A 144179-nucleotide genomic window follows, 5' to 3' on the forward strand; every position below is an offset into this window, starting at 1 on the left:
TCCGATTCCTTCTCCCTCAGGGGGTCCTGGATGGTCCTGTCTCTGTATGCTGTCTCTGGAAGGTCTCTTGCTGAGAAGGACATCTCCTTTCACTCGATCCTGTCCATGTACTGCCCAGTAAAGCTCATGTGCTACTACCTCTCATGATCCTGTATCTTCCTTGATCAGTCCAGAAAGACTTAAACTCACACTTCCCATCCGGACTAACTCATAAGCCTTTATTAATTTCCTTTGTGTTTTTAACAGATTTTCTGAGGTCTAATTTAATACCAGAACATTCACTCATTTTAAGTGTACAATTCAAGATTGTAAGTAAGTGTTCAGCATCACGCAAGCATCACCAGATCCAATTTCAGAACATTCCAGAAAGAAACTTATGCCCCTTTGCAATCATACCTTACTCTTTCTCCTAGCTCCAGGCAACCACTAATCTACTTTCTATCCCTATAGAGTTTCCTGTATATTTTCTATTACATTTTATTTAACTGATTTTGGGCAAATGACCCAACTTTTAGTTATAGTTACTTCCTTCAATCATGCCTCAATTAGCTTTGAACAGGTTCATCAAGACTCAGTCTGCTGTAAGATGTGTGTGTGTGTGTGTGTGTGTGTATCACACACACAAGTTACTTAAAGAATATAGCACTTTTGCATTCATTCACTAATCTGAGCCTAACAATATTGTAAGGAAAGCAAAATTCTATGGTATTGTGATTGGATATGAGCTTTGCAAACAGAGCTGAATTCCATTTAAGTTCCATGACAACAGAGAATTTGTCCATTGTATTCACCACTGGGTCCCTAATACTTAGTGGAGTACCTGGTATGTAGCAGATTCTCAGTGAATATTAGGATGTTAAAAGGAGGAGGTAGAAGAGGAGAAGGAAGAGGTGAGGGGGGAGGGGAGACCTGGGAAGGTCACTTCAGTTCACTGAAACTCAATTCCATCATCTAAACTATGGCGACAGTGCCCGCCTCCTGGATCTGGGGCCGGGGGCTGGGGGTGTTTGATGGGGACGGTCTGACACGTAGATAGGGAGAGTGGGTTCAGCAAGCTTTAGTGGCTTGTCCAATGCTGTAGTGCACAGCAGTTTTAGAAGAGGGGCTCAAAGCTAACCATCAAACAGTCCCACTCACAGAATGCTTCCACAGACAGCTTAAACAAGCATGGATAATTGTGGTCATATGCCATGTTATTAAAGAAAAGCATGGTGATGATAGAATTAAAAGCTGCTAAAATGTCGTTTTTCCATTCAGTAATGGTTGGAGAAAAAAAAAATCCCTGAGTGCAAGCCCATGTCATTTCAGAGCCCATCCTTTATAGAAAATGCCCTGCCTTGTCTATTACTTATCTACAGCCCATAAAATGGTGTTTGATCACTTTAAATCCTCTTCTCTGCCTGGCTTTGATTGCAAAAAGTGGTCAGGTTAATTGGAACAATTAAGGTGCTCCTGGGGGATAATTACCCCTTTTACTTTCTGTATGTGAAGAGGAAGGAGGATGGCTGGCCCAAAAATGGGATGTCTGTGGCACACTGGGAAGGAGAATTAAAAAACACAGTGAGATGGGACTCAGAATGCATTTTCTCTTGTACTTAATATAATTAGTGAATAAAAGCATATGCTGTCTCATGTCTCTCTCTCTCTCTCTTTTCCGTAATTCACACACACCTTAGAGCGTGTGGAAAGAAGTGATTTGGCATCTGAGCCAAGGGAAAGTCACATCTGAGTCCTGGAGGCCGGCGGTGGGATTTCACTCTTCCCCACAAACCTCACCCTCCTTTCCCAGCCTGCCACACCATGGCACTGAGATTAACACCAGAGACCTGTCCATGGTGCTTTGAGCAACGACGGGGACCAATGAGATCCCCTGTTCTTTCTGGGTTCCATTCCATTTCCTTTCAGGAAACTCGCGCAATGAGGTGTACTTAGAGCAGGATTGAAAGTCCACTCCGAGGAGTGAGAGACCACATCCTCTTCTGCTTTCAAAGTTATGCACAGCAGTGTCTAGTAAATTGGATTAGGGGTGTGAAATTGGAAAACACTCTCTTCACCCTCTGCCTTGTATAACAGGCACATTATGAAACTGCCTCGTGTTCAAGTTGAACGACTTGGGCCTGATGTGACGTGAAGACAATTTAGGTGTCGGAGTGAATGGGCTCCTTTATACTATGGAGGCATTTCTCGCAACCAGTCAATAATTGATGCTGCAAGTTAGGTGCAAGAACCATGTTGGGGTTGGCATCCTTTAAAATGACATCCTGCTGTGTTATCAAGGGGAAAGAAAGCAGAGAATGTGCACCAACAGAATGATAAGTAGATGGCTTACTGGCTTCTACCACAGCGAGCTAGAATCACCCGCCCACTGACTTCCCCAATTATGCTAAAATGCTTGAATGGAGACTGTGAAATCATGGGAAGGGGTCGTGAAGCAATTGCACCTTTAAGGATGCTTAAGTTGGTAGTTAAAGAGGAAGAAGTAGGAAAGATGGCAGAGAAGAAACGGCTCTGGGAACACTGCAGGAATCACCCTATGTGGCCTTGAGAAAGCACTTAAGTCCATGAACTTCAGTTTTCTCCTCTACGAATGGAAATGATCGATCCTCTGCTTGAAGGCAATTATGAGGGTTAAATGAGTCCCTGGACAACCCTGGGATGCTTGGGCGGCTCAGTCGGTGAAGCGTCTGCCTTTAGTTCAGGTCAGGATCCCAGAGTCCTGGGATCGAGTCCCACTTCAGGCTCCCTGCTCCGCGAGGAGCCTGCTTTCCCTCTCCCTCTGCCTGCAACTCCTCCTTCTTGTACTTGTGGGCACTCTCTCTCTTTCTCAAATAAATAACATTTAAAAAAAATAAATGAGGGGCACCTGGGTGGCTCAGTGGGTTAAGCCTCTGCCTTCAGCTCAGGTTATGATCCCAGGGTCCTGGGATCGAGCCCCGCATCAGGCTCTCTGCTCCGCGGGGAGCCTGCTTCCTCCTCTCTCTCTCTGCCTGCCTCTCTGCCTACTTGTGATCTCTGTCTGTCAAATGAATAAATAAAATCTTTAAAAATAAATAAATAAATGAACCACTGGACATACAGCACCTAGCAGAAAGCCTGTTGTCGATCAGGTATGTACTGAACATTACTTCTGATGCCTACCTCTGAAAGCCAGGCCATAGCTGGAACGTCACAAAGGACTATGGACATGAGTGTACCTGTTTTTGTGTGGTCATGTGTTTTCATTTTTGTTGAGTATATGTTCAGGTGAGGAAAACGTAGAAACGATCAATCTTTATGGAACTCTAAGTGTTCCAGGATTGAGCAAAGTAACGAATAACCATTAATTTATTTAATCACCGATCTTATGAGGTGGCCATCAGCCCGTACTATGCAGGAAGTTGAGAAACGCCTCTATCGTGGAGGAGCTTGCCCTAACCTTGCTGGGAAATTTGCATTGGACAGCAAGTGCTGTGGCCTTAAGCAAGTCCTTAACATTCTCTAATTCCATATATTCATATATTTAAACACGCTGGAGAATGGAGAATTTTGCAGTCACCTTAGAAATGGTGTGGCAGGGGCGCCTGGGTGGCTCAGTGGGTTAAAGCCTCTGCCTTCGGCTCAGGTCATGATCCCAGTCTCCTGGGATCGAGCCCCGCGTCGGGCTCTCTGCTCAGCAGGGAGCCTGCTTCCTTCTCTCTCTGCCTGCCTGCCTCTCTGCCTACTTGTAATTTCTGTCTTTCAAATAAATAAATAAAATCTTTAAAAAAAAAAAAAAAAAAGAAAAAAAAAAAAAAAGAAATGGTGTGGCAGCTCCCCGAAAGTCCACCACAAAGGAGGGACAGAGGGATGGATTATAAGGGAATGTGAGGAAACTTAAGTTTCTCCTTAAGTTTTATTTATTTATTTGAGGGACAGAGAGAAGGGGGAGGGGCAGAGGGGAGAGAGAATCTCAAGCAGACGCTCCACTGAGTGTGGAGCCCGATGTGGGGCTTGATCCCACTACTCTAAGATCATGACCTGAAACAAAATCAAGATTCAGACGCTCAACAGACTGAGCCACCCAGGTGTGCCCTGGAAAGGTTCACCTATCTTGGTCATGGTTTCATGGGTGTATACACACATCAAAATGTATCAAACCATACACCTTAAAATTTATAGTTTATTTATACATCTCTTATGTCTCAAGAAGTTACATTTTGAAAAATGGGCATAATGCTACCTACACCCTAGGGTTGTTAGGAGCCTTAAATAAGATCATCTTTGTGCCAAGCGCTGTGCTTTCCACAATTATGCCATACACAATAATTTTTAGGAAGAAACTAACATTAAAAAATTAACATATAAACAACACTGAAGAAAATAAGGGTTCTAACTTCATTTTAAAGAATGGAGAGCCATTGTTTGCTCTGGGTGAGAACCTCATTTAAGCCATTACAGCAGCTTTACTCTCCCTCCATACGTGCTGGAACCGTGAGCTAACGATGAAGTAACCCAGTGTGCAAGTGTGTGTGTGGGGGGGGATTATAAGTTTATACATATATATATAGAGAGAGAGAGAGAGAAAGTATATTGTGTGTGTATATATAGTATATATATGCAGAATATATATAGAATATATATATAGCTTCTCTACATATTTATAGTGTGTGTCTATACATATATGCTATATATACATAATATACAGAGTCTATATGTTTACTATAGAGAACAAATAAATATATCTACATATTTAGGAATTGCCAAAAATTTCTCTCCACATTACGCATTAGAAATGATCCACTTTTTCTCACTCTTTTTTTTAAGATTTTATTTATTTATTTGAGAGACAGAGAAAGCGAGCACGAGAAGAGGGAGGGGCAGAGGGAAAGAGAGAAGGAGAAAGAATCCGAAGCAGACTCCACACTGAGCAAAGAGCCCGAGGCGGGGCTGATCTCACGACCGCAAGATCATGACCTGAGCTGAAACCAAGAGTCAGATGCTTCACCATCTGAGCCACCCAGGAGCCCCAACCTTTTCTCACTTCTATTGATATAAAGGATGACCAGATTGTTTGGAATCACAATTTCTTTCCTGTTTCCAATGAAAATGGGAGCTTATTTTGTGTCTATGCCCTTGAGGTACATCATACCATCTCTCTCGGGAAGAAAGTATTATGACCCCCATTTTATAGATGGGGAAATGAAGGGTCACTCACCTTCAATGATATATTCAGAATGACACAGTTAGTACGTGGCAGGGTCAGTAATCATATTCAGCATTATCTACCCGAAAACCCCAAGCTATTTGAGCTATGCCAGTCTTTCTTCCAAAATTGCTAAATCAAGCACGTGGGCATATTGCTAATACTCCCTCGGTATTCACATGTACTTACAAATTACTAAAATGAATTCAAACCTGGTCTCAAGATTAGTGTCCCTTCGGCGTCGGCGAAACTAGGGCTCTGATGAAGAGAGGAAGTGGAAACAAATTCAGCAAGGCATAAAAAATAATCATTAAATGTATGATTCAAAGTTAAATTATAGATATTTTAAGTCCAAGCTTATATCCGTGTGATAGGAATTAAAATGTTGAGACATTCAGAATTCTTAGAGCTATATACAAATTTCTGCATGCAGTCATTTTAATTTGAAATCTCATTTTTGTCAGTGTTCTCTGCTCTTAAACCAAACATTTAATTTAAAGAGATGCTAAAGAAGAGGTAGCTAAGTGTATCAAGGTAATTTATCAAGTGCTATAAATTGAACAGTTTAATCCTGAACAAGAAATTTTAATAATAGTGCCTTAATAAATCTTTAAGTGTATAAGGAAAAGTTACTTATAATCATTTTGCTTTAAAAGAGATTTTCATAGTCTTTTCTTTGAAGTCATAATAGACATAAGACCCCTAGGGAAATATAAAAATAAGGAATAGAAGGGTATCTTTTACAGTTATTGTTCGTATTACAAGAGTCTCAGATCTGGAGACTTGGAGCCCAGCCAGACTGAAGTTCAAGTCCCAGCCCTGGCACTTACTAGGTTCCCAGCTAGCACGAGGCCAGGGCTTACTCTCTCTGCACCTCATTGTCTTAATCCATATACAATGGTGCTCATCCCAGTGTCCACCTTTTGATTGTTCTGTGGCTGACATGAGATCCTGTCCTTCGGGAATCAGGAATGACGCTTGGTGCATAGAAGTGCACGCAACACATAGGAGATGTTCTAGAATTATAATTTGGACCATATGGGAGTCTAACAGGGTTCTGCTTCCTGGCCTGGGGCAGCCAGATCCGTGATTAGCGTATGCAGTGGCCTGAAGAAGACATCTGGAACTGGGGAGAGGGACCCTAGCCCCAGTTCTGGATAAGCAGTGCCAATTGCACCCTTTACGATGACTCCACTTTTCGAAACCTGGTTAGGTAACACCTTTATAATCATGATGCAAATTCACATTTTTGATGACTTCCTCTGTGCCCTGCCCTATGGGAAGCACTGTAACGCGTATTCTCACTTTGGCTCCTCCAAAGTAACCCTATCAAATAGGTACTATGATTATCCTCAGGTGACACATGAAAAAAACTGTCGTCTTGTTGAAGGGAAGGTGCTGTTTGGTCTCTGCTGCCAGCTCCATCCCTCGAAATTCCATCCCAGACAAGCTGCCTTCCAACCAGCAGATGCACACACACACCTGACTGGGCCCTCCTCCAGTTTGTGAATTTGGGCTTGTGTGTGGAAGGACTGTCTTCTGCAACCCAGTGATGCTTTTTCTCCCAAACCCCCATGGAAACAGCCTTTCTTTGTGAACTAAAATAAGTTTGATATGAATCCTCAAACTGGAGTTTTGACAGGTAAGAAAAACAGATCAGTGAGTACATTACACCCACTGTGCTGTTAAGATAACCATTTTCTTACATAAAAAATCATTTCATTTTCTCCTGGCTCATCTTTAATATTAACATGCCGGCAAAGTGCCTGGCTGGTTGAGGCCAGTGCTCTTTCCCCAAAGGCCAAACCCATCCTGGGGAGGCAGTGAGTGGTATCAGCAGCAGGGGGCCAGCCAGCAGCCTGTAGACATTCTTTTGTTGCACACAGAGCTCCCTCCCTGGGACCAGGAAGGTCGAGCAGTCTCTAACTCTCTAGGGACCCCAGGTCTGCCAAGCGCAGAAACACGTTCTAGGTTCTCCCGAACTTCACCTCCCCACTGAGCTTTAGCTTCATGTTTCATGACATCAAAGATTGTGTGCCAAGCTTCCAAGAAGAGGGAGATTTAGAAGTCCACACAAATAAAAGAGAGGGAAAAAGGAGAAAAGGGGGGGATCCTAGGAAGCTGGTATGCAGAATGCAGAATAGAATGGACCCCAGAAATGCTTCCTAAAGCAGGAACTCAACATGCCAGCTCCAAGAGGAACAGCCAATGATGTCTCAAGACCTGGACTGATGCAAAAGAACAGGATGTTCCCAGCTAGGTATAGGACAGACTAGCCTCGAGGCGGGCACATGTGGATAAGTCAGGGGAGACAGATATTGTAAAAGTAATTATAAGGCAGATTATGACTGAGATGGAGAATGTTATGTGAACATAAATCACAGAAACCCAACAGGATAATACCACATGATGAGTGCAGCAGCGAGTATACAAAGCTTTAAAAAGGAGAACGAGAAGGAGAAGGAATACTAATGCCTATGGTTTAAAATATGTCAGGTTTGCTGATGCCCAGGCTTACTACATAAATATAGGAAGCTTCTGGAAGGCAACAACTCTGTTCTGCTTGCTCTGCTAAGGGCAAAGAAGGGCTTTATTATGGAGAGAAGGCATCTTCCCAACAACTTCTCTTTCAGCAATGCCACAGATCCCCAGGGCACTTTTGATACAGGTCAGGAAATCTCTTTGACACAAGAGGCCAGGGGCCTTGTCCTGAAATTGCTGTCTGGGTACCGCAGAGGATGGCTCACAATTAAAAAACCATGATGCAAATGTAAAATCAACTTCGCTCTTTCGGGAGAAATGTGGTGAGAAAGAGCCTGGAGGAAGATTATGTTTGTCCAGACATTCGCTGCTCCTCCCTTAGGGAAGGTTACACATTTCTGCCCTGGCAGGCTGAGCCATGCAACTTAGTTTGGCCAAGAGAAAATGACCCATACCCGCATCAGGACAGAAACCTCGAGAGCTGTCATGTCCTTTACCGTTGCCTTTTTTTCTTTCAGCCATGAGATGAGCAATGAGCAATGTCCTGGCTAGGTAGGGGCTATTCTAGAGGGCATGGAAGTCATGTTCTAGTGGGAATGAGGCATGAGCAAGAAATCAATTAGCTAAGGAGCTAATATAAGCCACTTACATTTAGGAGGATTTTGTTACCACAGTCTAACTTGGGCAATCAAAGTTTTTCTTCCAAGATACTATGGAGAGCTCAGTTTAGGGGGGAAAAAAATTTTTTTTCTTTGATGAACTAAATTCCACCCAAGCAAAACCCACAATCGGGCTCTGAGCCCGCTGATGGTTACTCTCATAGTCACATAGCAGAATTTCATTTAAAATAACAAGGAAAGGGGCATGTGGGTGGCTCAGTGGGTTAAGCCTCTGCCTTTGGCTCAGGTCATGACCTCAGGGTCCTGGGATCAAGTCCCACATTTGGTCTATGCTTGTTAGGGAACCTGCTTCCTCCTCTCTCTCTGCCTGCCTCTCTGCCTACTTGTGATCTCTGTCTGCCAAATAAATGAATCAAATCTTTTTAAAAATAAAATAAAATAACAAGGAAAATGGAACCATGCTGGTTACCTTTATTTGGTTCTTAGTGAGGGTCCTAACAAAACCTCCCATGTTATCTAGCAACTAAGAAGAGTGGTTTGATTGAAGAAGACAAGGTAACATACCCAGACCGAATCTGAATTCCCACTAGATCTCTACGAATGCCTCACCTCCATCCCCTGCTTCATAACCTGGTCTAATGTCTTTAAAAGTTGGAAGTTTCAGAATAGTTTTTGTTAATGGTGACTATACAAAGGGAGGAGATTTTCAAATACGAATGAAGAAAGGGAAAAAAAAAAGTTTCATATCCCCTGCTAGGTTCTTCTGGCAGGTCTAATAATCAAATTGACCCAAGACAGATTGCCACCAGAAAACCAAACTTAATTCTGTACATGCAGGGGCCGGGTAAGACTATGAGGCCCACACGCAAGCAGTCAGGCAAGCGAGGCTTCTGGGCTCTCCTGAAATAAGGAGAAGAAGGTAGGGGCATGGGGCTTCAGAGGGGAGAAGGACAGTTCTCAGGAAACTGGGAAGAGCAAAGGTTCCTGAAACAAATGTTTGCTGTGCCAAGCAGAGAATTCTTTCTAATGCAAAACAAAGTCATCTTCGGTGAAGGCTCTTTTCCTGGTACAAGCTTCCCAACTAAATTTGGAGGGGCAGTTAGGGGGGTGGTGAAGAAGAAAAAAAAACCTCTTGAATCTTCTGTTTCTTAAAAAATAATCAGCCTAAAATAATCCTCATGCCAAAGAGACACATTTTGTGGTGGCAAATTCTGCTCCTCCGCAAAGCGGATGAAGGGAACCAAGGCAGACTTCTAAGAAGAGGCTTGAGAATGTTAAATCCGGACGCCACGTGTTCGGGGACCATCTGAAGGTGCCGTTTCGGGCCATTTCCACACATGGCTTCACGGGGACTTAAGCCTGCCACTCACATCGACTCGCCCCTCGGCCTCTGCCGTTTAATCTCTCTGGGAGTTTTGCCACGACGGACAGCCACATCAGAGCCCGCTCCTTCCGGAAAGGGTTTGTCGAAATCCTTGAAGATGCTGGCCCCAAGGCTTTGGCGACCCTGCAGGAGGGGGCGCGCCCTGCAGAGCTGGAGCCCCTGAGCTTCGGAACCGGGCACGGGCAGGAATTACAGCCCCGAGGACCAGCTCTGGGGAAAGAGCCACTTTCCAGCCGCTGCTTGGCCCAGGAGGGGGTTTAGTGCGCCGGGGGATGGGGGGTTCCCATGGCCCCTGCTCAGAACACCCCCAGGGCGCGGTGCGCGGGGGGAGGGCGGGGAGACCGAGCGTCCAGTCTTTTCTCTGCCAATAGTGCCACAGTGGCCCTCGGTCGCGGAACGGGTGCCTCGGGGTCGTGGGGACGCACGTGCACGGCCACTGCAGCCTGCGGCCTTTCCCAGTTAGCCACGGAGAAGAGGCTGGGGTCGCGCCATCGAGGCTAAGCCAGGAGAGAGAGGAAGGGCGGCTCCTGCCTCTGAAATCGGAGGGAGGCGCGAGCTGCAGGAAGGCAGGCGAGGCTTGGCGCGTCTGCCTCCGGTGACCGGGGCCCAGCTGCTGCGGCTTTTTATAAGCCTCCCGTGGGTGCGAGCGAGGTTGTGTGGGACGCCCGCGGCGCCGTGCGGGAGTGGAACTGAGGCGTCCCCAGCTAACACGGCCCGAAAGCCCAGCCGACAAGGCTGCGACGCGGAGCCAGATCGGGGCCGAAGCCGCAGCCGGGTGGGGCTCGCCACGGCCCCCCACGGAAAGGCGAGCGAATTCAGGGGGAGGCGAGTGTTCTGCCCCGAGAGGGAGGCTCGGGGAAGCTCTCCGAGCTGCCGCAGGGCTCCGAGCTCATGGGAGGAAAAGCCCCCTTGGAGACAGCACGGTGCAGGCCTGAAATAGACCAGACAAGTTGTGCTTTCTAGGAGCATCCAGTCAACAGAGACGATGAGAATGTGCAAGTACACTCGCAGAGCGAGTGGGTAACATGCCGGGGATGAAAACGTGCTCTCAGCTCTCCTGGGGGCCCTGCGCTCCTCACAGATTCTCTGGGCTTCAGAGCCTCGCCCCCCCCCCACCCCCGCCAGGTGCCTGAGGAAATGCACCCGATGGAGAAGCAAATGCTGCTGCCTGGTCTTCGGGTTTAGACAAAGAGGGCGCACCCTGAGCCACAGTATTGGCAGTGGAATTGCCCCGCTCTTCCCCCAGCTCTGACTTGGTTCCCCGGCGATGCACAGGGTGGGCAGGAAGCCTGGTTGAAGGAGACCCGCGTGGGCCCTGAGACCGAGCTGAATGATCTTCTTAGCTAGACGGGCTGTGGTCCTCGAAGCACCGGCACTAAGAATCCTAGAGAAACACCCTTAAATGCACACGGAAGGTTGGCAATATGGCTATCAACATTTATTTTCACTTTGCTTTCACAGTTTAGAGGGTTTTATTTATTCCCAAACTGGAGTGACTCATTTTAAATTAAAGTGTTGCATACAATTAATTAATTGCCACCAGGAAGTTCTTCCTTAATCTCCAGAATCAGCAGGACTCCTTCAGGGGAATACTTCTTAAGCACAGAGTGAACAGGACTCTCTGACATCCAAGCCACTGGGATGGCTTTGGAGTCTAGTCCAGCTAGAGAGAGACCTCCTAAGTATCATGGCCTCCAACAATGCCGTTTCCTTTAGGATCCTATAAATCACCACGTGAACTATACACAGCGCCATCCCTCCTCCTCGCTCACCCACACCATCACCAGATCAAAGGATCAAAGCCAACTCCCAAGTATCACCAGTATTTACTGCACCAGAAAATTAGTTGTCAAAAACATTTCACCGACGGGCCTAGATATTCACTAGATATTAACAGAGATTCCTCCTGAAAAAGTTAACGCTATTTGAAATCGGTAGGTTTTGACAGAATTCGAACGATTATGCAACTGTTGGGTGATATGCAGCACTGTAACCTGATATGTCTAATATAATTTACACTTAATTAGCATAGAGGGTTATTTAAATATTGGAAATTTGAGTATGTCAGTACGGCTTTGAATTGTTAATTTTTGGTGTATCAAAAATAAGATTGGAAACTGACACCGCAGTAAGGGACTAGATATCAAAATGAATTAAGACAAGATTCCCTACATTCTTGAAGGTTCTTTTTTTTAAAACCCAGTGATGCTGCAATTAACAAACCCTGGAGGAACAGAGCTCCTTTTATGACAAGCTCAGCTGTGGGAAAGCAACCAACAAAACACCACTTCTGAGAAAGGGGAAGCAATGTCAGGGAGTGTCATCTGCTGACGTTCGTTCCCACTCTGGCTCCCCTCCCACTCACAGAGCTAGGAATCTTCCTGTGCCGTGATCTCTGAACTCCCCAAACAGGGCAGGCCCTTTGGGGGCAGGGCTGCCAGGAGTCCCATGTCTGGGGAGCCCATCTGAGAAGCCTGGGCACATGGGTTGTGGCTTAGATTTTCCTCCAGCAGAGATGTTTGGGATAAAGGATCTGCTTAAATTGGTTGAGCCAGGCAGGGTGTCAGCGGGCGGGGATCCTGAGACTGGCATATACCGACAAGAGCAGAAGAAACTGAGGAGGCATGGCTGGGAGAAGACCCAAGTTGGAGGCTACAAAATACGTGTCTTCAGATGAGGAAATGTTGTCGTGGATGAAAGGACAATATACGAAAGTAGCCGCGCCAGAAGGTCATGCCGTATCTAGCCCCTCAACACTCCACGTGTCCATCAGCCGAGTGGCAGTTATCCTGGCTCCGTGACAGGGATTCCAAGCAACAGTTAGCAGGTGGGGAAATGTTTTAGGCCAGCAAAGAACCCCAGAAATCACACCGCTTTCCCTGTTATTCAGAACCTCCTCACACCCTAAGTCTAGTCCCTGATTTTCCTAAGTGAAGGAAACATCAGAAACAACACCAAATAGACAAAACTCGTTACCTTTTAATGTCACGGTCTTGAAGATGGCCGGGGGGGGGGGCTCGTTTTTACAAGATGTGTCTGCCTTGGTCAGTACTTGGTTTGGAAGCCTTGATGCAAGTGTTTGCACAGCCCGGCGTTCTCGAAGGAAACCCCTGCTAGCTCAGCGGGGCTAACTCACCTGCCTGGTCCCATGGTTAATAAACTCCAAAATGGCCACTCGCCATGACACCCCCACTCCCAGACTCAGGGCAGTGGCATGTCCCCACATCTTTTCAACACAGGTGATAACAGATGGATGGGAAAAGGGTCTGAGATCAAATGCGTTGGGAACACTGCTTCTGGGAAAGCTGAACGGGTTTCTTTGCAACAACGTTTCTTAGGGTCATTCGTAGACAAAAAGACACTGGCCTTGTTCTTGTTGTTCCTGTTCTTGAAGAGTATCACCACAGCCAGAGCAGGAAACCATGCCCAGGAAAAAACCTCAAACCGCTTTAAACTCTGCCTCGCCAGCAAGCACCGTCCCAGAGAGCGGGGGCAGGTCCTTCTGCGGCCAGAAAGCATGAAGATGCTGTGCTTGTTTGCATCTTGGCCCCGGGCCCACGGAGATGCTGCCGACCCACGTCCTGGCGTGGGGGGGGGGTGTTGCTGGGAGAAGAGGTAGAGTTTATATCCACAAGATCCTCCCACCAAAGGCACTAAAAGCTTCGCTACCTCCGGGACCATCCGTGACCCCCTAAACAGGAGGGCAGCTGAACGTGATGAGGAAGGGCACTGTCTCTCTGATTCCCAAGGCCTGTCACTTCCCCAGGGCCAGAGGAACCCAGGGATTGGAGGGCAAGGAGCCCAGCCGTGGTCTAAAGGGATGATACTGAATGGGTCCTGTGTGCTGAGCGGAGAGGATGGGGAGCTCTCCTCGCTGGCCACTTGCCAAACCCGAAGTAAGTACTATATATGATGAATCATTGTGGCTCTGGGCACTGCCAGATGCTGGGCATACAGAAGAGCCTGCATTTGGAGACGTCGATTTCCTCAACAGAGCTCGGCCCTCTCCTCTCCATTCCTGCCTCCGGCCCTGCCTCCTTCAACTGCTCTCCACTGGGATGTTTGAGAGATCTTCCCAAAGCACATAGCTGACTCTGTGCAAAACCTTTCGGTGGTTCAGAAATGGCTGCTGCGAGACGGTGATGAGCTTGCCCAAGGCCTCGTGGCTCCTAGGTCCTGAAATAGAGCTTTGGCCCCAATCGGGCTGATGCAAGAGCTGGTCCCTGTAACCACCGCTGCTTTTAGCCACAGCTGCTGTCCTGGATCCCAACTGGGCGGCTTTTTGCCCTCTTCTGGGGACCCGGGCCACAGATGTACCCTCCTGCTGGCATTAACCAGCTCCAAAGATCTCGCAGAATTCCCTCCCCATCTTGTACTCATCTGTCTGTGTCTTCCTCTCCCATCAGACTAGACTGCAGGCTTGCTGAGCCGGGGAAGAGATCTTCTTGAGAAGATCCCAGAGCCCACAGCCTGGCCCAGAGTAAGTGTGTGTTGAATGGATCATATAAAATTTCCCAGGGCCTCTGTCCTGCCCTCTTTGTCTAAGTCTATACATTGGAATTCAAAGGGGCTTTGTGGTTCTTAAGACTCACGCCAATAAAACAAAATTGATGTCGAAAGCAGAATAGAAAAAGCAGGATGGGAATTAAAATGACTCAGAGTAGAGGTACAATATGGAATCCTCTGCCAGACTCTGAGATAAGTATGATACAGTTTCCAGATAACAGCCCGCGCTCCGCTGTACAAGGGCTTCCCACACGGTCCCGATGAAATCTGTTTTTCAAAAGATAGTGTTTTCTTCCCTCCTGTAGCGATCTTTAAAAATTGAATTTTCGGTTACTCGCTATTGAGCTTGAAAGCAAGAACATTTTAAACATCCATCTACCTTGTTCTCTCTGTCAGTTTATCATCAGCTCTGCTTTTATTCTAACTAATAAAGTTATGCACGAATACGAAGCAGGCGCCATAATAATGTAGCAACAAATACAGCTGGCCGTGTCTTTTCATTTAAAAATGCCCCCTACTGGGGTGCCTGGGTGGCTCAGTGGGTTAAAGCCTCTGCCTTTGGCTCAGGTCATGATCCCAGGGTCCTGGGATCGAGCCCCACATTGGGCTCTCTGCTCAGCGGGGAGCCTGCTTCCTCCTCTCTCTCTGACTGCCTCTCTGCCTACTTGTGATCTCTGTCAAATTAAATAAAATCTAAAAAAAATGCCCCCTTCTGATTCTCTGCGGACTCTAGTCCACGCTGCTGGGGGTGGGACAGACAGATGTTCTCAAGTTTACACAAGCAAGGTAGTTTCTTCTAAGGGCAGTAGTCCTGCCCCAGAGTCTCAATTAATACACTTGTTGTCAAATTAGATTTGGATCTCTTGATTCCAGGAATGAAATATTTCTGGTAAGAATTTCCTCTCATCTGAAGGCTGAATAATAATAATAATGATAATAATAATTATTATTATCATCATCTTTCCTGTGTTGGCATTGAGACTCCGGGGCCGTAGAGGAGGGACATGACTAGAGTCCTGCAGGGAACAGGTGGAGTGTCATTGCTTAGTCTAATTTGATGAAATGCTTAACAGCCCATCTATCTCAGACCATGTTAGAACCCTACCTATCTTCTTTACTGTTCCATCCCCAGCAACAAGCCCAATGCTCAATACCTAGTGGGTTCTCGGAAAAGATGCGGTGAATGAATAGATGCTACTGGGAGAACAGGAAACTGAGAGAGTTGGTGTGTTTAGAAGCTAGGAACTCAAACTCTGGAGCCAGACTTCCCAGGTTCCAATCCCAGCTCTACCCTTGATAAACGGTGTGTGCCTTTGGGCAAGCCCCTCACCTGTTCTGTGCTACTGTTTCCTTATCTGTAATATGAGGACATTCATCATCCCTCTGTTAAAGAGTTGTTGTGAGGACAGAATGTTTGAAGCGCAGAAAACACTTAGAAAGGCGCCTGACCTATAGTGAGTGCTCAGGAAGAATGTTCTTCACGTTAATTCCTGCTGGGTGGTCACGGACGCAGGGCCCTATGAATACCCACTGTGCACCAAAGTGTCAGCAAGAGTGGAGAATCTTCTTTTCTGTGGCTCCCGGAGACACGGCCAGCTTATCTCTGTATCTTTTGCTTAGCAGCGGACCAAGAGAAAGTTTTCAATAACAGAGGACTGTTGGAATGGACAGAGGCTTAGTCAGCACAGTCCAGGTTGATTGGCCTTCTTACAAACCCATGCAATGCCACGGCTACTCTTTGCAGTTCAATAATCCCTCGAGACTCTGGCTTCAGCCCTCCCCTTGAAACTTTCTTGCTCTTTGCCAGTTCCCTTGGCATGGGGCTGGATTCGGAGTCCTTCGGTTTGATGGCTGAGTGGGACCGCCTGCCCATCTCTATCACATCTCCCCAGGGGAGTGTTTCTTAAAGAGACAAGACACCTATGTCCCTGGTGTCATAGCCTGAGGACAAAGGATGAGCCCTCCCAAAGGATGAGCCCTCCCAAACCACAGTGGTAACAGGTCCAAGCCTTCTACTATGCCCCAGGTGCCTGTTTTCCTTGGAAAGGTTACTCAGACACTAGAGGCATTAGTCGTAACAGGTATGGGCAAGGGCTTTGGGGTCAGACCAACATGGGTCATATCCCCAGTCAGCCACCTACTTGCTCTGTGACCTCAGGCCTTTTTACCTCCATGACTCTATTTTCTAAACTGTAAAATGAGAAGAATGACAGCAACCACCTCATAACTGTATGGGAAAAGGCCTAGAAAGGTGCTACATACAAAAAGTGTCCAACACATGTCAGCTATTATGCATTCGGTCAGCTCATGACACTAAACACCTGCTCTATGCCAGGCCTCATGTAGATACAAGGGCTTCAGTGAGGGACAAAACATCTTGACTGCCCTTGAGAAGTTTACAATCAGGAGTAAATAACATACAGGGAAACACACTGGTACATGTCTGCGTGAAAGACACAAGATGGAAGAGAAACCTGGACCATGTGCTCATATGGGCAGCTGCCCCAGGATTTAGACAAGTTATGTAAATGTGGTATATACGGATAAATCCTGATAAACTAAAGATCAAAATAACAGCAAACTTGCGCTTACCAAAAACAACACCAAAAAGGAGTATGTACGAAGAGTTTTAGAAGTCGGTAGGGGTTTCTTTAGTCTTTTTAAATTTATTTTGTTTTAGAGAGAGCGCACTTGTGAGCAGGGTCGGGGAGCAGAGGCAGGGGAAGAGAGAGAACCTTTTTTTTTTTTAAGATTTTATTTATTTATTTGACAGACAGAGATCACAAGTAGGCAGAGAAGCAGGCAGAGAGAGAGGAGGAAGCAGGCTCCCTGCTGAGCAGAGAGCCCGATGCGGGACTCGATCCCAGGACCCTGGGATCATGACCTGAGCCAAAGGCAGAGGCTTTAACCCACTGAGCCACCCAGGTGCCCCAAGAGAGAGAATCTTATACAGGCTCCACGTCCAGCATGGAGTCCAACACGGGGCTTGATCTCATGACTCTGAGGTTGTGACCTGAGCTGAAATCAAGAGTCAGACGCCCAACTGACTGAGCCATCCAGGCGCCCTGGTTTCCTTTAGTCTTGATAACTGAGACCCATGTACTGGGTCCATCGTTCTGCGAGACAGACAGACCACAGGAACCATGCTAAGCTACGGTCAGTTGTTGCACATGCCTTTCAAGCCAGCACATTGTCCTCTGAAATGACATCTCTGCATATTCGTGAATGTGAGCTTTGGGGTGCAGTCTGATTGCTGTCTCCTTTGGGCTATGAGAAAAGCGCACCTAAGAGAGTCACTGCACCTCCAGGTGGGGCAGGGAAGGAGCAGAACAAAAACCTTTCCCTCCCCCTTAAGAGATGAGTAGAAGGGAACCTGGGAAGAGCATCAGGAAGGACAGTCTGTGCCACATTAGCTTAAATGGATGCATTTTTGGATCAAAGAAAAAGGATAAAACTTATGGCCTTGTTACTGGACAAGCCCTTAAAACCAGTGCCAGGAATAACTTAGATAATAAGGTGGGTATCTCTCTGCCCATAGCCTAACGTCCATTCATTGGGGTAAGATTAAGCACAAGACGAAACCATACGGGGCGCCTGGGTGGCTCAGTGGATTAAACCCTCTGCCTTCAGCTCAGGTCATGATCCCAGGGTCTCGGGATCGAGCCCCGCATCAGGCTCTCTGCTCAGCGGGAAGCCTGCTTCCTCCTCTCTCTCTGCCTGCCTCTCTGCCTACTTGTGATCTCTGTCTGTCAAATAAATAAATAAAATCTTTAAAAAAAAGATGAATCATAATCACAACAGCTAGGAAAATGTAGCTTACATCAACCAAGTAATCTGGTATGGACAAATTTAACTAGTCCCAGAATTATATGTGTTTAATTGGCCTAATTTCACCTGTCACATTCCACCCCTGTGCAATATTGCCACTACCTATGAATCACGGCCCCCCAGAGGGCCATCTCTTCAGCGGGGTCTAATGAAGGCATAATCATAGGGCATGTGAATAAGGTCTCCAGCAGCCCGAACATGCCAATTATCACCATTACTTTGGATGTTATTTTATTTTTCCATTGGTTGTCTAGTCAGGTAATTGATGTTAAGCCTTTTTAATCCCCTTACTGATTGGTAATAAAACAACCAAGGATATCATTTCTAGTGGGTTTTCACTTCTGTATGTTTCCATCCTAACACTAAAGATTCAGTTAACATGGAGAAAACAAGAGAAGCAAATTCTTATTTTGAAAATCATTCAGATACTTCCATAAAGCTGAAAACAAAGAAAATGCTAACACTAATTACAATTCATTTCCCACAATGATCATTTCATTTTCTTTTACCTCTTTCTCATTCTAGAACTGAGTAACTGCATTTGAACCCCTTGGAAATGTACAGTAGTACACACTTTACTGCAGCTGAGTCATACCCTTACCTCCCTAAGAATTTTCTAATGTCCTGCCCTTAAAAGAAAGTAAGTGAACGCAAAGTACTTATCTCAAAAAGCAGCTTCGTATGGATGTATTGAGATGAATAGAGATATAAATGCTAATCTGTGACTTCTTGATTCATAGAGGTAAGTGATGAGAATTATGTTAACTGAGATTACCCTGAGTGCCTAGAGGGCATGAGACCCACAGGAGGTCACTGCTGCAATCAAGGAGAAAATAGCACACACAGTCCACGGTCCTGGTGATGGGGTCAGAGACAGGTGTCCGAACTGATCCTGTCCACCTCTTCTCTCAGATGAGGCTAGGCAAAGGGTGAACTTGGCTGGTCCATCCACGGGGCTTTAAATGGGATACGAGGTACCTCTCGCCCAGGGCTTCCTGGAGTGTAGCTAGGTTCAGATACTGAAGTTCTTGCTCTAACATGGTTTTGATATCAGGTTATAAGAATTCAAAATTACGTTGCTTGTCCCCAGGGGCAAAATGGAGAGCAGACGCTAATATCCAGAGTCAAGATGACGAGGTCCACAAAGAATAATAATCAAGGGCGCCTGGGTGGCTCAGTGGGTTAAAGCCTCTGCCTTCGGCTCAGGTCATGATCCCAGGGTCCTGGGATCGAACCCCACATCGGGCTCTCTGCTCAGCAGGAAGCCTGCTTTCTGTCCTCTCTCTCTCTGCCTGCCTCTCTGCCTACTTGTGATCTCTGCCAAATAAATAAAATCCTTTAAAAAATGATAATCAAGAAAGCGTAAGGAAAACAAGACGCAGACAGGTGGTCTGGATTCCTACCTGGGAGTCTTTTTCGTCTACAGACGGATTTAGGAAAGTGGTAGGTTGTTACCTGCTGCTAGCACGACTTGAGTGGAATGATCCAGCCAATCACAAAAAATAAGGATTCCAGGCAATAAGAGGCAGAAACACAGAAGCCGTGGTGAGCAGGGCCCAACCAAGACCACCAAAGTGTGCTTTTACACTGCCCTTTGCTTTCAACCAGTCACATGCGTGCATGTCTTCAAGACACCAACCAGAACCTGCAGCTCAATAAGGTCGAAAAGGGGATTGATGGGTTTTCCCATCAGGGTGAAGCAGAGAGGATATTTATCTCTAACCTTCAGTTAACTATAATGTTAACTCCATTGACTGTTAAAACGCTCAAGCTAGTTTAGATTCAGTTCGAGTCTCCCTATTTTATTCTGCTTACTTAATTGAAAACTTCTGTTTATACACTTTACCAAGCAGAAATATTGATGCTTCCTGCAATAGCATTACGTTCCTTGATCTGTTCTCTGTGTGAGCGCACACACACGCATATGCACAAGCCTGAATTTAGCTACAAAAACAGTTCAATTTGGGAAATAGTCACCATTGCATAAAAATAATTAATCCACGGGCATACCTCAGCACCTGACTATGGAGCTGAATATTAAGAGTGCTAGCCAGGAAAGTCAGAGTTTTAATACCATATATTAAAGAAAGTCTCTTTAAAACTCACCCAAGGTAATTCAACTAAATTCCTGCCATTTTGCCTTTTGTTGAAAACATTTTTCTTCCTCTTTTTAAAACAATTTGTTTGTTTGTTTGTTTGACAGAGAGAGAGAGAGCACAAGCAGGGAAGCTGCAGGCAGAGGGACGGGGAGAAGCAGAGTCCCAAATGAGCAAGGAGTCGGATATGGGACCCGATCCCAGGACCCTGAGATAATGACTTGAGCCAAAGGCAGAGGCTTAACCAACCGAGCCACCCAGGTGCCCCCAAAATATTTGTTTTCAAGCAAACATAATAACATTGGCATTTAGTGGCCATTCCCTGCACCAGTTTTCTTCACAAGGATAACGAGGATCATAGCAACATTTACCCTCTTGGGTTGATGTGAGGGTCTGATGTACACGAGGAGCCTGGTGGAGTACCGGGTCCACACCAGTCCTCAGAAAATGGTCCTTCTTCTTCTCTGTCCAATGATTGTGGACGGAGCTTCCTGCGATGATTTGCGAAGCTTGAAATCTGCAGGAATGGATGACTGCATGAATGGATCCCAGAATGCGAAAACCATGAGGACGGGGGGTGACCCGTCATTCCCCCCTGCTGTGTAATTCAGGTATGCATCATGCATGGGGCACCCTGGCCTCGCTTGTACTAAGGAGAACATGACTGCGGCAGGCAGGCGTTCAGCCTCCTTCTCTGTGTCTTCCCTGCATGCCCGCTCCTCAGAGACTCTAGTTCCATACTTAGCGCCAAGTCCCTGGTCCTCAGATGAAACTACTTTGAAGTCCAGCAACACAGCCTGCTAATTGGTACTCTGATAATCTTTTATATTGGATTTTTACTAAATAAAAGAGGCTTTATTATCGATGCCCTCACGGGTCCTTTTCATACAGGAAATTGGCTAATAATAAAGATTTGCCTGAACACGGGGGACGTGGGGGGAGGGGACCACAGACAGCAGGTGGTCCAGCCAGTCCACTACTGAACAGTCTTTACTGTCAAGAAATGCAGATGTCTGAGAAATTTATATTGTGTTGGTCACCTTCCTTTTCCTGTGAGAACACCCCGTGAACTTAGAACTGGGATTAAATTGCTGTCGTTCTCTTGGTTAAATCACATAGAAATATTTGTCTTTTTCCCTTTAGATTTATCTTTCAAATTTGAAAAATCTTGTAGTGCGATCACAAGATACCCATACTGAGTTTTAGTAATGTTTTCCTTTGTTTAGGCAAAGGCATTGGCTAATAACATAAATTGGAACGAATGCTTCCAAGTTTCATGTTATTTCATGTCACTTATCCTTGACAGCGTGGAAAGAGTGATGAGGAACAGTGGAAAATGCAGCCGTAAATGTTCACCGAATTCTGGTTCGCTAAGCCCTGTATATCTGAAGACAGAAAATGCAGGCGTTCACCCACCATCACAGCAGTTTGAGTCAAACAAAATCAGAATAACGGCTTAGATTTATTTTTTATTTTTTTAAAGATTTATTTATCAGAGAGAGACAGAGAGCAAGAAAACAGAGAGAGAAGCAGACCCCCCCCCCTCAAGATCAGGGAGCCAGACGTGGGGCTTGACGGAGGGCTCGACTGCAGGACCCTGGGATCATGACCTGAGCTGAAGGCAGACCCTTAACGGACTGAGCCACCCAGGCGCCCCTAAAGGCTCAGAATTAAATCAAGACTCAGCTTGAGCCACAAACACTAGGTCAGGCATGTTTTATTTAAGTGTGAAGGAAGGAGATGCAGGGCTAAGCGGGTCACATCCTATTTCCTAGCTCAGTGGTTTGCTTTTTGGACTTAACAGGTCCCACCTGCTGCTGGGAGCCAGGGGCGGGGCACCTGCCTGTCCGACGGCGACGGTTCACTGCATACTCGTCCCCTTTGGAATAGCTGAGCTTGCGTCCTGTCATCTCAAAGGGAAACAGAAAATACAGATGATAGCTATCTTACACTTTGTGTCCCAAGGAAGGTCAAAAGTCCTGGGTTTAGAGTCTTTTATGGGGATGTAGCATTGTCAGTTGCCAACCTGACAGCCCTGTACGTAGAATGAAACAGAACACAGGAGGCAGGCGGTGGCCTGAGTTCTAATCCCACCTCTGCCTCTAGAAATTATTCCCAGGGAAGGACCTTGATCTCTCTGGACAGAAGTTACTCCAATTTGCCAGATGACAGCTGTGGATTAGGAATTATTTTAAATGCCCCTCCCAGCTCTAGTCTTGTGGGAACATATACTCTTCTTGGCTTTTCTTCTTTTAAGATTTCATTTATTTATTTGAGAGGGAGAGTGAGCGAAAGGAAGAGAGAGAACATGTGGGTGGGGGGAGAGAGAGGGAGAAGCAGGCTCCCTGCTGATCAGAGAACCCGAGGCAGCCCCCGTGCCCCACAACCCCCACACACAGGAGGCTCAATCCTAGGACCCTGTGATCATGACCTGAGCAGAAAGCAGATGCTTAACTGACTGAGCCACCCAGGTGCCCAGTTGGAGAGAATTTAAATAGAAATACCAAGGAGAGTGGGACACCCGGGTGGCTTAGTCGGTTAAGCGTCTGCCTTGCCCTCAGATCATGATCAGGGTCCTGGGATCACCCTGCACTGGCCCCCTGTGGGCTCTCTGCTCAGCGGGGAGTCTGCTTCTCCCTCTCCCTCTGCACCCACTTGTGCTCCCTTTCTCTCTCTCTCTCTCCAATAAATAAATGGAATCTTTAAAAAAAATAAATAAACTAACCCATTTCAAACATTAGATGCCCTATACAGATTAAGTAAGCGAAACCCAAAAGCAGTTAAGGTAAATACTCATTTGAGACCATTTGTCGCTACTGAAGTAGCAGAAAAATATGTTGAAATTAAATGGTAGATACTGAGAAAAAAGACACCTCAAGAGAAAGTATTTGAGCCTCATGATGGTTGTTTTATCACTGTTCTTTTCTTCCTGCCACACTTACCACACAAATGTATCTGTCTACCTTCGTATTTAATATAGGAGATGATTCAATATGCAAAAACCTCATTTGTGGTACCATAGCAATTCACACATTCATACTTTAACTCCAAATCCAGTCACACATTAATAATGAATATCACAGTAGAGAATAATGGAGTCCTGATTTTGATCGTTAAAGATAAGGACATGATAATTTCCCTCTATTAGAATGTATGTAATGCTGGAAGATCTTAACATCCCTTCTGGAAGCCAAGTTTTATTGACTCAGAGAACAACATAGCTGAGCATGATTAATTCAGAAAGAGGGGAGAAATTCAGTATCTGTGCACATTATAATTATGAGTAAAAATTATACAGAGGCGCCTGGCTGGCTCAGTCAGTAAGACATGTGACTCTTGATCTTGGGGTCATGAGTTCAAGCCGCACATTGGGAGTAGAGATTCCTTTAAAAAAGATTTTTAGAAGAAGTTGTACATGTAAAACGTTTAACCCAGTATATTTAATATACAAGCATGCTGGGTTAATGGATGTTTGGGGAATATTGAATTCCCGAAAATGGATCTTTTTGTCTGCTCTTCCATTTTATTTTATTTTTTTAAAGATTTTATTTATTTACTTGACAGAGAGAGATCACAAATAGGCAGAGAGGCAGGCAGAGAGAGAGAGGGGGAAGCAAGCTCCCTGCCGAGCAGAGAACCCGATGTGGGGCTCGATCCCAGGACCCTGAGATCATGACCTGAGCTGAAGGCAGAGGTTTTAACCCACTGAGCTACTCAGGCGCCCCCTGCTCTTCCATTTTAACAGTTGCCTTTTATTTATAATTTACTGTGTGCTGGCATGGTGGTAGGTGGGCTGTGTGTTTTCTCTCATTTAATCCTCACAACAGTGCCATAAGGTAAGTATTGTCCCATTTTTCAGAGGTGACTTTGCCTTTTCCAAGTTTACAGAACTAAGAAGTAACAGAGATGAGACTCAAAATAATGTATTTCTGATTCCAAATGGGTGCGCTCTGTTTTATATAACGCACCCTTTTGCATAATGTCAGTGTTGAAGATGATGTTAATATAGAGTAGCTGAAGCCCACCATCCAAGACACTCTCTCCCACTGCTGTGCTACCTAGCGCCTTCCTCTGAAATTCCCTCAACGCTGCTAAGAACTATTCTTTCCTTGCTGCAGGCGGGCGGGGCATGGGGGGATGATGTGGAGAAAGGTTAAGAGGCTTTCAAACATGCAAAAATAAGTCAGGCTAGAGTCAAGGACCAAACCTAACTGCTTGCCTTAACAAGAGGGCTAGTTATCTACACACCTGGATGCTCTCTAAAACCTCCTTCTGAAAAGCATCTTTGGGGCTATTGTTTCCCATATATCCTTTATAAGGAAGCAGATGTTATCTGCATGGAACATCAAGCAGTAAATTGCAAATTATTAAGTGTAATTAAGTGTCCTCTAAAGTAACAGAGTTTGACAGTTCCCAAACTTGTCTCACTCTGACTCTCAGTCTCTTAACTCTGAGGAACTTTCCTGGACTTTCTACCAAAGCAAGAGTCAGTCTATAATTAAATTTCTTGCACCCACGTGGGGTCATAAATGACTCCACTTTTTTCAAATATATGCATAGTCAGTGAGCCAAAGAAAGGAAAGACAGATGTACCCTCTCTCTATCCAGGAGAGAGCTGGGGAAAGTAATTAAAAATAAAGCAAGAAATGGGGCACCTGGGTGGCCCAGTCAGTTAAGCGTCTGACTCTTGATTTCAGCTCAGGTCATGATATCAGGGTCCTGGGATTGAGCACCACACAGGGCTCCATGCTCAGCGGGGAACCTGATTGAGATTCTCTCTCTCCTTCTCCCTCTGCCCCCCCCCATAGTCTCACTCTCAAAAATAAGTAAATTTTTTTAAAAAAATTACAGCAAGAAAAGTACCACTGAAATATGTATCAGCCATACATTTTGGCAATCATTAAGGGTGTTCACAAAATATCCCAGTTTTCTCCTCCTTTCAGACAAACAATAGGATTATACTTCCTTACTCCCTTTTGAATTAGGTATGGTCATGTGACTGGTTTGGGCCAATGAGCTGCTGGATAGGTTTGGAGATGGAGAGAGGAGTATAGCTGAGGAAGCATCTGCCTGATGGTCTCTATTTTCTTAATGGTATTGGAGAGCTGGTGGGAAAAGGTCTTAAACTAATATCTGGTTCCTACTGGAGTCAAAGCTTGAGTGTGCTTCAGGAGGGACCAAAACTTGGGCCTGGGTATGGATATGGCCCTTGGGTTACTCATAGGCTAAAAGGAATGGAGACACAAGAAGCTGTGATACAAAGTTGAATGTGATAAGAGCCATCAAAGAGTAACACATACAGTTGGAGGAGAGGTGAGAAGAAGGGGAAACCATGGAAGGCTGCGTGGAGGAAGCATCACTGAACTGGATCCAAAAAGTATCCTTTGAAATCAACACAAATGGGAGAAAAGACATTTGAACCAGAGAAATAGCACAACTAAAGTGAAAACGTTTGGGCTGTGGAATGTGTATGAGGAGTAGTAACTAGTTGAGCCCACATAAAACAGATGGCATGTGGGGGCGGGGAGCAAAAGGAAAGGAGTTCTGGGTCGGATCCTGGGAGTCTGTAGGTCCAACTGTCAAAAAATCCTCAGAAATAAGACACAGATATTTAAAGTCAGTCTTTCCCAAACTTCCCTGCCCACAAAAACCACCCAGTCTGCCAATTTTTAAAAAAATGAGATTTGGGGACTACCCCCAGGCTTCTCTGCCTAATTATCTCTATTTTTAGCAAGCACTCCAGGTGAATTTTATGATCAGACAAGGTTAGGAGACACTGATCGAACTGAACCCAGAGAAGACAACAGGCACGGTTGCATAAGAACCCAACATTTGCATCCGTGCCTCTGCTCTTTCATTTCCAAAACCAGATTTTCATTGAGTTTCTTGCACGCCTGGCACTGCACTAGAGAGGCAAGCGTGAGCAAGACAAAGCCCCTGCTCTCTCCAAATTTACATCCTACGAAGAGAAAGTGAAAATACAAATTACATAATCAATTCTTTACAATTACGTGGAGTGCCGCTGGGTGTTTTAGTATGCTGCGAAGGTGGGTACTGGGGAGACCTGACTCCCTGAGGGGTGCCTAAAAGCTTACGTGCAGAAATAAAACCGAAGCTGGCATTTGAATGATGAAGAGGAGTGAGCTAGGCTGAGAGGGAGAAGAGATCATTCCAGGCAAAGGGAGGATCACTGGCATCTGCCTGGACAGAGAGAGTCCAGAGGAATTGTAGAGAATTCCATTGGGACTTGGCTGCAGAAAAGGAGTTAAAAAGTCAACATGAGCTATAGCCTGCACTGGTATGTGCCAACCAGACAGGACTCAGACCTTGGCAGGAGTCCCAGATTACACTTCCGAACTTCCCCAGCCTGTGACCTTTCCCATGAAACCGATATGCTTCAATACCAAGAGAACAATATTCTATTCTCTCGCTCGCATTTCTCATTTGAACGTTGTGAGGCAGCGTGGCATTGTGGGAAAGTGTGTGGGCTTTGGAGCCGGCAGGCGAATGAAATCCAGCCCTATTGCTCGCTCGCTATGGTCTTAGGCAAGTCACTTCATCTTCCGGAACTTTAATTTCTCCCACTGTAAAATGGGGTTCGTGATCGTCTCTACACCCTAGGATGGTTGGGGGGTTTCCTGAGATCAGATGTGTCTAGCATGGTGGATAAGAGACCTGTGTTCCCCCCACGGACTTCTGGGTGACATTGGGACATGGTGATTTACCTTTCTAAGGCCATTTTCGTCACCTGCAAAGTGATGATGATAACACATACACACAGATGTCATGAGGAATACAGATCCCGTGTGAACACTGCCTTTTTTGGCTATCAGTTCAGCATTCTGTTTCTAATGAGCTGGGAATAAACTTTGGAGCATGATAAGCAACGGACCCGAAGGGAGAGCCAGAAGCCCTTGGGAAAGTCACTTCCTGCTCTGGATCTCAGTCTCCACAGAGGTGACATGAGGGAGTTATGCTTCCCCTACTCTCTACACTGACCTTTTTAGCCCAATATATCATAGACCAAGGCTTTTGTAAAATAAAAAAATCACACCCTTGCACATCACCGCAATGCCAAATTGCTTTAAAAGTCTGTAAATGCTTCCTCTCTGGTCCTGCGCTTGGCACACTGGGGACAGAGAGCCGCCTGAGACCCAGCCCCCATCCAGGGACCACCTATTGAGCAGCCCTGGCCCTGGTGATCTCTGAGGGCTCTTTTGGTTTGGACATACTAGTGCTGAATGGACTCCCATCACTTCACAACAATAGTCTGTTCCGCCACAGACAACTCAAATCTGAAGACCAGGAGGCCCATCCGTGTTCCTCCAGGGATGCCAAAAATGTGCTGCAGAGTAAGCTGGTAAGGGATTGCGATGTTCCCTTTTAAGTACTCGCTGCTTGACAGGCTCCTTCGGGATAAGGAGCTAGTCTCTGTCACTTCTGAAGCCTGCCACAGTGGACACTCTATAAAATATTGATGGAATTCGATCATGAGATCTTCCCAAATATCAGAGGAGCTGGCATTTGTATCCTTTATACAAAGCCCCATCATTTGTAGAGAACCTCCTTATTGTGGGAACAATAAAAGGTTCTAGGTCCATCTGGTTCTTTTCTTGCTCCAATCCTTAATGCAGTCATTTCTCAAAGGTGCTCTGGCTTTTTTCACTGGACAGTGAATGTTATTTAGAAACCAATAGCTGGACAGTAAGTGTGCTTGTTGCTACCGCAGTATCACTCTTCTAGGACTGCTCAGTGAACAGAGTTAGGAAATACATGTGTGTATGTGTGTCGGGGGTACGTCTACACATATGTATATTTATATACACACTCACATATAAATATATATTACACACATTTGCATTGATATTTATTTCTACATTGTATTTACTGAATACTGAGTTCATATCAATACCTCTAATCCCTACCCAATGGCTCAGGGTTTAGTCTCACTTTATCCCTTTAAATATTTATAACTCCCTTCTTGAACAGTTAAAACCAACTGGCTCCCGTTGTTCTCAATATATTTACTTATTTCCTCAAGATATTTACTTAGTTTATGTATTAATTTGCTTGATCTCCCTATACATATGAAATCTCCCAACCCTGCCAGACTGCTGCATTCTAGCCCCCACTAGACTTCCTTTCCATTACATACATTTCTGTCTGCTTTTTGGCAAAGAAGAAAGGAGGAAAAGAAAAAGAAAGGAAGAAAGAAAGAGGGATTTCACGAATGTAATTTTAAAGTTCCTTGAAAGAATCACAAAACACAGCTACAGTGAAATCACTTATCATTCAAGGACAATGTTACAAAGCCAGTCTAAGGTGAAAATCAAGTACAGTCAAAATCACCCTTGAAAGTCTTTTTTTAAATTAATTAATTTATTTTCAGCATAACAGTACTCATTGTTTTTGCACCACACCCAGTGCTCCATGCAATACGTGCCCTCTCTATTACCCTCCACCTGGTTCCCCAACCTCCCAACCCCCACCCCTTCAAAACCCTCAGGTTGTTTTTCAGAGTCCATAGTCTCTCATGGAGAGACTCCATGAGAGTCTCTCCCCCTCCAATTTCCCACAACTCCCTTCTCTTCTCCATCTCCCCATGTCCTCCATGTTCTTTGTTATGCTCCACAAATAAGTGAAACCATATGATACTTGACTCTCTCTGCTTGACGTATTTCACTCAGCACAATCTCTTCCAGTCCCGTCCATGTTGCTACAAAAGTTGGGTATTCATACTTTCTGATGGAGGCATAATACTCCATCGTGTATATGGACCACGTCTTCCTTATCCATTCGTCCGTTGAAGGGCATCTTGGGTCTTTCCACAGTTTGGTGACCGTGGCCATTGCTGCTATAAACATTGGGGTATAGATGGCTCTTCTTTTCACTACATCTGTATCTTTGGGGTAAATACCCAGCAGTGCAATTGCAGGGTCATAGGGAGAGGTAAACACAAGACCACCAGGCAGATGAAAAGCATGCTGTGTCCCAGCTGCAGTCTTTGATTCAGTAGATCTGGGGAGGGGTCAGAAAATATGCCTTCCTAACAAGTTCCCAAGTCATGTTGATGATGCTGGTCTAGGCACCACACTTTGGGAACCATTGTGCCAAAGTCTTATTCCTCCAATGGAGATATGTGGATACCTGGGGGGGTTGTTGAGGACACAGGAAAAACTTGACAAAAATGAATCGCATGGCTTCTTGTATATAGGATACTGTGTACTATTTTAGACAGTATTTGTTAGTACACTTTGATAAAAGACACAGGTGTTTTCTTCACATAGATTTTCCTCAGCCAGACCTCTATAAAAATACACAAAATAACATTAAATCATAGTGAAGGCACTTCTTTGGGGAGCTAAGATAATAATAGAGTCCAGATACTTTTTTTCTTCTGATTATCTAAGATATGTAGTAAACAATCTACAGGACATATTTGTTGAGGAAGAAAATCAATATCCCTTGAGGACTTGAGGGAAAACGTTATTTTAAGTTAAAATAAAGATATATAATGAATAAGAATGCAAAATTTGCACAGCATTTTTAGATAACGTAGGAGACTTTAAAAACATTTTATGCTTGCTTTAAGTTGCTTCCGGCTCTGTTCCAATCTCTTCTGCCATTGGGGACATTTGAAAGGAGTTTGAAAGGCACTGTTCTGAGACAACCCTTCTTAGGCATCAGTCAATGGTGAATGCATTTTTATGGTTCAGTGGAAGTACCAATTTTAGTTGATGGCAACCCTTCAAGCTGGGGTAAGTGGCCGTGGACAGTAGTTGAGGAAATTCACTGCACCAGTCCTGTGAGGCAGAGGGGTGAACGGTAAGAAAAGGAGAGACTGGCAAATGAGATGAACAGGAAGTAGAAATCAGGGAGAGATTTTATTACTCAATCAACAACAATTGCTCACTCTACTAGGCAGAAAGGACTAGGCTTTTCTAGGGTTACAGACAACCTCTGATACTCAGTGGCTTCAATCAATAAAAGGTGATTTCTCCTTCAAGCCCTATGTCCACTATATTTCTGCAGGGGTGAGGGACTGTATCTCTGTTCTGTGTAGTCACTCAGAGAGCCAGCAGACAGAGGCTCTGCCATCTTCTAATTCTTCTGTCTCAACAGGAGACTCCAAGCTTTGCCACAGCAAAGGAGGAAAACATGGAGAATCACACTGCGACTCTGAAAGGCTTCCACCATGAAAGCCAATCGAATAACTTCTGCTCGCTTTTCATTGGCCAAAGAGAGTCACATGGCCATGACTAACTCCAAGAGACAGGAGCCTAGAACCAGAAACGTCGGTGTGACTAGTATACCCACGAAATGCATCATCTCATTTTCTGCGCCAAATCCCATGATAGGCATTACACACAGATATGAGAAAGACTCAGTCCCTAACCTTAAGGAACTCCGAGTCTAGGCGAGAAGACCGACAGGCCATATAAGGGATGCATGTGATAACAAAGATAGCTTCTGGCCCCGAGCTGAAGACCGAGAGGCTAGAGACGATGAGGGTAAGTGGACAGACAGTGTTCACATGGTGTGGAGACAGACCCTAGCTCTGCTATGTGTGTGACCCTGGGCAAGTTAATCCCTGTGTGCCTCACAGTCCCCATCAGTAAAACGGTGACGAAAGTTAAACCTACTCTTGGGAACTCGTGTGCATTACCTAAAATAATCTACATGAGGTCGAGTGGTTGCACACAGCAGGCGCCCAATAAATTATGGCTTTTATGAAGCATCTCCACTTTGATAGAAGTACCTCAAACTCAAAAATAGTACCAATAATATATAATAATGATACGCAATAGACAACAGACGCTCCAGCTTGTCATAGGTAATGTCATATATGCTATCATTAGCATATCAATATTATGATATATAATATACATATACAGTTGTATATTGTATATACAGTTGTATATACAGTTATACATATATAATATAATATACAGTTGGAGATGGAATAATGTATGATAATTATCTCCCAACTGCTGCTTCTCGAGTTTTCTCTGTCTCAGTCAGTAATGTCATATTGTCCCCTTGCAAAGTTTGCCATGCCACTTTACAAGACAAAATTCAAATTCAAAGTCCTTAAAATTTAGCCTCTGCCTAGCACTATACATCATCTTTGCCTCTCTCCCCACATAACCGCTATGTCTCAGCCACACAGATCTGAGGGAATTCCTTTGCATATGGTATTTGTAATGAATACCAAGCGGTATCAGTCCAGGCACTATTCACTGGGAACTCCTTTCCCTATCCAAGGGCTGCTGACCCAGCTATTACATTTCTGCTGTGTGAGCCTGGCCCCTAGGTATAGCATATTAGTTTAGGGGTATACACTGACTCTAGTAGGGCCAACCAGATTCTCTTTTCCCCAGGCTGCCTGGGTGGCTCAGTCGGTTAAGTGTCTGCTCAGGTCATGCTCTCAGCATCCTAGGATCCAGCCCCAGGGAGCACACTTCCCACTCTCCCTTTGCCTCTCCCCCTGCTTGCATTAACTCTCCTCCCTCAAATAAATAAATAAAATCCTTAAATAAATTATTTAAAAAAAAAGTAGATTCTCTTTTCCTGGGAAGCACTCTGTAAGTGAGGCTGTGGATTCAAACGGCCATATTTCACGATGAGTATGTTGAAGTATTGATAGCTGGTTGAGTGAGGAGGGAGAGAGAGAGAGAGAGAGACAGAGGTCAACCCTTCAAAAATAATAGAGGTAAGAAGCACAAAGCCAGAATCCTTCCAGCGGCACCTGGGTGGCTTGGTTTGTTAAGCCTCTGACTCTTGGTTTCGGCTCAGGTCATGATCTCAGGGTCATGAGACCAGGCCCCGCATCAGGCTCCACGCTCAGTGAGGAATCTGACTGGGATTCTCTCTCTCCCTCTCCCTCTGCTCCTCCTCCTGCCTGCATGAGCTCTTCTCTCTCTAAAATAAATAAATACATCTTTAAGAAAAGAATCCTAGTATTTCAACCTCTGGTTTCAATTTCTTGTTCTTGGAATCCTTGAGACACATTTTGAAATCTTTTTAAAAATATTTGTTTGCTTAAGTAAGGTCAAGACTTAGTTCTATCGCTTCTTTGAAAAAGTCTTCCATAATTTTCCCAGGCCAACTGAGACACATTTTTATTATTACATTATTAGATATTACGATTAGAGCAGCATCTCATGGTAATACTTTGGGCTTCGTATTCATGTGTCTATCCTCCCTTCTGTACCATGAGATACTCTAGAGCAAAGGTCTTATTTTATCGTCTCTGCTTCCTACAGTGCTCGGCATACAGATAGCACCGTAGAGGAGCTTATGACCATTCCCAGAGGTTAGCAAGATTTTCACAGTGAAAAATAATTGAGCTATGTGAGGCTCTCATAGACGAGAAGATGAGTGTGCCAAAAAAGAAGGGGAAAGAGCCCTTATCTTATTAAGGGAAGAAACTGCTTACGTCTACCCCTCTGGGCATTTCTCTTGAGTAACTTACTATAACAACATCACTTAGTCCCTTTGTATCTGACTTCTGTGGATTCTGCAGTGAGCAGGAGGGAAAGACAAGGGTGTCCTGATACAACACTACTACTTTGCATGGTTTCCCCAGCCACTTGTGCCACAGTGGGAGCAAATGTGGGAAGGACAGGGGGCTTGAATTAGGTATGCTCAGACCCTTCATAGGATTTACAGAAAAGGATGGAGTGGAGTGGACATTAGAGGCGCCTTTAGCACTTAGACCCCATTACCATGAGAGTGAGCAAATGTTCTCTAAATATCCTATGAACTATAATCTAGCCCCTCGGGAGAAATCTTCCAATTCCTCTTGATACTCCTCTTGATGAACCCAGCTGATCTGTCCTCTGGCCTCACTCATCTGGAAGGTTCAAGCTAACCTATGAGCCTGCAGCTTCCTTTTCAATCAGCAGCTCTATCAAGCTGTTGCACCCCTGAATAAACATCTGGGTTTAACCAATTTTACTAAACATACCTTTACATTTCAGATGACATTGTTTGAATTTCTCAGCAGGTTATGTGAACACAAGGAAAAGGGATTTAGCTATTACTTCGGATAGAAAAGGTCACAGTTTGATAGAAAACATTTAAACCAGGTTGGCACTGATACACATCTTCATGTTATTATGTTCATAAAAATGTCATGTTTGTGAGAATCAAAAAAGTCATCTGGTTTACAAAATCTCAAACCAGATGGGTTGGTATCAGGAAAGGAAAAAATACTATTGAAGGATTTCTTTATGCAAGTATTTTGCATTTTTCAATGAAGGGATTGAATAACTAAGGTCAGGACATTATGTTGATAATATCACAGGCCATTCTTCATGACATTTTTCAGATCTGCTGGGTCTTTCTCCATGTATTTATTCTATTTGTTGAGACTGACCATCAGAATTTGATATTCTTGAAATGGGAAATTAGACAAAACTGATAGACATCTCTTAACAGCAGAGGGGATGAGATACTCATTTCTACTGTTACCTTGACCATGGAAGTGCATATACTGGCCAATTATCCAGTCCATTTGCTTCGGGCTCGGTCTCTATGGGAAGCAGCAGCCACAAGTCTAGTCATTCTGATCACTGTTACAGCCAAACTGTTCCATAGTCATCCCTTTCCCCCAGAGAACAACTGATTTGCTCATTTCTCAGCCAGTCACACTGATTTATTGTTGATTGACTCGAATGGTCCAGTCAGCCTTCATCTATTCACTCAAACGCATTCACTGAATCATGGTCAGTGGGCTTTACACGTGCCTCCCGCATTTCAGGCAGCCTCGCAAGGAAGGCAGATGCATAAAGAGAAAGTGACAACACAATGTCCAAAGTACATGGAATATCTTGGGAGCCTGAAGGAGAGGCTCCCAACCCTGATAACTCAGAGCTACCACCGCCTTGGAGAAGTCCAGTGTTCAGTCTGCACTCGACAAGCCTTCCTTATGAAACTTTATGTCCCAGGCACTATGCCAGGTGATGAAAATTATGTGATAAATCAGATGTAGTCTCTGCCCAGAAGGAACTTTTGTCTGGAAAGAGGAGACAAATATATGAACAATTGTAATAGAAGTCAGAATGTAAAAAAAAAAAAAAAATACTCTATTAGGAGTAAATGCAGATTGTTGAGAGAACACAGCCAAAAATGTCATGAATCCTGCCCAAAAGGCACTGAAGGTTTCCTGAAGGAAGTAGCAATGAACTTGAGCCTGAAAAATTCTAGGATTTTTGATAGACTAAGAAGGAGGAATGTGTACGGCAGGCAGAGAGAGAGCACATGCAAAGTTACAGCGCACTGTAGTCCCTAGAACACGGGGCAGAAAGTAGACAACTGGTCGACTTGGACAGTGAATTGTCGGGGGTGGTTAGAAGGGAGATAAAGATCTTAAGTAGATGGAGTGAGGTCATGAAGATCTTTAAATGCCAAAGTTCAGTTTTGCAAAGGGGTTTATGTTTTGGCAAGATGTGTGAGAGGCAGGTATGAAGTGGTACAAAAATTATGAGCCGTCACCTTGCTACTGTTTAGCAGAAAGACCCAGAACAAGTTATCTAACCCATATGGACTTGCTTCTGCATTTGTAATTGGAACTATTACCAGTCCTCTGCTCAAACCGTGGCTGGAAGATCAAAGGAACGACAAAGGTGAACTGCCCAGAAGCAAGTGTGGGATGCAGTAAGCGTTCGGGGCCTGATAGCAGAGTGGGAGTAAGTGGCAGCAGGGTGGGCACTGGGTTCAGGCGGTGGGAGGACGAACTGGGATGCTACTACAGCAATCCCTCTGAGACGTGCGGAGGTACAAACGGGAGCGGTGGCCAGAGAAAGGAGGTAACACAAGCACGCCAGCCTGATCTTGGAAATGAACGGGGGCGGGGGAGAGCAGGGAAGGAAGAAGGGATCTAAAATGCCTGAAATCTCTCGTGCGGTTGGATGGGAATAATGCACAAGCCGAGACAGGATGGAACGGGCATCTGAGAAGTCACAGTGTGTCTGCGTTCCCTTGCCAGGCCCTGTCGTTAGAACGCGACATTATTATATCCTCAACCAACTCCTCTTGGTGGATCCTCTTTGGCAATGTCTCGTAAGGGCGCTGTGTTCTCTATTTCCCTTGGTACACCGTCCCTTATGTTCATCTTTTTTTCTGTAAGATTTTATTTATTTGAGAGAGAGAGAGTAAGTGAGAGAGAGAATATGAACAGAGGAAGGGTCAGAGGGAGAAGGAGAAGCAGACTCCCCGCTGAGCAGGAAGCTTGACATGGGGCGCCATCCCCGGACTCCAGGATCGTGACCTGAACTGAGAGCAGATGCTTTACCAACTGAGCCACCTGGGTATCCCCCCACACACTTACGTTCATCTTTAATTGCCTCTTATCTTTAGAAAGTTCCGGTCTTGAGAGTCTATATTGAGTGTGTGACAAGATGCCAAACATGGACAAAAGGAGTTTCCAAAGATCACACACAGGTTTTCATAGGCTATGCTTCCTAGGGCTTGTTGGCCATATGTAGCGAATATTTCCTGGGTGTTCCTTGTGTCAGGGCCCACACTTTACATATTTTTTTCATTTTTATATAGTGAATATATCGAAAAATATATAAATTTATATATATATATATGTATATATATATATATATATATATATATATATATATCAAATCTTTATAATATCCCTGGAAAACCAGTACTAGTAAAACCCTGGCATGAGTGATTAGGAGTATTTGGAATTCCAGATGTGGAGGAGACAATAAAACAAGCATAGGGAGGAGTCAAGATGGCGGAGAAGTAGCAGCCTGAGACTACATCAGGTAGCAGGAGATCAGCTAGATAGCTTATTTAACATTGCAAACACCTACAAATCCAACGGGAGAGCGAAGAGAAGAACAGCAACTCTAGAAACAGAAAATCAACCACTTTCTGAAAGAACCTGTTTTTATCCCCTTTCTACCCCCACAATTAGGGGTCTCTTCTGATTTGGTTACAGCGCATTTTTCTGGGGTCTTTGCCACCCTTTTAGTAGTTTATTTGCTCCTTCATATCCTCTTATCTGGACAAAATGACAAGGCGGAAAAAATCACCACAAACAAAAGAACAAGAGACAGTACCGAAGGCTAGGGACCTAATCAACACAGACATGGGTAATATGTCAGATCAAGAGTTCAGAATGACGATTCTGAACATTCTAGCCGGGCTCGAAAAAGGCATGGAAGATATTAGAGAAAACCTCTCTGGAGATATTAAAGCCCTTTCTGGAGAAATTAAAGAACTAAAATCTAACCAAGTTGAAATCAAAAAAGCTATTAATGAGGTGCAATCAAAAATGGAGGCTCTCACTGCTAGGATAAATGAGGCAGAAGAAAGAATTAGTGATATAGAAGACCAAATGACAGAGAATAAAGAAGCCGAACAAAAGAGGGACAAACAGCTACTGGACCATGAGGGGAGAATTCGAGAGATAAGTGACACCATAAGACGAAACAACATTAGAATAATTGGGATTCCAGAAGAAGAAGAAACAGAGAGGGGAGCAGAAGGTCTATTGGAGAGAATCATTGGAGAGAATTTCCCTAATATGGCAAAGGGAACAAGCATCAAAATCCAGGAGATGCAGAGAACCCCCCTCAAAGTCAACAAGAATAGGTCCACACCCCGTCACCTAATAGTAAAATTTACAAGTCTTAGTGACAAAGAGAAAATCCTGAAAGCAGCCCGAGAAAAGAAGTCTGTAACATACAATGGTAAAAATACTAGATTGGCAGCAGACTTATCCACAGAGACCTGGCAGGCCAGGAAGAGCTGGCATGATATATTCAGAGCACTCAACGAGAAAAACATGCAGCCAAGAATACTCCATCCAGCTAGGCTATCATTGAAAATAGAAGGAGAGATAAAAAGCTTCCAGGACAAATAAAAACTGAAAGAATTTGCAAACACCAAACCAGCTCTACAGGAAATATTGAAAGGGGTCCTCTAAGCAAAGAGAGAGCCTAAAAGTAGTAGATCAGAAAGGTACAGAGACAATATACAGTAACAGTCACCTTACAGACTAATAATGGCACTAAATTCATATCTCTCAATAGTTACCCTGAATGTTAATGGGCTAAATGCCCCAATCAAAAGACACAGGGTATCATTTATTCTTCTCCTATCCCCCTACCCCCCCATGTTGCTTCTCCATGTCCTCATATCAGGGAGATCATATGATAGTTGTCTTTCTCCGATTGACTTATTTCACTAAGCATGATACGCTCTAGTTCGATCCACGTTGTCGCAAATGGCAAGATTTCATTTCTTTTGATGGCTGCATAGTATTCCATTGTGTATATATACCACATCTTCTTTATCCATTCATCTGTTGATGGACATCTAGGTTCTTTCCATAGTCTGGCTATTGTAGACATTGCTGCTATAAACATTCGGGTACACGTGCCCCTTCGGATCACTATGTTTGTATCTTTAGGGTAAATACCCAGTAGTGCAATTGCTGGGACAAGAACTGGGGGTTGCTGGGGGGAGGTGGGATTGGGAGAGGGGGAGTGGGCTATGGACATTGGGGAGGGGAGGCGAACCATGAGAGACTATGGGCTCTGAAAAACAACCTGAGGGTTTTGAAGGGTCAGGGGTGGGAGGTTGGGGCAACCTGAGGGTTTTGAAGGGTCAGGGGTGGGAGGTTGGGGGAACAGGTGGTGGGTAATGGGGAGGGCACGTTTTGCATGGAGCACTGGGTGTTGTGCAAAAAGAATGAATACTGTTATGCTGAAAAAATAAATAAAATGGAAAAAAAAGACACAGGGTATCAGAATGGATAAAAAGCCAAAACCCATCAGTATGTTGCCTACAAGAAACTCATTTTAGACGCGAAGACACCTCCAGATTTAAAGTGAGGGGGTGGAAAACAATTTACCATGCTAATGGGCATCAGAAGAAAGCTGGGGTGGCAATCCTTATATCAGATCAATTAGATTTTAAGCCAAAGACTATAATAAGAGATGAGGAAGGACACTATATCCTACTCAAAGGGTCTGTCCAACAAGAAGATCTAACAATTTTAAATATCTATGCCCCTAACGTGGGAGCAGCCAACTATATCAACCAATTAATAACAAAATCAAAGAAACACATCAATAATAATACAATAATAGTAGGGGACCTTAACACTCCCCTCACTGAAATGGACACATCATCCAAGCAAAAGATCAACAAGGAAATAAAGGCTTTAAATGACACACTGGACCAGATGGACATCACAGATATATTCAGAACATTTCATCCCAAAGCAACAGAATACACATTCTTCTCTAGTGCACATGGAACCTTCTCCAGAATAGATCACATCCTGGGTCACAAATCAGGTCTCAACCGGTATCAAAAGATTAGGATCATTCCCTGCATATTTTCAGACCACAATGCTCTGAAACTAGAACTCAATCACAAGAGGAAAGCTGGAAAGAACCCAAATACATGGAGACTAAACAGCATCCTTCTAAAGAATGAATGGGTTAATCAGGAAATTAAAGAAGAATTGAAAAAATTCATGGAAACAAATGATAATGAAAACACAACAGTTCAAAATCTGTGGGACACAGCAAAGGCAGTCCTGAGAGGAAAATATATAGCGGTACAAGCCTTTCTCAAGAAACAAGAAAGGTCTCAAGTACACAACCTAACCCTACACGTAAAGGACCTGGAGAAAGAACAAGAAAGAAACCCTAAACCCAGCAGGAGAAGAGAAATCATAAAGATCAGAGCAGAAATCAATGAAATAGAAACCAAAAAACAATAGAAAAAATCAATGAAACTAGGAGCTGGTTCTTTGAAAGAATCAATAAGATTGATAAACCCCTGGCCAGACTCATCAAAAAGAAAAGAGAAAGGCCCCAAATAAATAAAATCATGAATGAAAGGGGAGAGATCACAACTAACACCAAAGAAATACCGACAATTATAAGAACATACTATAAGCAACTCTACACCAACAAATTTGACAATCTGGAAGGAATGGATGCATTCCTAGAGACACATAAACTACCACAACTGAACCAGGAAGAAATAGAAAACCTGAACAGGCCCATAACCAGTAAGGAGATTGAAACAGTCATCAAAAATCTCCAAACAAACAAAAGCCCAGGGCCAGATGGCTTCCCAGGGGAATTCTACCAAACATTTAAAGAAGAACTCATTCCTATTCTCCTGAAACTGTTCCAAAAAATAGAAATGGAAGGAAAACTTCCAAACTCATTTTATGAGGCCAGCATCACCTTGATCCCAATACCAGACAAGGATCCCACCAAAAAAGAGAACTACAGACCAATACCCTTGATGAACACAGACGCAAAAATTCTCGCCAAAATACTAGCCAATAGGATTCAACAGTACATTAAAAGGATTATTCACCACGATCAAGTGGGATTTATTCCAGGGCTGCAGGGTTGGTTCAACATCAATCAATGTGATACAACACATTAATAAAAGAAAGAACAAGAACCATATGATACTCTCATTAGATGCTGAAAAAGCATTTGACAAAGTACAGCATCCCTTCCTGATCAAAACTCTTCAAAGTGTAGGGATAGAGGGCACATACCTCAATATTATCAAAGCCATCTATGAAAAACCCACCACAAATATCATTCTCAATGGAGAAAAACTGAAAGCTTTTCCACTAAGGTCAGGAACACGGCAGGGATGTCCATTATCACCACTGCTATTCAACATAGTACTAGAAGTCCTAGCCTCAGCAATCAGACAACAAAAAGAAATTAAAGGCATCCAAATTGGTAAAGAAGAAGTCAAACTATCACTCTTTGCAGATGATATGATACTATATGTGGAAAACCCAAAAGACTCCACTCCAAAACTGCTAGAACTTGTACAGGAATTCAGTAAAGTGTCAGGATATAAAATCAATGCACAGAAATCAGTTGCATTTCTTTACACCAACAACAAGATAGAAGAAAGAGAAATTAAGGAGTCAATCCCATTTACAATTGTACCCAAAACTATAAGATACCTAGGAATAAACCTAACCAAAGAGGCTAAGAATTTATACACAGAAAATTATAAAGTACTCATGAAAGAAATTGAGGAAGACACAAAAAAATGGAAAAATGTTCCATGCTCCTGGATTGGAAGAATAAATATTGTGAAAATGTCCATGCTACCTAAAGCAATCTACACATTTAATGCAATCCCTATCAAAATACCATCCATTTTTTTCAAAGAAATGGAACAAATAATCCTAAAATTTATATGGAACCAGAAAAGACCTCGAATAGCCAAAGGAATATTGAAGAACAAAGCCAAAGTTGGTGGCATCACAATTCCGGACTTCAAGCTCTATTACAAAGCTGTCATCATCAAGACAGCATGGTACTGGCACAAAAACAGACACATAGATCAATGGAACAGAATAGAGAGCCCAGAAATCGACCCTCAACTCTATGGTCAACTAATCTTCGACAAAGCAGGAAAGAATGTCCAATGGAAAAAAGACAGCCTCTTCAATAAATGGTGCTGGGAAAATTGGACAGCCACATGCAGAAAAATGAAATTGGACCACTTCCTTACACCACACACGAAAATAGACTCCGAATGGATGAAGGACCTCAAAGTGAGAAAGGAATCCATCAAAATCCTTGAGGAGAACACAGGCAGCAACCTCTTCGACCTCAGCCGTAGCAACATCTTCCTAGGAACAATGGCAAAGGCAAGGGAAGCAAGGGCAAAAATGAACTATTGGGATTTCATCAAGATCAAAAGCTTTTGCATAGCAAAGGAAACAGTTAACAAAACCAAAAGACAACTGACAGAATGGGAGAAGATATTTGCAAACGACATATCAGACAAAGGGCTAGTATCCAAAATCTATAAGGAACTTAGCAAACTCAACACCCAAAGAACAAACAATCCAATCAAGAAATGGGCAGAGGACATGAACAGACATTTCTGCAAAGAAGACATCCAGATGGCCAACAGACACATGAAAAAGTGCTCCACGTCACTTGGCATCAGGGAAATACAAATCAAAACCACAATGAGATATCACCTCACACCAGTCAGAATGGCTAAAATTAACAAGTCAGGAAATGACAGATGCTGGCGAGGATGTGGAGAAAGGGGAACCCTCCTCCACTGTTGGTGGGAATGCAAGCTGATGCAACCACTCTGGAAAACAGCATGGAGGTTCCTCAAAATGTTGAAAATAGAACTACCCTATGACCCAGCAATTGCACTACTGGGTATTTACCTTAAAGATACAAACATAGTGATCCGAAGGGGCACGTGTACCCAAATGTTTATAGCAGCAATGTCTACAATAGCCAAACTATGGAAAGAACCTAGATGTCCATCAACAGATGAATGGATAAAGAAGAGGTGGTATATATACACAATGGAATACTATGCAGCCATCAAAAGAAATGAAATCTTGCCATTTGCGATGACGTGGATGGAACTAGAGCGTATCATGCTTAGTGAAATAAGTCAATCGGAGAAAGACAACTATCATATGATCTCCCTGATATGAGGACATGGAGAAACAACATGGGGGGGTAGGGGGATAGGAGAAGAATAAATGAAACAAGATGGGATTGGGAGGGAGACAAACCATAAATGACTCTTAATCTCACAAAACAAACTGGGGGTTGCTGGGGGGAGGTGGGATTGGGAGAGGGGGTGGGGGCTATGGACATTGGGGAGGGTATGTGCTATCATGAGTGCTGTGAAGTGTGTAAACCTGGCAATTCACAGACCTGTACCCCTGGGGATAAAAATACATTATATGTTTATAAAAAAAAATTTTTGGAAGGGGAGGCGAACCATAAGAGACTATGGACTCTGAAAAACAACCTGAGGGTTTTGAAGGGTCAGGGGTGGGAGGTTGGGGGAACAGGTGGTGGGTAATGGGGAGGGCACGTTTTGCATGGAGCACTGGGTGTTGTGCAAAAACAATGAATACTGTTACGCTGAAAAAATTAATAAATGGAAAAAAAAATAAAAATAAAAAAAAATAAAATGAATGAAAGGCTCCTGGATGGCCCAAAAAAAAAAAACCAAGCATACAGAAGCAAAATGAAAGGTTAAGAGCAAGTCGGAATGTGAGATGGATACCCAAGGAAGGCCTCACTAAGAAGATGACATTCAAGAAAAAGAAGTAAAGAGGCAAGGAAGAACATTCTAGAGAGAGAAATCACCAAGTGCCAAGGCCTAAAGCCGGCACCCCCGGCACGTGTGAGAACAGCAAGAGTACCTTGTGACCGAGGTGGCACATCCGAGAGGGTAGAGGAGAAGAAAGTAGAAGCAGAGAGGCAAAGGGCAGGAAAGAGGACCTGAATTCTATGCGACCCGGTAGACTTAAGGACGTCAGCTTTTTCTCTGAGTAAGATGGGTGCGCTAGAGATTTTTGCAAAGAGGAATGACATGGCCTACTTCCCACGTTCATTTCCACATGAACACATTCCTCTTGGCCTCTGTATTCAAAGTGCACAGGGAGGAGAGGGTGGGGGAGAAGCCGAGGGACCAAGGGCCACAAAGGTGGTGAAAGCCAAAACCCAGAGTGCCAGTTATCAATTTCTTCCCTCTCAGTTCAAAAACTGTGTTTTCCGTCTCTTGGCTGGACCCGAACAAATATACCTAGCTTAAACTACATTAATTTGTTTGAAATACTCGTCCATCTCCCTCCACCTGCTCCAGTCCTGACTGTCTAATCTTCTGGGCAAACCATGGGAGTAATTGAGGTTTAGCCCAACATTCAGCCATCAGGGGCCCCCTCGTTCCTTAATCACTCTCTATCTGGAGATATAACTAGCCGAGCTATAGCCGTTGCTTAAAGGGTTCTCCAGCTGCAACTAAATTAATTCACGTTAACACATATTTAGATGAAGATATGATAGAGAAAATAGTGTGGTGCTAATAAAAAGGAGCTATAGAAAAATCAACTAAAATATTCATAAATGCCATTTCCAGCTAACAGTACACACATTTCCCTGCTGCTTCTCTTGCGAAACTTTTTTTCAGACCTAATGTTGTCGCTAGATATGAAAAGAAATGCTCATGAGAATAACTAAGAGTAATCATCTGCTTTACAAACACATAATTGAGAAAAATAATAACAAAAAGGATGGACAAAAAAAGACATCAGTTTTGCTTTTAAAGGAAAATTCAAATGATGCTTCACCCAGAAATACTTACGTAATCAACACTTAATGAGCTCCAAAATGCAGCACTCTTCTTAATTTCCAGCAGGTATTATAAGCTCATAAAATCATGTTATTTTAAGCGAGGAAAAAACTCATAACTATTACAGAGAGGAAAACTCTGTGCTATTTTGCCATAATAAGATTTTCCCCTTCCTGACATTCTAAATGCCTATAATTTTAGTCACCAAGACCCTACATAAAGTTTTACAAGCAGAAAGCTGAAGTGCCTTATTATCTTTTCTATTTATAGGACCCAGATTCACCTGATATCTGGGTCTCTGGCGTCCTTATTTTTAAAGCCAATACCACAGATGCAAAGAGACAACACCCTATTTAATCAGAGCTGCTAATTGACCTTTGAGGGACTGAACAGCAGAGCTGAATTAACTTACATCAAAATTGCTGTTTTAAAGGGAAGAAGGAAATTGACACACAATAGAGGATCAACCAAACTTATAATGGAAAGACTTTTCAAATGCCTGGTTAGAACTGGTGGGCAGAGATGTCCATAATTTTTTTTAATTCCACCCACAATAGATGTGGCTGATTTCAGGTGTCGTTGAGGGGCTTACTGAAGGCCTAATGAGGAGAGGCAATGTGTCTGCCATTCTTCCTGCTCTTGGTAAGTGCCTAGCATGTAGAGGAAGCTCAACGCAGCTTAGATTAAATACGTTGTATCACAGGAAAAACATGGTATATGATGAATGTGTCAGCTGGGTGGAGATGGAAGTTAAGCATCAGGGTAGACCCTGCTGTTTCCCAGACTTCGGTCATTCCTGGGACATGTATGGTCTAGTTTCCACATCCCTTATATTCCCCATATTCTTACTTTTTAAAAAAGAACTTATTTATTTGTTTATTTGAGAGAGAGATGGACAAAGATAGTGAGAAAGAGCCCAAGCAGGGAGGAGAGGGAGAAGCAGTTTCCCCAAGGAGCAGGGAGCCTGACACAGGGTTTGATCCCAGGACCCTGGGATCATGACCTGAGCCGAAGGCAGAGGCTTAACCCACTGAGCCAACCAGGCGCCCCTCCCCCATATTCTGATTTGCCCAACACTGTTCTTTTCATTGACCCCCATTTTCCACTTAAATAAATTGTGCTTCAACCTAGTCCCTAAGATCTGTGAAGTCGGAGGTGTTCTCACGCTAATTATTTTTGCCACACATGCAAACAACTGCAGAACTTTTAAAATTGAAAAGGCCCCTACATGTACACCCCAAAACCTCTGCCACTTCCTAGCTCTGTGACCTCAGGGGAATTGCCTCATGTTCGGAGTTCCACCACAGAGCAAGATGTCTTATGTGCAGGAAACACCACTTTCCAGTTGGGGCTACGTGGCAGATACTAGGAATGCAGATTCGCCATGGATCTTGCCTTCCTCGGGTTCACGTTCTAGCTGGAGAATTTGATGCATAAAAGCTTTTCCATACTCTCCTCTGTGACACACAAGCAATATCTCGTTGTGTTTTGTTGTGCTTCAGTTCAGGGTTTAAGAGAAAGTTTTCACAGTGAATTCAAGTTTGGTCATAATATGCTCCATCTCTCCATAGATACATTATGAAGAACTGGAACATTTTCTTCTGAGTTCGTTTATAATCGTGGTTCACATTTTTATCTTTTCAGGATTCAGTATTTGGACTATTTCCCAAAACATTAGAGATAGGCTGGAAGTCTTAAAAGATGCTAATCTGGACAATCAGGGTATTCAATGGCACAGGAACTATTTTAAGTCAGCAGCGAGAGAAGATTCTAGCAGGCAGCTGAGTCAACTCAATGACCACAGTTTGGCAGTGACTTGGGCACCAAGATTTCTGGCAATGAAAATCCAAAAAGGGAAACGCGGTGGATCTTCAGTGATTGAAGAAAGAAGGTATATGTATTAGTCTACAGAAACAAGCTTTGTTTCCACAGAGGACAAAAGTCTGATGCTAATCCTGTGAGTCCCTGTATAAGAAGCACCGAGGCGCAGAGCAGGCAACGCTTTCAACTGTAACTCCTCAAAAAGACACAGAAGCACTGGTCACAAATAGGCCATTCTTGTCCAGACCCTTCAATGAGCCAGAGAACATCACATTCCATCGTAGTTAAAGAAGGCATCTCGGCAGAGCCGAAAACAGACTTTGAGATCCTAAGGCACCCAGAGATGTTGGTAGCACCGCAGTGAGAGACCTCACAGATTCTGGAAATGACTAAATCCCACACTTGTCACAGCATTTCAGTCAGGTTACAGCTTTCTTACCTCAGCTTCAGATGTTCCAGAATTACCTCAAATGGGAGCCTCATGCTTGAGAGACCATATGTGCTAAACGGAACCACTGTAACATTTGCTACTCCCAAACTTGCCCAGAACCCCCCTATCGGTTGGGTCAGGCCGGCGGGAAAGTAGTACTTCGCATCTCACCGACATCGGACTCGGGCCTGTAACTTGGTGTGGCCAACGACGAGCTCAAGTGTCATGGGGCAATTTTGATAGAAGCCTTCAGAGCCCTGGTGGGACAAATGATTCTTCTCTTTCACTTTGCTCTCGGCCCCAAGGCTGGTGTGGCTCAGGAAGGGCCTGCTCCTCTAGCCTGGTTCTCAGAATGAAGGAGGTATGGAGAAGAACAGTGCTTGGCCCATAAAGGTTGTGAAATGTGAGTGAGGAAACTTTTGCCTCTGGAAGTACTGACATTTGGAGGCTGTTGACTGTAGGATAACTTCACAAAAACGGACTGATAGGCAAAAGTACATTGGAAAGAAAATTGCTTTGCTTTCATGAAGTAACTCTCGGTTGAGCTTGTGTTCTACCAGAATGTTCTGTGCTACATTATGTGGAAAATACAACTTCCTTTCTTACCGTTTTTAATTCAGGGATAGCTAATTGACTTCCTCAGTTTATAGAGCAAATAATTTTGACAAGAATCCCTGAGAAGCATGCCAAAAATGAGTGCGGAGCTAGCTGCGAAGCGCCCAGAGGGATAGGTGGGGAAGGACACAAAGAACACTAACATGTATTTGCATTTTTTTAATGAGCTAGGTGCTCGCCCTGTATTGTTTCATTTAATGCTGACGCTGACGAGGACCCCAGGCTTGCCCCCCTTTTACAAATGTCATTCCGAAGGGCTACGGAGTGAGACAGCTGGAATTTGAGCCTCGATCTGACCGACTCCAGAGTCTTGACTCTTCCCATTATCCTCTTTGTATTACAGGCTCGCTTCCCGTCACTCAGGACAGGATAATCTGATGACACAGACACAAAGCATCAAAGCATTGTTCCGGGGACTACTAGAGAAGTCTCTGGAAGCCTAGTCGTGCACTAAGTTTGAAGATAAAGGGGTCAGGCTGTAAGGGATTATCAGATTTGTTTATAGGCCTATAATTTGGGTTGAAGATTAATTCCAGTATTAACTATAGTTTATTATTTTAATCATCAAGGTAATAGACAGTCATAGAAAATTTGGAAAATACAAAAACCACCAGAGAATGGTGAAATCAACTCTCTTGAGGGTCAGGAATTTCTAAACTTAAAAGCAGTGGGGGAATATCAAAGAAAAATACATATTTGACCACGTAAATGTTAAACAAATGCTGTTATCTCAGGTAGAGGCTTTAAATTTAAGCAGATACATGGCTTTTGATATATTCGGTAGGATTCCATTCATGGACAGTCTGGTATTTCTATTCACTGTTGTGATAATACAGTTTTATATAATATAGTCATTAATATTATATAATATGTTGGTTTAAATGTTACATTAACATGTTAATTTATAATTATATAATATACAATATAATTGATTATATAATTAATATATAATATGTTGATGTTAATTGACATATATCAATAATGTGTGTTACACCTTTTTCACATGTTTGTTTAGAACTTAGAACTAGAAACTGGGAGTGGGAAGCATGGGTGACGTAGATACATGAGGAATCTAACAGCAAGAGAGGTCACAACCGGGGTGCCTGGGTGGCTCAGTGGGATAAAGCCTCTGCCTTCAGCTCAGGTCATGATCCCAGGGTCCTGGGATCGAGCCCCGCATCGGGCTCTCTGCTCGGCAGGGAGCCTGCTTCCCTTCCTCTCTGTGCCTGCCTCTCTGCCTGCTTGTGATCTCTGTCTGTCAAATAAATAAATAAATAATCTTAAAAAAAATAAAGAGAGGTCACAACCATTGGCCTGACGTGAGAACAGGAAGCATTAAGTCCCAGCTCTGCAGTTACCGAACGGGGGCAAGGACGCGGGATGGTTTCTCTCGGACCAAATGTGACATGCGGGCCATGTGGTAGAGAGAGCTAGTCACCTGAAGCCTTTCTGAGTCTTGCCAAGGCAGACTGCCTACCTGGGTAAAGCGATCCCAATAGAAGATAAAAATGCTGAATTCTTAGGATAAAAGGCAGGCATGTAGTGTTGATTGATTATTGTCACTGGGGGAGCCTCTAAGGCAAAGAGTCAGATCGGACCATCTACCAAGCCCAAGGAAAGGCAGCTGTAAACATCTGCCATAAGCAGATACCTGGAGGTCTGGTCAAGAGAGAACTTCCTGACCCTGACCTCCCCTCCCACCAGTCTTCTATCCCAGACAGGTTGGAAACGGTAACTATACTCTGGTGTGGAGGGGAGGCGGGTGGAGAAAAGAGGAAATGGATAAGGGAGAGACACACACATGGAGGCTAGAATTCTTCATTTTGACGTTCAAAGTTTTGTTATTTTTACCCTAGACTAGACTAGACTAGCCATTACTAAAGCAGAACGATCACCAATGAAAGCAACCAGTGGACTTCATAGCGATTAAGGCTGAGTGAATAAGGTACGAAGATTGCCTAAAATTTCATTCATGGACTCAAAACCAGATTCCCCAAGATGGATTTACAGTAATAGTGGAGAAAAAAAAACTTATTATTGTTCGTCAGCGTACTCCCAGGTAAATGTACTTCATACAATTGCTTTCGTCTTCCATGACTTGAAAGGTAAGCACCTACTTTTTACACTAGTGTCCGTTTAAGCACTCTTTCCTCTTTTGGACGCAGGTACTGAGTACCTACTACGTGCCAGGTCGTGTTCTAGGTATTCAGGAAATTTCAGTGACTAAAAGATGAAGTTGACATTCCAGTGGGGGGAGAAAACCAAAAATGATTTAAATATAAATAAAACATAAAGTGTCAGATAAAAATATTTGTACTGAAGAGGATTAAGATAAGGGGATATGATAATGACTTGGGGGGGCTGCTAGTCATATACGAGTCTCAAAGGTGGTCTTGCTCAGGAGGGATGATGTAAGCTGAGATCCGAATGAGAAGAAGTAGACAGCTGTGTACAGTTTTTGGAGATGAATATTATTGGCAGAGGGAAGAACTCGTGGACAAGCCCCAAGGAAAGAACTAGCTTGGTTTGCTCGAGGGACAGAAAAAAGGCCTGTGTGACTGGAGCATTGGTGAGCTAAGCAGAGACCACTGGGGATTGACTTTGGAGAGGCAGAAAGTCCAGATCATGCAAAGAAAGGCTTGTTTGTAAGCCAGGGTAAACAATTTGGATTACATCCCAAGTCAAATGGCAAGCCACTGGGGGAGTTTCAGCATGGCGGTGACATGATGAGAATTACATTTTAAAAATATCACTCTGGCTACTGCGAGTAAGCGAGACTATGAGGAATGGGAGCAGAGAGATAAGTCGAAGCAGGGGTGCCTGGGTGGCTCCATCAATTAAGCGACTAATTCTTGGTTCTAGCTCAGGTCATGATCTCAGGGTCATGAGCTAGAGCCCTGCGTCGGGCTCCGTGCTTAGCATAGAGTCTACTTGCGACTGTCTGCGCCCCCTGCAAATAAATAAATAAATCTTTAAAAAAAAATTCGAAACAATATAATGGTGACTTAAACCAGAGTGGTCTAATTACATTAATGGCGCTGCTATTTGCTGACACCTGAACAGACTGGGAGAGGTACAGGCTTAGAGGGAAATCCAAAGGTCTGTTTTTCATGTGCTGGATTGGAGATGCCTAGCTGGCACCCACGAAAGGATATCTTGTGGGATGTGGCTATGTCCCGTTAAGACAGAAGCTCAGCAGAGATGTCACAGCAGGATAAAGACTTGGGATCTTTGGAATATGTTACATAAAACCACGTAACAAATGAAATCTCCTGAGAAGGGAATAGAGTAAGAACAGAAAAGTGGCCTAAGATTAAATTCTTGGGACACCATATTCTACAGGTCCAAGAGAAGAGAAGCTAGGAAGAGAGACCGAAAATGATTAGCCAGTGAAATAGAAAAAACACAAATGTGCGGGATCAAGGAAACAGATAGAAGCAAGTGTTTCCACAAGTAGGGAATAGTCAACCACGTGAAATGTTGCTGAGCAATTAACTGAGAGGGAGATAATGAAGTGACTACAAGTAATCTCAATAGCAAAATAATGTATTTGACTTCCCTTTATGGATCTTATTAATATCTTCTGTGGTTGCACAGTCAACAAATTTAGGGGCCCCACTTAGGAAAAAGAATACAAATTGAGGCATGAAAGCGAATATTTATTTAGGCTAAGAAAGTACAACAACTTACAAAGTTGATAAATAACTGCAAACATGACTGAATTTTCCGATAAATGTTATCGGAAAATTCAGTCATGTTTGCAGTTATTTATCAACTTTGTAAGTTGTTGTACTTTCTTAGCCTAAATAAATATTCACTTTCATGCCTCAATTTGTATTCTTTTTCCTAAGTGGGGCCCCTAAATTGTAAACGCTTCAGGGGGCAAAAACCCTAGATCTAAACATGTTGAGGACAGATAAAGACAGAGAGATAGACCATTTCTTTCAAACATATTCAATTGAATTCAATGAATTCAAATGAATGAGAATTTGATGTCTTGGCCTAATCTACAATTTTTAACTCAAACCATCTTCCCTCTCAGCTCTGTAGTTGATGATCTACTGTTTTCTTCAATTTAGTATTTTGGGGAAGATTAAGGGTAGTCTGATCTTGTTTCTTTGTGGATGACTACTCTTAGGTTACTATGTTTTTTATTTTGGTGGGCTGTAGACACTTGACAACTAGGATTCTTTGTGACATTTAATATTTTTACCTGATGTGAATCTGTTTTTATTAATATTTTATAGAAGCCAGTGAACACCTTTATTTTCTAGATTTAATGTCTTTCTTAAGATCAGAAACATTTTTCCCATGTGTTTTTCTGCAATATTGCTTCTGTTTCATCTTTATTTGTAGCTCTTTTCTACTGGACCCCTCCACCATATTTACCGTCACCACCTTCATTATTTTCATGTCTCTTCTTCTCTGGTTCTTGAAGTTTTTTACGTTTGGCTTCTTATTTACTAATTCAATTTTCTGAGATGTCAATTCTACTCATTGCTTCCACACAGTTATTTTTCCACTGTGTTATTCATCTTTCAGTAGTCTATCCTTTATTCATATTGACAAAAATAGCAAGGGAAAATGTGATAGGAACTTGAACTTGGTCACAAAAGATTACAGAGATGCCGGCACTGTCCATTATATTCCCCCCATGCCAATCTCCCCAAACAAAGAGGTCTTAAAAGTTATCTCTGAAATTAATTCTAGTGTTGATAATATATCAAGAAAGCACTGAAAGGGGGTACTTTTAGGAGACTTGAGAGTAGGTTTCAGACTGATGTTGCATGGAAACTTTAGGGCTAAAGAAAGACTCTGAGGCTTTGGCAGGTCTTGACGCTCCATTGTTCATTTGCAAAGCCAGAGAAAAACTTAATAGGGAGAAAGTCCAGGAAGCAGAGAGCTAAAAACATTATTTGAGCATGCTCACATTAGCACACCAGCATTGCTGGGGAATGCAAGAAGGTTGCAGTCATCCGCTCTGACTGCTAAGTGACTCTAGCAGCAAGCTGTTGGGTGTGGTCCTAACCAGATAGCCCACCAAGAATCTTCAGACAGGCCAAACTGTGAAGGGCTTTCCCTGCTGAAGCCAGTCTGTCAAGAATGGAAGAAGTACCTACTTCCTTAAACTTACAGACACCAACACAAGGCCCCAAGTATAATAATCAAGGAAACATGACACCACTAAAGGAAACTAACAAAACCCCAATTACTGACACTAAAGAAATGGAGATCTATGAACTATCCAACAAAGAATTTAGAATAATCTTCTTAAAGAAATTCAGTGAGGGGCACCTGGCCGGCTTGGTAGGTGGAGCGTGCAACTCTTGATCTTGGGGTTGTGAGTTTGAGCCCCATGTTGGGTGTAGAGACTACTTATAATATTTTTTTAAAAAAAGACATTCTGTGCAGTACAAGAAAATACAGTCAACTAAATGAAATTAGGAAAACAATGCAGTACAAGAAAATACAGACAACTAAATGAAATTAGGAAAACAAAATGACAAACTCAACAATAAAATAGAAACCATTAAAAAAAAACAGAAATTCTAGCATTAAAGAATACAATGAACGAACTGAAGATTTCAATAGAGAACTTCAACAACAGAGTTCACCAAGCAGGAGAAAGAATAAGTAATTGGGAAAACGGGTCATTGCAATCATCTCGTCAGAGGAGACTAAAAAAAAAAGAATGAAAAAAGTCTGCATAAATTACAGAATACTATTAACAGAAACAATCTACATGCTATTGGCATTCCCAGAAAGAGAGAGAGGGAGAAAGGGGCAGGAAGCTTATTTAAACCAATAATGGCTGAGAACTTCCCAAACCGGGAGAAAGATTTGGACGTCCAAGTTCATGAAACTAATAGGTCACTCCAAAATTCCAGCCAGAGAAGAGTTGGGGGGTGGTGGGCAGCTGGTGAAATAGATAAAAGGGATTGATAGTCTATTTGTCTTGATGAGCATTGGGAAAGATAGAGAATTGTTGAATCACTGTATTGTACACCTGAAACTAGTATAACACTATATGTTAATCACACTAGAATTTTTCAGCTTCCAACAGAAAATTATCTTCTCTGAGACACATTAAAATAAAACTATCTAAAGTCAAAGACAAAAAAATAATGTTAAAAGAAGCAAAGGGGAAAAAATTCTCACATTTAAGGGAACATCCATAAGGCTATCGGCATATTTCTTAGCAGAAATCTTGCAGGACAGAAGCAAGTGGGATGATATATTCAAACTGCTGGGAAAAAAAAACACCCTGCTAGCTGAGAATGCTTTACCAGGCAAAACTGTGTTTCAGAAATGAAGGCAAAATAAAGACTTTCCCAAACAAATCTGAGGGGGTTCACAACCACTAGTCCTGCCTTACAAAAAGGAGTTCTTCAAGCAGAAACAAAAGACCAATGATTAGTAAAGTGAAAATACATGAAAAAATAAAACATACCAGTAAAGGTGAGTATACAGTCAAATTCAGAATATTCTAACACTGCAATATTGCACTGTGTCAATCACTTCACTCAAGTATAAAAGATTAAGTACAAAAGAACTGAAAATAATTATAGCTACAGTAGTTTGTTAAATGATACACAAAATAAAAAGAGGTAAATTGCGACACCAAAAGCATAAATATAAGGGAGGGGTAAAAGGGTAGAGTTTTTCTATGCGATCAAAGTTAAGCTGTTAGCAGTTTAAAAAAGACTGCTATCCATAAGATATTTTATGTAAGTTTCCTGGTAACCAAAAAACAAAAAGAGGAGATACACAAAAGATAAAGTGAAGGGAATCAAAGCATACTATTATAGAAAAGTGTCAATTCACAAAGGAAGACTTCAGAAGAGGAAGAAAGGAACCTGGCAAAACAGCCTGAAGGCAATTAATAAGAGGCCATCAGTAAGTCCTTATCTGTCAAGAATTACTTTAAATGTAAATAGATTACATTCTTCAATCAAAAGGCACAGAGCAGCTGAAAGGATTAAAAACCAAGATGTAACTATATACTGCCTACAAGAGACTCATTTGAGAGACTCATTTCAGACTGAAGGACATGTATAAACTCAAAGTAAAGGAATAGAAAAAAGCTTCCATGCAAATAGAAAGCAAAAGAGACCAGGGGTGGCTATACTTATCCGACAAAACACACTTTAAATCAAACCCGTAACAAGAGAAAAGGTGACTATATAATGATAAAGGGGTCAGTTCCTCAAAAGGATATAACACTTGTAAATATATGTGTACCTAACACCGGAGCACATAAATATATTAAGCAAATATTAACAGACCTGAAAAGAGAACTGGATGATGTGGGGTGTGTGTGTGTGTGTGTGTGTGTGTGTGTGTGTGTGTGTGCGTGTGTGTGTGTGATGGAATATTATTCTGCCACACAAAAGTAGGAAATGCTTGCAACAGACTGTGCAGCTACCGCCAAGATTTAGGCTCAAGACCTTCCTGGCAAGGAGGAACAAAGGACAAAGGAACAAAGTGACAGGCAGTATGGCTTCCGAGTTCTCCAAGATCCGACTTGTTCGCAGATCAGTCGCTCACATTCTCTCCATCATCAACCAGAACCAGCAAGGGAACCCCAGGAAATTCTACGAGGGTAAGAAGGACAAGACCCTGATCTGCGCCCCCAGAAGACACACACCATGTGCCGCCGACTGAACAAGCACGAGGAGAACCGAAGACCAAGAAGCAGCGGCAGGTGCAGCAGCTGTACCCGCTGTGGAAGGATGCGGCCCGGGCCTAAGCAGCAGCATCTGTACCACACAAACACACAAGCGAACAAAGCAGAAAATCCTTTGGTGACAACATGGATGGACTTTGAGGGCATCGTGCTAAGTGAAGTAAGTCAGACGGAGAACCACGAGCACGGTCTGTTCTCACTCCTGTGTGTTATCCAAAAAGGCTGAACTCAAAGAAGCACAAAGCAAACTGCTGGTTGTCAGGGGTGGGGGTGGTGGAAATGGAGAGATGTTGGTCAAAGGGTACAAACTTCCAGCTACAAGATGAAAGTGCTCTGGGATCTGAGGTACAGCATGGCAACCAGAATTCACAGTGCTGTATTGAACACGTGCAAGCCAGAAGAGAGCAGACCTTTGCTATTATCACCGAAAGACAGTGGTAATTTATATAAGGGAACTGCCATGTTAACTAACCTTATGTGATCATCATTTCAGTGCATACGTGTTATATCCATTCTCTAAATCCATTTCACTACGCATACACAGACATCGCCCGCACTGTGTACACCTAACACTTGTATTTGTTATATGTCACTATACCTCAGTAAAGCTGGGGGAGAAGTGATAGCAAAGGAAATAGAAATGCTTCAGAGAACAGAAGAGGAGGAGGAATGGAATGAGAAGGACCAGCAGTGTTTTGCATCCAAAAGAAAAACAAAAACCAAGATGTTACAAAATCGGTAGGATCAGAAAAAGTTCTTGAAACTTCAAAACATGAGTGCTGAAATTTAAAGTGTAATTAAAATATAACATGGACATCTTCTAGGCAGAACAAAACTGAAAGAAGAAGAAAACTGAGGAAAAATACAAAAGAAATTCAATACAGGCTGTCTCACACCCAACAAACAGGTGTTCTGGAAAGACAGAAGTGCAGGGGACGGATTGTGAGAAGAAACAAAAGCAAGCTTCCTGCAGCTAACGGACTTCAGCGTTCCCAGCACAGGAGCCCAGTCGGCACCCAGCCCAGATTCAAGGTGAAAAGTTCCACACGTGGACCCATCACTGTGACATTTCAGAACAGCCAGGACGAGAAGATACCACAGCCCTCAAGAGAAAACTTTAGGTTAGCTACAAAGGAATGACAGGACTGGATTTCTCACCATCAACAGGAGATGTGAGAAGATAATGGAGCAATGCCTTTGAAACCCGGGGCCACTTTTTAAGCGAAAACCCCCCACACAGCCAAAGTACTTCTCAAGGTTGAGAAAAGGATGAAATGAGTTTTCAAACGTGCCAAAATTCACGTACCTCTCAGAAAGCTAATGGAATATAGAACGCAGGAAGCAGAAAAAGGAAAACGTGTCGTCAGGAGACAGTGTGTGTCGTCAACGGAAGTGAGCGGTTCCACTTCCTCTCACGTGTCCCAGCAACCTCTCACCACATGAGTAGCTCAGAAATGCTGCCGGAAGTTGTTCAGATGGGTAATAAAATCATTAATATATTACTTAAACTTATAAAAGGAATCAAGAGAGGAGCTAGGGAAAAAAGGGAAAAAACCATCCTGGGGGAAGGTTGGGGAGCAAAAAGTGAAGATGTATAATGTACACCGTGAAACAGTGATGTATACGGTTATTTAGAAATGTGTCACTAAAAAGAAAAAAAAAAGAAATTTATTATTAACCAGAAGCAAGAGTTAAAAGAGCTAAAGGAACGGGGTTGATGGTTGAGAGATGAAAAGCAAGGGAATGTTGCTTTTCATCTTAAGCCGATAATATTGGTGGTGAATGGACTGGATTAGAGTCAAGAAGACCAATCGGGGCTACTGTAACTGTTTAGCCATGAAAGGAAGGTCTTGAGGGAGAACATTGGCTGCGAGTATAAAAGAGATGACTTTGAGAGAACCTACTAGTGGGCGACAATCACTCCAGTGTTTCCAGATCGAGGGACTTTATTTGTTTAAGATTTTATTTATTTAGGGTCCCTTGGGTGGCTCAGTCCTTAAGCATCTGCCTTCCGCTCAGGTCATGATCCTGGAGTCGTGGGATGGAGCCCTGCGTCAGGCTCCCTGCTCTGCGGGAAGCCTGCTTCTTCCTTCCCCACTCTCCCTGCTTGTGTTCCCTCTCTCGCTGTGTCTCTCTGTCAAATAAATAAAATCTTTTAAAGATTTTATTTATTGGGGAACCTGGGTGGCTCAGTTGGTTGGGCAACTGCCTTCGGCTCAGGTCATGATCCCGGAGTCCTGGGATTGAGTCCCTCATCGGGCTCCTTGCTCCATGGGGACTCTGCTTCTCCCTCTGACCTTCTCCCCTCTTATGCTTTCTCACTCTCTGTCTCAGATAAATAAATAAAATCTTTAAAAAAAGATTTTATTTATTTATCTGAGACAGAGAGAGAGCATGAGCGGGGTTGAGGGGCACAGGGAGAGAGAGAAACAGACTCCCTGTAGAGCAAGGAGCCCCATGCAGGACTCAATCCCATGGGGGACTCAATCCCAGGACCCTGGGATCATGACCTGAACCAGAGGCAGAGGCTTAACCCACCGAGCCACTCAGAAGCCCCCAGATCAAGAGCTTTTAATTAAGAAGTAAGATTTCTGCGCAGTAGTGTTTGTTTTCTGTTTACGTGCAACCCTCTTTTGCAAATACAAAAATTGCTACATCAGTGGAGGAGACCTCATTGGTCTTTTTTAATTACTGATATTTTCCAGTATATGGCTCACATGCAAAAGTGTCAGGTTGTACAAATTCAAAAATTTCATGGGTACCTATAGCTCAACCGCTCTGAGTAGAATGGGGAAATAGAAAGAGAATGATTTGACAGACTGTTGTACAAGGAGACTTTTTCTGGTGGTGGGCAGACTGGATAAAATCAGGGTGGCTTTTATCTATGTATCCAAAACTAATCTGCGTTCAACAGACCGACAGTAAAGCAACAGTAGGAAAACTGATGGTGTTGTGACGTTCTTGTGCTCAAACTAAATACCGCAGCTTACCTCTGTAGTTACGATATTTAGAAAGGACATCACCAGAAAAGATGGGGACATAAATCACCACAGAAAGCTATGGCATTGGCTTTTGGCAGGAGCGAGAAAGAAGTCCCACAGAGCACCCACTGAGCTCCAAGAGAAGCTGATTGAAAGGCCAGTAGCTCAGACGATGATTATGTAATCAGATAGGTTACCCGATAATGTGTGCCAAGTGCTTAGAAGCTCCTTAAACTAGAATAGTTAACAAGGTTGACTTCTTTCTGTCTGATGGGTAAGGCCTGAAGTACATTCCCCCAACAGATGATATTTAAAAGATATAAAGAGAAATCTGGGCTTGGAGTTTTTAAAAAATGCACTGAGCATACATCTACTTGTCTTTCCTCCCAAGATCCTCTGGAAATCATCGAAAAGATTTTGGGGTGGGGGCGCAGAAGAAGCCATCATAGTGCTAGAGGAACCAGAAAGGCAGCGGGCAGGAGCCTGGCATGTCTGAGGAATGGTGGGTTGTGGAGAGAGGGTAGAATGCACACGACATGGAACTGAGAAGGAAACACCAGAGAGCACAGGCCGAAAGAAGTAGCCATGCGGACAACTCCTACAGAGCCGGGTACCTGGGGAATGGTGTAGCCAGCCTGCCCCTCGGTTCTAGTCCTCCCCCCATTCTGCCCAGAGTGCCCTGGGCAGGGCTCGGGGGTCAGAATTTGCAGGTTTGGAGAGGGAGGTGGTTTGCCCCGGTGAGGGCCCTTGGTGTCTATGTGAGGGCCTGACAGAGAAGCAGAGCGGGAGGTCACTCTGAATCTCCGTATGAAACACTCCGGGACAGAAAGAAAGAAAAAGACCAAACCAAACTATAAAGAGCTCCGCTCAGAAGTGCAATATACCAAGACCCCCACTTCCATCTCCCCCTCCCCCAAGTAAGACCCCCCTTTCTTTTGACACTTGTGGGCATTGCACTGGTCAGCAGAGTCTTTGAAAAAAAAAAAAACAAGCAAAACAGATGGGCGATTTTAAAAGCTCTGTAAGAATTGAGGCACTTAACTAGCTAAGAGGAGGCTGAGACTTGGACAGAGCGGCCTAGGACTTGATCTGGAGAGTCCTTCTCGGTTCACGTCCCCTGTAACAGACAGCACTCCTTACCTCTCGATGAGGAGGCCCTTTCTCCTTCCCTTTGCCATCAAGAATCTCAAGAGTGCCCTTTAAACATGTGATCATATAAAGGAGAATTCTTATTCCTGCTCAAAATGTGGTTTGAAAAGCACTGTGCCCAAGAATTCCTCTTACAATCTCCTGATAATGAACGTGACCCAGTGATCCCCCCTCCCCCCCACCGACCTGCGCCCCCGCCCGGAAGCCCACTCTATTTCTGGAAATGCACATAAAGGGCAACGCAGGGAAACTCAATCCAATTTTTTTCCCCTTGAAGATAAGGAGTTCCGTAATCAGGAGTTACCTGTCACGGCGCACACAAATGTTGGCAGCTCAGGGTGTGAACCCCAAGGCTTTCTTCTCTCCTCTCTGTCGGCGTTCCTCTAGGGAGTGCACACTTCTCCAGGGAGCACAGGGGCGGCTGGGTGTTGAGATTTGATAGATAAAGAGAGCTTGTGGTTATTTATAAAATCTACTTGTATAAAATAGCTTCTGACGTGCTTGAGCGTGTGTATTTCCTGTGAGTTTTGCTTCTGCAGCTGTAACTTAGCGTAAAAGCTGGAAAGCCGCACAGCGCCCAGGCGGCGGCGGCATGCAAGGTCAGCGAGCAACCGATAGCCCTGTTTCTCCATGAAACTTTGCATACAAATAATTAAGTGCCTCGGGATTAATCTGCAGAGCCAAGGAGAGAAGTTTCACTCCGGCCATGACTGGGGACTGCTTTATGGGATGGGATGGGATTGAAACAGGACCTTACACAGCGAGCAGACGGTACTCTCTTGAACCCAGCAGTCAGCTGGAAATGCCCACAGCATTCTTTAGTCACAAGCATATCCAACACTCACTCATCTTCATCCTTTGAAGGTAAATTTTCAGAAAAATCCAGATGTCATTAGAAGGGAAATCTGTTTTTAAAAAGTGAATGATTGGGGCGCCTGGGTGGCTCAGTGGGTTAAAGCTTCTGCCATCGGTTCAGGTCATGATCCCAGGGCCCTGGGATCGAGCACCACATTGGGCTCCCTGCTCCATGGGGATCTGCTTCTCCCTCTCCTTCTGCCTGCTGCTCTGCATGCTTGTACTCTCTATCTCTCTGTCAAATAAATAAATAAAATCTTTTTTTAAAAAAGTGAATGATCTCTTCCAGTCCCGTCCATGTTGCTACAAAAGTTGGGTATTCATCCTTTCTGATGGAGGCATAATACTCCATCGTGTATATGGAGCACATCTTCCTTATCCATTCATCCGTTGAAGGGCATCTTGGTTCTTTCCACAGTTTGGAGACCGTAGCCATTGCTGCTATAAACTTTGGGGTACAGATGACCCTTCTTTTCACTACATCTGTATCTTTGGGGTAAGTGCCCAGTAGTGCAATTGCAGAGTCATAGGGAAGCTCTATTTTTAATTTCTTGAGGAATCTCCACACTGTTCTCCAAAGTGGCTGCACCAACTTGCATTCCCACCAACAGTATAAGAGGGTTCCCCTTTCTCCACATCCTCTCCAATACATGTTGTTTCCTGTCTTGCTAATTTTGGCCATTCTAACTGGTGTAAGGTGATATCTCAATGTGGTTTTAATTTGAATCTTCCTGATGACTAGTGATGATGAACATTTTTTCACGTGTCTGATAGCCATTTGTATGTCTTCACTGGAGAAGACATACATTATGCTGAGTGAAATAAGTCAAGCAGAGAGAGTCAATTATCATATGGTTTCACTTATTTGTGGAGCATAAGGAATAACATGGAGGACATGGGGAGATGGAGAGTAGAAGGGTGTTGAGGGAAATTGGAAGGGGAGATGAACCATGAGAGACTATGGACTATGAAAAACAATCTGAGGGTTTTGAAGGGGCGGGGGGTGGGAGGTCAGGGGAGCCTGGTGGTGGGTATTACGTAGGGCATGTATTGCATGGAGCCCCTGGGTGTGGTGCATAAACAATGAATTCTGGAACACTGAAAAGAAATAAATTTTAAAAAGTGAATGATCAACCTAGGTATATTCTTTAAGTCTAAAGCTATATCTGGGGGCACCTGGGTGGCTCAGTCATTGGGCACCTACCTTCAGCTCAGATCATGATCCCAGAGTCCTGGGATCAAGCCCTGCATTGGGCTCCCTGCTCAGTAGTGAGCCTGCTTGTCCCTCTCCCTCTGCTGCTCTCCCTGCTTGTGCTCGCTCTCTCTCTCTCTCTCTGTCAAATAAATAAATAAAATAAATAAATAAATAAAATCTTAAAAGGAAAAAAGCAGTACCTGGTGAGAAAATAACAAAATTCATCTGTTCCTGGAAAAATAGCTAGGAAGGCGATTCCAAATTACACTGGTTCAGCCTCACCAGAATCGGTATACAGTGGCCACAAGGAATAAAACAGAAAGGATTGCCATGCTGGGTGCAAAGTGGCCCTTGTCGGTTGCATCTCCAGAGGACAAAAACACATTATGGGACCTTACTGATCACCTGCGAGCAAGGGCGATAGACTCATTAGGAAGGAGGGCTCTGGGAATGCTGGCAGGCAAGGGAGGGAGGCAGAATGTACGTAGAGCACTGGGAACAGGACAACACTCACTTATCACAGATAAAATCCGAAAAGATTTATGGAAAATTTAACACCGTTACAGGCTGAGAATGATTCTAGGTGGAAAAAAACAAAAACAAAAACGGGAAACAGTTGTATAGAGTGTGACTTCAACTATAATAAATATTCGATGTGGAAAATCTGTGTCTGTCTGAGAGAAAGAGATGCTTGCAAGTCTGCCGCATTTCACAAGGACTCCCACCATCGTACAAACTGGCGGTGAGCCCCAGATGCCCAAGAAGACCGGGCCGAAATGCTAACTGGGGGGGGGGGGGTTTACACACAGGAAAGAAAGAAGACTGTACCTCACACCTAGGGAACAGAAGGGTGCCGCAGATGTTTCTCTCCACGAGTGCCTTGTGCGTGTCAAGCTCTTTGGCCCTCTGACATAGGATTGCTGAAGGTCTGGCCAAATACTTTCAGTGGCTATGGAAATGTTTCCTCCTGCCTTTATTGAGTCGTGGTGATGGGGGAAATTAAATAGATCAAGCTGTGAACATCAGGGATGAACTACGAGCGTAGAATGACAGCTCAGTTTCTTGAATTAAAAAGTCTCATTATTGGGTTGTCATATTCCGGGAAGAAATGCCAAATGCTTAAGTGAACCTGCCTAGAGTTACACTGCAAACCATTAAGAAGAAATTAAGTAGAGGTGCCCAGCAAATCTGCAGCTATTTTGGTTGATGTCCACTATTTTTAAGTACAAATACTAACTGAATTTTATTTTCACTTCAATATTTAGAGTTTGAAAAATGTCTTCAAATTAGATTCTCTTGATCTCCACTCCTTTCTCCCTGGCTACTGTGGTAAACACTGTTGGATTCCTACCCAATAGCCTGACCTTTCCCTTCTTCCTTGCCAGCACAACCCAGATTTTGTTCAACCTCCTCTGAATTATAATTTCTTTCCCCATACTTGGGTGATGAGTTCTGATTGGACTTTCTAAGCCAAGCATTCCTCTCGGTAAATGCTTGGTTTGGCCGGGGCAAGTGATGTAATTCTGGCCAAGGAGACTTGAGGGGAAATCTGCCGGAAGCTTCTGGGAAGGTTTTCTTTGTTCTTAAAAAGGAATATATGAGAGATGCAGACTCTTGTTTTGAGAATTAAATGAGCGAATATATATTGCTTAGAACAGTGACTGGCAGACAGTCAATAACTGGCCCATAATAACTCAGTAATTCTTAGGTATCCAGAGCGGACACCTAGGACTCCAAGATGGCGTCACCCATACCCGTGAAGGAGAGGAAGCTCGTGGCTGTGAAACTAGGAGAGCTGCCAAGCTGGATACTGATGAGGGATTTCACCCCTAAAGGCACTGCCGGAGTGTTTCAAAGAGGTCACTGTGGGTATTACAAGTATGTCAATGTGAAGAAAGGGGGCGTCGCTGGTGCTGGCAGCTTCTGTGCTTTTCAACTATCGCCATTGTTACAAGGAACTCAAACATGAGCAGCTACTTCCTGGCCGTGACCTTTGCCTGGCACCCTTGAATCCTTTCATAACCTCACTGAGAATTAACTTCCAATAAAAGATGACTGGTAAAAACAATTGTTAGGTATCAGTGTTGTTTTGTTGCCGTTGCTGTTATTGTAAATGTGTGGCACCCTGGAGTGGCCAGGATCCCCTGGATGTGGTAGTAGATGTGAACACTGCATTTCTTTTTTTTTTTTTTTAAAGATGTTATTTATTTATTTGACAGAGAGAAATCATAAGAGAGGCAGGCAGAGAGAGAGGAAGGGAAGCAGGCTCTCCGCTGAGCAGAGAGCCCGATGTGGGACTCGATCCCAGGACCCTGAGACCATGACCTGAGCTGAAGGCAGCGGCTTAACCCACTGAGCCACCCAGGCGCCCCTGAACACTGCATTTCTATCCATGTAGTGAGACACTAACCCACAATGGAGGCACATGGCCACAGAAAGTGTTTTGACAATAGCTAGGAAAACAAAGCTCTTCAAGCAAGAATTTTTCAACCGAAACATGCAGAAGCTGGCTCAGAGCTAACAGGACATAGATGTGGAGCAACAGTATTTATCGCACTGTAGCCATAGAGAGAGCTCTGATGCTCCCTCAGTAGGAAGAAAGAATAATCTCATAGAACTTGTATTTATTTTTCTTTATTCTCCATTTGCTACCTCACTCCAACCCCCCAAGCCAAATCTTTCCACATCTATAATTTATGTATTATGTATTGGTCGCATGGTAATAACAAGAATATTAGAGCTGAAATCATAAAATAATATATTCTGGAAAATGACTTCAAATTTAATGAAGAAACATTTCAATTTCCAGATAATATTTATTTTCCTTCACTTATCTCTAATGTGACTACTAAAGAAAATGTTTAGAAATACTGGCATATACAGGACACAAATGTCATTTCCTTTCCAAACTCTTAGGCAAGATATTAAAGCATAACAAGTACGGATATTAAGTATTCTAGTTTTATATCTCTCAAGCATATATTTCAAAAATGCTACTTAATGGTTACAAAACTCATTAATGGGCAAAAAAAATGTTCAGCACCATAAAATAATGTCACACTAGTCCATGATGGGTAAGATCAAACTTACATTAAAATATTAAGAAATTACATATACATTTATCTTGGCATTTGGAAACTTGTACCTCTCTTCACTTTTTAATGAAAAAAAAGTAAATAAACTTTTCATTAGAGCGATGGTAGCAGTGCTGTTCTTGGGGTTCCATTTTCCACCAGGTAGCAGATTGGTCCAGATGATGCTAGGAAGGGTCTGAACCAATTCCAATTGCTATCTACATACTAGGTGTTAGAATATTGGCCTGGCACTTTCCCTATAGTCTTGAACAAGGCTTCCTCCACAACTGTGCCTCAGTTTCCACTTCTATAAGATAAGATGCTGAACCTCAAAGTGTCTTCCAGATCGGAAATTTGAAAACTCTCTTCACGAACTGGCAGAGACCACTACTATGTGTTCACACAATTTCATTTTTCTCCAGCACACGCAGGAAGACTACATCTTCTAGTCCTCCCTTACATGTAGGTGGGACCACATGACCCAGTTCTGGCCAATGGAGTGTGGCGGAAGTGAAACACATCACTTCCAGGCCTGGCCCCTACACTGCTCCATGCAATTTCCCACATTCTCCCTCTCTCTCTCTCCACTGCAGGGGAGGGAGTGAAGCAATCCGAGATGATGGAAGAAGCCCAGTCTTCAAGTTCATGGACGGCAGCAGAGCTGCTCAAGAGAACTTCCGAAACAGAAACATCTGCATCAGATTTTATGCAAGTGTGAAATAAGCCCAAACTAGGTTAAGATATCACAAATTCCGTGTCGTATGCTGCTGCCAAAATGAGCATTAGCTTGACTAATACAAACACATATACATACAGAACACACAGAGTCGGATCTACTGTCACAAACACTGACAGCAAAAGCCTGAACACTGGGGGCGTCTGGGTGGCTCAGTGGGTTAAAGCCTCTGCCTTCGGCTCAGGTCATGATCCCAGGGTCCTGGGATGCAGCCCCGCATTGGACTCTCTGCTCAGTGGGGAGCCTTCTTCCTCCTCTCTCTCTGCCTGCCTCTCTGCCTGCTTGTGATCTCTGTCTGTCAAATAAATAAATAACATCTTAAAAAAAAAGAATTAAAATAAAAAGCCTGAACACTGGTCTAAGTACCTCCCCTGGCTGAAACTTCTGATATTGTTAAGTCCAACAAGGCTCTGGGAATAAATAAAAGCAAGGTGGTAACATAAATGCAAAACATAATAATGGAGCTATCAAGAAATTTTTTAAAAGCTTTCTATGTTGTAAATCTTATAAATTTGAATGAAAATGCATACAATCCAAGTATTTTCTGTTTTAAAACTGTGTGCCCTTGGGTTTAATAATGCAAATTGTCAATGTCACAATATGTACATATGTCAAATCGACACTCTGTACATCTCAAACTTACACAATGTTATATTCAAGAAAGCTGGGAAAATATAATGTATATTGTCTTAAAATATAACTACAGTCCAAACATGGGATTTGTAAATAAGTTTTTACAGACCATAGACTTAAAAATTGCAAGCTCTGAAAAATATTTCCTACAAATATGCTTTTCAGAGGTATTCTTGCATACATGAGGATTCAGAATATTAGTTTTTTTGTGTCCTCCCTACTTTTTATGAATTTAAATACGATATTCTGCCTTAAGGGTGTTTAGAAGTACTATCTCACATCATTTGTGACCACTATAAATATTAAAGTCTACAAAAACTTTTGTTTAAACAACACTTTATAATCTTAATCGATAATGTTTATATAAGAGGAAATAGAAAAAAATCAGAAATAAAGTTGACAAGTTGACTACTATTTACTGTATGAAATAACATTTCAACCACTCAGAGACTAACCCTTAAACATGAACAAAGTCCAAGGGGTGCCTGGCTGGCTCAGTTCATAGAGCATGTGACTCTTGATCTTGGGGTTGTGAGTTCAAGCCCCACACAGGGTCTAGAGCTTACTTTTAAAAAATTAATTAAGTGCAAAGTTCAGGGATGAGTAAATGGTGATTTATTGTACTTTCTCTATACATAGTTTTGTGCATATTTGAACATTTGGGGGCAAATTGTTAAAGGGCGTGGGGCAGAATTTAGGTCCAGGTCCAAATCCCCAGATCCTGTAAATACGTTAGGTTATGTGGCAAAGGGAATTAAGGCTGCTGATCACCTGATCTTGAGATGGGACGATTATCCTGGATTATCTGGGCAGATCCAATGTCAACACAAAGGTCCTAGTAAGAACAACGAGGCAGGAGAGCAAGCCAAGGAACACGGGTGGCCTCTGGAAGCTGGAGAGGCAAGGAATGGCTTCTGGGCTAGCACCTCCAAAGGAATGCAGCAGTGAAAGCCATTTCAGACTTCCGACCTACAGAACTGTACAGTACTAACTGTACAATAATAACTCCGTGCTCTTTAAGCCACTAAGTTTGTCGCAAATGTGTTACATCAGCAATGGAAAATGGTCACCAGGAGAGACATGCGTCCTCCCTGCTTTCTCCTTCCCATCTGCAGAGGGGCACTGTAATGGCCCCGGGAAGACGTCCACATTCTAATCCCCAGAAACCGTATGTTCTGTTACACAGCAAGGAGGAATTAAAGTCGTTCAATCAACTGACCTTGAGATGAGGAGATTATGCTGGATTATCTGGAGGGGCCCAATGTCATCAGAAGAGTCCTTAAAGCTGAAAAGAGAGGCAGAAGAGAGGTTTCCAAAACGGAGGAAGTTGCCATGAGCTGAGAAATGTGGACAGCCGACGTCTTGACTGTAGCCCAGTGAGACCCATCTCAGACTTGAGACTTTCCGGAGGACGTTCACTCTCTGTTGTGTGAAGCAACCCCATTCACAGTCATCCATTACGGCAGCATTAGAAAACAAATACTCCCCAAATTCTTGCTGACTATCTCTCTGCACTTAGCACTGTGACAGTCACCCAGAGAGATGCCAGAATGGTTTGGTCCCGCCTTTGAGTCGTTTGCCATCTGCTTGACGAATACCTACGGGTAAGAAAAGATGATGCCGAAGTAAGCAATATGGAGAATAAGGGCTCCTCAAACTCCATGCTGTCACAGAGAAAAGAATCCCTGAGCGTGGCAACAAAAACCATCTATTAGCCCACATTCTTCTGGCCTCTTAAGAAACCCTTTCAGCCCCAAAACACCGCCTGCAGGATTCATCTCTCCCGTCACTCATTCCCTCTTTGCAGCGCAGCCCTCCTTGCTTTTGGGCTGATACCCCCATTTACCCTCTCCACATCCTTGCAGTTTGTCTCGCGCGTGGGAACCTAGCTGTGGGAACTGCAGTTCCTCGTCTAAGATGGGCAGAGATAATAGCAATATCCGACAGAGTCATTGACGGTGAGGTTAAATAAGACGCTGTAAGTCAAGAGCTTAGCGTGGTGGCTGGGGAGCCCTGGCTCAAAGCGCGGGATGGTTATCATTCTCAGGGGCCGGGCACAGCCTGACCATGAGTGGAGCGATTATCCCTGGAAAGCCTTTTTTTCCAAGTTAGTTATTAATAGCACCCCTCTTCACTCACAAAAACGTCCCCAAATGGCACCTTCATCATAAGGAATGAGGCAAGAAGCCAACTGGTAGAATTCACTGATCAGATCAGCATGGACAGGAGAGCTGATTTACAGTAAAACATCTGGCTCAGGCTTCTTGCATCTTCCCTGCCTAAGGAACAGGATCGGTGCTAGGACCAGAGATGAGACCGAGTCCCTGGAACAGGCCAAAGGTATGGAAAAGTCTACGGACAGAAGACTTCAGAGATATGTTCTGTTTCTCCTCTCCTTGAACAATTTCTTCTTCATCCTCCCTTATCCGGGGAGAGCACGGGGATTAGAAAGAGCCAATTCTCCTGCCATTTGATTATTTCAAGCAGGCATTTTTGTCTGTCTCCCTGGAAAGAACAAAGTCAAATCCTTTTGATATCGAATTGCCTCGATGCTTTAAAGCTCCAGAGCTGTGATTATGGTCTGAAAATAGCTCTTGACATAAAACAAAGATTAAAAATTCAGGTGAGTTTAAAGATGGGCTCTCCTTAGTTCTGAGGAGGCTAAAACCAGGGTTATTCCAAACAACAATTTATTACAAGCATAAGATAAGGAGCTGTGCGTGAACATTCCTGCTTTATAACAGCTTTCCCTTCAGAATGACCTCTTTCAATCTTTACATTCATGATTTTGTATGAATATGGATATGTGTAGTTAAATTTATATGTAAATACACACACATATGTGTGTATGTGTATATATATTTATATGTATATGAAAAAGAAGAGTGTCTGTAGGTATTGACATGGAAAAATGCCAATATCTGTGCTGAATTGTAGAAAACAAGCATACAAAATAAAAATATGGAATATCTACATCTGCATATGCTCAATAAAGAATCTGAAAGAATATTTCTTGGGGGGCAAGAAAGAGAGGGTCGGTGGCAGGCGGGTCAATTTTCCATTTTACTGTATTGTCAGTGGGCTTCTCTATCATTTTATTTTTTCTAACTAGAACCATGTGTTCCTTTTGTACTTAAAATATTAAAGCCAAAGTTATCATTTTGATTTTTAAGCATAGTTAGTTTTCAAAAGCATGAAAATATACATTTCATAGACAAATGGTGAGACCACAAGGCCAAGGTTTCTTTTCTTTTTATTTGAGCTTAGGTGACACACAATGTTACACTAGTTTCAGGTGCACAACACGGTGATGCAACAAGTGTGTAAGGTGATGCTGTTGTCGCCACAGCTCCCGTCTGTCCCCACAAAGCACCATGACAATTTCACTGACTATACTCACTATTGTCCGCCTTCCATCCGCATGACTTACTCAGTCCAGAACTGGAAGCCTGTATCTCCCACTTCCTTTCACCCATCTCAGAAGGCCAAGGTTTTTCTTAAATATTTATTTATCAATTTATTTGAGAGAGAGAGAGAGCTCATGGGAGCAGGGGGAGGGGTAGAGGAAAAGGAAGAGAGACAAGCAGACTCTATGCTCAGGGTCAAGTCCCATGTGGGGCTTGATCCCAGGACTCTGAGATCATGACCTAAGCTGAAACCAAGAGTTTGATGCTTAGCCGTTAGAGAGGGGCAGAGGAAAAGAGAGAAGTAGACTCCCCATCAAGCAGGGAGCCCGATACAGGGTTTGATCCCAAGAGCCTGGGTGGCTCAGAAGGCCAAGGTTTTAATGTGACATTATATGTTAACTAGAGACCAAGTAACTGAGGGGGAACAAACAGCTCTTGAAAGTATAACAGCCCCATCTTCCTACCTTGTAATCAGAAAACCCACTCCTTTCTTAAAACACATAGAGGTGTGGCAGATGGAATGCTGAAACACCCCTTTGGTGTGTAAACCCTGTATAATCCTCTCCCCTGAGTGTGGTCAGGACCTATAAATAGGATGGGATTTCTTTAATATGAGTATGAGTATGCTATGTACATGGCAAATGCAAAGGAATTTTGCAGATGTTATTGAGGTCCCTATTAAGTTGCCTTTAATTTAATCAAAAGGGAGGTTTTCCCTAGGTGGGCCTGACCCAATCAGTTGAGTCCTTTAAAACTGGGACTAGGGGGAGTGCCTGGGTGGCTCAGTTCATTGAGCATCAGACTCCTCTGGTCCAATTTCAGCTCTTGTCGTGGTCTCAGGGTCATGGGATCGAGCCCCACATCTGGCTCCATGCTCAGCATGCAAGTCTGCTTGTCCCTCTCTGCTTCTCCCCCTCCTCGTGTGCACACACTCTCTCTCTAAAATAAATAAATAAATATAACCTTTTAAATAAGTAAATAAATAAGCAAAACTGGGACTAGAATTCAGATACCAGAGGGGCAGCGGCAGATACTTTCCCAGTGAAGAAGCAAATTGCCATGTTATGTAGAAGGTCACGTGGGGGGGGCGCCTGGGTGACTCAGCTGGTTAAAGCCTCTGCCTTCGGCTCAGGTCATGATCCCAGGGTTCTGGGATTGAGCCCCGCGTCGGGCTCTCTGCTTAGCTGGGAGCCTACTTCCTCCTCTTTCTCTCTCTGCCTGCCTCTCTGCCTACTTTAATCTCTATCTGTCAAATAAATAAATCTTTAAAAAAAAAAAAGAAGGTCACATGGGAGGGAACAGCAGGCCGACTGAAAGGCAGGCCGACTGGTGCTGAGAACCTCGTTTCTACAGCTTCAAAAAGCTGAATTTTGCCAATAACCAACAAGCTCAGAAGAGGGTATCAAGCCTCGGATAATGCGGAAGCCCTGGCTGACGCCTTGATTGCCCCCTGGTGGGATTGCATGGGTACTCAGCTAAGCCTAGCCTGGACTTCCAAACCATATGAGCTGCGAGTTGCCAATTTTGGTAGCTGGCTACATAGCAATTTGGTAGTGACTTCCGATTGCTCAGAAGCGTTCCAGGGTGCACACTGCCTGGATCGTGGTTGATATATTCAGCTACACATCCCCTCAACCACCTCTTATCAAAATGACTAGGAGGAGGAACACCCAACAGAGGAAGAATTCAGAGACTGTGCCCTCTCCATCAGAACTATTGGATATGGACATAAACAGTATGTCCAAAAGGGAATTCAGGCTAACAACTATCCAGCCAATGGCTAGGTTGGACAAAACCATTAGTGACAACATGGAATCTCTAAGGGCAGAAGTGAAAGCTACCCAGGAAGAAGTTCAAAATGTTATCAATGAGTTCCAATCTAATCTAAATACTCTAACAGCTAGGGTAACAGATGTAGAAGATAGAATTAGTGATCTAGAGAACAAACTGATAGAGAAAAGGGATGAGGAGGAGGCCTGGAACAAACAGCTTAGAAGCCATGACAACAGAATTAGGGAAATAGATGATGCCATGAAATGTTCCAACATCAGAATTATTGGGATCCCTGAGGGTGAAGAGAAAGAAAGAAGACTAGAAGGTATAGTGGAACAAATTCTCCATGAAAATTTTCCCAGTCTGGGGAATGGAATCAGCATTTGTGTCCTAGAGGTAGAAGGGACACCCCCCAAGATAAACGAATCTACCAAGATCTCAGGCACTTGATTATAAGACTAATGAATCATAATTTTAGACAAGGGCTTTTGAGACCAACTAGGGGGAAGAGATTCCTTATGTACAGAGGAAGGTCCATCAGAATAATGTCAGACCTGTCGACAGAAACCTGGCAAGCCAGAAAGGGCTAGCAAGACATATTCAGGGCACTAAATGAGAAGAACATGCAGCCAAGAATATTTTATCCATCAAGGTTGACATTCAAAATGGATGGAAATGTAAAGAGCTTCCAAGACCCGCAAGGTTTAAAAGAGTATGTGACCGCCAAGCCAGTACTACAAGAAATATTAAGGGGGTTTCTATAAAAGAAGAAAGAACCCAAGAGTGTCATAGAACAGAAATTTACAGAGACAATCTATAGAAACAAGGACTTCACAGGCAACATGATATGTTGTTGACAAAACATATTGTTTTGTTGATGTCAACAAAAACATATCTTTCAATAATCACTCTCAATGTGAATGGCCTAAATGCTTGCATCAAATGGCACAGGGTTGCACATTGGATAAAACAACAGGACCCATCAATATATTGTCTACAAGAGACCCATTTGATACCTGAGGATATGCCCAGGCTGAAAGTGAAGGGATGGAGAAGCATCTTTCATGCCAAAGGACCTCAAAAGAAAGCTGGGATAGTGATTCTTATATCAGATATATTAGATTTTAACTTAAGACTGTAGTCAGAGGTAAAGAAGGACACTACATCATTCTTAAAGGGTCTGTCCACCAAGATCTAACAATTGTAAATATTTATGCCCCCAATATGGGAACAGCCAACTACGTAAGCCAACTGTTAATCAAGATAAAGAGTCATATTAATATGAATACATTAATAGTAGGGGATCTTAACGCACCACTCTCAGTAATAGATCATCCAAGCAGAAAATCAATAAGGAAACAAGAGCATTGAATGGCACATTGGACCAGATGGACCTCATAGATATATACAGAACATTCTACCCTAAAACAACAGAATACTCATTCTTCTCCAGTGCACATGGAACTTTCTCCAGAACAGACCACATACTGGGTTACAAATCAGGGCTCAACCAATACCAAAAGACTGATATTATTCCCTGCATATTCTCAGATCACAATGCTTTGAAACTAGAACTCAACCCCAAGAAAAAGTTTGGAAGGAATTCAAACACTTGGAAGCTAAAGACCATCCTGCTCAAGAATGTTTGGGTCAACCAGGAGATCAAAGAAGAACTTAAACAATTCATGTAAACCAATGAGAATGAAGATACTTCGGTCCAAAACCTATGGGATATGGAAAAGGTGGTCCTAAGGGGAAAATACATAGCCATTCAAGCCTCCCTCAAAAAACTGAAAAATCCAAAATACACCAGCTCTCTCTACACCTTAAAGAACTGGAGAATCAACAACAAATTAAACCAACTCCATGCACAGGAAGGGAAATAATGAAGATTAGAGCAGAGATCAATGAGATAGAAACCAGAGATTCAGTAGAACACATCAATGAAACTAGAAGCTGGTTTTTTGAAAGAATCAATAACATTGATAAACCACTGGCCAAACTAAACCAAATAGAAGAGAGAGGACCCAGATTAATAAAATTATGAATGAAAAGGGAGAGATCACGACTAACATCAAGGAAATAGAAACAATCATCAGAAAATTATTTTCAACAGTTATATGCCAGTAAGTTAACCAACCTAGACAAAATGGATGCATTCCTTGAAACCTATAAACTTCCAAAACTGAATCAGGAAGAAATGGACAACCTGAGTAGAGGAATAGGAAACCAGTATAGGGACTAAGCCCAGTACAGGGCCCAGCATTCAAAACTAGCCTCCACTTCTTGCTTTTGCAAAATTTCTTCTAGTCCTCTTGGCTCTATCCTGAAGCCACTTTCTCTGTAAGGACTTAGAAGCATGCAGGCCCCTCCCCCCTGCTTGCTTGCCTCATTACCCCAGCAAGAGATAGTGCAGAGGAATGGTTAAATACATGGACGGTAGGCCAGCACTGTCCACCAGAAAGTTCTGCGATGCTGGAACTGTTTGATCTGTGCTAGCCACTGCGGTAGCCCCCAGCGTCCTTTGGCTATTGACCCGAGATGTGGTTAGTGCAACTGAGAAAGCTGCCGCATTGGCCAGTGCATTTCTATTTATTTTTAAAGATTTTATTTATTTGTTTGCGAGAGAAACCACGAGTCGGGAAGGAGGGGCAAAGAGAGAAGCTAGGACCCTGCTGAGGAGGGAGCCCAACCAATCTCAGAACCCCAAGACCATGACCTGAGCCCAAGGCAGACACTTAACCGACTAAACCCCCCAGGCACCCTCAGTGCATGTCTAGAGTCAGACGCTTCTCAGCTACAGGGCCTAGCACAAGCTCCTCCACCTGTCTGTGTCTCTGTTTTCCCATCATTTGATCTATCTCAAAGGCTGCTTGTGAGCATTCCAGGAGTTATTGCTTGTGAAGTCCTCAAAAGAGTGCCTTGTATCTAGTTATTTTTCTTTTCCACTCTTCCAAAGATCCTGGCACTGAATATTGCAAGATTGAGGGAGCTTTAGTTCTTTGTTTCCAGTTAAAATCTATTTGTCCAGTTAGAGACACATGGGCCCAATAATACAGCCGAATACATGTCAGCTTCTCTAAAAGATAAATAAATAAATAAATAAATAAATAAATAAATAAAAGACACCCAATAAGTATTTGTTGATGTTTGTATAAGGCCTTGACTTCGAGAAGGAAAAGACAGAGACAAGGCCCAGAGATACTGGTAATGCATTTCTTCTGTAGCTAATATGTCACTAGGCTCAAGTCACACAGCATCTTAAAAAATACATGACCAAAACAGAAAAACTCATACTGCCAAGAGTCTAGCTGTCAAGACCTGAGAGAGAGGAGGAAGTTAGAATCCTGGACTGAGAAGTTGGTAAAGGAGAGGATGGCAGTGACCCAGGGACATGCTCCCCCAGACCAAGCCCAGCCCATAATACATCCAGAGAGTGTGGTATCACACGCAGCGGGCACTGGGGGGCTTCCCAGAGGACAAAGATGCAGCCTCTTTCCCTGGAGTTGAAGGTTAGTAGGTCCAAAGTGGCTTTGACCCTTTCCACCCCAGGATGCTGACTGCTGTAAGCTCCAGAAGCAGCCACAAGACTCACTGGAAACTAGTCATGTTAAGATGTAGACCTGAACGCCAAAGTCCAACCCCCAGCCTGCTTCATTCCTGCCTTAGGCACAGCCTGACAGTCTTTGGTCTGCCAACCCTGCCCAGAATTGCCTTTGGGATCATTTCTGAATCTGCCAAATCATTTTAAACTGCTTCACTTCCTGCCTGCAAACAAGCTTTTGGTTTGATTGCGATTGGGACCTGTGCCCCTCCCAGATCTGTGTAGGACTACAGCCCTGGCTAAGCCCCATCCACACTGTGACTCGTCTTGTCTCCAGGCAGCCTGACTCCCCACTCTCTCTCCTTTGAAGCCTCATAGACTTGACAGGTTGCACTGTTGTTCTCCTACACTCTATCTACCTACGTAGGACTCCAGGGGCTTCCTCAGAAATTACTTAATGGAAAGTTAGGAGGTACAGGGGTCAGGAGAGTGATCAGAAGACCATAGCATCCCTTTCTCAAATCAAACCAAGTCACTAGCTCAATGCCATGCCACTGCACATATGATAAAGCGACAAAAAGTTCCCCCAACGGGCTCGCTTAAGGTCACACTCTACTCCTTGTAATCAACCAAATCTGCTTTTTGAATGGCTATAAATATTCCTCCTAATTTTAGAAAAGGCCAATCGACCTTTACTGCCAGGCATTTCCGCTTCCGCTTGAGCACACTTCAGCAGATCATCTTGGGCTGTCTGGCTGGTTAAAGAAGAGCGGAGAAACGTGTTCGACCCTCTACAGTGAAACAGTAGTAAACCAGCTAAGAAAAAATTAAGAAAAGCTGCAGACTCAGCAACTGCAATATTGGTCACCATTAAGAGCTTCCCTGACTTTATTATCCATTACTAATGGAGCCTTTTATTTTATTTTTTACAGCCTTTTACTTTTGCGGCATTTTTTCGTTATTAAATCTGTATACGGTGTCCTGTCATTGGAGAGCATGGCAATAACACTAAAATCATGAAGTTCATGAGTAAGTAGCACTCACTTTCGGTCGTTTAATACCAGAATATCAAACACAATATTCTCGTTGTTATTCTGCATCGTGATTCAAAACAAAATACAGCTGACCCCTGAAGAACATGGGGGCTTCACATGGTGTGTCAACACCCCAAAGGCATTCAAAACTCCATGTGTAACTTCTGTCTCCCCCAAAACAGTAAGTACTAATAGGCAGCTGTCCACCAGAAGTCTTGCTGATAACATAAACAATGACCCCAGATCTTGTATGTTCTATGTATTATATGCTGTACTCTTGAGAGAAGGTAAGCAAGACAAAAGAAAATGTTATTAAGAAAATCACATGGAAGAGAAAATGCATTTACAGTACTTTACTGTATCGATTGAAGAAAACGATACGAGGGGACATGCGGTTCAAATCTGTGTTGTTCAAAGTTCAACTGCATCCAATCGTAAAATAAAATAAGAGTTTAGTTTGACTCTAAGCTATAAAGATGTTTCCCTTTCCTACTTTCAGCAAAATTACTATTTTTTAAAGACTCTGGAATTGCAGAAATATTCCACATTCCTCCTAGAAATGAATCCTATTGATAAGTAATTCTGACAAAGTTGTATTGTAACCTGACTACCAAAACGTCACCAATTCGTATGAACTACAAGGAAGTGCAGTATGAACTAATGAGAAAGGGTAAATACAAATTTCCAGTATTTCTATGCATTTTCCTTTTCTGGTAAAAATAATATGCTGCTTTTCAGATGTTGTGAACAATCAAGGAGATTGTGTGTATCGACTGTCTTCTACTTAGGGACTAGAATTTAGTGGGCATTGAAGAGAAATGGCTGTAATATTGGGAAACCCTAGTGCCCTTTTAGCCCTCCAGGAATCCCATTTCTTGACTATCTAAAGAAAATGCCTTGAGATGTCACCCCAGGTTACCACTAGTAATAGTGGCCGTCTGTGTATTTCAGATGATTCCTGGGGACCATGTGTCTCCCCTGCTTGTTCCTTGTGACATTTGGCTCCAATCCGCAGCCTCCTTCTTCGTTCGGGCCACTGCTGACTTCAGTCCATCTAGTTACCACCAAGAGGAACTGCTCCAGTCTTCACAAACCTCTGTCTGAGGGGCGCCTGGCAGGCTCAGTGACTCTTGATCTCGGGGTCTTGAGTTCAAGCCCCAAGCTGGGTGTAGAGATTACTTAAATAAATGAATAAATTAAAAAAAAAAACAAACCTCTGTCTGAATCCAGAAGCAAGACCCCTCCCTCCTCCTCTCCCCAGGGCAGTACTAACACAAAACTAAACCCAAGTTGTAGTAGTCAACCCATTACGCCGGGAATGGGAATTTCATCAGAACGTTACAAGGCAGAAAAGGACAATTCAGTCCACCAAATTCATGGGACACACCCCGATATGGAGGGTCTCTGATAGGTCAGCTGCCAGAGTTTCTTCTCCCATCATCTCTCTCTCCCCCCTGTTCGCAGGTTTTGTTCCAGAAGTGGAAATCCCCTGACATCCATGAGGGTTTAATCTGCCTTCTCCCTCCATCCTCCACCAAAAGTAAATGTTTGCGTTATTCGAATAAGTTAGCATTCCACTCTGAATTATTTACACTTAGAACTTCCAATATCACAGGACGAAGAATAAGTACTTAGCTTACTTCTGCATGTCAACAGTGTTCCCAATTAATCCCTTCCAGAAGGGAGAGAAAGACCACCTAACTTCAAATCCAAAGGGACATTCCCGCTTTACTCTTCCGGCCCTGGGGAAGCAATTCCTGCAATTCCTGAGGTTCAATCTTGGAGCACCTCACCACAAAATGAGTAACACTAATAATGTCTTGTCAGACTATTTTTTTTAAGATTTTGTTTTTAAATAATCCCTACACCCAACGTGGGGCTTGAACTATCAACACCGAGATCAAGAGTTGCATGATCTAGGGACAGAGGCCGCCAGGCCCCCCACTGCCAGACTGTTTTAGTAAATGGATTTTTAAAAATAATTGAAAGTTAGTACATTAACTGTTTCTATGCAAATAGGAAGCTGCCGACTTTCAATCAGAAAGCAGTTGGTTTCTAAAGTAAGCTAACAATTACCTTGCAGATTTGTTTAGGGGCTTTTTTTTTTTTTTTTTTTTTGATAGTACAAAGATAAACTTCAGCCTAGCCTGCATTCAAATGATCAAAAAAAAAAAAAATCCAAGTGATGAGCTTTTTGCCAAACTATAAAGACAGGCTTCATTTCTGACTAATGCTAATTTCACCGTCCAGAGCGATTATATTTAAATATGGTCACAGGATTCTCGAACAGACAAAGATCTCAGTCTTGAGCTTGTCCTGCTGTTCCATAGAAGAGAAAGGCTTGGTCTTGAGAGAGAGCTGCTAAGGTTTACAGCTACTGCATGGCACTGTACCAGCAGGTAGAGATACTTACTAGTAAATGGCAAGATTGTAAGGATGATATTGCTTTAGTTAAATGTATCTGTTTGGATTAGTGTCACCTGACTCTAGAAGTCTAATTCTCACATTAAAGAAAAAGCCCATAGGTAAACAGTTGGGGGCTGTTATGATGGTTCCACTTGGCCCTTAGGGACCTAAGTCCCTTCCAGGGACCTGTTCCTCTATCCTAGAGAACCATAGTCTTTATGGTCCAAGATGACTGCAGAACAGAACAAAGCATAGAGGCTGCTTTTAGGCAAACAGCCTTGAGCGATGGGTTGTAGAAAGGGGTCAGCGAGCCCCTTGCTGAATACAAACAGGCCCATCAGGAGACCCACCTCAAAATATCCATAGGCCCTCACTGAACCACGGACTACTTACAACCAGACATAGTGACCAACAAAGAGAGACGCCATATGCCACCAGACCTCCTCATCTCTCCCCTTTAAAAACAGCCTCCACTCACTGGCTCCTAGCAGACAGCCTCCCCTCTGCTCTCCTGCCCACTGCTCCCCATGCTGAATCCTCTCCCCGCCTATGCCACCAGCCTCCGCCCGATCATCACCCCCTTTTGGGGGCCCCCACCAATCAGACACACTTAGACACCACGCAGAGTAGGGCAGAATGAGGCCACCCACTGTCCCTTTTCAGGAGGCTTCCGGGAACTCCCGGATGACACTTCCGCTCTTCTTAGCCAGAACTCGGTCCCAGAGTCGTGCTTAGCTACAAAGACGTGGGGTAATGATAGTCTTTATTCTGGCACAGGCTGGAATGAAAATCTGGCTTCTTTGACTAAGTAAGCAATGGAGAACAGACACAGAAAGGCTGCAGTAGCTTTTGCTTGTCTTAAGGTCTGTCTGAAGACTTCTGGGGACAACTTTATATTTAAAAAGAATGACAGTCACTTCTATTACCAGTGACTCCAGGATTCAGGGAAATGACATGCCCATCTGGGGTCTGGTTTCTTGGCCTATTATACCACACCCAGCAGAAATGTGAGCTTAAATCGAAGCCACATTGACTACGGAGAACCAGACAGGTCGGGGTATTTTTAGCTAACCCATGGCGCAGACTTGCCAGAAGCCTCTTTGTGTGAAGGACGGAGGAGATTCCTGGCAGAGAATTCACCTTAAAGAAAGTCACTTATTTGTTGTTTTCATTCCATTCATTCACTCAACAAGCATTACTGAGTATATGCTATATTCCTGTCACTGCCCATACAAACGTTCAGCCAATGGGGGAGGCCACCATTTTCGATAAGTAAACACAGAGGGGTGTCTGTCTGGCTTGTCAACAGAACATATGACTCTTGATCTCAGGGTCCTGAGTTCCAGCCCTACTTTGAGCCCAGAGCTTACTTTAAAAAAAGTAAACAGTGAATAAAATAACTAAATACATGGTCAGAAATAGCATAAGGTGCCCTGCAGAAAAAGAAACCTGGAGTCTGCACTATGGAAGGAAAATCAGAGCCCTCTCAGAACACTGAAGACGAGACAAGTAAAGGTGTTCGCAACAAGGATGTGGCTTGTTCCTATTGGTGATTAAAAAAAAATGGAAACAACTTAGATGTCTATCAATCGGGAAATAGGTAAATCTAATTTGATACATTTATATGATGACTATTAATTCACAGTTAAGCTGAATCAAAGGATTCCTATGCATCAACACGGAAAGTTTAAAAAATGTTAAATCAGGAAAGTGAAGAATAACATGTATGGTGGTTTTGTTTTTTTTTCACAAAATAAGCCTATATATTGTTCATGGATGAATACATAAATATACATAAATATATACACACGTATATGTAAAGATACACAAAAGGGACCAGAAATACACACATCAATGTGGTGCCTGTGGGCAGAGGAGAAAGGGATGAGACGTCATCTGAATCTTCACATATTTATGTTTATATTAATATCGTTTGGATTTGCTTTAGGTCTTTTTTCCATCATCCATTTTGGTGGCAGGAACAAAGGTGTTTGCTATGGTATTCTCTATATGTTCTGCTCTTATCTCTCTGTCTCTGTCTCTCTCCCTCTCTCCCACAAACCAGGTGAAGCTACATTGGGAGCATTGGTCTCCCTATGACAAACATTATCCCCTCATAATACTTCTAAACTCAGTTACTTTTGATATATCGGGCATTTTCTGAGTGAACAAGGAGTGCATACAATGTATGACCGAGCAGCATTCACCTGGAGGAAGCATCAAACATAGTATTTCTTCTGCCTTTGAAGTTGTAAAAAGAGTTTCAGTTTTGACAAACTATGAGCCAAATCATGCTGTTCACTTAGATAAAGGATAGCAATGGGCATTTTTTCCCTCCCAATTAAGGAATAAAGAATCAGGGTAGGTGATAGTGTCCCATAAACAGTGCATTGGAGTAGAGACATCTGGTATTGTGAGATCGAATTACTGTAGAAAGCACGGGGGTGTAGTCCAACACGCCTATAACAGCGGCTTCAATTTTTTGATTGTCTATTGTTGGAAATTTGGGAGTGATAGCTGTTTGCTCCTTTATTTTTTAAGAATTTTTAAAAAGATTTTATTTATTTATTTATTTGACAGGCAGAGATCACAAGTAGGCAGAAAGGGAGGCACAGAGAGAGAGAGGGAAGCAGGCTCCCTGCTGAGCAGAGAGCCCCATGCGGGGCTTGATCCCGGGACCCTGAGATCATGACCTGAGCTGAAGGCAGAGACTTAACCCACTGAGCCACCCAGGTGCCCCTTTTTAAGAGTTTTTAAAATTTTTTTAAAAGATTTATTTCTCTGAGAGAAAAAGAGAGAGTGGCAGGGAGGGGTAGACGGAGAGGAAGAGAATCTCAAGCAGACTCCCCACTGAGCACTGTGCCTGTGCAGAGCTCAGTACTGGGACCCTGAGATCTTGACCTGAATCAAAACTAGGAGTCGGACACTTAACCCACTGAGCCACCCAAGCACCCCAACAATGTTTTATTTTTAAGTAAGGTCTACACCCAACATGGGACTTGAACTTACAACCCTGAGATCAAGAGTCACATGCTCTACCTACTGAGCCTGCCCGATGCCCCACACGGTTCTCTCCTTCAGTTCGCACCCTCTGAGAAGTAAACAAAAGCATCAGGTTCGTGGAGATGAAAATATCAGCTTCATACTATTAACCTTGAATTCAATAAGTTAGTGAGGTCTATGGCCACAGTCAATTCAATTGAATTCAGCCACCCAATTCCAGGCAGTGCTAGCCATATTCTACAGGTAAGTAGACCTGAAAGAGAGAGAACACAAAAGGCACCAAGCTAAGTTTATTCAGATTCTTTACTCAAAGTCACTTGCAAGGTCACTTCTCTTTTGGGGGCTGAAAGAGAGAGAGTGAGAGAGCCAGCACGAGCGCCCACAAATCCGCTCTTCTTCTTCTTGGCAAAAAGATGTTATTCCTTACTCTATGGACCAAGCTAACGAGACCAGAAGGAGAACATGGTTCCCCCTTCACCTCCTAAATATCAGGCACGATATGAAAAATTTTGTATCTGTTTTCTGTTTCTCACAACACTCACAAAATCAGCAGAATTGCCCAGACTTTACAAAAGAGGAAAGCGGGACTCAGAGAATTTAAGTAACCTGCCCATATGCACGCTTCCGGTTAGGTGGCCAAGCTGGGATTCCCACCTAGCTTTGTAAGGCTCCAAAGCCCATCTCCACGCTTCATACCCTGAAGTCACCTGATTCCCCTTGAAAATATTTATAGTAATACAGATGAAGAACGAAATGCCACTAGTCCTACCAACTTTCTTGGATAATTGGTACTTGTCAATCATACACATCTGATGCGGTATTAGAAGATTGCAAATGAAATGTCCCTTCACAAAAATTTATTGTTTAATTTCAAGTTAATTCACCTTTGGAACTCTGAGAGGTTAACCCCCATTCTGCCTTGGGTGTGTACACACAGTACCTATTAGCAATTAAAATGAGTTACAAATGTGTCAGGAAGAGATCCTCTCTGAAATCCAGGTCAGGTTACTTGAAATGGATATATATCTTCCACTCCTAAATGTTAATTAGATGTTCTATTTTATCTTCAAAGTTTCGAGCAGAAATTTTCTTGAAGTTGACACTTATAGGTCAAGAGAGTTTCAAGCCCTCACGTAGCATCCTCAGCGCCGCCCTCCCCACACCCCCCCCCCCCCCGTGCCAAAGCCTTTTCCGAAGGGTTTCTATAACTTTACTCAAAATCTTGAAGAAGAAAGCAAAAGACAAAAGAAAAACTATTATGGACATGGGTCTCCCTGCAAAGTCTTCATAACGATTCGGCTGACCCAGGAAAGGATAACATGAAAACTAAGCTACTTCAGATTCCATTAAATTTGAGATTTTAGCATCAATATGCTGATAAGAAAGGAAATCTTTTCAAACTCAACAGCAAGGTCTGTGTTCTTTTTTTCCCTTCAATTCAATAAGTACTTATCGAGCATTTTATTCCATTTTGTATAGTTTATCACCCAAAGCACAAATAGCAATAATCTTGCAGTCAAAAGAGTTTGAAATAAAATGTTGTCTCTTCATGTGGCTGACCAATAAGCCGCTTCTTACAGGCCTACTGTAACATGGTTCGTGAGCAAAGTGTATTTGCTGCGTTAAATTTTAAAGCTGATTGTCACTGAAAAAAATTTTTTTTAACTAAAGTAGCAGGGGCACCTGGGTGGCTCAGCCGGTTAAGCGTCTGCCTCTGGCTCAGGTCATGATCCCAGGGTCCTGGGATCTAGTCCTACACCCGGCTCCCTCCTCAGCCTGCCTCTCTCTCGCCCCTTACCTACCCTATTGGTGTGCACTCTTGTGCACATTCTCTCTCTCTCTCTCTCTCTCTCTCTCTCTCTCTCTCTCGGCTAGAATTGACCCTGCAATTTGCATCAAAGTCCCTGGAGAATCCTATACAAACACCATTCCCTGGCTGCACCTTCAGAGAAGTCCATTCAGGGAGTCTGGGGCAGGGCCCAGAAACCTGCCCTTTACCAAGAGCCCAGGGGAGGTGGATGCCAGTGGTGTCCATAGACCTTCCCATCCAAAGCCCCGCCCAGCACTACCATTCTACTAGCCACGGGACAACTCAAGTGGAAACAGCAATCACGATGGCATTTTCTGGGAGAAACCTCTCTGCAGTGTTGGCCCATTCCAAGTGATCATTTTCCTAGGAGATAGACTGCTGTCTGTGGTGTTCATAGTTTTCTTTGACAAAACATCTGATTGTGGATGAAGGAATTCGCAGACCAACTTTAAGAGGAAAAAAGAGAGAGGAGAGGAAGGAAAGCAGGCAGACAAACATATAAAAGACAAATTCTTAGGCTATCAAGTGCTTTTAGTCAACAACTAGACCCAAAATAATCGCTGGCATTTTACAAGTAGAAAATTCTTGAAGATGACTAATTACTTTGGTATTTCAATGAAAGATAACAATTGAACATGCATGCAAGCAGCTTCATACATCTGCAAAGTTTAATTGTAGATCACATGCCCTACTCCCCTGTATTTTGAGATCTTTCTGCATAGAATATTTGTTATATTAATATGTCACAGGAGTTTTAAAAATTATTTGAGGTGTTATTGAGTATTAATACTGAAAATAGATCAAGAATTTGGGTAATTTAAGGCCACATGGGTATCATGGTTCACTCATGTTCCTGGACTTTATTTTAGATAAACCACTTATTTAAAAATCAGTGGAGAAGCACGACTTGACATTACTATAGCTCAAGATTGAACTTGGCTAGTGGCCATAGCAGGCGTAATAAACGAACTTGGTTGTAGCCTAATACATTCCAATATTATCAATGTAAATCATAGCAGCTCTGTTCAGACCCTTGAGTAAATCATATATTTGAATTCCAAGCAACTGGAACTTTACAGCGGGGACTCAGGATTACCTAAAATTGTTTTGTACTGTTTATTTGTATTCAAGAGGTAGAAGTTAGAGGCACCTGGGTGGCTCAGTCAGTTAAGTATCTGCCTTCAGGTCAGGTCATGATCCCAGTGTCCTGGGATAGAGCCCCACTTTGGGCTCTCTGCTCAGTGGGGAGCCTGCTTCTCCCTCTCCCTCCCCCCACCCACTCTCTCTCTCAAATAAATAAAATCTTTACAAAAGGAGATAGAAGTTATCTGAGGTTGACTGATGATTATATTTTACAAAAATTGTAAGCAGAGGGGCTCCTGGCTGGCTCAGTCTGTAGGGCATGCAATTCTTGATCTCAGGGTCATGAGTTCAAGCTCCACATTGGGGTATAGAGATTACTTAAATAAATAAATATTTTTTAAAAAATCGTGAGCAGAACATGGATTCATTCATGTAGCAATTGTCCATCCTTGCTGCAAACAATAACCAGCACTCATCATTTCATAATACTGTACACATCTTATGATACACGTCATGGGAAAAAATGTCATGGGAAAAATGCATTAAAATAAAACAATTCAATATATTTAAAGGATGGCAAATGAGTTATCTAGTTCCAATAGTGCCATTTCCTGACCTGTGCCAACTAGATCTTTATATAAAGAGCTAAGGGTTCAGCACACTGAGCTCATTATTCTGAAGCACTGATGTGTAGCAAGCAATGAGCTTGCTTTTGCCTTCTTTCAAAATATTAATAAAATGACATGGACCCTACTACTGTACATCAGTTGCTGTGTTGATGCCCAGGCTGGGGGACAAATCCGTGGGTGATTATGTCTCTAGGTCTGTTATTGTTTCCTGGGGTTGCTCCAAAGTGCTTACAAGAAACTCCATATGGTTCCCCCACTCTGGAGAGATGTTGGGCTAGTTTTTCTGAGAAAGCCTCAGGGATATCCAATGTCATGGAATCTGAAGCTTTGTTTTTTTCTTTTTAATCTGCCCAGGAACCACAATATGGCCGCAGACAGAGGCCAAAGTCGGACATACGTTCCGGGGCCATCCCATTTGACTTCGGGGTGACCCCGCCTGCAATCATCGGGTGAATAAGGGTGCGTGCCATATATCCTTGTCGTGTCATTTAGGAAACCTCCCAGGAGAAGAAAAATGGCAGGAAGAAAAAAAGAACTGAAACCACATCTGAGTAAGAACTCATCAAGACTCAAGGCAAAAAAAAAAAAAAAAAATCCATTCTCCTTTCATTGATTTGCAATGACGGTTGAATGCTGCACTCAGCTATTACTTGGAAATGATTTTATTTACTTTCTAGATTTCACTCACCTCCCCTCTGAACCCACAATTTCTACCTTGCTTCGCTTTGTGCAAATCACAACTTCAGGCTAGATCTGGGTGTGCCATCCTTGCTATTTTCGAATATTAACAGCCTGGTCCTCTCCATGAATGACGACTTTTTAAAAAAATCAGAAATAGTTAATGCAAATCCTTAGTCGCTGCTCTTCGGGCTGTAGGTCTTTAGAACTGGGCATCTTGTGAGCAGACATTTTTGACTGTTCCAGCAGAGTCCGCACTAAACTCTCCGTCACAGCACATACTTTACCATGTATTTATACTAGTCAAACATAAATACATAAATAATATCAACAAAACTTAGTACAGAGGCTCAACTGCATTATATCGTTCCAATAATGTGCAATGTCAAACCCAATAAATTTGGTTTCCTCCTGGACGCATTAGGTTGTAACTCCAGACCAAAATACCACTTCCAGCTCCAGGGAGATTAACAGGATGAAATGTGTCAAGATAAATGAAATACCTGCTAATGCTGTCCTAAGCCTTATCTGCAAAATCTGTGGCTTTTGTCATGTATATTCATTCCCAAGTCCAGTGAGCTTAAATATGGTTCTTACTGATGAATCACCCCACTCGATCAATAAGGACGGAGCTCTAGAACCTTCAGGGAGCAGATGCCATCACTAAGTGACATTCAATACAATTGGTTGAGCACCATAAGTTTTTCTGTAACTTCATTTTCCTCTATTTCTCTCCCCCCCTTTTTTTTACTGCCCCCTTTCTCTGTCCATCCCATCTTTCCTTCCTCCCCTTCCTGATTCTGTATGTCAGTGTTCTTCAACCTCTGAGATCCAACCTATTAGTCATTCATGAAGTCAATTTAGTAGGCCATGGCTGGCGATTTTTAAAGTATACAGCAATGGAATATTTCAGGACACATGGCTATGACAAGGGGAATTGGTTCCAGAAGCTCTTCCTTCAAACCCATAAGCACAAAGCAGGGCATCAAGGAGCCTGGGTTCTTCCTCTCACTCTGTTGCTGTGTCGTATCTTGTTCCTTTGATTTCTTTGTATTTGTTAAATAAGTGTAAGCTGTTTATACACACATACACATTCTATATACTCAAATATGTATATATATACATATATATCTGGAACAATCTAGGGAAACGATGGAATGTTTCTAAGTTTCCATTGGAATGTTTGACATCATAGAGCTCCAACCAAAATCATAAATAACTTCCTAATCATGAGTTCATTGTCCAATTTCAGTTAAAATGTTGCTTTCTCACTAAAATCACTGGTTTTGTATAATTTAGTTATTTTAAGAAGTGAGTTTAGGAATCCCTCGTGTCAAGATTTCCCTTCGCATGTATGTACCGCTTTGCAATTTTCCAGGGCTTTTGCCCAAATACCGTCCTTACTGACTGCACACGGCAGGTACTAGCACCCAGTTTTCCACATGGGGAAACTGAGAGAGGTGTCAGTTCAGGTCCCCCTGCAAGTAGGAGGAAGAAGTGAGATTTGAACCCAGGATTCTAAGGGTTTGGAGGTGTGCTGTATTAAAAGACAAACTATTTGGGTCCTGGCCCAGCACTCTTCCAATCAAGCCAACATGCCTGCCAAAATAATCAAAATAATGGAACTGAATTTAAAAATATCCACACTTTCAATAGCATCACAGAACCAAAGTCTACAGTATCCTCTAAACTATGAATACCGGTATTAATGGCATGTCCTCTGTGGCATTTCTTTATTTAGGAATTTGTCTCTGTCTGAAATCTTTGAAACCTCTGATTCAAAAGAGACAGTCTACTCTGAGAACATCTCATATCTGTCTTAGAATTACTCGCTCTGCATGAGGTTCCTACTTTGTCTTTTTTTTTTAAGAGCTTTCCAGCTCTGGATAGGTGCAGAGAAGGTAGAAAAATAACATTCTCAAACTGTGTACCACACAGTAATCGGGCAACATTTGCATCACCTTAGAAATGCATACACATGTTTGTTTTTTGATTAATTCTAGGCGAAATTTATGGTTTTCCCTGAATCTTAGAATGAAATGAAAATTTTCATTTTCTTGCTCTATTTCCCTACTGGCATCGCAGTCAAGGATCTCTAAGCCCATGGATAAAGATGAAATGATCACTAGAAAAGAGAGCACAGAAAGAGATGTTTATAATGTCACTACACCAAAGAATTAACAATGCCACTTCTACTCATTAACAAAAGTACATTAATATGCATGTCTTTGATATTCAAGTATAGCAGGGCATTTTCTCCTAAGGCAGAAACTTTTAGAAAAGTCAGTACAAAGAAACTTTCAACTAAATTGTTATATTTGAAACTCACACACTTGGAGCTCTCTCCTACCGTAATTATCTATGCCGCAGCCCTCACACAAAGTTTTGTGTTGCTTGTCATCCTGTCTGTGCATGTGTGTTCATGACACCCTTCGAAACAGCTACCCCCCTACTGGAAAACTGTATGCTGACGAAAAGAAAAATCGGCTCTTTCTCCTTTTATCTTACCATCAGTGTGGTCCCCTGTGGAAAGGCAGCCTGCTGAATGCTTTTCTGAGGTCTGGTAAACACATTAGCCTTGCTTCCGAGGCTAATTAAAATTGATGCATGCCATATTTTACATGTTTCTACCAGATCAAAAATAAAATGTCGGTTTTTATCATTGCTACTGTGTTCCTCATCTAATCTGTATACAAGTTACTGCTTTTGTCTGTGTGTGTGTTCCCTTTGGCTGGAGACACACCACCCTTCTCAGTAAACTGTCTCCTTTTTCCAGCATGACTGTCTCATTATTTCTGCCTTTGAATAGACTCTTAGCTCTGTGTTTTGTGGTTGTTTATAGCACCCATTAAATAACTACAAGAAAAGATGACACAGTCAGAAAGGAGGTAAAGACACAGAGGAAACAGCATTAACTTTTCCTAGTTAGTAATAATATGATGTGACCAGATCACAGCTGTAGTCTGTGGCCAACAGTGCGGTTAGTATTTTGCACAAATAAGGACATTAATAAAACAGGGTAATGTTTCTGAGTAAGTAACTGTGAACAGTCTGCCCCTGTGCCCATGTGAGAACGGTGTTATTCCCAAATTGTTGATCTGAATGGCAGGGAAATCGCAAAAGGAATGAAGTGAAAGGAGCAGCAATGATCCTTAAAACCTCAGAGCTAAGATTATACGAGATAATTCTCTGGACTATTCCAAAAGTAAACTTTGCATATAGTCACAGTATAAGATTATCAGTAATTTTCTTTTCAAAAGGCCCAGCACCCGCTCCTTAGAAAACCATTATGAAAAGAGAAGGAAGAAGCACAAAAGATCCCCCCGCCCCAGGGGAAGGATAAGAATGAGGTGGGAGTCAGTGCTGTGAGAACTGGCTTCACTGTATAGGAAATGACCTTGAAAACACACAAACCCTAAAGCAGATTCATTAGCGGGAGAGCTAATGTTTGCTCTAACTTGGGGACCCTCTCATCGCCCCCCACCCTTCTCCATCATCAAACTGCGGCAGATTCGACCAACTGGGGGTTTTACAGACTCTGGAGGGGATGTAAGAAGGACCGGAGGCAGTGACGGCGTTCGTGAAGGCGCCCCTCCTCCAGGATCGAGGGGGAAATGTCTTCTGCCCTTCAGATAAACTCCCTCTTCCTGGCTGACAAGAACACAAGTGCAAGTTCATGCCGTATACCCTGGGGAAGGCAGGTCTTGAAGGGGAAGGCAGCGTTCTTGGTGAAACCCGCACCTCCCTCTTGAGCTACACTGACTCTTTCACAGAGCGCCTTCCTGTAGTCGAATTACAACCACCTGGACTACTAATAAGAGGGAAAAGAAAGGAGAAAGGGGAAGGGGGGGGGCGGCCCAAAGTGCGCGCCAGTCGATCCGGGCAACGTCGCGCAGAATAGGAAGAATCAAATGAAAACAGGGACTGGCACGCTGCTAAGGGCTTGCTTCTCTTACGTTTGCCCAAGCCTAGCTTCGCTCCATATTAGATGGAAATTCCTTGTTTGCCATCCTCGTAGGAGGTCCTTAAATATCTGCCTGCGAACTCTAGTGACTGGGCGCTGACTAGTTAGGGGAGCAGCCGTCCCGGAGGGTGTCCAGCTCGGGGGCTGGCTGCGTCTTCGTGGTCTGCAACTTCCACCCAGTGGTCTTAGTCTCCCCTGGGATTTGGTACCGACCGGGGGCCATCCTCTTTTCACTTGACCGAGTCCCGGCCGCAGCCCACCGTAGGAGCTGCAGGGGCTGGGCAGAGTTCCAGGCGAGAGGGGCCGAGAGGCGTGAGCAGCGCTCCGCTGCGCTCCTCAGAGAAACAGAGCGGCGGCTCCTTTGTGGGCTGCTACAGGCCCCTCCCGGGAGCGCGGCAGGGACACTTGATCTGCAGGGTGATTGATAAGTGCGGGAGAGGGGCGGCCGTCCCTGCCTCCCCACCCCCCCACCCCCGCCCCCGTGCTTCTTCCCTCCTCCCTCTCGGCTCCCTCCCTGTTTCCTGCCAGAAGCGCTGCCCAGCGGCGAGCAGCTCCAGTGGGGAACTGCCTGCCCTTGGGGGCGCCGCCCGCGCTCGCCGCCGAGCCCCCGCTCCCGGGCGCGCGGGTCCGAGGCTGTGCCGGCTCCCGCGCCTCCCGGCTGGCCGGTGCTGCGGGCGCCTCCGGGGGAAGCTTCGGGTGCCGCGCTCGCCGGGTAAGTTCTCAGCGCTCGGGAACGCGGCGCTCAGCCCCTTGCCATTCCCCGCCGCCTCCCCTCGCGGGTGGGTGGTCGGGTGCGGGAAGCCAGGGCGCGATCGGCATCGGCCGGGGACCGCGAGCCGGCAGCCGCCCCCTCGGTGGCCGCCCCCGTCCGCCCGGGCTCGCCCGCTCCGAGAGAGCCCGCGCGGGCGTGGTTGGGCTCCGGGCGTCGCGAGGTTCCGGGGCCACCGCCGGCCGGGCGTCCCCGTGCGCCAGCTGCGAACGCGGGTCCCGAGGAGAACGGTCGCCAGCGCGAAGGTAGAGCGCGTGGCCGTCGCGGCTGTGGGCCCCAGCGCCGGGCATGAGGCGTCCGGCGGCCCGGGGGAGGGCGAGGAGGGCTGAGCTCGTCGGTGCTCAGTGCCGGGAGAGCCGGGAATCGTCCGGCCCGCTGGCCGCCGGAAGCGCCCTCCGGGAACCGTACCTGCGGGGATTGGGGGGAGAAGGGCGGCCGGGCGGCTGACACTCCTCCGCAGCAGGCCCGACGCACTCCAGTTAACCCCCTCGAGGCCTGGCGGGCGGCCGGGCCGCGCGGACTCTAACCCTGCCGGCCCTCCTCGCGCTCTGCAAGCCCCAGCGACCCGCGCCGGGCTCTACTCAGAGGCGAGGGAGCTCGAGGCGACGGAGTCCCCGCGTCTGCCTCCCTCGGCCCGGTGAGAAGAGGGAGCTTTTGCCTTATTTGAGCGCCCGCCTCTGCGCTCCACGTTCGCCCAGAAGCGGCCGTCAGAGCCCGCTGTCCCTAGCGGGGTGCCGCGGCGGTTCTTCCCGAGACGCCGGGCCGGACGAAACTTACTTAAAGTGCTTCTCTCGGGCTGAGGCCGATTCGTTCCCTGTAACCGTGTTTGCGGAAAGCGGGTGTGGAGGCTCGGGGACAGCAGGCAGGAGGCCCAGGAGTAGTGGGAGAGTCCACCGACCCGAGTCGGAAGCTAACCAGGGAAGGAAGATCTGTCACACCATCTCCGGGTCCCCAGCGTCGCCCCCCACTCCAGCCAGCTTACCTCCGCATGGCTTTCACTCTATAATAATTTTCACGGATTTTGAGCTGCCCCCCCCCCATCTATCTACCCGCTTTCTCTCTCTCCCTCTCTCTCTGAAAATTTTAAGAAAATCGTCTCTGTCCTCATGGAGTACCGACAGCGTCATCAGGGTCTTGCAGGAAATTACTTGCGAACTAAAACTAATGTTTAGTATTTCACTTTCAAATACGATTTTTTCAAAAAGCACACACTTAGATAAGACACCAGCACCATTCCGTAAGTGTAGGCAGACCGTTCTTCTCCAGTTCACACTAAGCAGTAGTGAGCTTGGGGGAAAGCTCCTGGCCCAGGACTCAGAATCCCTGGGTTCGGTTTCTCATTTTAGAGATGCTCGAACTTAAGCAAGTCAGCACTTCTGGTGGAAGAACGTCCTCATCAATAAGATGAATCTGACTGCAAAGGTCCTGTCCAGCTCTCATGTTGGCTTCTGCTTCCATGAAATATTAACCTAATTAGTAAATGTTTTGTTAAATGAATGACAACGAATAAGCCACATCTCTCTAGGAACTATGTGTAATATTTAGAAATATGCAGGAACAAGTGCCCCTTTGCTGTGAAAGGAAGCTTCATCGTGCATGCATCCCTCCGCACCCAGTGATGAAATTGCAATAGAGAGTGGGAGGCCATCACAGCTGCCCCTCCCCCGCCGAGGACAGCTCAGCTCCCCGCCGCCCTTTGGCACAGAGAAGGGAAATTTGAGGCCCCAGACGGAAAGGATCTTGCCCAACACCAAGCAAGCATTACAGGATGGGGAGAGGGCTCGCCACGTCGGGGCCAAGGCTCTTCCCCGAAGGAAAAGCAGAGGGCAAGGTGAAAGCCATTAGCAACATTCTGGAGGAGACTGGCGGAGCCACAGGTTGTCTTAGTGCCTAAGTCTGCAAACTCTCAGAGCCCTTCTGGGGGAGGAAAGAGCCCGTGCGGGCCGAACGCTCCAGAGCCTGAGCTTGCGGGGGAGGCAGGAGGGGAGAAGCAGGGGGCTTTCTGTTCTCAGGAGGCTGGTTTTGCCATTCGGGTTATCTCTATTCCAAATGTGGCCCAGCAAAGGGACCCTGTGTCGACCCTGTCCGCAGCAGGCTGGGACTGAAGAAGCGGGGAAAGCAAGTGTAAGTATTCGGCGGGACAGGCGCAGCCTCCTCGCATCCCTTCGCCCGGTTCTCTTCCATTGCCTCCTTCTCCCGCCTCGCGAGAGGCGCCCCCGGCCCTTCCGGGCAACAGCAGACGTTCCTGTCTTGCAGATGGACTCCACACCAGGAGCCACCTGGTTCCAGGGGACCTTAAGTTAATTCAGGAGGCGTGAGATAATGAAGGCAAAAATCCAACACCTGGCACTTAATAATGCCACCTGGAGGCTTAGGCCCCCTCCGGGGTCCCCCACTCCTGGGCTCCCACACCCCGCCAAGTGCGGCTCAGCCTGGCAGGGCCTTTCTCACACCCACTTCTCCTTCCTGCAGGCAAAAAGCACACGTTTAAACTTCATCATCTGCCTCACTCAGCCTCGGGGAGAATGGTTTTGGGGTGGTTTCTCTCTGACGTTGAGCTGGCTATCAGAATCCCCGCCAGTATCTGTTTGGCCAGTCACCGCCCACAAAGTAATTCTCCCAGCCCCGAAACAAAGCTCGGTCTGTGAAGCACAAAGCCCCTCTTCGCACTCCCACACAGCCACTCCGGAGCGGGCACACCCCCACTCCGCACCAAGAGCATCGGGGCACAAGCGCCAGGAGGCTGGCAGGCGGGCCCCTGTCCTGAGGCAAAGAGACACATCTCCTACACACACACACACACACACACACACACACACACGCTCACACACACACCCTCTCTCACAGGGAGAGACCCCCCCTGGAAGGGCCAGGAGGGAGTGGCAGGTGGGAGAAACCAGTGGAAAGGACCGGAGGCCGGAGCAGTCCCCGCGGTCCCAGCCCCTCCGCCGGGCCCCTCCCGGAGAATTCCTCTCCCGGAGCTTCGCAGCCGCCAGCCGCCCGCCGGGTTGGAGGTGGAGTAGTTCAGAAGCAACTGACGCAGCCCGGATTTGAGCTTTGCAAACCGCTCGCAGGGAAGGGAAGCATCTGCCCCTCCCTCCCCCACCGCGCGCCCTCGATCCACCGCCTGCCCCCTCCCCGCGTGACGTCACCCCAGCCCTGTCCGGGGGAGCCTGCAAAACCTCTCAAATTCAAACTGCTCCGCGCACTGCCGCCACCGCCGCCGGATTGGAAGCGCGCGCCCAGGCTCGGCCGCCGCCGCCGCCCGCCTGCCCGGGCCGGCCGGCTCCCCGACCTCCCTACGCAATCGCATCCCCGGGTCCCCGTCGCCTCGGCTTCCCGCCGCTCGGGCCCTCCTCTCCTCCCCTGCGACCTACCGGATTTCTAATTTCTGCGCACCCCCACCCCCCCAGACAAATTAAATCCGCCGGCAGAAAGCAGGGCACCCCCCCCGGAAGCGGCGTCTTCTTTTACCTTGCTCTTCTCTTTCCGAAGATGCTAAACTACTGGCGGACTGCAGAGGAGAGGGGTCCCGTCTTCTCCTGATGTGTGAGTAACCCCCACCCCGCGCGGTCTTTGCTCTCCCATCCTCTCCCCCTCCCACCGCCAGTCCCGATTTTCCCACCCCCTTTTTGCGCAGTTCAAAAAAAAAAAAAAAAAAAAAAAAGTAAAGCGATTTCTGCTGCGAGCTAAGACGGGCGAGCCGCCCGAGATCTCTTCAAGATCCCCCGGGGAGGAGGTGATGGGCTGGATTTAGTAGGACAACTCGATTACTAATGACTCCGCGGCTGGCTGCGCCCCGCCGGGAAATCAGGTGCAAGCATGTGTGCTCCGGGACGCGCGTGTGGGTGGGCTGGCGGGGGCCGGGCGGGGAGGGGGAGGGCGAGGCGAGAAGAAACCGCTTTGAGAAACGCAGTGATTTCATTCTGCCGTGTTGCCCACTCCCCGCATTCTCCCTGCCTCCCACTCCGCCCCGTTGCTTTGCCATTTTAATCGGGCTTCCTTGTTTCTCTCTCCCCCGCATCCTGCTCTCTCGGCACCCTTCCCCAAGGTTTGCCTGTAGGTACCTGAACTGACACCGACGGTGCCTAAAGATGCTGAGCGGCGTTTGGTTCCTCAGTGTGTTAACCGTGGCCGGGATCTTACAGACGGAGAGCCGCAAAACTGCCAAAGACATTTGCAAGATCCGCTGCCTGTGCGAAGAGAAGGAAAACGTCCTGAATATTAACTGCGAAAACAAAGGATTTACAACCGTCAGCCTGCTCCAGCCCCCCCAGTATCGAATCTACCAGCTTTTCCTCAATGGAAACCTCCTGACGAGGCTGTACCCTAACGAGTTCGTCAATTACTCCAACGCCGTGACTCTCCACCTGGGCAACAACGGGCTGCAGGAGATCCGAACCGGGGCGTTCAGCGGCCTGAAAACCCTCAAGAGACTGCACCTCAACAACAACAAGCTCGAGGTGCTGAGGGAAGACACCTTCCTGGGCCTGGAGAACCTCGAGTACCTCCAGGCTGACTACAATTACATCAGCGCCATCGAGGCAGGGGCCTTCAGCAAACTCAATAAGCTCAAGGTACTCATCCTGAATGACAACCTTCTGCTGTCCCTGCCCAGCAATGTGTTCCGCTTCGTCCTGCTGACCCACTTAGATCTGAGAGGGAACAGGCTGAAGGTGATGCCTTTCGCTGGCGTCCTCGAGCACATCGGCGGGATCATGGAGATCCAGCTGGAGGAGAACCCATGGAACTGCACTTGTGACTTGCTTCCTCTCAAGGCTTGGCTGGACACCATAACCGTGTTCGTCGGGGAGATTGTCTGTGAGACTCCCTTCCGCCTGCACGGGAAAGATGTGACCCAGCTGACCAGGCAAGATCTCTGTCCCAGAAAAAGTACCGGCGACTCCGGTCAGAGGGGCAGCCATGCCGACACGCATGTCCAAAGGCTGTCGCCCACCATGAACCCCGCTCTCAACCCAACCAGGGCTCCCAAAGCCAGCCGACCTCCCAAAATGCGAAATCGCCCGACTCCCCGGGTCACAGTGTCAAAGGACAGGCAGAGCTTCGGACCAATCATGGTGTACCAGACCAAGTCCCCTGTGCCTCTCACCTGCCCCAGCAGCTGTGTCTGTACCTCTCAGAGCTCGGACAATGGTCTCAACGTAAATTGCCAAGAAAGGAAGTTCACGAACATCTCCGACCTGCAGCCCAAACCCACCAGTCCAAAGAAGCTCTACCTGACAGGGAACTATCTTCAAACTGTCTACAAGAACGACCTCCTAGAATACAGTTCTTTGGACTTGTTGCATTTAGGGAACAACAGGATCGCCGTCATTCAGGAAGGTGCCTTCACAAACCTGACCAGTTTACGCAGACTTTACCTGAATGGCAATTACCTTGAAGTGCTGTACCCTTCGATGTTTGATGGCCTGCAAAGCTTGCAGTATCTCTATTTAGAGTACAACGTCATCAAGGAAATTAAGCCACTGACCTTTGATGCTTTGATTAACCTCCAGCTGCTCTTTCTGAATAACAACCTGCTGCGCTCCCTACCCGACAACATATTTGGGGGAACGGCCCTCACCAGGCTGAATCTGAGAAACAACCATTTTTCTCACCTGCCTGTGAAAGGGGTTCTGGATCAGCTTCCAGCCTTTATCCAGATAGATCTGCAAGAGAACCCATGGGACTGCACCTGTGACATCATGGGGCTGAAGGACTGGACAGAACATGCCAATTCCCCTGTCATCATCAATGAGGTGACCTGCGAATCTCCCGCAAAGCACGCGGGGGAGATCCTGAAGTTTCTGGGGAGGGACGCTATCTGTCCCGACAGCCCGAACTTGTCAGACGGAACCGTTTTGTCCATGAATCACAACACAGACACTCCTCGGTCGCTTAGTGTGTCTCCCAGTTCCTACCCAGAGCTCCACACTGAAGTTCCACTTTCCGTCCTGATTTTAGGATTGCTTGTTGTCTTTATCTTATCTGTCTGTTTTGGGGCTGGCTTATTTGTCTTTGTCCTGAAACGCAGAAAGGGGGTGCCGAGTGTGCCAAGGAGTTCCAACAACCTAGACGTCAGCTCCTTCCAGCTACAGTATGGGTCTTATAATACTGAGGCTCAGGACAAAACAGACGGCCATGTCTATAACTATATCCCCCCGCCTGTGGGGCAGATGTGCCAGAACCCCATCTACATGCAGAAGGAAGGAGACCCGGTAGCCTATTACCGAAACCTGCAAGACTTCAGCTATGGCAACCTGGAGGAGAAGAAAGAAGAGCCGGCCCCACTGGCTTACACGATAAGTGCCACCGAGTTGCTCGAGAAGCAGGCCACGCCGAGAGAGCCCGAGCTGCTATATCAGAACATCGCTGAGAGAGTCAAGGAACTTCCCAGTGCAGGACTGGTCCACTATAACTTTTGTACCTTACCGAAAAGGCAGTTCGCCCCTTCGTATGAATCTCGACGCCAAAACCAGGACAGAATCAATAAAACCGTTTTATACGGAACTCCCAGGAAATGCTTTGTGGGGCAGTCAAAACCCGACCACCCTTTACTGCGAGCGAAGCCTCAATCAGAGCCAGACTACCTCGAAGTTCTGGAGAAACAAACTGCAATCAGTCAGCTGTGAAGGGAAACCATTTACAACCCTCTGGCTTCCAAGGATGCTGCTCCAGACTGTTGGAGACACTGCATTTGCTTTTGTGTGTGTTTGTGTCCTCCCTCTCTCAGCATCGATGGGGGACTTTGAAAATGTTTGGGGGATGGGGTGAAGCAATGATTCTGCTTTTCCGAGTTTTCCTTTAAATTATTTCTCTCTTGCTCCCCCCACTCGCCTTCTCTCCCCTCCCCTTCTCTCCTTAGGAATCATCAGTGAACATGAATGTTTCTACAGTGCATTTTTTTCATATATTTTGTTTATGGTTTTGTTTCTTTTTTCTTTTTTTATTTGTCCAGTGTGGGAATGGGAAGAGGAGATTATAATGAATGAAGAAAGAGTAAGCAGACTTTTCACGTAAAAATGGATATTCAGTGTATTTTGTAGAAGATCTCCAAAGATCTTTTGAGACTATAAATTCTTTTGTAAATAATGATATATGGTATTTCCGTCTTCAGTTACCAAGTATAGCCACTAGGCATCACTTCTTTGTGTTAAAGTGCCTTTGCACTTTAAGTATATTACTTAAATGTTGCTTTTAGCTTTGATAAATTGAACATATTTTAATGTGTTGTATTTTTGAAATTAAAAACACTGTAAATTAGATCAAAATGTCAGCTCTATTAAGTCAACGTACAGTTTGCTTGAGTTATAGAAACCAGCCTGTCATCAACGATTCTAGTTGTAGGACTTTAGAGATTTAACTGTAAAATATTTCCTTTCCTCTGGGTTTGTTCTAAGTGATTTTATTTAAGTCAACTAAGGGGATTTAACAGTGGACTAGAGGTAAGAAACTGCCTCAGTCGGGATTAGTAATTCATTAATAAAATATATTTAACCCAATCTCAGAGTGAATTGAACAATTAATGCCCTTCCGTAAATCATTTTACACTAACATGGTCAGTGTTTTAGATTATTTTCCTAATTAAGAGTGCATTACACAATGTGGAATATATTTTTTCTGCATTAAATTAGATATTTTTGTATATTTCAATGACAGAGTCTGTATTTCTAACTTTTTAATTGAAACTAGTATTTTTTCTGCCTACTGAAACATTTTCTATAAACACACACCAGTAGAGGCCGCCACACACCTCATTTAATAAAGACGTGTGAGCCATTAAATACCTTGAAGGAACCCTTCAAAGGTGAGATTCAAACATCCCAAGTAACTTCTCTGCAAATCAAGGCAGCAGAAACAAATGTGTGCATCACTTTCTATTTCTTTTAGGCTTAAAGGTTAGGCTCCGAATCCTCAATTTTCACATTTTCTGAGAAAGCAGTGTTTTCCTCTTACATTTATGGGAGCGTTAATGGCGTGCTATCCGATCATGTACTATTTGCATCTTCAAATCAATGAAAAAGCACCTAAACCAAGAAAGGAAACATCTTTTCTCTTCTGCCTTCTTTAGGCATGTGGTTAATTGAATTTTTCCCAGTCAGCTCCAGCAAGCCTTTCGTTTTGGTCTTAGCATTAGAATGATTTTAACTAACCAAGTCTATGTAAAGTTTACGAAGCCTTATTAGCCTGTAAAGAATTTTTAGATGCAAACATTATTGTGCGATTTAAACAAACAGCCCTTCTTTACAACAGAAAATAGTTTTGTTTTGTCTATTGTAAATCCTTATGCAACTGGGACGGTGATCTGCATGTAAAGTAGCCCAGCTTTTCAATTCCTTATTAAAGCAATTGATGGCGTCTGAAAGAAGCACACTGTTTCCTTTTCATAAATAGGTTACTGCACATAATAATCCTTTATTATCATGTGGAGATTGAAGTGGATCCTGATAACTCACTTTTAGAGCTTTAAAATGACTAATAGTATATTGTCTGTCACCATAAACAATTCATGTGATAGGCTTTCAATTAGAAATTACTTAAGTCCAGATGATTCGGATTTAAGAATTACTGGTACAAAATCTTTTTTTTTAACAATAGAAGTCAATTATGTATATTTAAACGTAAAGGGCATTCGGGGGAAAAAATGCCTTTAACAACCTAAAATCTTTGAATAGCGACAGGGACAATCTAACATGGTCACTCTTTGATTAGAGATCATAATTCCTCTCCAAATCCATTAGATCGAAGTAAAAACTGGTGGCGCGAAATGATCTACAAGAAAGTTAATGTACTGAGATTTTACACTGCATACAAGAGGAGAGAGAATGTTCTGGTAACGGAACTTGGAGACGGCTCCCAGAATAACCATCTCCTCCTTGAGTGAAGTATCCGTATGTGTGTGTGTGTGTGTCTATATACACACATATACACACATATACGTATACACATATATGTACATACATACATATACGTACACACATGCATATACACACATGTGTGTACATATAAACACACATATATACGTACACACACACACAGATACATGTAAGAGTTTCAAAAATCCTGTTGGGGCTGCTCTCATTTGGTGCAATGATAAACACAGAATACCGAGGTAGGTATTTTGGGAAGTGATTATAAAGGCAAATTAGGATACATATCCTGTGAATACAGTTTTTAGGTTCCAACTACACATCTAGCTAGAACAACTGAGGTGGTGACCTCACTTCAGCGTTTGCTCTTATTCACCTCAAAGGAAAGTCATTCCATTATCCATAGAAAAACCCATTCATTGATCTTAAATAGAGAGAGCTTAATATTCACGTAGTTACCTGATCCTAAAGAGCCCCCCCCAGAAGAAGGCAGATTCATAAACTCTCTCACTTAGTTAATTCTGCTGTAAATCCAGATTCTCATGCTCCTTAGATTTTTACTTTATTTTTATTAGGTTTTAAGACGAACTTTTCAAATGGGGTTCAGACTGTTTTGTTTAAAGGCACCATACACCATACACCGTATACTCTGAAGCTTTATTTCCTAACGCAATCACAAACGCTTTTACGTTTATTAACTTATTAGCATGCCCACTAACTATACTGTTTTGCTTTATCCACTCAAGTGCTATTTTATTTTAGGATTTTGTTTTTGTCTCCTACAGCTGGATTTTGCTATTTCACTTTTCGTTCCTATGCAACCTGTAATGGGTATGAGCATCAGCACAGCAAAATGATTCCAGCCAACAGAGTGTGATCTCCCCGGCCCTGCCTGGAACAGATCTATATGTCTGGCCCTACAAAATGGCAAATGGTAATTTCCTTCCATTCTAGCTCTTAATGAATCGCTTTTACTGTTTCTGAATATACCTGTGGCTAAATTTGTATTGAAACACTCAAATGTACTATTTCTCGGTCGGGACACCATGGCCAACAGCTTGATTTCGTTTTGGACTTTGGTCAATCTGTGTGCCTTTTCAGTTCCCTCCAGCAGTTGGCAAGTAAGAAAATGCTCTTCAATTTTCTCTGCTTTGCCCTCTGACCTCTAAGGTGATTTAATTTTTCTAAATCTGTCTGTGTCATCAAGGGCTCCATATTTTAATGGATTCTAACAAAAACAAAACAAAAAATGTATAGGGAACAAGAGAGGTTCTGTGATTTTTCAGATTCTGGAAATTCATTTTGATTGTACATATTCCGGAAACATACTGGATTGGATGCTAGAGTGAAGAAAGCTTTCCAGACGTTTCTCCCAATTCAATGATTTCTTCATTCATTCATTCATTCAATAAATATTTATTGAGTGCTTGCTTCCTAGGTTCCAGGCTCTATGATGTATGCCCAGGGAGGACAGAGATAGAGTAGACAGGATCTCTGCCCCCATCCCCCCACACCCGCCCTCCAGGGAGCTTACAGCTAATAAAAGAGAATCTTATTTGAATGAAAATCACCCGGGGTCAACAGTGGGAACAGTAATGAAATGCAGGAAGTTGCGTTTTTAAAGGTGATTCTGTGCAATGAAGGATAAGAATGAGACATCATAAATAGACTAGCTACAGTGTAACCACCATTAACATCTCTTTAAAATTACACAGCTAAAAAGGGGGAAAATCCACAAAAATAAAACAAACTTCTGCAGGATAGGGCCCAACATTGTGGCCTCCGGATAGCTATGTACTTGGGCTATCGAAAGATCTATGTTATAAAGTTGAGTCCCAAAACTGTTTTAGAGGTAGTATTTGCTCCGTATTTCAGTGGCTTAAAAGGTAACGCTTTGGCTTAAGTGTCCTTTTCCAGTACAGTGATAAGACACTTACCTAGATCCTCAGAGAGAAAATTCAGTACTGTATATAGGTGTACTTTGCTTCTCATGATGGTTGTGCAAAAAAGTCACGTGTAAACTAAAGTTCTGTGAATCAAATTGTATTTTCAGTGCATTAGGGGAGCTGGCACTTAGACAAAACTTGTGCATACTTTCATAAAGCAGAAGACCATCTTATAATACAAGTCATCCCTCTAATGCATTGGTTTTGTAGGTTTGGATTTTCAATCTTGACTTTGCTTAAAGCAGAGCCCACCTGCAGAATAAGTGTGTTCTGCCGGTGCTGCTTGTGCTGCGGGTCTCTTGGCTGCTAAGGGCTAGTACTTGAAACTCTGCTGCTGTTTCCTGTGAACTGAGCTATCGAGCGATTCCATGATGGCACAGTAGCATTCCTGCACAGTCAGAGCAGCCAGCCCGTTTCAACTCAATTGAACACAGGACTCTCGCCAGCAGCATCGCCTTGCTCAGATGTGGCTGTGTTTTCCTAGAGGGTGGAGTGACTCCTGTATTCACATCCTATAAAGAGCTTGGAGTCCAATGTTTTACAATAAATACGTTACTATGTAAATATCTTGAGCTGCATGCATATTGGAAATTTTTAGCAGTTTTAGCTTGAAAGTACTTGTACAAATACTGTTAGAGTTAGCTGCAAATACCTATTGTCAAGTTATTGGAATAAATGGCAAATGAAACGAGCTCTTGTGTAGACTTCTGTGCCAAGTAGTGATACTCTCTCAAAAACAGACATGGTTTGGGCTGTAAATAGGCAAAATGAAATATTGAAAATGTCATCAACGGCATTGTTCTATTGGATAAACTGTTCACACTGGTACTTTATGCTAGAGTTAGCTTTCAGTGAATAAATATAGTCAATAAATAAATACCCACAAAAAAGACATTTGAATTTGTTAGAAAAGTTTCTTTGCAATTTTAAGAGGAATTAATGACAACGTATTTTGAATTAGAAAAATTCTTCAGGATTAGAAAAATTTAAGTGGAATTAATGAAAAAGTATTACTGGAACTTTGTTGTAAGGCATTCAAATGCTTACAAATTAAGGTCTTCTGTTCCTTATATGATTATAATTTACATATTAAGGGTAAACTGAGCTTTTTGAAAACATATTACTACTTTTCCATGAATGTTCTTTAGTATTAAACTTAAAAGTTTAAACACAGAGGTCTCTCTAGGACCTGAAGGAAAGTCTACTGATTTTTCACCCCCCCGCCACACACACTCCACAGCCAACTGGTTTTCATGATAAAATTCTAATACTGTAAGTAATCTGATAAATTCATAGTTTAAAAAATAAGACAGATTGACATGCAAATCCAAGGAATGGAAATTACCAATTCATCTCTAATGTAGATGGTATCACTACATTTGAATAGAGTAGTGTTAAAATGAGAGAGGGAGGGAGAAAGAGAGATGCATTTGTGGCTGTAATTGCGGCATTTGGTTGAACATCCGAATACATCGCCACGTCTGCTCCACTCACAAATGTAGACGCTAACAAAGGGTCTGGGATTCCTGCAGTGGACGCAAAGACGTCAGACAAGTTATCCCCTCTTGAGATTATTAACTCGCTACATGCAGAATTCATTCAGCTTATTCATGTAGCCTTCACAAGGTGGCGGAAACAATGGGACTAGCCTCATTTTGAACTGTTTTGTGGAAGAATGAGAGCTGGACTCGATAGGCTAGATTATCTGCTCCTTTAAAAAGGCGCCTGCCTGAGTGGCGCTGCCAGCTGAGCCCCTGACTCTTGGTTTCAGCTCAGGTCATGATCTCAGGGTGATGCTCAGTACTGAGTCTGCTTGGGAGTCTCTCCTCTCCCTCTGCCCCTCCCGCCCCTCTCTCTCTGAAATAAATCAATCTTTTTTTCTTTTTTTAAGATGAGTTGAAAAGGAATGGGAATAAAAGTAATGCACAGCTCCCTATTCTGAATGCAGGTAATATAACATCAGCAAGACAGAGGTGTCTGTTGACACTGGAAAAAGACCATCAAAATAGATGCTTCCTTCAGAAGGGGGGCTGGAAATGCACCTGATCCCTGTTTCCCTAGGCAACCACTGGGTAATTAGTACACATCATTTTTATTAATTTAATTTTCAAACATTATTTTATATTTGCTATCAACATAATCCTAAAAAGGAACATTTGAGCTAATTATCTGTCAGATCCAGTTACCTGGCATTTTTCGACAGATCTGATCTTGACAGAATGTTGGCTCCAACAGGAAATACAAGGTACTTTCCAGCTCACAAGTGACTCTTGGACAGACAGGATAGGTGAGTGGATAATCTTTGGCCAGGTCCCTTGCTTCTCAAGCCCCTTTCATCTTCAAATCATTAATACCTGATGCAGTGTTTTGGAACATAATAACTCTCCAATAAATATTTCTTTAATGAATAAATGAGTAAGACTCTGGCTTTCATGTGAACAATGAAGACAAGGTTGAAAACTGGAGGATATAAGTTCAAAGCATAATTGCAACTGATTCTTAGCTATTCCAGGAAATCTGAAACAAATGTTCACTTGGAACATTTTCAGAACTCATTTTCAGACACACACACACACACTCACACCCACCCCATGAGGATGGCAGAGAAGGTATGGTAACACACAGCCAAGATCCAAAGTCTATTACTCGCAGGCAGGCCCAATTTTAAGTGATACTTGAGTCTGTCTATTGAACCCAATGATCTCATTCTAGATTTAAAAGTAGCTTTACTGCTGAGCTGTGAGATTGCCTTGTTATTGGCTTTTAGAATTGGGAGATTCTGACTTGAGAGAAAATGCACTCCCTGACAAGCTTGAATGATGAATTCTTCTAGAGCTTATCACATAGTTCTTCCCATGGCTCTGTATATTTAATTAGTTTGTTTCTTAAGTCTTCCAGATAAGAGAGAAATTCTTTGGGTTCAAGACCATGTTAAACCACATTTCTGTCAGAACACAGTTGTCTCATAAATTCCCATCTATACAAAATAAGAACCTACAGGTAGTGTTTCATAACGAGGTGTCCTAGGATCTGAGCTTCTGATCTTCATGAAGCTAAAAAACTGTGAGGAAGACAAGCCATAGTCCTCACTGGGTTCCAGTTTCTCCAACTGGGAGCAGCACTGGAGACGATGAACTCAATGGACATATCTAAACTTATATTCTAGGATTCTAGGCTACTGCTCAGATATAGCTTTCCTCCGATTTTATTTTTATAAGATTCAAATGCACCATTTGTCTTGGATCAGTTTCACTTCTTAAATGACTTCAAAAATGTTCAAACCACTTATTTCTTTGTAAATCACAACATCCTACTGCTTTTTTTTTTTTTTTGGTGGGGTGGTGGAGCATGGGAGGTGATGGGATTTGCATGTAGCTGTTTTGCAGGGGAGTACTCTATGGGGCTGCCATATTTAATTATTCTGTGTTATAATTAAGAGAGTTAAACTATGCATCTCTCTAGGGAGATCCTATTACCACATTTCAGGGCATAGCGCAGTTTTCTCATTCAGTTGTTCCTCCCCCACCCTTTTAGCCAACACTGCCAAGGTTCTCATCATCAGAGACACCGACGAACCCTTGGACAACTCAGTTGCACTTCAGAAATGCAATGTTTCATTCCAGCGAGCACAGCTCTTAGCTGACAAGTGGCATTTGGCGTCTTCCTGATCATAAACTTCAGCCATAGTTTTATTGTTGGGCCCATGTGTCTCTAACTGGACAAATAGATTTTAACTGGAAACAAAGAACTAAAGCTCCCTCAATCTTGCAATATTCAGCTGACAGGATCTTTGGAAGAGTGGAAAAGAAAAATAGCCATTCAGAAACTTCCTCTGCTTTCCAGAGGTTTCTGAGGGGATTATTAAAAACATTAGTGAATGAAGGGAAAATCCAGCTACACTTTGCAGTGTGTTTCCTGTCATGTTACAGAAACTTATGAAAAAAGAAGTGTAGGTTATCCCAGTCCAAGCTGTCATCTTTTTTTTTAAGATTTTATTTTTTTAAGTAATTCTACCCCCAGCATGGGACTCGAACTCACAATACTGAAATCAAGAGTCACATACTCTACCCACTGAGCCAGCCAGGCGCCCCCCGCAAGCTGTCATCATAAAAAAAATAAAATAGGGTTCCACCCAGATACTAAAGACTCAGAGTATGATTATATCTCAAGTGCTCAACATGAAGTTTTGGGACGAAATATATTTTTTTGTTTTTTGGGTGGGGGACTAGTCAAGATGGCAGAGTAGTAGCAGACTAAACTGACATCAGGTAGCAGGAGATCAGCTCGATAGTTATCAAACCATTCCGAACACCTACAAACCCAAAAGCAGATCGAAGACAAGAGCAGCAATTCTAGAAACAGAAAATCGACCACTTTCTGAAAGGGAGGATGTGGGGAGAAGTGAATCCAAAGTGACAGGAAGACAGACTGTGGGGGGAGGGGCCGGCTCCCCGCAAGTGGTGGAGGAACGGATCACAAAATCAGGACTTTTAAAAGTCTGCTCCACTGGGGCACCTGGGTGGCTCAGAGGGTTAAGCCTCTGCCTTCGGCTCGGGTCATGGTCTCAGGGTCCTGGGATCGAGCCCCGCATCGGGCTCTCTGCTCAGCAGGAAGCCTGTTTCCCCCACTCTCTCTGCCTGCCTCTCTGCCTACTTGTGATCTCTTTCTCTGTGTCAAATAAATAAATAAAATCTTAAAAAAAAAGTCTGCTGCACTGAAGGACACCACTCCAGAGGCTAAACAGGGGTGAAGCCCTCGCAGGGACAGCGTGGTCTCAGGTCCCACGGGGTCACAGAAGGATCGGGGGTGTCTGAGTGTCACAGAACTCGCACGTATCAGAGTGGGGAAGTTGGCTACAGAGACAGAACTGAGGAGTGAGCTCTCAGCTCGGGGTTACCTTAAACTGTGATCTGCAGCACAGTCAGACCACTGCTCTGTGAGCAGGGACCCCACAAGTAGTAGATCTGGGGAGACTCACCTTCCTCCACCGAAAGAGCAGAGCAGGAGGATCTGCAGGGTTTGGAGACTCCAGGTGGGGCTGTGCGCCAGAGACAGAGAGGCTCAGTCACAGGCCGGGTGAGCGCAGAGCACGGCTGGAGGCCAGGGAGACAGGAGGGACTAATGGCTTTTCTCCGAGGGTGCACTGAGGAATGGGACCCTGAGTTCTCGGCTCCTCCGGGCCGGAGACTGGGAGGCTGCCATCTTCATTCCTGTCCTCCAGAACTCTACGGAAAGTGCTCAGGGAACAAAAGCTCCAAGAGCGAACTCGAGCAGATTTCTTAGCTTAGCCCCTGGCAAGGGCAGTGCAATTCCGACTCAGGCAAAGACACTTGCAAATCACTACAACAGGCCACTCCCCCAGAAGATCAGCAAGAAATCCAGTCAAGACCAAGCTCAGTGATCAAGGAGAACAGCAGAACTCCAGAGGAGGGGAAAGCAAAGCATGGAATTCATGGCTTTCTCCCCATGATTCTTTAGTCTTGTAAAGTTAATTAAATTTTATAAATTTTTTCTTATTCTAATTTTTTCAACTTTTCCTCTTTCCTTTTTTAACGTTTTATAACTAGTTTGTCTTAATATCTTTCTTAAAAAAACCTTTTTAAACCTTCATTATTATAGTCATATTTTATCCTTCATTGTATCTAACTTTATTTTTGTATATAAATAGTTTTTTTTCCTCTAAAAAATTTTGGGATACATCTTCTAATAGATCAAAATATACCCTAAATCTAGCACAGGGCTTTGTTCTAGTCTCCAGCCTGAGCAAATTCTCTCCACTTTCTTTTTCTTTCTTTCCCAACCAACTTATCAACACTTTTTTTAGAATTTTTTTAAATTATCATCTTTACAGTCATACTCCATCCCTTCATCGTGTTTACCCTTACTTTTGTATATATATGTTTTCTTTCTTTAAAATTTTGCAAGGTAGTTTCTTCTAAGACCAAAATACACCCAAAATCAAATGGGTGGCTCTGTTTTATTCACCAGTCTAATATATATTTTTTCTTAATTTTTTAAATTTCTTTTTAATTTAAAAAAAAAATTTGAACTTCTTTTTACCCCCTATCTTCTCCCCCTGATTTGGGGGTCTCTTCTGATTTGGTTAGCATACATTTTTCTGGGGCCTTTGCCATACTTTTAGTATTTTATTCTCTCATTCATATATTCTTAACTGGATAAAATGACAGGGCAGAAAAACTAACCACAAAAAAAAAAAAACAAAGAAAAACTGGCAGTACTGAAGGCTAGAGACCTAATCAATTCAGACATTGGTAATGTGTCAGATCTAGAGTTCAGAATGATGATTCTCAAGGTGCAAGCTGGGCTCAAAAAAGGCATGGAAGATAGTAGAGAAACCATGTCTGGAGAAGTAAAGAGATAAGAGAGCTCTGGAGCAAAAGAGAGACAAATAACTACTGGACAATGAGGGGGAGAATTTGAGAGATAAGTGATACCATAAGATGAAACAATATTAGAATAATTGGGATTCCAGAAGGAGAAGAGAGAGAGAGGAGGGCAGAAGGTATACTGGAGAGAATTATTGTAGAGAATTTCCCTAATTTGGCAAAGAGAACAAGCATCAAAATCCAGGAGGCACAGAGAACTCCCTTCAAAATCAGTAAGAATAGGTCCACACCTCATCATCTAATAGTAAAACTTACAAGTCTTAGTGACAAAGAGAAAATCCTGAAAGCAGCCTGGGAAAAGAAGTCTATAACATACAATGATAAAAATATTAGATTGGAAAAAAATATTAGATTGGCAGCAGACTTATCCACAGAGACATGGCAGGCCAGAAAGAACTGGCATGATAAATTCAGAACACTAAATGAGAAAAACATGCAGCCAAGAATACTATGTCCAGCTAGGCTATCATTAAAAATAGAAGGAGAGACAAAAAGCTTCTAGGACAAACAAAAACTAAAAGAATTTGTAAACACCAAACCAGTCCTACAGGAAATATTGAAAGGGGTCCTCTAAGCAAAGAGAGAGCCTAAAAGTAGTAGACCAGAAAGGAACAGAGACAATATACAGTAAGAGTCACCTTACAGGCAATACAATGGCACTAAATTCATATCTCCCAATAGTATATAAATGGGCTAAATGCCCCCAATCAAAAGACGCAGGGTATCAGAATGGGTGAAAAAACAAAACCCATCAATATGCTGTCTACAAGAAACTCATTTTAGACCCAAATACACCTCCAGATTTAAAGTGAGGGGGCTGAAAACCATTTACCATGCTAGTGGACATCAAAAGAAAGCTGGGGTGGCAATCTTTATATCAGATACATTAGATTTTAATCCAAAGACTATCATAAGAGATGAGGAAGGACACTATATCATACACAAAGGGTCTGTCCAACAAGAAGATCTAACAATTTTAAATATCTATGCCCCTAATGCGGGAGCAGCCAACTATATAAACTAATTAATAGCAAAATCAAAGAAACACATTGACAGTAATACAATAATAGTAGGGGAATTTAACACCCCCTCACTGAAATGGACAGATCATCCAAGCAAAAGATCAACAAGGAAATAAAGGCCTTAAATGACACACTGGACAAGATGGACATCACAGATAGATTCAGAACATTCCATCCCAAAGCAACAGGATACACATTCTTCTCTAGTGCACATGGAACATTCTCCAGATTAGATCACATCCTGGGTCACAAATCAGGTCTCAACCGATATCAAAAGATTGGGATCATTCACTGCATATTTTCCGACCACAATGCTCTGAAGCCAGAACTCATTCACAAGAGGAAATTTGGAAAGAACCCAAATACATGGAGGCTAAAGAGCATCCTTCTAAAGAATGAATGGGTCAACCAGGAAATTAAAGAAGAATTGAAAAAATTCATGGAAACAAATGATAATGAAAACACAACAGTTCAAAATCTGTGGGACACAGCAAAGGCAATCCTAAGAGGAAAATATATAGTGATACAAGCCTTTCTCAAGAAATAAGAAAGGTCTCAAATACACAACCTAACCCTACACCTAAAGGAGCTGGAGAAAGAACGACAAAGAAAGCCTTAACCCAGCAGGAGAAGAGGAATAATGAAGATCAGAGTAGAAATCAATGAAATGGAAACCGAAGAACACTAGAACATATCAGTGAAACTAGGAGCTGCTTTGCTGAATTAATAAGATTGATAAACCCCTGGCCAGACTTATCAAAAAGAAAAGATAAAGGACTCAAATAAATAAAAGCATGAATTAAAGAGGAGAGACCACAACCAACACCAAAGAAATACAAACAGTTATAAGAACATATTATGAACAACTATACGCCAGCAAGTTTGACAATCTGGAAGAAATGGAGGCATTCCTAGAGACCTATAAACTACCAAAACTGAACCAGGAAGAAATAGAAAACCTGAACAGACCCATAACTAGTACGGAGAGATTGAAGCAGTCATCAAAAATCTCCCAACAAACAAGAGCCCAGGGCCAGATGGCTTCCCAGGGGGAATTCTACCAAGTATTTAAAGAAGAATTAATTCCTGGGGTGCCTGGTGTCTCAGTGGGTTAAGCCTCTGCCTTCCGCTCAGGTCATGATCTCAGGGTCCTGGGATTGAGCCCCCCATCAGGCTCAGTGCTCAGCGGGGAGCCAGCTTCCCCCTCTCTCTCTGCCTGCCTCTGCCTACTTGTGATCTCTGTGTCAAATAAGTAAATAAAGTCTTTTTTAAAAAAAGAAGAATTAATCCCTATTCTCCTGAAACTGTTCCAAAAAATAGAAATGGAAGGAAAACTTCCAAACTCATTTTATGAGGCCAGCATTACCTTGATCCCAAAACCAGACAAAACTCCATCAAAAAGAATTACAGACCAATATCCTTGATGAACACAGATGTGGAAATTCTCACCAAAATACTAGCCAATAGAATCCAACAGTACATTAAAAAGATTATTCACCACAACCAAGTGGGATTTATTCCAGGGCTGCAAGGGTGGTTCAACATCTGCAAATAAATCAACGTGATACAATATATTAATGAAAGAAAGAACAAGAACCATATGATACTCTCAACAGATGCTGAAAAAGCATTTGACAAAGTACAGCATCCTTTCTTGATCAAAACTCTTCACAGTGTAGGGATAGAGGTCACATACCTCAATATCATCAAAGCCATCTATGAAAAACCCACTGCAAATATCATTCTCAATGGAGAAAAACTGAAAGCTTTTCTGCTAAGGTCAGGAACATGGCAGGGATATCCATTACACCACTGCTATTCAACACAATACTAGAAGTCCTAGCCTCAGCAATCAGACAACAAAAATAAATAAAAGGCATCCAAATTGGCAAAGAAGAAGTCAAACTATCACTCTTTGCAGATGATATGATACTATATGTGGAAAACCCAAAAGACTCCACTCCAAAACTGCTAGAACTTGTACAGGAATTCAGTAAAGTGTCAGGATATAAAATCAATGCACAGAAATCAGTTGCGTTTCTATACACCAACAATAAGACAGAAGAAAGAGAAATTAAGGAGTCAATCCCATTTACGATTGCACCCAAAACCATAAGATACCTAGGAAAAACCTAACCAAAGAGGCAAAGAATCTGTACTTAGAAAACTATAAAGTACTCACAAAGGAAATCGAGGAAGACACAAAGAAATGGAAAAGTGTTCCATGCTCCTGGATTGGAAGAACAAATATTGTGAAACTGTCTATGCTACCTAAAGCAATCTACACATTTAATGCAATCCCTATCAAAATACCATCCATTTTTTTTCAAAGAAATGGAACAAAAAAAAACCCCTAAAATATATTTGGAACCAGAAAAGACCTCAAATAGCTAGAGGAATGTTGAAAAAGAAAGCCAAAGTTGGTGGCATCACAACTCCAGACTTCAAGCTCTATTACAAAGCTGTCATCATCAAGAGAGCATGGTACTGGCACAAAAACAGACACATAGATCAATGGAACAGAGTAGAGAGCCCAGAAATCGACCCTCAACTCTATGGCCAACTTACCTTCTACAAAGCAGGAAAGAATGTCCAATGGAAAAAAGACAGCCTCTTCAATAAATGGTGCTGGGAAAATTGGACAGCCACATGCAGAAAAGTGAAATTGGACACTTCCTTACACCACACACGAAAATAGACTCCAAATGGATGAAGGACCTCAATGTGAGAAAGGAATCCATCAAAATCCTTGAGGAGAATGCAGGCAGCAACCTCTTCGACCTCAGCCGTAGCAACATCTTCCTAGGAACAACGGCAAAGGCAAGGGAAGCAAGGGCAAAAATGAACTATTGGGATTTCATCAAGATCAAATGCTTTTGCACAGCAAAGGAAACAGTTAACAAAACCAAAAGACAACTGACAGAATGGGAGAAGATATTTGCAAACGACATATCAGACAAAGGGCTAGTATCCAAAATCTATAAGGAACTTAGCAAACTCAATACCCAAAGAACAAACAATCCAATCAAGAAATGGGCAGAGGACATGAACAGACATTTCTGCAAAGAACACACCCAGATGGCCAACAGACACATGAAAAAGTGCTCCACGTCACTCGGCATCAGGGAAATACAAATCAAAACCACAATGAGATATCACCTCACACCAGTCAAAATGGCTAAATTAACAAGTCAGGAAATGACAGATGTTGGTGAGGATGTGGAGAAGGGGGAACCCTCCTACACTGTTGTTGGGAATGCAGGCTGGTGCAGCCACTCTGGAAAACAGCATGGAGGTTCCTCAAAAAGTTGAAAATAGAGCTACCCTACGACCCCATAATCACACTACTGGGTATTTACTCAAAAGATACAAACGTAGTGATCTGAAGGGGCATGTGTACCTGAATGTTTGTAGCAGTAATGTCCACAATAGCCAAACTATGGAAAGAACCTAGATGTCCATCAACAGATGAATGGATAAAGAAGAGGTGGTATATATACACAATGGAATACTATGCAGCCATCAAAAGAAATGAAATCTTGCCATTTGCAACAACATGGATGGAGCTAGAGGGTATTATGCTTAGCGAAATAAGTCAATCAGAGAAAGACAATTATATGATCTCCCTGATATGAAGAATTTGAGAGGCGATGTGGGGGGTGTGGGGGGTAGGAAAAGATAAAATGAAACAAGATAGGATTGGGAGGGAGATAAACCATAAGAGACTCTTAATCTCACAAAACAAACTGAGGGTTTCCAGGGGGAGGAGGGTAGGGAGAGGGTGGTTGGGTTATGTACATTGGGGAGGGTATGTGCTATGGTGAGTGCTGTGAAGTGTGTAAGCCTGATGATTCACAGACCTGTACCCCTGGGGATAATAATACATTATATGTTAATAAAAATATTTTTAAATAAATCTTTGAGATTAAAAAAATATTTTATCTACCAAATTGATCTCTGAAAAGCAAATACATGTTAAGCAATCATCTGGGTAATTTGAGAGACAGACTTGTTAAAGGAATATTATTAGTTTGAAACTATTTATTCAGATTTTGCTTTGTACAAATTCATCAGAAAGTTATTCAGTTCTGCTATGCAAGCAGATCGAATGTTCTGAAATTTCAAAACTAAGCTAATTTTTCTGCTCGTTCAGATTAAAATGGGGGGAGTCTTTCCCTGTGTGGATGCAGTTCGCTGTTTTTGGATTGGACTTTGTAAGTTTCTCTCTAAACCAAAAAAATATCCAAGGATGGATAAGGTGAAGTCTTAGGAGAAAGGTAAAGACATCTTTCCCCAAATTATTTATTTTAAAATATTATTTATTTATTGAGAGAGAGAGCATGAGCTGGGGGAAGGGGTAGAGGGAGAGCGCAAAGTAGACTCACTGCTGAGCAGGAAGCCCAACACGGGGCTCGATCTCAGTACCCAGCTTAACCTTGCCTGTCCAAGGGAAACTTTCCTAAGCCTTGATTCTCGTTTAGGAGAAAAACATTCTCCTGTGTAAGACTTTGAATTTTATGGGGTTCTATTTTGTTTCAGTCTTCAATCACACTGATTCCTTCTGATTTGCTGACTGAGGAGGGCCTGCGATCAGTTGAGGGACCATTCACCAAAGGACAAGGAGCCTCCATGTCTGTGAATGAGAATGTAGTTAGACGTAGCCTTCCCAGTCAAGGAAGCCATTGAATTAAAATGAGCTTTTTTCTGGGGAAACCTGGAATCCACTTCAATTCATAAAAAAATAGTAAATCATCTGCAGACTTGACAAATTAACTCTCATTAATAACAAATTATTTTCAACAAACCTCACACCTGTTCCACGACACACCAGTGAAACATTTGGACTTGAAGTTCTATTGTTCTTTTTGGCTTAAAAAAACAGTCTCATGATTATCTTTCCCTCATCTTTATTTCAGCTCCTAAACATTATAATTGTATAAATCCATTTACACAAAGAGTATGAGTAATTTCTGGTAGTCCTTATGTGGTAACAGATCGTCTCTAAAAATACAATTTATGGAGTGCTCATTGTGTGCTGAACAGCCGAACAGATGCTATGCACATCTAAGACAGATCCACAAGTGTTCCTGAAGGCCCAGCAGGTGCCCCGAACTAGGACGAGACTCCAGGGAGAAATGAAGACATCACTAGCCACTCCTGTGTGTCAGGGACCCCCTCTCTGTGCCGGGGACACGTAACATATGCACTCAAAATAAGACATGACTCCTGCCCTCAAGGAATTTATAACCAAGTTGGGAAGATGAGCTCCTTATCCTTGAAAGGGATAGGAGAGGTCAAGGTCAGAGAAGAAAAAGATCAATGTGCACTGCACTGGCATTATCTGAGAAGGCCGCTTTGAGGAGGAACGACACAAAAAGCGCCTTGAATTGGGGAAAGGCTTGGGGAACTAACAAGATTGAAAATGTAAAGACAGAAATAAGCCTGTGAAGAACAGCGAAGAGCATGGAACGAGCGGCTCGACTTATCTTTTGATGGCTTTGAAAGCTAGAGTCAGACATCTGGACTCAATTCTATAAATAATGGTAAGACCTTCAAGCACAGTAAAAATCATAAAACCATTAATATTTATATAGTGCCTTATAAAGTCTTTCATACGCATTTCGGATATGAGGTCCTGTAATCACTACTGAGATGATCAGGGCTAGGTTGCCAGGAGGAGCCTGGAGGTTAGGAAGGGAGCGTGCTTGCCCCCATGACCCACGGGGTGCAGGGAGGGGCCACCTCACTCAGCGTGGGCACACTCAAGGGCAGGACCTCCGGGGCCCGCCTGCCAAGATTTGAAACCCAGCTCTGCCACTCGCCAATGGTGTGACCTTGGGCAAGTCACTTAACATCTCTGGGGCCTCTGTCTCTCCATCTGAAACAAGGTGACGAAGATATTTGCCCTCACCCGATGGTTATGAGCACTGATGAGTTCAGGTTTCCAAAATAAAACATATTCCTTAAATCAAGGCAAAGGTGTAATTTGAAACCAGTTCTGACTTGACTTGAAACCCGAGTCCTGTCTGCTCCATCCTTGGGTCTCGCAGGATAAACAAAGAAGCAACGAATCATGGGGCAAAAAGAATGATCTGAGCATTTGGGCAGAGCAGAGACTGGGGCCCGGGAACTGCTGAGGTAATCTGGGTTTAAGGAAGTGCGTCCTCCTGATCGGGAAATGGGGGACAAGAGGAAGCCAAGTGACGCTGCTCTTCCATCGGCCCACGGACTGTGCACAGCGGGAAGTACAGATCGGTCTTCTGGGGGGCCACGCGTGTGAGCCTTCCCCCTTTACCATCAGGGATTCTTAGTTTAATGATAGTCACATTCTCGAAGGGAAAAGCAGAAGGCAAAACGGGTAAAGAAAACAAGGACTGTCTTCGTGGAATCTGAAGGGAGAGCACCTCGAAGGGAGTTGGTCATGAGAGCAAAAACCTGAAGCCACGTAATGAGGAGACCCGGGGGCCCCCCAGGACTCAGGTCTGTGCAGGGCCCACGTCGGGGCAAGCAGCCCGGGCAGGCAACCGCGCAGGGACTCCCGCTAACCAGTGTCCGCACTCAGTCCCATGCTCTGAGGCTCTAGTGGCCCCTGAAGTTAACAGTGTTGGAACTGGAGACCCTGCAGCCTCCCATCGCCGGGGGCCTCACCGATGACGTAACCAGTACTGGGTCTATGACACTAGCGACCCCATCAACTTGGCGCAGATTTCCTCCGCCAAAGGCAGAGCTCGGTCTGCTGGGATCGCTTTTTCTGAACGTCCCGCAACCTTTTGTTTCTCCGGCTGCCCATCTCTCGTTCCGCTGTCCTCTCGCGTGGGGAAGCGTAGATGCTTCTCCTTTTACGAATGTTGTAGTTACGTTTCTCCACGCCGTTTTACCGCATTCCGAACATGAATGTGTGTGTGCGTGAGCACGTGTGTTCTAGAAGAGTCGTCCGGCGCTCAGGCAGTCTCAGCGGTTGGGGCGGGGGGGACGTGGGGTCTCTGTTCTGCTGTTCGCTCCGCAGCCCAGGGATTGCCAGTGTGAGCAGAGAAATTTGGCTTCTGCAGGGGCAGGGGAAGAAAACGGCCTGGCTGGACGGTAAGCTCTGTGGGGAAGAAATTGTGCCTTTCTGACACTCTCCAATTGCCTCTGTCATCTAAGCTGTGAGCACAAGAGAAACTTCCAGTGGGCCCAGGTTGCACTCATCAGAAGAGCCTCAAGAAGAAAGAAGAAAGAAGTGAGCAGAATGTTCTCCATCTGAGAACATGAGAAACTGGGGGTGCCCAGGTGGCTCAGTGGGTTGAACATTGGACTCTTGGTCCTGGCTCCAGTCTTGACTTCACAAGAGTTTGAGCCCCACATTGGGCTCCATGCAGGGCATGGAGCCAAAAAAAAAAAAAAAACAAAAACAAACAAACAAAAAAAAAAAAACCACCGGAAAAAGCAGCATTTTGAGGGGAAGGGAAAATTTGAAACAGTAAGTGAAGAGATTCACAGAAGCCGGATATTTTTATTGCATTCTATCTCTTCATTGTAAATGAAATTGTTTCTAAAGCCTTTGAGGACTTCCATTAAATGACACCCGGGTAAATTTTAACAGTTATTCATAGCAAAACTCTTTAAATAGTAAATGAGAAAGGTCATATCATGACAGCATTGTACAAGCAAAAACTCCCCCGACGCCCAGGCAAAGATTTCTGTCAAGCATTTGTCAGGTACAGAGGAGGAGTTTGGAGGCAAAGCTCGCAGTTGCCTTTGGAGCCTGGAGCTCCCAGAAGCCTGAGATGCTGGGTCGCATACGGCCCTTCTGTTTCCATCTGACCCTCCAACCATGGGTCTTCCTCAATGCAGATGAATGAGACCTGCGGACAACAGTACTTTCAACTGATGTATTTGGTCTTTCTGACCCGGAAGCCCATCAGTCCCTGCAGGGCCACCGTGGGCACTGATGTAAAGTAGGAAGTCCAGACTGTATGTGGGGTCAAAACTTGGGCTTCCGTTCTTACTCTGAGTCTGCTTTCATAAATAAAAGCGCTCAGCACACTGCCCATTGATTCCTTAGGCTGACAAAATCCCAGTAGTGCCAAACAGCGCAGAGGCCCTGAGCCCTGAGGCCAGAGCAGAGGTAGGCGCCCCTCTGGGCCAGCTGTCTTGCTTCCCCACGCACCGGAGTGCGGACTCGGGCACCTGAAGCCTCCCCCCTCGAGCTCTGAGATGGGTCAGATGGCTAGAGATTCCGGAAGCTTTGCTTGGCAACTGCTCAAAGTTGCTGAATCACAGCAGAAAGGGAGCTTGTGACTTAAGAAAACTTCTAGCACTATTCATTTCGTTTTCTCCGAATAACCCTAATGTTACTAAATTCCATTCATGGTTGATTGTTATAAACAATGGAACCAAGTAAAGATGATAGAACTAAAACTTAAAGACTGGTTTGGTAGGTAAGTGCATAGGTCTCTGAATTAATTCTTCTTCCTCTCTCTCTCTTTTTTCTTTTTTAGAGAGAGAACGAGAGCCAGAGAGCCTGGGCATGGGCCCCGGACAGGGTGTAGGAGGAGCAGAGGAGAGAGAATCTTAAGCAGACTTGTCGTTCAGTGCAGAGCCCAACACAGGGCTCGATCTCACGACCCTGAGATCATGACCCTAAGACCATGACCTGAGCTGAAATCAAGAGTCAGACACCCAACCAACTGAGCTACCCAGGTGCTCCATCTTAATTCTCAAATAAATAAATCAAGAATTCTTTATGTGTATTTTGGTTATCCCTAGAATTGGTAGATTAAAAACTTTGTGTGGCTTTTTTATAACATAACATCTCTTACATTGCCAAGTAGTAACGACATCAAAGTCTCCTCACATCTGTCACCTACACTGGACAAAAATGGTCTTAAGACCTCTTTTGATCTAAAAAAATACGCAGTTCTGGGGCCCTTGGCTGGCTTGGTCCGTGGACCATGGAACTCTTGATCTCAGAATTGTGAGTTTGAGCCCCGAGTTGGATGTAGAGATTACTCAAAAATGAAATATTTTAAAAAGTTTATTTATTTATTTATTTTTGTAATCTCTACATTGATATGGGGGCTCTGAACTCACGATCCCAAGACTAAGAGTTGCACGCTCTTTCGACTGAGCCAGGCAGGCATTCAAAAAATAGAATCTTTAAAAAAATTAAAAATGCACAGTTCTACAGCTTACTTTACAAATTGTGCCATGATTCAAATTATACTAAAGCAAACATATAAATAAAGTTTTGGATGGAGAAATTTCCAATTTTGTAAACTGAACGAATAATTTTTACCTACAGCAAAAGCAACTTATTTTTAAACCGTGTTAACACATTTGCAAATGTCACCTCATCTTCATAAAATTATGAAAATCAAGAACAATGAAAATGAAAGTATTTCCTTTGTACTTTTCATAGACCAGAAATCTGGATGAAACCACTCAATGGCTCTTTTTCACTTGGTAAACACTGGAAAAAGCAGGTGGGGGGAGGGGATTGAAATATGGGTTATCACTTTATTCCCAGGGTTAAAGAAAAGAACTTTTGGGGGCACCTGGCTGGCTCAGTCCATAGAGCATGGGACTTGATTGTAGGGCCATGAGTCAGAGCCCCACACTGGGCCTACAGCTTAAAAAAAAAAAAAGGAAAAGAAACAAACTTTTCACCTCTAGCTATTACTCAGCAAACAATTTTTCCCCATATTCTCATTTACAATGTTTTCCTGAGTATAACTTCTGTCTTTAAAAGGTTTAAGGTATGGGCGCCTGGGTGGCTCAGTGGGTTGAGCCTCTGCCTTCAGCTCAGGTCATGATCTCAGGGTCCTGGGATGGAACCCTGCATCAGGCTCTCTGCTCAGCAGGGCTGTCTGCTCAGAGAGCTCTCTGCTCAGCGGGGAGCTTGCTTCTGCCTTTCTCTCTGCCTGCTTGTGGTCTCTCTCTCTCTGTCAAATAAATAAATATTTTTTTTAAAAAGGTTTAAGGTAATGCTCACACATGCCTACTTAAAAATACTTCCCCATTTATTACATTTCCTTTTCCCAGACCTTTGGTAAACTTAACAGCCCTCATTATACTATATGGAAATAAAGGGATTCCCAAGTGGAAACGGACTGTTCCGAATGTTAACTAATGTCCATGGTGGGGGAAAATAATGAACTCATTAATGCATTCATTCATTCATGTAACAAACATTTATTAAACACTGTGCGAAACTCCTGCTCTAATCCTCCAGGAGTGCACGAACAAGTGGTGCACAAAGCGAATGCTAACGCAGAGCTGGAAACGCGTGCTACAAGGGGACAGAGTGCACGCGTTGAAACCAGATGGCGGCGGCAAGGCAGCCACTAACTCGGTCTGGGCAGGGAGACCAAGCAAAAGTCATCCTTGAGCTGACCTAGGAGAGGGAGGGGCCCTGTGCTGACTGCAAAAGGCAGGAAGGGAACGGCAGGTGCAAAGGCACAGACATGGGCAAGCACGGGACATCTCGTCGTCACAGTGACATGGTGACACTAGTCCGGTGTGACTAACTACAGGACAGGGCTGAAGGAGAGAGAGGCAAGGATGCGGCATATCAGGTGGGCAATAGTCAAATCAGGGAGGGCCTTGAATGTCTTCTAAGGAGACTGAGGGCTTTGTGAGTTTGAGCAAGGTGGTACCATGATCAAATGTATATTGAGAAAAATCACTTTGGGGCCTTGGATAGTGGACTAGGGTAGGGAGAAACCAGAGGTGGGAAACATAATGCAGAAGTCAAAGCAGGAGCCAGGGCTGCTGATACATGGTGTAATGGAGTCCCAAAGAGAAAAAGCCGTAAGGAATTGGGGGGGGGGGGGGTCAGAACTTTCTAGAATCTTGTATGTTTATATCATACAGGATGTTCACATATATTTAACCAAAGTTGTGGCATCAAAAGCATTTACTAAACCCTTGTCCCCTTTTATATGGAATTCCAAATTACCTCTGAGGAGCATACGTTCACTTCTTCACATGCACCGAAGGCTTCTGTAGATAAATGACTTGCTTCAAATAAATGGCTGCACTTGCACAGGAACATCTACGAACGCCCTAAGGAATGAATGTGCTAGCGGGTCCCCCATACCCTGGACATTAGCTGGAGTCTGGTTTTTAGAGGGGACGTGTGGTGACTGTAGGGGCATAGAAATTCTCTACAGAATATGAGAACCCTGCAACGTGTGGATTTATTGTGCATCTAGGGTTATTCTTGGGTGAAAGGTCAATACAGTCCAATGTCCGTCACATCTTACACACGGCAATCCTTGGGAAGCATTCAAGCAGAGAAGTATAACTGAGTCATGACTCACATTTGCTCCTTTCTCCATTTTGTTACTTGAAAGGGCCATCTTATTTTATTTTATTTTTTAAGATTTTATTTATTTGCTAGAGAGAGAGAGTACACACAAGCAGGCAGAGCGGCAGGCAGAGGCAGTGAGAGAAGCAGGCTCCCCGCCGAGCAAAGAGCTGGATACTGGACTTGATCCCAGGACCCCCGGACCATGACCGGAGCCAAAGGCAGTGGCTTAACCAACTGAGCTACCCAGTCGTCCCAGGGCCATCTTATTTCATAGTGAAAGGGGTGATCCTAAAACCTAAAAATGGTTGCTTTACTGAGTGGTTTCTCTAGTGTATCCGTTATGCCTTTACACTGATATTCAAGTGACGACAGCATGGGAGGTACTGGAAGCCTGAATGGATGAGGCAGACAATGACCCTTATAAAGGTCAAGGGCGGTTGTGTGTGTGGGGGGGGGGGGGTGGCTGGATCAGTCAGTAAAGCGTGTGCCTCCTGATCTCAGGGTTGTGAGTTCGAGCCCCCCACATGGGGCATGGAGCTTACTTGCAAAATAAATAAATAAATAAATAAAGCAAGCTCGGGGGGGTTGGGTGCGGGAAAATACTCCTAGGAATATGTTCTTCCTGGTTTCCTACGAGATCCCAGCCACACAGCTCTGCAAAGAATTAGGGCCAGAATCCCAACTTCACGCAGCTGACTGGGCAACAGCACAGAGCTTCCGGCGGCCCAGAGAGCACCGGCCGCACGATTCCGAGTGCGCAGGCGCCCTGAGCGAGAGACCAGAAGTTCCCAGGATGCAATGGGCACTTGGCATTTCTATGCGTGGTCGTATGGGAGTGTAGATACGCCTGTCCTAATTTTACCTAAATCCTACCAGATTCTCAAAGTCCCGTGTGAAAGGAAACAACGCAGAATGAAGTAAGAAGAGGGTAGAAGAGCTATACAAGGTGCACCTCTTCCGTGAAGCTTTCCCGGCTCCTTTTGAACGGAAGTGACTCCTCAGGATTTACGGCTCTCGGTTCCGGACCACGTCCTCCAATTCACGGGCCTTTTCTTTCTTGACGAAGAATAAAGAAAATCTCACACGATATCCAGTTATTTCCAACTCCTACTTTGACCCAAATCTGGAAAGAATCATTTGTTCTCCCTAAATGCTTTTCTGAGAAAGAGTTAGCAGAAGGGAGTGCAGAGCCCGGGAGACAGAGGAGGACCAGCACCTGCTCAAAGCTCCGTGACTGTCGATGCTTTTTCTCCACCTCTGCCTCCCCTGCAGTCAGCCTCACCCCGGAGAACACTGGAAAGATGGTGATTATACACAATCACCACGTAATTTACCCTTTTGACCTTCCTTGAGCTCTTACAAGTCTCCCGAGTGCCGGGAGGCTGGGGTTTTGTTCTTCCCTCGGCGACAAGGGTGTGACGCCTTAGAAACCACCTCGCGCAGCAGCGGAGAGGAACAGTGACAAGTGTGTGTGAAGCCTGCTGGGGGTGGGGGCCGATGACCTTGGCCTCCACGAGAATGTGGGGAAGAGGAACATGTCCTATTTTCCCAGCGTTTGCGGCCCCAGCCATGCCAGGACCGATGCCGATGACAAACTGGGACGCAGCTCTCAGCCGTGGGTGTAAAATGAGGAGGTTAGACCAGTTGATCTCAATGGCCCCTTCCGGCTGTTGCGTTCCAGGGTTTGGATGACGTCTGCAGCGTGATGACTCGAAGAGAAACCCGACAGGGCGATGAACTGGGCTCAGGCGTGAGCAGCACCCGGGGACGCAGCCTGCACACATCAGCTCCTGGCGGCATCTCCCGAAGCCCGATGGCAGCGAACAGGGAAGTTGCGGGAAGGTGCGGTCTAGGTCGTGTCGAGTCAACACACACACAGCCCGGCGGTCACACACACCAAAACGGGGCAGGGGTCGGGGGTGACCTCCAGGAGAAGGGAAGCAGGCAGGAAAATCATTTCACGTTTGACTTCTAGAAACCCGAGGTTCCTTCAGCTCTGTAGTGACACGGCTGTTCCCCAAACCCCTAAGATTCGAGATGGGGGGACGCGGGGGGTTCTCCAAAGGTTTTCTCAAGTCCGCCTGGTGATGTTATTTGCTCAACCGAGAGCAGCTACTCTCCGCCGAGGGATTCTGCTGGAATAGTGCTCAAATTCTCTGTTTCCTGCGCTTAGTTAGCAAGATCCTAATTCTTCCTTTTTTTCTTTCCTTTCGCTATTTATATTGATTTTGACGTGCAAAGGTGAGTGCCTCGCAACTCGCTCTATTCTTGTCAAGACTTGATGGAAGCGAATTATGTTGAGCCAGTCCGCATGTTTTATTCCTTTGAAGGATCCAATACGGATGTGGGCCACCCTAATGTAAGGAATGATAAATAGTAATTAGGGGCGCCTGGGTGGCTCAGTTGGTTAAGCGTCTGCCTTCGGCTCAGGTCATGATCCTGGTGGGATCGAGTCCCGCATTGGGCTCCCTGCTTGGCGGCGAGTCTGCTTCTCCCTCTGACCTCTTCCCTCTCGTGCTCTCTCTCTCTCTCATTCTCTCTCTCTCTCAAATAAATAAATAAAATCTTTTTAAAAATTATATAGCCCTCCATTTGTGGTAAACAGCACCTGAAGTGCTCTGCATGTGTTAATTCATGCCACGTTCACAGCCACCCTGTGAGAGAGCTGGGGGGGGGAGGGTTAGGGGGGCTGTGGGCGTTTCCCCCTGCGCTGGTTTGTATTTGTAGTAGTGCAGTGTCCTCTGTTTTATTTTTAGTTCAGGGTTCTGAGAAAAGGAAAGAGAAATTTCCTTCATTGGTGCATTTCTCGCCTCTCTTACCATGGCACTCAGCCCTGGCCTGGCAGCCTTTTATGCCCAAGAAATATTCTGGCGCTGCCAGGAGCCCAAGAAGCTGTGCTGCGGAAGGGGAGGGAGGGCTGCGGCGAGCACCCTGTGACCCCAGCGCGCCGGTCTGCGCACGCGCCATTTCCCGCGGGCTTCCGCGGCCAAGAGCATCCGCTCGTCCTCTGCTCCTCTTGCACGGAGACATGCACGACGCGGGGAGAGAGTCCTTTCAAGTAGACATGAGAGCTGCTCTCCGCCAAGTGCCTGAGATCATGCCCCCTGCCCCCCGCCCGGCAAGCCTTGCCGCCACCGAGACGGTCGCGGAGTGTCTGAAGGTGGCCACGGAGCACAGGTCCCGTGCAGGTCTGCAACGATGCAGCCCATCGTGTCATTGTCCGGGACGGGTCTCTGGCGCCCTGGGTGCCACCCTTGCCACGGCCCTACTGAGCACGCGTACAGCCCGTGCAGCAACGCAACGCTCGTGAAAGCCGCGTGCTCGATGGTGTTCGAAAGCCAGGCCTGAAGAGTCACCAGGAGAGGGGGAAGACGCGACATTATTCTGTGAGGCACTGCAGAGCCCTCATCTGTGCGGGCTGCGGGGGGAGAGCTTCGCCAGAGCCACGGGCCTCTCGAACCTACGCTGGCAACCCGAGCACGAAGGCCTCCTGCCCGGGCGCGGGAACCGTAGGGAAGGAGAGCGGCTGATTGTTCGAAGGACTTTGGGGATGATGATGACTGCATCTGCCCCACCCTGCCCCCTGCTGAGCAGGAGTTACTTTGGGGGACAGGGCAGACGTCACGTGAGCCACTGCTCCCCGAAGTCAACAGTGGAGTATCAACGGTGGAGGTTGCAAGACGAGGTCTGTCCCTCTTTGGGGACGAATGTCTTGGGAGCCACTGGGCATCTGAGTGTGTTTTATTCTAAAATGCATCTCACTCAGCAGCTACCCCATTCTGCTGGCAAGTCCCGCTGGGAAGGGCAGTTGGCACGCAAGTGGTAGCATCTTGTAGGCAGCATTGTGACATTTACTTTTCCCTCGCGGTCCCCATAAAAATCCCAAGCTGAAATCTGGTTCGCCTTTTATTTCCTCTGACACCCTACTCTGGCTCTTCCTTTGCAGAGACTTTCATGAGTACATTGGACGTGGGAATGGGCTGCCAACTGACAAAATAAAAATACCCTCATCGCTCTGGTACCACCTTCAAGTGCACGGAAGTACGTGCAGGCCAGCGCCACAGTCCATGTGCTAGTGCGCAGCACACACTGTGCCGACTGCTTCCTTTCGATCTCAAATGGCTCAAATGCAGCCCAGACAGACAGGCACAGCATAGTCTGAAATTTCTGGTTACTTTAGAAGAAAGTAAATACATATTTTAGCTTTCAACAACAAAAGAGCAGAAATGTATTCAACACTGCCTTGCTAATTTCAAGCCACTGTGGAGAATGTTTGCGCTCGCTAATGTTCAGCGTAGACAGAAACACAGCATGCGCGAAACGGGTTCCACGGGAGTCATTAAAAGGCATGCTGAGAAGATGTACTAAGAGTGAGACACAATTCTTTGTGCCTGTTCTCTGGCAAAACTCATTATGGGAAGTGATTTCAAAATCCTAAGAGATGACATGTTCATACCTCCTGGAAGGAAGGAAGAGGGCTGAATGGCAAGTGCCTTCCTCCTGTCTTTCACGACAGTCCCTGTGGCTGCTTTGGCAGGAAGATGTGCTAGAAGCGGACAGGGAAGATGAGGCAGAACGGAACCAGCGTGGGGAACAGACTGCTCTAACAGGTTCCTGATCAACATCCTGACTTAAAAAAAAAATTTTTTATTGATTGATTAGAGAGAGAACATGAGCGGGGGTGGGGCGCAGAGGGAGAGGAAGAAGCAGACTCCCCACTGAGCGGGGGGCCCAAGGGCATGGGAGGGTTCCATCCCAGGACCCTGACATCATGACCTGAGCCAAAGACAGATGCTTAACCTGCGTCCCCCAGGTGCCCCAACATCCTATCTACATGACACAGGAGCGACGGTCTGCTCATCTTGTAGAAGGGCTTTTCTTTCGCACCATGATGCGGTGGAAAAGGGCCCTGGACTCGGGAGTAAACTGCAATCTTGCGTCTGCCCTTCCTTGGCTATCTTGGGCAGGTTCATCAGCTCGAGTCTGTTTCCTCAGTGCTAAAACGGGCACAGTCACAGCGCCCACCCCGTCCCGCAAGGGTCTAATGCATTCCTATGTGGAAGCACCTAGCCTAGGTTAGTGCGTGGCACCAAGAGGTGCTTCAGAAATTCCCAAGAAACCTCTCAGGACTGAGAAGGTGCCCAGAACCCTGGGCTGCAGCCGGCCGGGCTCGTGAGCTTGCGAAGCTGCGAGCTCCGGCTAGAGAGGATCGACCCCCCCCTTGTTCCCAGAGCCGGTGCGCCCCCCCACCCCCAGCCAGGCCTCCCTTCACCTGGCAGAGCGACGTCCTGCTGAGCCCTCGCATAGAGCAGGAGCACGGTCCTTCCCATGCTGGTCACGACTGTCACAACCTGCACTGGGAGCGGCGGTCACTAACCCAGGGGCATCTCACAGCCCCCCAGGGCACCACACAAGCCCAGGCCCTCCGGAGATTCTCATGCAGCTTGTTGGGTGGGTCCCGGAACACAGTCGCCGCCGGCACCTTTCACCACCCCAAGGTCACTGTAGCGCGCAGCGGAGGCCCAGCACCGCTGCTTTACGCGGCTCCGCGGGCGCGCCCTTCAAAGTCCCTTCCAGTCAGAGCAGCAGGGAGCTGTCTGAGTCCCGCGCAACGTCCTGCTTATTTCTTCTCCCCCTTGGATTCTGCACAGTGCTTGGTAAAATACATAACTGCTCAGTACATATATCCCTTTTTAAAAAAGATTTCATTTGAAAGAGAGAGAGAGGAGAGAGTGTCCGCGTGTACGAGCAGGGGGAGCAGCAGGCAGAGGCAGAAGGAGGCTCCCGCTGAGCAGGGAGCCCCATGTGGGACTCGATCCCAGGACCCGCAGATCATGACCCGAGCCAAAGGCAGACGCTTAACCGACTGAGCCACCCAGGCGCCCCATGAATACGTGCCCCCTGAATAAATAAACGCATCAACGAGTCACCAGTGCTGGCCGCTTGCAAGGCTGTGTGCTGACAGCGAGTGAGCAAGTGAACGCTGACTTATTCCCAGCTGGGAATATGGGCTTTCATTTTGATTCAGTCACAAGCCGGGTGGCTTTTCATGATTAAAACACTTATCTGTTCGGAGCCTCAGTTTCCCCACGTGTAAAATGAGAGGAAGAGACTACACAATGTCTTGGAGCCTTGACAGCTCTAGCATTGTTATTCTATGAGTCGACGAAAACCCATGGCATCAATAGCTAGATTTCTGCCACCCTCATAAAATGACATGTACACGGGAAAAGGGAGTTTAATGAATCTTGTAAAAAGCACTTTCTGGAACCAGAGAAGCCATTTTCATAATGGAGAGGATTTAATGGACTTCGCTTGTAAAGAAGCAATTTAGTAGCTTCTGTCCATTTGGAGCTGGCGTCCGGGCCAGGCGGCGGGGGAGAGGGCAGAGAGGTGAGGCGTGGCTTCTGGAACCCGGCAGACTGGGCCCAGCCGGGCCGCCCGCTGTGAGGGCGTTCTCTGGGGTTCTGTCAAGAGGAAATAAAGTAACACGTGTCAAGCACGTACAATACACCTGGCAAGTAGAAGGGACACAATAAACGTTAATGAAAACATAACCCAATTGGAATAAAGCCCCGAGTCCACTCCGGTCCGTCTCTATATCGCAAATGCAGAAATCGAAGCTCGGGGAAACCGGAGAAATTTGCCCAGGGAGACCCAGCCGGGAGATCACCCATCTGGGAGCTCAGGCAAGGGCCCGAGACGGCAGTCAGTGGCCTTGTCCTTACTGCTCGAGGCTTTACTGGGATTCCTAACACGGCTGCATCTGCTTGCCAGCTCGCCGCTGCTGATCCGGCTTTGCTCACCCGAGGAGTCCATGCTGCGGGTTTGCCCACTTCCGCAGCCTGTCCTGGGTCCTTACGGGTTCCGTTGGGTCACTGATCCTCAGCTTGTGCCCGTGGCCCGTCTTCAAGTACCCTTTACCCCGCCGGAGTGACAGTATTGCAGCTGTTCTAGAGGGAGTGGGAGTCAGGCGTGTGCCTCCAGCTTTTTTTTTTTTTTTTTCCCTTTTTATTAATTTTTTCAGCGTAACAGTATTCATTCTTTTTCCACAACACCCAGTGCTCCATGCAAAATGTGCCCTCCCCATCACCCACCACCTGTTCCCCCAACCTCCCACCCCTGACCCTTCAAAACCCTCAGGTTGTTTTTCAGAGTCCATAGTCTCTTATGGTTCGCCTCCCCTCCCCAATGTCCATAGCCCCCTCCCCCTCTCCCAATCCCACCTCCCCCCAGCAACCCCCAGTTTGTTTTGTGAGATTAAGAGTCATTTATGGTTTGTCTCCCTCCCAATCCCATCTTGTTTCATTTATTCTTCTCCTATCCCCCACCCCCCCATGTTGCTTCTCCATGTCCTCATATCAGGGAGATCATATGATAGTTGTCTTTCTCCGATTGACTTATTTCACTAAGCATGATACGCTCTAGTTCCATCCACGTCGTCGCAAATGGAAAGATTTCATTTCTTTTGATGGCTGCATAGTATTCCATTGTGTATATATACCACATCTTCTTTATCCATTCATCTGTTGATGGACATCTAGGTTCTTTCCATAGTCTGGCTATTGTAGACATTGCTGCTATAAACATTCGGGTACACGTGCCCCTTCGGATCACTATGTTTGTATCTTTAGGGTAAATACCCAGTAGTGCAATTGCTGGGTCATAGGGTAGTTCTATTTTCAACATTTTGAGGAACCTCCATGCTGTTTTCCAGAGTGGTTGGACCAGCTTGCATTCCCACCAACAGTGGAGGAGGGTTCCCCTTTCTCCACATCCTCTCCAGCATCTGTCATTTCCTGACTTGTTAATTTTAGCCATTCTGACTGGTGTGAGGTGATATCTCATTGTGGTTTTTTTTTTTTTCCATTTTATTTATTTTTTCAGGGTAACAGTATTCATTCTTTTTGCACAACACCCAGTGCTCCATGCAAAACGTGCCCTCCCCATCACCCACCACCTGTTCCCCCAACCTCCCACCCCTGACCCTTCAAAACCCTCAGGTTGCTTTTCAGAGTCCATAGTCTCTTATGGTTCGCCTCCCCTCCCCAATGTCCATAGCCCGCTCCCCCTCTCCCAATCCCACCTCCCCCCAGCAACCCCCAGTTTGTTTTGTGAGATTAAGAGTCATTTATGGTTTGTCTCCCTCCCAATCCCATCTTGTTTCATTTATTCTTCTCCTATCCCCCTACCCCCCCATGTTGCTTCTCCATGTCCTCATATCAGGGAGATCATATGATAGTTGTCTTTCTCCGATTGACTTATTTCACTAAGCATGATACGCTCTAGTTCCATCCACGTCGTCGCAAATGGAAAGATTTCATTTCTTTTGATGGCTGCATAGTATTCCATTGTGTATATATACCACATCTTCTTTATCCATTCATCTGTTGATGGACATCTAGGTTCTTTCCATAGTCTGGCTATTGTAGACATTGCTGCTATAAACATTCGGGTACACGTGCCCCTTCGGATCACTATGTTTGTATCTTTAGGGTAAATACCCAGTAGTGCAATTGCTGGGTCATAGGGTAGTTCTATTTTCAACATTTTGAGGAACCTCCATGCTGTTTTCCAGAGTGGTTGGACCAGCTTGCATTCCCACCAACAGTGGAGGAGGGTTCCCCTTTCTCCACATCCTCTCCAGCATCTGTCATTTCCTGACTTGTTAATTTTAGCCATTCTGACTGGTGTGAGGTGATATCTCATTGTGGTTTTTTTTTTTTTTCCATTTTATTTATTTTTTCAGGGTAACAGTATTCATTCTTTTTGCACAACACCCAGTGCTCCATGCAAAACGTGCCCTCCCCATCACCCACCACCTGTTCCCCCAACCTCCCACCCCTGACCCTTCAAAACCCTCAGGTTGCTTTTCAGAGTCCATAGTCTCTTATGGTTCGCCTCCCCTCCCCAATGTCCATAGCCCGCTCCCCCTCTCCCAATCCCACCTCCCCCCAGCAACCCCCAGTTTGTTTTGTGAGATTAAGAGTCATTTATGGTTTGTCTCCCTCCCAATCCCATCTTGTTTCATTTATTCTTCTCCTATCCCCCTACCCCCCCATGTTGCTTCTCCATGTCCTCATATCAGGGAGATCATATGATAGTTGTCTTTCTCCGATTGACTTATTTCACTAAGCATGATACGCTCTAGTTCCATCCACGTCGTCGCAAATGGAAAGATTTCATTTCTTTTGATGGCTGCATAGTATTCCATTGTGTATATATACCACATCTTCTTTATCCATTCATCTGTTGATGGACATCTAGGTTCTTTCCATAGTCTGGCTATTGTAGACATTGCTGCTATAAACATTCGGGTACACGTGCCCCTTCGGATCACTATGTTTGTATCTTTAGGGTAAATACCCAGTAGTGCAATTGCTGGGTCATAGGGTAGTTCTATTTTCAACATTTTGAGGAACCTCCATGCTGTTTTCCAGAGTGGTTGGACCAGCTTGCATTCCCACCAACAGTGGAGGAGGGTTCCCCTTTCTCCACATCCTCTCCAGCATCTGTCATTTCCTGACTTGTTAATTTTAGCCATTCTGACTGGTGTGAGGTGATATCTCATTGTGGTTTTGATTTGTATTTCCCTGATGCCGAGTGACGTGGAGCACTTTTTCATGTGTCTGTTGGCCATCTGGATGTCTTCTTTGCAGAAATGTCTGTTCATGTCCTCTGCCCATTTCTTGATTGGATTGTTTGTTCTTTGGGTGTTGAGTTTGCTAAGTTCCTTATAGATTTTGGATACTAGCCCTTTATCTGATATGTCGTTTGCAAATATCTTCTCCCATTCTGTCAGCTGTCTTTTGGTTTTGTTAACTGTTTCCTTTGCTGTGCAAAAGCTTTTGATCTTGATGAAATCCCAATAGTTCATTTTCGCCCTTGCTTCCCTTGCCTTTGCCGTTGTTCCTAGGAAGATGTTGCTGCGGCTGAGGTCGAAGAGGTTGCTGCCTGCGTTCTCCTCAAGGATTTTGATGGATTCCTTTCTCACATTGAGGTCCTTCATCCATTTGGAGTCTATTTTCGTGTGTGGTGTAAGGAAGTGGTCCAATTTCATTTTTCTGCATGTGGCTGTCCAATTTTCCCAGCACCATTTATTGAAGAGGCTGTCTTTTTTCCATTGGACATTCTTTCCTGCTTTGTCAAAGATGAGTTGACCATAGAGTTGAGGGTCGATTTCTGGGCTCTGTATTCTGTTCCACTGGTCTATGTGTCTGTTTTTGTGCCAGTACCATGCTGTCTTGATGATGACAGCTTTGTAATAGAGCTTGAAGTCCGGAATTGTGATGCCACCAACTTTGGCTTTGTTCTTCAATATTCCTTTGGCTATTCGAGGTCTTTTCTGGTTCCATATAAATTTGAGGATTATTTGTTCCATTTCTTTGAAAAAAATGGATGGTATTTTGATAGGGATTGCATTAAATGTGTAGATTGCTTTAGGTAGCATAGACATTTTCACAATATTTATTCTTCCAATCCAGGAGCATGGAACATTTTTCCATTTTTTTGTGTCTTCCTCAATTTCTTTCATGAGTACTTTATAATTTTCTGTGTATAGATTCTTAGTCTCTTTGGTTAGGTTTATTCCTAGGTATCTTATAGTTTTGGGTACAATTGTGAATGGGATTGACTCCTTAATTTCTCTTTCTTCAGTCTTGTTGTTGGTGTACAGAAATGCAACTGATTTCTGTGCATTGATTTTATATCCTGACACTTTACTGAATTCCTGGACAAGTTCTAGCAGTTTTGGAGTGGAGTCTTTTGGGTTTTCCACATATAGTATCATATCATCTGCGAAGAGTGATAGTTTGACTTCTTCTTTACCAATTTGGATGCCTTTAATTTCTTTTTGTTGTCTGATTGCTGAGGCTAGGACTTCTAATACTATGTTGAATAGCAGTGGTGATAATGGACATCCCTGCCGTGTTCCTGACCTTAATGGAAAAGCTTTCAGTTTTTCTCCATTGAGAATGATATTTGCGGTGGGTTTTTCATAGATGGCTTTGATAATATTGAGGTATGTGCCCTCTATCCCTACACTTTGAAGAGTTTTGATCAGGAAGGGATGCTGTACTTTGTCAAATGCTTTTTCAGCATCTATTGAGAGTATCATATGGTTCTTGTTCTTTCTTTTATTAATGTGTTCTATCACATTGATTGATTTGCGGATGTTGAACCAACCCTGCAGCCCTGGAATAAATCCCACTTGATCGTGGTGAATAATCCTTTTAATGTACTGTTGAATCCTATTGGCTAGTATTTTGGCGAGAATTTTTGCGTCTGTGTTCATCAAGGATATTGGTCTGTAGTTCTCTTTTTTGGTGGGATCCTTGTCTGGTTTTGGGATCAAGGTGATGCTGGCCTCATAGAATGAGTTTGGAAGTTTTCCTTCCATTTCTATTTTTTGGAACAGTTTCAGGAGAATAGGAATGAGTTCTTCTTTAAATGTTTGGTAGAATTCCCCTGGGAAGCCGTCTGGCCCTGGGCTTTTGTTTGTTTGGAGATTTTTGATGACTGTTTCAATCTCCTTACTGGTTATGGGCCTGTTCAGGTTTTCTATTTCTTCCTGGTTCAGTTGTGGTAGTTTATATGTCTCTAGGAATGCATCCATTTCTTCCAGATTGGCCAATTTGTTGGCGTAGAGTTGCTCATAGTATGTTCTTATAATTGTCTGTATTTCTTTGGTGTTAGTTGTGATCTCTCCTCTTTCATTCATGATTTTATTGATTTGGGTCCTTTCTCTTTTCTTCTTGATGAGTCTGGCCAGGGGTTTATCAATCCTATTGATTCTTTCAAAGAACCAGCTCCTAGTTTCATTGATTTTTTCTATTGTTTTTTTGGTTTCTATTTCATTGATTTCTGCTCTGATCTTTATGATTTCTCTTCTCCTGCTGGGTTTAGGGTTTCTTTCTTGTTCTTTCTCCAGCTCCTTTACGCGTAGGGTTAGGTTGTGTACTTGAGACCTTTCTTGTTTCTTGAGAAAGGCTTGTACCGCTATATATTTTCCTCTCAGGACTGCCTTTGCTGTGTCCCACAGATTTTGAACTGTTGTGTTTTCATTATCATTTGTTTCCATGAATTTTTTCAATTCTTCTTTAATTTCCTGGTTGACCCATTCATTCTTTAGAAGGATGCTGTTTAGTCTCCATGTATTTGGGTTCTTTCCAGCTTTCGTCTTGTGATTGAGTTCTAGCTTCAGAGCATTGTGGTCTGAAAATATGCAGGGAATAATCCTAATCTTTTGATACCGGTTGAGACCTGATTTGTGACCCAGGATGTGATCTATTCTGGAGAAGGTTCCATGTGCACTAGAGAAGAATGTGTATTCTGTTGCTTTGGGATGAAATGTTCTGAATATATCTGTGATGTCCATCTGGTCCAGTGTGTCATTTAAGGCCTTTATTTCCTTGTTGATCTTTTGCTTGGATGATGTGTCCATTTCAGTGAGGGGAGTGTTAAAGTCCCCTACTATTATTGTATTATTATTGATGTGTTTCTTTGATTTTGTTATTAATTGGTTGATATAGTTGGCTGCTCCCACGTTAGGGGCATAGATATTTAAAATTGTTAGATCTTCTTGTTGGACAGACCCTTTGAGTAGGATATAGTGTCCTTCCTCATCTCTTATTATAGTCTTTGGCTTAAAATCTAATTGATCTGATATAAGGATTGCCACCCCAGCTTTCTTCTGATGCCCATTAGCATGGTAAATTGTTTTCCACCCCCTCACTTTAAATCTGGAGGTGTCTTCGCGTCTAAAATGAGTTTCTTGTAGGCAACATACTGATGGGTTTTGTTTTTTTATCCATTCTGATACCCTGTGTCTTTTGATTGGGGCATTTAGCCCATTAACATTCAGGGTAACTATTGAGAGATATGAATTTAGTGCCATTAGTAGCCTGTAAGGTGACTGTTACTGTATATTGTCTCTGTACCTTTCTGATCTACTACTTTTAGGCTCTCTCTTTGCTTAGAGGACCCCTTTCAATATTTCCTGGAGAGCTGGTTTGGTGTTTGCAAATTCTTTCAGTTTTTGTTTGTCCTGGAAGCTTTTTATCTCTCCTTCTATTTTCAATGATAGCCTAGCTGGATAGAGTATTTTTGGCTGCATGTTTTTCTCGTTGAGTGCTCTGAATATATCATGCCAGCTCTTTCTGGCCTGCCAGGTCTCTGTGGATAAGTCTGCCGCCAATCTAATATTTTTACCATTGTATGTTACTGATTTCTTTTCTCGGGCTGCTTTCAGGATTTTCTCTTTGTCACTAAGACTTGTAAATTTTACTATTAGGTGACGGGGTGTGGACCTATTCTTGTTGACTTTGAGGGGGGTTCTCTGCATCTCCTGGATTTTAATGCTTGTTCCCTTTGCCATATTAGGGAAATTCTCTCCAATGATTCTCTCCAATAGACCCTCTGCTCCCCTCTCTGTTTCTTCTTCTTCTGGAATCCCAATTATTCTAATGTTGTTTCGTCTTATGGTGTCACTTATCTCTCGAATTCTCCCCTCATGGTCCAATAGCTGTTTGTCCCTCTTTTGCTCGGCTTCCTTATTCTCTGTCATTTGGTCTTCTATATCACTAATTCTTTCTTCTGCCTCATTGATCCTAGCAGTGAGAGCCTCCATTTTTGATTGCACCTCATTAATAGCTTTTTTGATTTCAACTTGGTTAGACTTTAGTTCTTTAATTTCTCCAGAAAGGGCTTTAATATCTCCAGAGAGGGTTTCTCTAATATCTTCCATGCCTTTTTCGAGCCCGGCTAGAATGTTCAGAATCGTCATTCTGAACTCTTGATCTGACATAGTACCAATGTCTGTGTTGATTAGGTCCCTAGCCTTCGGTACTGTCTCTTGTTCTTTTGTTTGTGGTGATTTTTTCCGCCTTGTCATTTTGTCCAGATAAGAGGATATGAAGGAGCAAATAAACTACTAATAGGGTGGCAAAGACCCCGGAAAAATGCGCTGTAACCAAATTAGAAGAGAGCCCAAATTGTGGGGGGGGGGGGAAGGGGATAAAAAACAGGTTCTGAAAAAAAAAGAAAAAAAAAAAGAAAAAAATTTAAAAAATAAAACAAATTAAAAAAATATAAAAAAGAAAGAAAATATATATATATTTAGCTGAACTAGTCAAAAAACATTAAAAAAGAAAAGGGTAAAAGTTTTTAAAAAAATTTAGCAGAAGAAGAAAAAAGAAAAAAGAAAAAAAAATTGAAAAAAGAAAAAAAATAAAAAATTGAAAAAAGAAAAAAAAATTGAAGTAGCCGCAAGACTAAAGAATCATGGGGAGAAAGCCATGAGTTCCGTGCTTTGCTTTCTCCTCCTCTGGAATTGCTCTGCTGTCTTAGGAATTGAATCTGCTTTCTCCTTGATAGATGAACTTCGTCCTGGCTGGATATTTTGTTGATCTTCTGGGGGAGGGGCCTGTTGTAGTGACTCTCAAGTGTCTTTGCCCGAGGCGGGATTGCACCGCCCTTACCGGCGGCCAGACTAAGTAATCGGCTCGGGTTCGCTTTTGGGAGCTTCTGTTCCCTGAACGCTTTCCGTAGAGTTCCGGAGGACGGGAATGAAAATGGCGGCCTCCCAGTCTCCAGCCCGGAGGAGCCGAGAGCCTGGGGCCCCACTCCTCAGTGCGCCCCCAGAGGACAGCGCCCAATCACTCCCGTATCCCCAGCCTCTAGCCACGCTCCGAGCTCACCCAGCCCGCGACCAGTTCAAGGTAACCCCGAGCTGAGAGTTCAGTCCTCGGCTCTGTCTTTGCAGCCGGTTTCTCCGTTCTAATACCTGCGAGCTCTCCGACACTCTGACACCCCCGATCCTTCTGTGACCTTGCGGGGCCTGGGGCCACGCTGGCCCCGCGTGGGCTTCACCCCGGTTTAGCCCCTGGAGCAATGTCCCTCAGTGGAACAGACTTTTAAAAGTCCTGATTTTGTGCTCCGTTCCTCCGCCGCTTGCCGGGAGCCGGCCCCTCCCCCCGCGGTCTATCTTCCCGTCGTTTTAGATTCACTTCTCCGCCAGTCCTACCTTTCAGAAAGTGGTTGATTTTCTGTTTCTAGAGTTGCTGTTCTTCTTCTCTTCGCTCTCCCGTTGGATTTGTAGGTGTTTGCTATGTTTAGATAAGCTATCGAGCTGATCTCCTGCTACCTGATGTAGTCTCAGGCTGCTACTTCTCCGCCATCTTGACTCCTCCCCCGTGCCTCCAGCTTTTAACACAATTCCCTGTCTAGGCAGAATCGTTTCTTTAGGCACCACAGCATGAAGACCTTGGCAAGGGACAAGCCGGCCTCAGAAAGGTAGCGCTATGCCCTGCACACCTGCCCTGTACACCTAGCCCGCGGTGGGAGCTCGAGCGTGTCTGGGGCAGGGCCTGAGCTTTGCGCGGGAAAGCTTCCCAGGTGATGTCACTCCGCTGTCCTGGTTAAGCACGCCCCCTTCCCCCCAATTCTAGTTCCAATCCCTCGTTATGCGGTTGGGGAAACTGAACCAAACTGACTCAAGGTTGCATCAGAAGGACTCAAATCTAGGTCACCGGCTTGCAGCCACGGAACTCCTTCCCCGCCAGCCAGGCCAAGGTGGATCTTGGTCTCTGGGGGCGCCCACACTGCTCTACGCGGGCAGTCCAAGGTCAGCAGTGCAAGGAGTTGTCTGTACGAACTGCTTCGTAGGTTCATGGCCCTCTGCTCCTTTCCAGGATATCATCTTGGGGTCATGAGAAAAGCTTTGCCATGAGGAGACAACGTATTCTAGTGGTTAAAAACGTGGAATCTGGAATAACAACCAGCTGGTTGTAAATCCCCGCTTCATCAATTTCTAGTTGTGTGATGTCGGGCAAACTTCTTAGCTCCTCTGCTCTTCTATCTCTCCATATGGACAATGGGTACAACATTGGTTGATGTGACAAACGAGATCCTGCATATAAAGTACCATAAACAATGCCCGGCAAAAGTAAGTCGTCACTGAACCTTCGCTTATAATAACCTTTCGTCTTATAACTTACTTCAGCTGAGCTCTTCTCTCTCATTCCTCAGGTTTTGGGAAAATGATGGTTACCTTAGTCCCCAGGTCTCCCGCCTACACAAACGGGTAGGTCTGGCGGGACATAAATTCACCTGCGCCACAAAGCAGCAGAGCTCTAACAGTTTGCCGGGAGAACGATCCCAGCTCTGTGTCGCTCAATCTTTGTCAAAAGCTGACTTAAAAAGAACCGCTCCTCAAATGGGAGGGCTGCTGGGAGAAGCCACGATCGGTCCACTCTTTCAGATGTCCCTGGAGTCAGGTGTGTGAGCAGAAGCTTGGGCACAAAGGTTGAATCATACTGGCCCTCCAGCCGAGCAGCTTTTCCTAAGTTATGCTTTGGTATGATACTATGCCGTTAACTTCTTTTTTATTGTTTATTTTTTTTAGGATTTTATTTTATGTTTTAAAGAAATCTCTACACTCACCAGGGGGCTTGAATTTAGAACCCGAGACTAAAGAGTCACATGCTCCCCCGACTGAGCCAGCCAGGTGCCCCCACACCATGAACTTCTATTAAGGGCCATGTTAAGCAATGGCCCGATGGAATTCACTATCACATGTACAGACAGTGTTCGAGACCTTTGTCATTATACTCCCAGTACCACTGCTTACGCGGATGCCTGGGGAAACTTCCTGGCCTCTCAACCAAGAATAATTATACATCCATTGTATAATTGCTATGTACGTACTTCACAGACATTGCGGCTTTTTCAGCATACAGATTCTCTTTTCCTAGTGGCTGCTAGGCTTCCTGGAAACAATTCTGGGACCATATCCTTAGCAGATGTGTAGAACACCATGATCTGCAATTTTAGTTCAGAACTAGATGGCTTTGTTTTTATACGTTTCCCGTTTTATCCCTTCTCTTAAGCTACCAAGTCATATTTTATGAATTTTTGTTTCTTTCCCAATATTTAGTATCTGACTACATAAGAGCAGGAGGAGAAAAGAAAAGGAATTATAAAAATATAAATATAAGAAGGCTTTCTCAGGGCGCCTGGCTGGCGCAGTCGGTGGAGCGTGTGACTCTTGATCTCAGGGTTGTGAGTTTGAGCACCACAGTGGGTGTGGAGATTACTCACGAATAAAATCTTTAAAAAAAGACTTTCTCAATCCTTCAAAACCCAGCCCAGATGTGTTCCATATATCAGGATTTACCCACAAGCCTAAATCCCACAAGACAAAGATGCATTTTCAAGATGCTCTTACAGGCATTAAAGTTTAAAAGTCAAGAGCAATATTAGGACTTAGAAGAAAGACCAGTCAGGCATCTATTGTGTTACGGCAGGCTTATGGGACGGACTCATTTTACAGCGTTTTCTTTCCGAGGCAGTGGTGCCCTTTGAAGACCACAAAGAAAGAGCCATCCACCATCATGACAATTTGCTTTTCCGGTGTCTGGAGCTTTCTATACTTCCCAGTTTCTGTGATGAATGGAAGTTTGAGGACAAGATGACTTAGCACAGCCCACATTTCATTGCATTTTATTTGCTTAATGGTGTTTATGCTCAGAGATATTTTGAAAATAAAATCAGACGCATGACATGTCTTCCCAAATCAATAGTTTAATATCTTGGTTACAGATACTCCTACCATCAATCTTGGTCTGCTTATAAAGCTATGGGTCATACTTGATGTAGCAAGTAAATAAGCAGGACTTTTCATTGGCTTGGGGTCAGAAAGATAAACATATTTTTAGATGTGTTTTATTTTAGGGAGGTGAGTGTCCTCATTAACCATTTAAATAAACCTTTCTTGCTCACAAATATAATCTCCATGTCATGTTTTTTTAATGCTATAGGTTTTTTTAAAAAAGATTTTATTTATTTAACAGAGACAGAGATCACAAGTAGGCAGAGAGGCAGGCAGTGAGAGAGAGGGGGAAGCAGGCTCCTTGGTGAGCAGAAAGCCCAATGTGGGGCTCGATCCCAGGACCCTGGGATCATGACCTGAGCTGAAGGCAGAGGCTTAACCCACTGAGCCACCCAGGTGCACCATTCATGTCACTCTCTAAAAGTACTTGAAACATTCAAAGCTTGCTTTATGGTATGCTCAGTACCTACAGACATATGACAAATTTAAATTTAAGTGCATGAGCTATCTCAATTCACTTGTATTTCACCTTTAAGATATTCATCTGTACAACAGAAATCTAACCCTCTAATAGAATTCTCTAGGCTATGAGGAAAAACTTATCAATGTGGAGTGGATTTTGTAGAAGGCCATAAATGTTAACCACTAATTTCCTTACCACAATGATAATCTTCAATTTAGCAATCTGGCAAGCAAATTGCTTCTTTAACTGCTAGGTGCATGAAATCATATTCATTATGAAAATGGCTCGTCTCATTTCCAGGAAGTGATTTTTACAACATTCATCAACCTCTCTTTTCCAGAGTACAGGTCATTTTAAAAGGGAAGTAGCAGTGTGAGTATTAGCATCATGTTTATTCATAGGTTTTGAAACAAAAGAATATTAGGGCAGGACAGGGTCTCAGAGATCACTGAGCTTTCCTCACTTTACAGAGAGTGAAAGTAAGGTCAAGAGAGGAGAAGGACCTTAAGTGGAAAGAAGCCCTGCGTGTGTTAGGGGGGTGGGGGGGGGGGCATGAGACAGAGACACAGAGAGATAGAGAGATAAGACCAGTGGCAGTTCTCTGTTTCCTTGGAGCAGCTTAGAGGACTTTGGTGACTTAGTGCTCCCCTAAACATGGCTCCCCTGAACATATCTCCCCTGAACATAGCTGAACAAGGCTGTTGGGCGGTAAGCAAAGTCTGCTACAACAACATGGGGAACTGCTCTCATGCTCTCTACATGCATTTTCACATCATTCATCAGCATGGATGCAGAATGATCCAGATTTCAGGACAGACTGCAATTAAGATCATGGAGAAATCCAAAGATCATGAGGTTCAAGGAAGAAAAGAGCCTCAGGAAAAGCCTCAGTGAGAACGTTTGCCTTTTCAGACGTAGGTCTGTAAGAGGGCAAAAGTTGTATCGCCAGTAAGTGTTTACATTATTTAGTAAATGCCTTAAAAATCCAAACCAGGGGCGCCTGGGTGGCTCAGTGGGTTAAAGCCTCTGCCTTCGGCTCAGGTCATGATCCCAGGGACCTGGGATCGAGCCCCACATCAGGCTCTCTGCTCCGCAGGGAGCCTGCTTCCTCCTCTCTCTCTGCCTGCCTCTCTGCCTAGTTGTGATTTCTCTCTGTCAAATAAATAAAGTATTAAAAAAATCCAAACCAGTAATTGACCTTCTTAAGAACAAAATAACTAACTGCAATTTGCTTTTATTGGCCCAACACTCCATCCATGTGACCCCTGTCCATAATATTTCATCGTAAATATGTTTCAGGGTAACTCCGACGTATCTGTCTGCGTCAGTGAGAGCACTTGCGCAGCGTCTCACCAGGTGTCACACGCACTAGCATCTGTTCTTCCTCTCCGAGCCATCGGCGGGGCTGAGAAACGGTTAGGATGACACCTGGAGGTCGAGGGAAGGCTGAGGTCTGGGCAAGGCTAAGGATCAGGTGAATAAGGAAGATGGAAAAGGGGGAAACTTGACTTTGAAAGGAGAGTGAGAAATACAGATGAGAGGGGCGCCTGGGTGGCTCAGTCGGTGAAGCATCTGATTCTTGGTTTCAGCTCAGGCCATGATCTCAGGGCTGTGGGATGGAGCCCCACTCTGCACACAGCATGAAATCTGCTTGGGGTTCTCTCTCTCCTTCTCCCTCTACTCCTGCCCCTGCTTGTGCATGCACTCTCTCTTTCAGACAAATAAATAAATAAATAAATAAATAAATAAATAAATAAATAAAATTTTTGAACCACAAGAGACTCTTAATCTCACAAAACAAACTGAGGGTTGCTGGTTGGAGAGGGTGGTGGGGTTATGGACATTGGGGAGGGTATGTGCTACGGTGAGTGCTGTGAAATGTGTAAGCTTGACGATTCACAGACTTGTATCCCTGGGGCTAATAATACATTATATGTTAATAAATTCTTTTTAAATAAAAAATAAAAATTAAAAAAGAGATGAGAAAAATAAGGGGATTAAGAAAGGGCATCAAATGTCAGAACATGATGTTATGGCAAGCTGCAAATTCTTATGCTAGCCTGCTATGAAATTTTGGGACTATTTCAAAAGTTTCTAAAAGATCTTTTTAAGAAAATGAATGCTGTATTTTAAAACATAAGCTATTTTGAAAATGATGAAATACTCATTGTAATGCTATTAAAGCAGCACTTTTCTCCCATAATATACCGAAGCCTACAGAATTTTATACATCTTTACAAGGTAAACTTCCACATGACCTTATGGAATTTACATCGTCAAAAGTAGGAAGTTATTAAGTGTCTCGGGTGTTTTAAGAGAGAACCTGCGCTGGGCGCCTTGGTGGTTCAGTGGCTTAAGCATCTGCATTTGACTCAAGTCATGTCATGATCTCAGGGTTCTGGGATCTCACTCCATGTGGGGCTCCTTGCTCAACGGGGAGTCTGCTTCTCCTCTGCCCCTCCCCTCTGCTTGTGTTCTCGCTCTCTCAAATAAATAAGTATACTCATAAAAAAGAGAGAGAATCTGTGCTGATGGAATTTTGTTTATTTTAAGCCAATAATTATCACTCTGGTAAAAAGAAAAAAAAAGATAATCATCAAAACTACAAGCACCCAGGGGCATCTGGGTGGCTCAGTCGGTTAAGCATCTGTCTTTGGTTCAGGTCATCATCTCAGGAAACTGGAATCCAACCCCGCATTGGGATCCCTGCTCAGTGGAGAGTCTGCTTCCCCCTCTCCCTCTGCCGTTCCCCCGGCTTTTGCCCTCTCTATCAAATACATAAAATCTTTAAAAAAAATCCTGCAAGTGCCCAGAAAATGCATTAAAGGAGTGCCATACTCCTGCTTTCAACGAAATAGCAACTATGCCACCTGGCTTTTCTTGCCCCTTTTGTTATTTGCTCAGGAAACTACAGGGAATGGGACCTTCCTGATATCCCAGAAACTCTTCTTTAGCACAGTTTTGGTAACCTAGTACCAGAGTGTCTAGGAATCACCTGGTTTTAATTCAGAAATATGCCATTATATCCCAAGTGTCCGCTGATGGGTGAATGGGTAAGCAAAACGTAGTAGTTCATAAAATGGAACATTATTCAGTCTTAGAAAGGAAGGCAATTTTGATACATGCTACAACAAAGATGAAGCCAGAGGACATTCTGTTGGAAAATGAGCCAATCATCAAAAGGCACGTATTCTAGCATTCCACTTGTAAAAGGTGCCTAGAATAGTCAAATTCATAGAGACAGAAAGAAGAGCAGGGGTTCCCTGGAGCTGGGGGATGGGGAACTATTTGATGGGGAAGGGGTTTCAACTGTACAAGAAGAGTTCTGTGATGGCTCGATGTTAATGAACTGGACACTTAAAAATGATCAAGATTTGGGGGAGTGGCTGGCCAGCTCAGTTGGTACAGCCTGACTCTTGATCTCAAGGTTGTGAGTTCAAGCCCCGTGCTGGGCATAGAGCCCACTAAATTTTTTTTTTTAATTAAAAATAACAAAAATGATGAAGATGGTAAATGTTATGTGGATTTTACCACAATTGTTTTGAAAAATGAAAGAGGCCACTGCAGTACCTCTGAGATTCAACCTTCACATCTGTTTGCTTGAATACTTCAGGGTCCCCATAAGGTGTTATAACTCTTAAGGAACATCCCTTAAACTCATCAGGAATGTGTATGCCCCCACTGCTGCTTCTAGAGCTTTCCTTGCATGATGTGTTTTTCCCTGGAGGATAATTATTAAACTCAAGCCTATGAGAGCCCTCCTCAAGTTAGACCTCCCTCAATCAGCAGCCTCCTCCTCCTCGTAACTGCACCTTCTCTCAGGTTAGATACCTTCCTTGCTGAGTAGCTGGGGCACTAACAGACCGGGTGGGCGGAATGCAAGCTTTCCCAAGGAATGCAAGCAACACTGTGACCGAGTCACCTGGTATTTGATTGCTTCGTGGAATTCAATGGATGGCATCTAACCTTTAGGAATAGTTGTTCATCTGCTTTCTTTCTGTGTGAAGAAAGCATGAGTCATTGTCCCCAGTTTGATAGGTCAAGCCCCTTGAAATTTTACCTTTAAAGAAAGAGTCGATTCGCCTACCTTCTGTCTGACCCTCTGAGTCATACGCAGATGACCGCCTTGAGAGCGTATCTGTCCACTGCTGAGCTGGCACAGCCCATGAGGCAGAACCGCTTCTACCCAGGGACCCGAAGGGGTTACAGAAGCTGGGTACCCGAGGAGTTCCCATGTATTAGCCCTGTCATTCAATTATTTCCTATTTATTCAGGCCTATATGAAATCCTTGAATTTTTTATGAAAAATCCCATTAGCACAGAAGGATAGAAGTGTTATTAAGCTAATAAAACAGATTTCCAATGAAATTAACTGGGAAAGTGAGAGAAATTAACATAAGAAATATAAAACTAATTAATTCCTGGCTTGACACAGTTAAGGATTGTTTAGATTAGACACAGCAAAATGGGAGGTATCAGTTTTTTTAATAATAAACTAAGCCTACATACCAATATGCATTTTAAACAAGCCTGACAGAATGAGGGCATTATGATTTAGATACTTTGAGCACACTTGGAACGATAAATTTAGTAGACTTGAATAAATGGCCAGAAGATCTCACAGTGAGTGTCATATGGAAGAGACAACAGGGGGCACCTGGCTTACGGAGCTAAGAGTGAAAACACCACTACCACTGGACCCGAGAAAGAACCATAATCTTTTCTCCTCCGACTTCGTTCCTTGTCCACATGACGGGGGGTGGGGGGTAGGCTTTTGAATTTCAGTTGGCCAGAATGGTCAGTGAGAAGGGTTATATAACTGTTGGCCTCCACTATTTTTGAGGGTTTCTATAATTTTAAATGAAGAGAGTATAACACAGAGTCCTACATGTTTGCACTGAAGCCAAGCAAGGTGGCTTGTGTTATGTTCATAAAAGCGACTGGCCTATATAAACACTAGTTTTAATTTGGGCACAAGGAGGGCCCGATATCGAGTGCCAAATCCAGGCACTGAAGGAAGTCGCTGAGGACACTGCTTCGAAGATTGAGGCAATGTAGAGATTTCCAATCTGGTCCGAAGGAAAAGGCGTGACTTTGCAAACTGCCCATATCTCCCTGAGGCAGCTTTGGGTTGCAACAGCCACTACCACAGAATAGCCCAGAACCAGGAACCTTGTACATCTAGATGTCAGCATCCTTCTCTCTGTAGAGTACATGCAGCCCAAAACAGCTGGCTGGAAATCAGATCTCTTATTCCACGTTCCAGGAAATCAGATCACTTTTGCCAAAGGAAAAAAATTCACCAAGTCTATGGAAAATATCTGGCAGAGGAGGGCCAGGACACTGTCAGCTCTGCACGCCCATCTACAGCAGGGCTGTCAAAGCAACAGTTCTTCTCAGTGAAAGGAACCCTTGTTTCCTACTCACACAATCAGACCTATGCATTCTCCACCAAGAACACATACTCTTCTTCGTTTTTTGTTCTGGATCTCATGTTCAGTGGAGCCACGGAAACACTGGATTTGGTTCCCATACAGCCCAACACAGTGCAGGCCCTCATTTTGCAGATGGCAAAATAGCTGTCAGACAAACTGACAGGCCTCAGGTTGTCGGAGCAGCTAGCAGCAGCTCACCATTTCGTACTCAGTCGAGACACGCCATGGCCCTACTGCGGAACGGAGTCAATGTGCAAAATCACATATGAAGGCTGTTTTCAAAGGGAAAATGAATTTACAAGGCTCCAGAGAATTTCCTCTGTAGGTTTTGTGGGCATGTTTCATTTTTTTAAGTAACAGTAAAACACGAGCCTGGATGCAAACAAAGTAAAATCATGCAGTGGGTGCCGCAGTCAGTAAAGCGTCCAGGTTTCAGGGTGGGGAGATCAAGCCCTGCACTGGGCTCTGCACTGGTCCTGGAGTTGAAGATTCTCACTCGCTCTGCCACTCCCACCTGCCTGCCTATATGCTTTCTCTTTCTCAAATAAATACGTAAATCCTTAAAAAATTTAAAATCGGGGCACCTGGGTTGCTCAGTCAGTTAAGCATCTGCCTTCTGCTCTGGTCATGATCCCAGGGTCCACGGATCCAGCCCTTCAATGGGCTCCCTGCTCACTGGAGAGCCTACTTCCCCTCTGTACTCATTCCCTCTCTCCCTCTGTCAAAGAAATAAAATATTTTTAAAAATTTAAATCATGCATGGAGCACCTGGGTGGCTCAGTGGGTTAAAGCCTCTGTCTTCCGCTCAGGTCATGATTCCAGGGTCCTGGGATCAAGTCCCGCATCGGGCTCTCTGCTCCGCAGGGAGCCTGCTTCCTCCTCTCTCTCTGCCTGCCTCTCTGCCTACTTGTGATCTCTGTCAAATAAATAAATAAATTCTTTAGAAAAATTTAAATAATGCAGAAAGATTCTCCCACCCAAAGGTGAACCACTTAACTGTTTTAGTCTGCTTTTTCTATAGGTAATATGTATAAACCCAAATTATGTGTATATATTTAAGATTGTACTTATTTGGCTAAAATTAGTTTAAAGCTGCATAGTATATATGTCAACTATACTTCAATTAAAAAAAACACATTTAGTATGGAAAAGGGGACTTCAATTTATAAAGAAGACACATGCCAGAAACATCTGGATCCTGAAAAGAGAAGTTAAGATCAATTCTGTTCTATTTTTTTAAGATTTTATTTATTTGGGAGAGTAAGAGAGAGCACAAGCAGAGGGAATGCAGAGGGAGACAGAGAAGCCAGCTCCCTGCTGAGCAGGGAACCTGATGTGGGGTTCGATCCCAGGACCCTGGGATCATGACCTCAGCCCAAGGCAGATGTTTAACTAACTGAGCCACCAGGGGTCCCAATTATATTCTATTTCAATGACATAAGCTGGAGAGGTTGAGATAAGATTTACTGAAGCTTTTTTGTTTGTTTCCTTCTAAAGATTATTATATAATACACACTTGTTTTAGAAAATAGAAAATGCAGATTATCAATGATGGCATAAGGAATAAAATCACTCCTAATCCTGTTCCAGAGATAGTATCATCCTTTTGGATGACTCTATGTCTCTAGCTCTGTATTTTTGTAAACCTATAAATATGTGTAGTGAGGCAGTAAAGTTAGTCACTTGAAAAGCCAATAGTCAAGATCTTTTAAAGAAAGGCACTGTATCTGATTAGCTAAATGCCTTGGGGTAAGTACTTGGAGACAAGAAAGATGAGGTCCCACACATGTGATTCGAAAAAGTATCAGAAATGAAATTACTAAAATCTTCTGGAAAAATTTAAAAAATTAAGAAAAGGAAGGACAGGGATTCAATGAGAAGGCAAGAGTGAGAGAGGAAGTTCAAGGCTGAGCAGCCTAGCTGGAGGAGGACACCCATGAGGAGAGCTGGTCGTACAGTGTTTCTGTGATGGGGTAGCCAGAGAAAGTTCACAACAGAGATGGCTACTGGCTGCTCCTGCCTTCACTCAGGTCATGTAAGTGAAGCTACGCACTCCCTGAACCAGAATGTAAGCTCCCCCAGGAAAGAGCCTCCTCCTCAACAACAATAATTCACTACAAGTAACCACAGTAACCGGGCCTAGTTAAAAGAGTGGCTGGGGGAACGCCTGGGGGACTCATTCAGTTAAGCGGCTGCCTTTGGCTCAGATCATGATAGCCGGGGTTCTGGGATCGAGCCCCATGCTGGGCTTCCTGCTCAGTGAGGAGTCTGCTTCTCCTTCTGCCTGCTGCTCCCCCTACTTGTGCTCTCTCTCTGACAGATAAATAAAGTCTTAATGGGTGCCTGGTTGGCTCAATGGGTTAGGCCTCTGCCTTCGACTCAGGTCGTGGTCTCAGGGTCCTGCGATTGAGCCCCTCATCGGGCTCTCTGCTCAGCGGGGAGCCTGCTTCCCCCTCTCTTTCTGCCTGCCTCTCTGCCTGCTTGTGATCTCTGTCTGTCAGATAAATAAAATCTTAAAAAAAAAAAAAGACATGGTTTGGGAGAGTAAAGAATAGGGGCCGAGTCTGGGCCAGAGAAGGTGAAGCACAAGAGCTGAAAGACTTGAGGACTGAGGACTGAGAACTGA

At 44.2% G+C, this 144179-nt stretch overlaps 1 protein-coding gene and 2 pseudogenes across 3 annotated transcripts; all 3 read left to right on the top strand.

The window, feature by feature from the left end:
• The first annotated feature begins 30521 nt into the window (after window positions 1–30521).
• LOC123934771 lies at window positions 30522–53849 on the top strand (annotated as a pseudogene).
• Window positions 53850–61704: 7855 nt separating this feature from the next.
• On the top strand, window positions 61705–62014 carry LOC123934772 (annotated as a pseudogene).
• Window positions 62015–88307: 26293 nt separating this feature from the next.
• Window positions 88308–96011, top strand: SLITRK2 (SLIT and NTRK like family member 2). Of its 3 annotated transcripts, none has more exons than XM_045996118.1 (3): window positions 88311–88452; window positions 90570–90633; window positions 91357–96011. In XM_045996118.1, exon 3 carries the CDS (start codon window positions 92604–92606, stop codon window positions 95139–95141), a length of 2538 nt encoding a protein of 845 aa, XP_045852074.1. In that variant the 5' UTR covers window positions 88311–88452; window positions 90570–90633; window positions 91357–92603; the 3' UTR covers window positions 95142–96011. The 3 variants fall into 3 exon arrangements, with proteins under 3 accessions (XP_045852075.1, XP_045852074.1, XP_045852076.1); XM_045996120.1 differs by lacking the exon at window positions 90570–90633 and having other exon boundaries at window positions 92005–92058; window positions 92561–96011; XM_045996119.1 differs by lacking the exon at window positions 90570–90633 and having other exon boundaries at window positions 88308–88452.
• The last annotated feature ends 48168 nt before the right edge of the window (window positions 96012–144179 follow it).

The sequence above is a fragment of the Meles meles genome, chromosome X (assembly GCF_922984935.1).
Source record: "Meles meles chromosome X, mMelMel3.1 paternal haplotype, whole genome shotgun sequence".
NCBI lineage: Eukaryota > Metazoa > Chordata > Mammalia > Carnivora > Mustelidae > Meles > Meles meles.

What these genes read in the sequence shown, in the direction of transcription:
- SLITRK2 (XM_045996119.1), top strand. Translation starts at nt 92,604, where the DNA reads ATGCTGAGCGGCGTTTGGTTCCTCAGTGTGTTAACCGTGGCCGGGATC.